The following is a 144,179-nucleotide window of genomic DNA, read 5'->3' on the forward strand; positions in this document are numbered from 1 at the left end:
TTAAGACATTTAATAATGTAGTTTATCTCAGTTATTAGTTCTATTGCTATATTCTTGTGAGTAATATAAACTCATAACAAATTCGTTAGCCTTCTAAATCTTTGTAAAAGATATACCTTTCTTTAAATTATAATTTTTGAAACATCATTACATCATATTCCATAGTAATGTCTGAATCTATACATTGTGATGTACATAATTTATAGGTTGATAACATAAAATTGAATTTGTTTTCTATCTATCTAAATTGTAAAATTTCAATGCAAAAAAATGGTGATAAAATGAAGTTTATTAAACATTAATGAATATGTACATTTTCATAACAGTACAAACATTTTATATGAAAAGCAACAAATTAATAAAATACTTATATTTCATTTTTGTCATTATTTTATATACATTTTTGAAAGTAAAAATTGGAACACATTGTTTGCCTGATAAATTGAATATAAAATTTTTTTGATTCTAATCATTGCAGCAGATGGACAACTTAGCTAAAATGAGGGACTTAATCTGCAGTATTTTGTATAAGAATTCATCAGCCATTAGTTTATATGCTTTATTTCGTGTTTATGAAATCTAACTCATCATCATAATATTAGTTATTAAAGAAAGTAGAGTAAAAAAATAAAACTTCACTTAATTAATATTTTTATACTGCTTAGATAATTATTCCAAAAATATTTTAGACTCTCTAAGTTCAATTTCTTTTATGAAAGCTGATAGTTTTTCTAAACACCCTTCTTTTCCCAGCATCGTGAGTACCTCAGATACTCCTGGTCCATCCTGAAAATAATAAGTTTTATATTTTTCAATGACACTTAGAGTAATTAAGAGTTTGAAAATATTTATTTGTATAATAAAAGTTGAGTGAAAACAGGATACATATATCTTGTTGCACCAAGAGTATTAAGTATCATGTCATATTTTTCAATGCAAATAAATAAACATTGACTAATTAGACATCTTCAATATTCAATATTTCAAAATTCAATATTTTGTAATAATAAAAAGTCTTATTTTGTGTAAAGAAATAGTTATGAGCATAATTGTCTAAATGCTATAAACCAACGTTATTATCAGCAAAAAGTATTAAACATAATTTTCAATTGTTATTCTATTGAATAACGCTTATTAATTATTTTCTATAGTATATATATATTTGGATATAAGGGTATTTTTCCTATAATTTTACGAAGTTGTCTAACTCAGAAATGAATTAACTGTATTTCATGATTTTTTTTTAAATAGTAAAAACAATGTAAACTATAGATATCTTTTCAAAATCAACTTTTGTATTTCTAAAGCAAATTTACAAGATGTTTTTTCTACACTCTTTATTATTTATAATTTGGAAAAGGTAAATTTATTATTTACCTTTATTTAAGGTAAATTAGGTGTTGAAAATATACTTATGGCTTAAGAGCCATGTGCGCAAAAGTTTTTATTATTCCAAGGGGTAATTATTTGCACATTTTGTCTTACTGGCTTGAACAGAAATAAAATCTTAAAATTTATGTCTACTAATTTGCACGAAAGACTTGTTAGTTTACAAAAGGCAGGTTTCAGCAAAACGTTTAATATGATAATACATCTTTTCAAATGAATATTAATGAAAATATATGAATGTGTCTTATATAAATCATTAACACCATTTATCTACATCAATACTTTTATTTAAGTATTAACAAAAACCATTATTTGTTAAACTTAAGAGTTTTAAAATTAACATGCCCAGCTGGACATGTAAGGGTAAAAAATGCACCTGACCTGTTAATAATAAACAGCATAATGACCCGTTAAATAATAAACAGCAATCTAGTAAGTTTATTTTAATAAAGTGAATTAATCATTAGTCGTTGATAGACTAACTAACTTATACATAAAAGGAATAGAAAACTAAAAAACATTCATATTTAAATGGAGTTTTCTAAAACGTCTGAGATGGTTGTTTTTCTATAGAAAATTTATCACACAATCAGCCGTAAGAGTTTTGCTTTAAAGGCTAAACATATAAGTTATTTTAAATGTAAAAATAATGCAAAAAAATTAAGATTTATTTTGAGCTTTTAAAATATATTTAAAAATTTTACCTTTTGTCCAGTAGTTACAACTCGTATAGTTCTCATAAGTATTGAATATTTTATTTTTAACTCGGAACTAATCTCTTTCAGTTTGGAAGACAATTTTTCTTCATTGTAATCAGAAGAAGAAATTAATGAAAGTTGGTATTGTACATCCTTTAAACCTGAAAAAAAAATTGCAAAATTTCCACACTGCATATTAAAAAGAAGAAAAAAAAAATTAACTGACAGAGTAGTTTTATAAATTTTTCTGTTATGTTCTTTATTTTGTCTGCAATTTACAACTGATTTCATTTCAAGATCTTTGATAATAAGTCAAGATTTATTTATTCATTTTCATTGGTATCAATTTATAATTATATTAAGATCAAATTATCATTCTGAGAAAAAATTATGTTCATATTAACCTAAATATTTTATAAGGTTTGTTAGTTAAAGAATAAAAAAATTGCTCTTAAGACTTTAAAAGATTCAAAGGTAAATATTAATCTTTTAATGAAGATTGTATAGAGAATATGGAAAATAAAAGAACAACACTCTCTAGAACGAGTTTAAATTTTTTCATCTGATTTTGATATTCATCGAATGATAGATTAGAAAATTCACCTTAATCATTATTTACAGAGCATTAAAAACAAAATAGTTTCATAATAGTATTACAAAAATAAAGAAAAGGAGGCAAAAGTAATTGATAATAAAACAAAAGAATCAATTATTTAAACCAGTGTTCCCCAAACTTACGACTTTCGAGTACCCTTTCTAAATTTTTCGTAAAGCTGAGTACCACTAATAAAAAAAATGAATGATTTTTTTGCTATAAAAAAATGCACAAAAGTTAAAAGTCACAACTGGCTGTTGACACCACCACTAATTATTAACTGTTAACTCTACCCCTGTGGCAGAATTTTTTTGGGCTTTCTGCGACAAACCTCTCTATCACTAATATCTTTCTGCAAGATATTTTTAATAATAACTAATATATATGTTAATAATTAAATTTAAAGTAACAGAAACATTGTATTCACAAAGAAAAGCCTATTTGGGTATAATAAAATTGTATGTATTTTTTTAAAATGAATACGTAATATTTTTTTAAAATTCTAATCATCTCGGGCGATATTGTCACATTTTGTAAGAGGAAAACACACGAATTATTTCTTTTTTTACTTGTTTGCAAACCATCACATAAAAAAATAATTAAAAATTGTAAAATCCGTGAAAGAAAAGAAAACTAAAATTAAAAAATCACGCTAAAATTAATCACTTCTTCCCCTCTGGAAGGGAAAAAAAATTTCTGCAGAAAAGAAATTTTTTGCTTTGATATTCTTTACTTTTCATTTTTCTCAAATAAGAATCGAAAAATTACGAACATTTTATTCCCCTCCGATGCACGAAAAAGGCATCTTTTAAATATAATTTTAAAGAAAAAAAATGTTACTTTCTAAAGAAAAATTCTTTCTTCAAGAACTCTGTAACGTTCTGCGACAGTGTCGCCGTGATTCTGTCACAGGGAACTTTACAAAAACTAGCCAATACGTAATCGTAAATTTTCATGGCTAGCTTAGTTTTCAAATAAAATTTTTTGAAATTTTCGTTTGTTGCAAGATATTGCATACGAACGCGTACCCCCGCTAAACTGTTCCCATACCCCTGCGGGAACGCGTACCACACTTTGGGAAACACTGATTTAGATCATGATGTTTAATGCTTTAAAAAATCGTAATTTAAAAATATACCACTAGTCTCGAAAAATATTTGTTAAAAAATTAAAATATATTTTTATAATAAAAAAAAACTATCAGTACTTGATTGTTTTAAGTGATAATTCAGATACTTTTGCTTTCATATAAGCAACTAATTGCTTTATTATTATTAACTGCTTTTTTTAAACTTATTTAATAACTAACTACTTTTTGTTTTATTTTTAAAAAAAAGTAGATTTTAAGAGAATATTCCAACCTTAATATTACAAGTTATTATTTAAGATAATATTACAAGTTGTTAATGCAAATATTAAATTGTACAAAAAAATTAAACAAAATCATAAGTTAAGTACTAGCTACTCATTTTTATGTGTAATACAATTAATTTTAAAATATTTTGAGAGATAAAAGTCCTAGAAAGAAAATTATGCTTACTACGAATAACAGAGTCTGGTATCCTTAAATTTGAGAGCAACTGCATTACATTCTCATACTTTGGGGAAATCCATAAATATTCCATATCTTTTTCAGTCATTTCTAATAAAGTAGTCATTCTATCCTAGGAAAAAAAATAAGAAATTTTTTTTCTCAGGTATTTAGAAATATGTTTATAAAATAAGAACATATGAATAAGTAACTTCATATTGTAAACTTAAAAAAAAAGTAGCTTTTAAAACTTCATGCTTTTAAAGTTTTTCTTTTACCAAATATTATGGACTTTATCTTATTATTGAGAACTAATATCTTATTATTAAGAATAAATAAGTTTTTTTTGTCATAATTTTTTTTTTAAAAATAGAGAGAGACACACATACACACAGGATTAAAGAATGTTAATTTGAAATGTGAGGATTTGGAAAAAGACTTAAATAACTCGTATTTCAAGATAAAGAACAGTTTTCAACGATCACAGACTATATTCACTCTTTGTCTTGGAAATTGAATTAAATTCTGATGTTGAATTCAAGTTTCAATTAATTACCAATTTGTTAGAATGAATAGCTGATTTTAAGTAGAAATTATGAAATTTGTAGGTTGGAAAAGTTACGTAAATATAATTGAAGTATTTTATTCTAACAAAAAACTAAACTGACTTAATCTGGAAAAAGCACATAATTTTAGAGTGTGCTCAGGCTAGATAAAATGATTGAGTACAAACTTCGTTATAATCGTGTAATTAAAAATCAAACTATTTCATAGATTAAAAAGTTGCAGATAGTTTGTGAAACAGTATGCATATTTAAATTTTAACCTTACAGTAAGCTATAAAGTTCCCCTAAATGATATTATAAATGGAAAATAAAACAAACGAAATAAATAAACACTCATCAGTGGCATTTATAATATATTAAGAAAACAATAAAATGAAATAATTCTCAGAAATGTAGTTAACCAGTTGCTTAATATCACTTGATTTAATATGTCATCACTAAAAATTAATAAGCCTCTTTTACTATTTTAATGTATAACTGGTTTCACTCAGTTACTTTTTTTACAATATATTTCTTACTTATTTTTTATGCTTTAAATTTATGGAATAATGTCGTGGAATTTTGAACAATTGTATCATAGAAAAGTATGTTATTTGTTAAAAAGTAATATTACTTCACATAGGATTAACAATTTAATGCGGTAATAAAAACACTTATATTCTTTTTACAATTTAAAAGTTAACACTTAAATAAACAATCCAGACAAAAATAGTATTATTGATAAATGAAAACAAATACTTTTTTTAAAAGAGATAATCTATTTTTGCTAATGAAGTCATGTTATAAAAATTGACTTGCCTTATAACATAAGAGTACTTTTTTCAAGTAAGAGTCAGTCAACTTATTTCTTTCTTCTTCATACCTATGAAAATAATTTTTAAACTTTTTTAATTGATGGTTAAGTTATTCATCAACATTTGGAAATCTGACACTGTAATTCTCTTTTTCTAAAAGGAAATTTTATGGTCAAATCTTCTGAATTTTAAATTTTTAAGAGAAGAGTGCAGATTAAAACCAAAAGCCACTTACACTAAGAGGCCACATCATTACATTCACTTTACAGTTTCATCAAAATAAGCTATTGCATCACCATGTTGCTTCTGAAAACTAGTATAGAATTTTAAAAAAAAGACCTGGTATGCTTTTGGCTCTTTATTTTGAATGTATAGTAACCTGAATAAGACCAAGTTGCTGATGATTTATCTCTATGTACGAGGGTAATTTCAAAAAGATAATAGGCCCTTCTGTTCTTCAGGAATTGTTACAGATTGGTGTGATATTTTACTTTATGATGCTAGCCCTCACTATCTCCAGATCTCAACCCTATTTAGCATTTGTGGAAAATAAACATCCAGACATTTAGATTTACTAAGACCTAGAAAAAAATATCCCGACTTTTTTTCCAGGTACATCAGGTAAATTTCAGCAAAAATCCAGAATATATTTTATAAATACCATGCAATTTTTCACCAGAAAACTAATTTTTATTAGCAATTTTTTTATTTGTTATGTGAAATACACTGGTGGACAAAATTAAGAGATGGAAGACTTTTTCCCAAATATCTCAAAAAATATTGAATATAAATAAATGAAATTTGGTATGGATATAGCTTATTCCATGATAATAAAGTATGCAAAACAAAAATAAAAGTGCCATTCACAGGCAAGACCTATTGCCAATAAATCCAATGTAGTCTGAACTTAAGGATAAAAGTTGACAATAAAAGTGAGGCTTGTACAGTGTGTGTTGCCTCTAGTATGGTGTATGGTCACCCCTGATAGACAGACAGCATGCACAACGAGTATGCAAGCTGTTAATAAGGAAGTTAAGGAGGACTTGTGGAAGACCTTCCCATTCTTCCACCAGAGCAATTTTTAACTCCAGAATGGTTCTGGGGGGAGGTTGGCGCATCGCAATAGCTCTCCCAAGAGCATCCCAAGCATGTTCAATAGGATTCAGGTCAGGGTATTTGGTTGGCCAATCCATTCGTTGAATATCCTCGCTTTCCAGATACTCATCAACCATGAGAGCCCTATGTGGTCGCGCATTGTCGTTCATAAAAATGAACTCAGGGCCAACAGCGTCCCTGAAAGGACGTACATAGGGCTCTAGGACCTCCTCTGGGCATTCACGGAACCATTGTTAAACACATGGAGAGGTGTGCGGGTATCTTGCATGATCCTTGCATGATCCTTGCATGAAACCATGAGTCCTCCACCAGCATAATGGTCCCTTTCGATAATGTTGCTGGGATGGTATCGGGTTCCAGGTTCCCTCCATATCAATAACCGTCCAGAATCAGGTTGTAGACTGAATCTGGACTCATCGGTGAAAAGAACATTAGCCCATTCAAGCTGTGTCCGATTCTGATGTTGTCTTTATTTTGTCCACCAGTCTATTAGATTTTGCGAGTAAAAAAAAAAAAGAAGAATTGAATTAGGATGGGAATGTCAGTTGGACTGAAATGAGAAATTTTTTTAACAAATAATTGTAATAGATGTTAGAATTACTTAACTCGAATCTCAATAATTGATTACTGTTATTGACAATTGAAAGACTACTTATTTTCCAGGTTTCATAATGTAGGAATTTTCCCGTTTTTTTTGTTGTTGTAAAAAATTGCAACTTTCCCTTACAATTCCCTGCTTTTTGGAGTTACACAATTCCAGGTTTTCCAAATTATTCCTGACCCCGGAAAGCCCTGCATCTTTTAGAGATTATGACAAGAATCAAGTATATATTAAAAGAGATGATAAAAAACAATTGAAGGAGAATTCATAAAAAAGAGGTCATTTAGTGTATATTGTTTAATTTAAATGTGTTTACATTTGCAAGTTGATATTCAGACCATAGTTTTTAAATTGTAGACCACGAATTTAGTTCAGAAAAAGACTATTACTTTTCACAATATATATATATATATATATATATATATATATATATATATATATATATATATATATATATATATATATATATATATATATATATATATATATATATATATATATGTGTGTGTGTGTGTGTGTGTGTGTATGTATATATATATATAATAAAGACAAAAAGGAAAAAAAAGAGATTAATGAAGAAAAATAATACATAATAAATTTTACTTATAGCGCATAAACTGAAAGTATATAGAACTTAGGAAATAAGTTAAAAATATAGAGGAAAGAAAGATCACTTATATTTTGACATTAACTTTCAAGACCCCATTTTCAATAAGTTAATATTTCAAAATATTTTTGAAAAACTACAAATTTATTTCCATTAAAAGATCTTAGCAAACTTAAAAGCTATAAATATATTAAAAGTTTTGGTAGAACTATTTTTAATTATAATGATATATGCAAAAATTTAGGGAAAATTAATATATTCGATTATGAACATCAATGTGAAGAAGAGAAATATTTTGAATTTGTAAAAAAACATCATAAGCAGATTATTATTGGTAATTTGAATGTTATAGAAAACTTAGAACTAAGAAATTTGATGCTAAAAGGCACAAAATTTAGACAATTAATAAATATCAATCAATAAAATTCTCAAATGCTTTCTTAATGATCTCAATAATTTTTGTTTAAAGATATCAAAAAGCTTCTCTTTACCTTTAGGTAAGCTAACAAAATGGAAATAAGCTGTTTATTACTACTTTAAAAACTTTGCTTTCAATAATAAGGAAAATTTAAATAAGAGTTACAATTCAACAAATTTTTGTAAAATTGATCAATCAATTAAGCAACTACAAAAAATATTCTAATTACCATAATAGATAAAGCTAACAATAATTATGCAATCTTCTGTAAAAAATTATGTTAAACTTTTAAATAAGGAGTTAAAAATTAGTAAAAATTTTAAGCCGAGTAATTTGAATAATAATATCATTAAAAAATTCTAGCACTATAAAAGAGTTTAAAAATTAAAATAAATTACATACAATTTACATTCTTAATATTATCAGTGCAAAATTTCATAAAATTCCTATTTAATTCAGAACAATCACTTGTGGGTCTAATGCTTACCTAACTAAACCTGGCACCATTTTCTCTATTTTAACAATATTTAAAAAAAGTTTTTCTCAGATTATCACCAATAAACAACCTATTTTAGAATTTATTAAACAAAATAAAATTAATTCTATAGTGACTTGATTTCCAGGATCTTTCCAATGGTATTCTCCTTTCTAAACTAAAAGATGTTTTTATGAGTTTTTGCTATGATTATAAAAATATCCTGAATTGCGATTCTGATTATTGACAAATTCTAATTAATTTTTGTCTTCTTAATAATTATCTTAAAATGGAAAGCATATTTTTGTTCAACTTGATGAAATATCACAGGGATCAAATTTTTCAACTCTCTTAGCTAACTTATTTTGACACTATTATGAAAAATTATACTCTTAATATTAAATTTGTTTTTAGATTTATTGATGATTTAGTTATCTTTAATTTTTAAAATTATACGATTTTGTTGAACAATATTTACCACAAGGAATTATTCTTGCTTCATAATCATGATGTTTATATTAATTTTAATGTTTTGTATTTAGGTATCAAAAAAAGAAGAAATTATTATTATACAATGAAAGAAATGATTTTAAATTTAATATAAATAAACTAATCGCATGGAATTCGTTTCTCATTTAAATACTATCTTTTATCAAAGGAATAGAATTAAAAGAATATGTAGCAATGTTTATGTATCCAAACAAAGAAATAAACTCTTCCAAAATTTGATAAAAAACAATGGGTATCGAACTTATGTTATGAAATTCTACATAAAATCATTGAGTTAATTGTATGTTATAATTATTAATAAATTTATTAAAATTTCCTTGTAACTAAATTTATATTTTTACCGCGTCCATATCCAATTTGAGCAAATTGGTAGCTAAAAATATTTAAAAATTATATGCATATACATATCTTACTTTTAGTTTTGTTCAGCAGTATTGACCAATTAAGAATCGGAAAATTTTAAAATCCCTAGCAAGATATTAACTGTAAGCCTGTATGATTTTGAAAAATAAAATTGTTCATAAGTAAAATAATACTACATAATAAATATCTATATGCCAATAAAATGTATTTAATTAAAATATTTAAGAACAAGAACATACATACCTTTGACCAAATTTGGTTTTCAAAATTCGTCTGAAATCTCTAACCAATTCAACAAAACCTTCATCGTTTGAAAGCTTCCGTGTAATATAGTTGTTATTTAATAAATCTAACTTTCTAAAATCTACAATACAGGAATTTTTATTCACTTGGTCCAAGTTGAACTGAAATGAGAAATAAGCATATATTTATACATATGTATATATCTACTTAATTAAGCCTCAAACATATACTTAAAATTGCTTTCAAAAGTTGATGGTAACTTTTTATAAATATGTCAGAAACATTAACTTTAATTGAACCTATAGTTTCAAAATGTACAGCTAAAAGTTTTTATAAACAAACCTTAATAATCCAAAGAAACATAATAGTACTATACATTAATTTAATTTTAATATGATCATTTAATGAACATCTTTTTTTGTCTAATAGGTATAAAGGTATATTATTTTAAAATTCACTCGCACTATTGCCCCATGCACAATGCTGATCACATTAACACAATCATGCCATCAATCACAAAATTGTGGAGCCTTAATCTCTGATCCTCTAGGCTGAAAATAGGCTGTTGCAGAAATGCTTTATTTTACTATACTACTCCATATAGTTGTACTTCACTTTTCTAACTCTTCTTTATTTTAATAAATATTCGTTCAAAACCACACATTTACGTTCTTTGGCAAGCTTTCTTCCCATTCCAATCATATTACAATAATATATTTTTCTTGAATAGGTAACATAAATGGCTTCCATTTAATAAAAATAGAAGTCTTGGTAGTGAAGCTAAGGTACACAAATAATAATGAATAAAATGAACCAGTGAATTTTTAACTTTCAGATTTCTATTGCTAATAAAACATTTATTTGTACTCACATAAAATGATAAATTCTATGCAGTCACTCAGAAAACACTAATAATGTAATAATTTTGTCACACATAAATCAATATTTATTTTCATTAAAAATTAATCAATTCCTTATTCTGGAAAGCTAACTAGATCACTTTGAAAATGGATTATGTTTAATATAAATTTTACATTACTATTACTACACTATACATAAATGCTCATTATATAACCCAAAATTATATTACTGAAGATTTCTAAAATCTGCAACCCTTAAACGTTTCATCCTCTAAAAGGTGAACAGATTTTTGAATATTAACTGAAGAATAAAGTTAAATATTAAAAAAAAAAAAAAAAAAAAAAAAAATGAATGCTTAAAAATTTTTAATTATTGTCAGAAAATAGTAATACAATACATTTTTACACATATAATACTTTTAACTCTTGAACAATAAACTATACAAATTTTCGAGAATTTGTTGCATATAATTTTGCATTTAAGGATTCAAAATCATTGCCATTAACAAATTTGCACATTGGCAAAAAGTTCTTAAATATATTAATAAATCAGTTTCCATGCAACAATTTCCATCAGTTTATATAATGCATGCAGATTCCATAAATCAGTTGCAGATAACAGTGGCATGTTTATTCAAATTTGGTTTTATAGTTTCATTCACAAACAATTAGTTTTCTTCTTTACTATATAAGGTAAGGTTGAAAGACAAGGAATTTATATTAAATGAAATAAAATTAAGAAGCGAGAAGATATTTAAAAAACATTTTAATAAATAAATATTATAAAGCAAAGCGTTCGATTTTTTTTATATAAACTGTTGCCACCTTCTTTTATATGAATATTACACTTTTCTACACTGTGATAAAATTAAACTTATGCAAACCTTACAACCCGATGATACAAAACATCTGAAAATAGTGTTTTAAAATGTAGAAGAATTCAAATTTCATGGTTCTATTCCAGTATTTTAAAATAAATAGTCAAAAGTAAAATCAGGGTGGCCACTCAAATCAGATTTCAAATTTCCCTGATTTTTCCAGGTTTTCCAGATAAAAATCTTAAAATTTCCAGGTTTTCGTTTCTTTTTTCTTATTAAGTGTAGGATGTGTACAAGAAAAGTGTCTATATTATAAAATATTTTATTCAAAATGTTATTTTGACAATTTGGCAAGATTTTTTATTTATTTTTCAAATGTTTTGGTACAAAATATTGACCAACAAAAGAGTAAAATTAAATATTAATATATAGTTGGTTCTTAAAAAAACCATTTTTAAAAAATATGTTATAAAAGGTTAAAATGAAATAGAAAAAATTAGCATTAATGCAACAATTGTAACGATTTATCGACAAACATTGCTGTCAGCGATGGTAAAAAAATGTGTGATTGGTTGGCTTGCTGAGAAAAAATAATTCACAGATTTCCTTGAATGGGAGTAGAAAAAATTTCAGAAAAAGAGTGCAATATAAAATCTATTATCAAATTATAACCAACTAATTTTTGGAGAATTTTATAAAGTTAAAAATACAAAAACATTTTGTCAAAATAGAAAAAAAAATTACCATTAAAGCATCGGAACAAACTTGAGCCATAAATGGATTCAGCCCAAAGACAGCATTTAAAAATAGAAGCTAATATCCTAAATCTTTTTCCACCTACACCAGAATCTTTCCTAAATTGCACAGTCCCATAGCGGTCAAAGGTTTCTGCATTCGTTTAGCAACAGTAGGAGAATTTTATGTGACATTCTAGTTTAACAGCTGTAATGGAGCAAATTTTGATGCAAGCAATGTATAGCTAAATTGATGATATTTCAACTGTTTGGCGATACATTTCCGTTAAAAAAAGTGGATATAATGGATGAAATAATTTAAATTAAGAAAATTAGTAAATAATTTAAAAAAGTGAAATTAAAAAAATTATCAAAGAAAAAATTTCCATCTTTTCTTTAAAATTCCCTGATTTTTCCAGGTTTTTATCCAAATTTCCCTGATATTTCCAGGTTTTGTCCAGTATAAAAAAATTCCCTGATAATTCCAGGTTTTCCAGGTGGGTGGCCACCCTGAAAATACATGTTTATTATTTTTTTCAAAAAATAAATTTTTAAAAATGAAACTGTTGTCACAATAAGCAAATTATTATCATTTTATATGGTTTAAAATATGATTAATATACAGAATATTAATCATATTAATAGAATTTAATATTTGTAAAACTCCTTTGTAAAAGTGTAATATTAAATATTTAGCCATAATTTTTAATCTTTGTAAAACTGTTTAATATCATGAAAAAATACAGAATTAAGAAAAACACATATTAAGAGCTTTATAACTAAATGTTAAAATATATTAAACAAAAATCATTACTAAAATTGATCATTTTTAATAGTTAGAATTGTAACTTTCAAAAAGATTTCAAGTGAAGAATTTTCGTTGAATATTAAAATAAAATTTACTAACTTTAGAACATAGTGTTTCAAGATCATAAGCAATGCATCCTTCTTGTTTACCAAATCCGCCACCAGCAATGGCAAGGAAATTCAATAAAGCTTCAGGAAAATATCCTTTATTCTAAAAGTTAATTAAAACTTTAAACTAAAGCTAATTTGTTCACAGTTAAAACTTAGAAAAATACTAAACTAAATTTTGATTTATTTCAAAATATTGATTGATTTTAAAAGACATAGTTTTATTTTATCAAACTATTTTGTCATTTTTTATTAGGCATAAAATAATTCTTAGCAATAGAATTGCTAAATAATTTTACTTGACTATAATTATTTTTTAGGTTCTTCATTGTAAGTGGTTATTCATTAGTTCTCCATTGTTCGTTTATTTTTTTAAATATTTGATTTTAATAATTTTCTTCTTCACTTTTCATTAATATTAGATTATTTTCCTTAATTTTCTCTCTTTTCTTTTTATCCTTTTTGTCTTTATTGTGCTATATATATATATATATATATATATATATATATATATATATATATATATATATATATATATATATATATATATATATATACATTACTCATTCAGTTTTTGCTAAGCAAGATTTTTTAGACAAAAAATATTTTTAACAAAACACAGCATCTTGAATAAAAAAATGTTTTAAAATGTTAAGATGGAAGTAGCGTAGGGAGTGATGGTACAAAAGTTGGAACTTGCTACACTGGCCAAATTGCTCATACAAATCTCAACCAATTGGCAATGTTTTTGTTTTTGTTCTTTTTTTTTTAAAACAGATATTTGATATGATTTATATTTGACTGTTTCATCAGCAAGGTAATATATACAGCTTAAAAATTGTACAAATATATAGCTCAAATCATAAATACTTAATTTGATTGACGTAAAAATATTAAACAAAAGTGATAAAAATTACAAAATAAATAATTAAATAAAAATTAAGAATCCAGCAAAAAAGTTTTACATTTACCTTAAAATAATCTATTCCAATTGCTTCTTGCCTTTTAGAGAGTTTAGTTCGATCACTGCAAAATATTTATAACTTTTTATTGAAATAATAAATTAAAAAATACATTGGAATGAGAAAACAAGACACAACCTGAAAAAAGGTTTTCGTATAATACAAAAAAGAAATGTATTAAGCACATTAGCATAAGGTAGATTAATATTGGAAGATGAATAATAAGTTTCAATGCAAAATTACATTTCTTGAAAAATTTGCAAAAAATGTTACTTTCTTTTTAAATATTTGTTTTACTAATTTGATGACTGTTATTGGAATAGAATAACTGTTCTCAGTAAGTAGCATAGTTTCAGTCAGAGCTGAAATGTATCTATAGAATAATTACATAAATTGAAACAGTTATGGTGACTATTAGCTATAACTTTTTTTTTAATAGAAAAAAAGAAACTTTTTGTTTTACGTTAAAACATCTATATGAAATAAAAGATCACAAGAACAAATAAGAGGTCAGACTCTTTTTAAAATAAGAAAGAGAGAAAATAAGATTAAATTACAAAAATTTAATATTTAGATACATTATATTTAACTTAAATGAAAAAATATTTTGTAAGGGAATTTAACATTTTTCTTCTTCTTACAAGTTATATTTTGTTTAATTTATGACTATCTATAACTTCAAAATTAAGAGATATATGGCATTCAAATTACTTCTAACTTTGCACCCAATATAGAAGACCTTAATTTCTGAGCCCAATGCATGAATAAACTTCCCCGTTAATGCATTTACAATGCTTAATATCTCAAATACTATTAATTTCAGAGATCTGTGTACATTAAATTATCAAGGTCCAACCCCTATAGAATTTGTGAGAAATCTTTTATTAGATTAACCCTATTCTAATACAACATTTGTCAAATAAATATACCTGTTTGTCAACAAAGGAAGATGAGCATATTTTGGTGGAGTCCATCCAAAGGCATTATAAAGCATGATGTGTTTTGGAGTAGAAATCAGCCATTCAGTTCCACGCAAAACATGGCTTACATGCATTAAATGGTCATCAACAACGCATGCAAAATGGTAAGTAGGAAAACCATCACTTTTTAATATAACCTGCAATAATATAAAAATTCAACTCAATACAGCACATAGTAAAATTTAAGAGCATTATAAATTTAAAAAAATAAATACTTAGTAAATAATATAATTTACTAAGTTCAGTAAACAAATTTTTCTTAAATAAATAAAAAGTATAGAATCCTTGCTTTATTATAGCAACCTTTATAAAGGTTGATAAAAATATATGCTATAAATCAAAAAGAGTCATATTTTTTTATTATAACCAATTTTTATAGTATTTGATATAAAACTTCACTTTGATAACTAGGGCAGTTTGCTGCATTAACTGTGAAGATATTAGTGATATTCTAATTGCAAAATCTTCAGATAAGAGCTTTTTTAGGACATATTTAATAACTAAATTTTTATGAGCCAATGTTATAATAATAGAACATGGATTTTGAATTTAACCAACAATTAAAGTCCAAATAATATTTTTTACATACATAAATCTTGCATTATGAAATATTTTTTTCTCTAAGTTTGATTTCGTTTTCATAATTATCTAATTTTTTAAGAATTTTGATATATTGTGCTAATTTTTACCCAGCTTGTAATATAATTTACCAATAAACCATTTTTATAGAATATCTTTATATTTTTCACATAATTTCTATAAATATACGTTACTTAAAGAAAACAAATATTTATTTTTTTGAAAAATTTTAAATAGATAAAACTTTGGTGAAAAAAACGCGCTAAAAAGCAGTAGAAATTTAAAAAAAGAATAAATGCAGCAATAAAGGAAACAAATGAAATAAAAATATGACCACCGAAGCCGACGTCTTCAGGGGATACCGGCCCCGGTAGCCATAAAACAAAACCTTTTCTCTTGAGGGAGAAGCAAATGCCTAAAGTAACTCTCTCAGTACCCAGAAGGTTTTGTATAGAAGTCCAAGTTTTTATTTTCTGATGATTTTGTTTGAGTTTCTTTTCTAAATTGGTTCCTTGTATTTCATGTTTTTTCCTGGACTTCTATACAAAACCTTTGGGGTACTGAGAGAGTTACTTTAAGCATTTGCTTCTCCCTCAATAGAAAAGGTTTTGTTTTATGGCTACTGGGTTCGGTAACCCCTGAAGACGTCGGCTTCGGGGGTATTATTTTTGTTTCCTTTATTGCTGCATATATATATGCGTCTTATAATCTATATAAGACAATTACAATATTTGCAAACCTTTAATTGTCTGTTAGGCACTAAACTTGAAATTTTATTTAAAGGTAAACATTAGTTCAAAATTAATTGTTCCCTTTTTGGAATATTGTAATTTTAAGAGTTCTATGCTCTATTTTTAGAATTTTTGTGATTCATTCTGTTGCCTGCCTTTCATCAAATTGCAATTACGTCACTCATTAAGAAAAAATAATGCGTTGAAAAATAAAAAAAGGGGGATGAAGTGTTGAACTTATGTTGAATTTGCAAGTGGCTAATAACAGAGAAATACAGGCAGAGGTATCTCTATACTTAGAAATTCATTAGGTATGCATTCATTTATTACCAATATTTTTCTCTTTTGTTAAAATTTCAACCAATGAAAAAGAAATTCTTCCTGATAAAGCAATGGCTTTCAGGAGGGGGTAACACTTTTTCTTGTGTTTTTCGACAATGATAGAGCTGAAATTCAAGATCAATAGGGTTTATCAATGTGTTCCCAACAATTGTAATAAATAGTTTTCTGCTATTATTAGTTCTTCTTTCCTGATTCTTGTGATTTATATTAGTTCCAAGACACTTTTGTTGCTACTGAATGAATTAAAGAATAATGGTAATTTTTTTCTTCTTCGTCTCATCTACAAGTTTTTCTTGCTTTCGAATCCCATCGATGGCTGGATGATACAAATTCTGTATTTTTCAAACTACTCCTGGAGAATATTTTGTTAATTTAAGATCATTTTAAGTTTAATTAAAAGTGCTGATTATTAATACATAATTAAAATTGATTATGTACAATTTTCTGGCCTTCTTATGGGATACCATTCTAAATTCTGGCTAAAGGTCTGTACTGGAATGTAATTAAAGCAATTGTAAAAATTGTAGGAGAATTGTAAGTAAAAATTGCTCCTACCAAACGCCAATGTTCAAAACGCACTTAAAATTCCCCCTCTCAATTTCTTTATTTTATTGTCTTTAGATATTCTTTAATTGAGAACTTATCAAATTTCTCAATATTTGGATGATTTTTTCTTAATTCGGCATTTCAATGTGGAATCTCTCTTTACACCCTGCATTTTTAGAGTTTTTAATATCTTGCTTTTTTTATTAAACATAGCAGCATGCGAAGAAATTTTTATACATTTAATGTAATACAATTTTTGAGAAATACATAAAATCTCCTATATTTCCTAAGTAAACAAAAAAGAAAAGAAATTTATGAATCACTTACAAAGTCTCCTTCATTTTCAGAAACACTATGGGTATGGGTACCAAATATAATGTCATTATGAGATACTGGTTCCTCGGGAATCTGAAAAATTTAACAAAAGATAAAATAATGAAATAATAAGCTAACCAAAAGAAAAAGAATTAATAGAATATAAAAGGGTTAGGATAATCTAACGATAATTAATTGTATTATACTATGATTAAAAATTTCTTTAAAAAATTGGAAATTTTTTTATTATTATTTAAAAAAAATTTCGGTTTTAAAAAACACAATAAGATTATAACAAAAAGGCAAAATATTTGTTTTATTTAAAATAAAATTACTTGCAAATGTCTACAAATTATTAAAATTGTTGCTAATTAACAGACACAGTATATAATACAAATAATGAACTAATTGTTAAAAGTAAAGATATATAAGACGTAATCTTACTTTGAATCGAATTGTGTATGGAATTCCTTCATTTAACAGTGTTTGAATTTCAGACTCTTTTAAGTGTCTACACTTATTATCATATCCTCGGCTTTCATTTCTTTGTAATGCATCTTTTTTCATAATATTCAGTCTTGTTTCTGAACAAAAACATCTATATGCTGCATTTGACTAAAATTACATTAATTCAATAAGAATAAAGTCAGCCTAATTATAAGAACAATACAAAAAAACATTAGATTAAAAAAATGACCTCTTATTATTTTTATAACACTGCCCTTTTAATATTTAAAAATAAAGTATTAAACATTCAAAAACTTTTATTAATGAGTGTATGAGAGTTGCTACAATCAGGTTTGGCATTTTGTCAGGATGAAACCCATTTCTTTCATGACACAGAAAGAGACTGTAAGAAACCTATTTCTTTCATGACACTGAAAGAAACCTATTTCTTCCATGATACTGAAAGAGATTGGAAGAACCTATTTCTTCCATGAGACTGAAAGAAACCTATTTCTTCCATGACACAGAAAGAGACTGGAAGAAACCTATTTCTTCCATGACTCTGAAAGAGATTGGAAGAACCTATTTCTTCCATGACACTGAAAGAGACGGGGGAAGAAACCAGAAGAAACTGGACAAAATGAAAGCAATTAAATATAATTGATACAATTACATAGCAATCAATGTTATAAAAACAGCTTGAATTAAAAAATGTTCTATTTATTACAATTTCAGAATGTTAAAAGTTTATCATAATTTAAAAAAAAAAAAAAAATAACGATTTACCTATTATCTATTTTATTTTTATGTAGTATTTTACAAACTTCATATAATATTATTTAAGAGTTAGTTTGAGTATTCATATTTTTTTTACAGTATTTGATAATAAAAACTAGAATGCTATTAGTAATCATAAATTTAATAAGTAATTTGTAGTAGTGTATATGTTTTGAATGTGATTTGTCAATTTAGTAACACCAATAAAAATTGATTATGATTGTATTGTATTTTTTTATGTGATTATAAAATTAGGTTTTACTTTACTCATGTATGTAAATTATTTTTCCTGCCAATTGTTTCATTTTCGTTTTCACTTCATTAAAAATTATATAATTAATAGTTTAGAAACTAATATCATTATTTAAACTAGATTACAATTATAAATTATTTAACAAATTATTTTAATATTTAAAACTGCTGTTTGAAAAAGATCTTCTATTTATTCCACTTGAGTTGGCAGTAACCAATTTCTCACAGAGTGTTTTGAGGGATGAAAATTCAATCATACACAGAAAAAACACAAGTCAACATTTTTACTTCAATATTTGAATTTTTGATTGCATTTTTTATTTATTATGGGGCCTCAGGCCACAGACAGTGTTTGGTTTAACCACTGGCTACAGTGCAGACAGTGTGTCCCCTGATGAAGTACTGTTTTTGCTAACATATATATCTTTAGAATTTTGTTTTTGCTCCTTTTTGGTTACCAACTTTTTATTAAAATTGTTTACCTAAATTTGGTTTTAGCTGCTTTACCATTTTGGCTTATTATTTTAAAGCTTTTTTTTTCGCAAAATTTGCTTAAATCAATTCCATACTTTGATCGGAATCACCAGAGAAGTTACAATTACCAGTGTCCACTGGAAAAAATTTGTGTATGTGTAAGACAGAGCAAGGTATAATTTTTCAGTGAGATTACTAATTTATTTATTCCTTGCAATTATAAAAATAATTGAGAATGTAATGAAAAATATAAATTTATCTTATAATTAAAAGGAAAAAAGCAGAGCAAATTATACATAATTTATGCATATGCTTAAAAATATAATTAAAATTAATTTTATAACACAAAAAATTATATTCAGATAATAATTTTATTCTAATTAGGTGCTTTATTTTTGAATTTATATTTGTTTTTGCTTTGTTTGAACTTTCCTTGCCTTTTCAATTCCGTTAGTCTTATGTAATTAATACTAAAAAAAACTTTAGTTTGTGAAGTTTCAAATTGATTGAAAAAAAAATCTTTATAATTTTTTTTAAATAAGTATTTATTGTTATAAAATCAATTGAAAACATGAAATAAAAATCAGTGCAAAATAGAAAAGAAACAAAGTAAAAATATCACCTTCAACAAGTCTTCAATTTTTTCCTTGTATATTCTCAACCTTTCAGACTACACAAAATGGAAAATATAATAAATGTATTGAAATTAAAAAGCTTTCTTATATCACATTTTTAAACATACTGAATTCACAGAGAAAATATATTTAAAAATACAGACATTTAGGATTTTTATCTCATGTGTTGATTTTAAAATTAAATAACAATATAGCTATTATAATATATATTTTTTTTTAATAAACTGATTTTTTTTAATTTATTTTTTTAATAATATAAAACCAGGCCTTTATATTATTAACCTTTGAAAATATAAAACTAGGATTAACATTTAAAATTTATATTTCTAAAAGGAAAAGAATATATGCTCATTTAGTTAGCATGTAAAAAGGTAACCAATTCAGCTATTAAAATGGCAACTTAATGGAAGAAAATACATGAATACGATTACAAATTAATCTTTTGTTTATTTCTTCAAAAATCCTTTATAGATACAGTTCATAAAAAAATATGAAATGATGATAGCTAAAGTCAGTACACTCTTCCCAGATTATTGTAAGCTTTTGAACCCATAATAATGGTAATTAGAATTAATATAAACACATTCACATACCTGTACATATGGTCCATATGATCCACCTTTAGAGGGGCTCTCATCTGGAATAAGGCCAGTCCATTTAAGCATTTCATTTAAATTTTCAACTGAACCTGGTTTTATTCTTTTCTGAAAAAGTAATTTTAGTTGAAGTTAACTAACTACTAGTCACAGTGTTTTCACTACAGAAAAAAAAATGAGAGAGAATTTCTCACCCTTTCTCAAAAACAGGGTGAGATCTCAAAAAGTTAAGTGAGATTTTTAAAAATTAAAAAAACGCGAATAGACTTGGAAAACAATATTTCTTTAATTATAATACATTTTTAACATCTTCTAATTTTTAAAGCATTGAATATTTTTGTTGCATCATGATATGGAAAACGTTCTATATCTACTTTTTCATCAGCTTTTCCCATTAGGTTGCTCAAATGTTTATCAGTCATCTGTATACGATATTTTGTCTTATTTCGGTTTTGAGTGCTAAATGACCTTGCAACAGATGCTGAACAATTCGGAATCACTAAGTAAATTTGTAACATTGAAAAAAATTTAAACGTCTTACATGAAGAAATCTTACCTTCGGTGAACATGTGGTTGCAGAAAAATGTGTTCCGTCATTCAGGGGGGAGGGGGCATAGTGTTCTGCTGTTCGCACCGGTTCTGAACAACACTGGTAAACAGGGAAGCTAGATAACAGGGATCGATGTTGAAAATAATGAAAGATCAAGGAAGAAAAGTGAAACTGATTTTATTCAAAATGGCAGAAGACGATTTTTTTTCCAAAATTCGCGCATTTTGAAATTGATTAATAGAGTGCGCAATCTTCTCGCTTTAATAATTTTTTAATGAGAGGAAAAAAAAAATAAGCGAGATTCTCGCGTTGTAGTGAAAATACTGAGTCATCATTTAAGAATGAAACCAATTTAAAGATTTTCTACATTCAGTAAAATAAAATTATAGACATTTGTAGAATAATACCAAAACAATTTAATCGACTTAATATCTTAATTATTTTCAGAGTAACAAGTTTTGAATGGGATAAAAAATATAATTAATTTCTTAGCAGTAAATAAAATCTCATATTACTACAAAGTTAGTTGTTAGATAGCCTATACTAATAAGCATACAATTATAAGCTTTCACAGAATCATACCAAAATTTAAATAACTGAAATATACCTTAATTATTTGCTCAGGAACACATTTTTAATGATAAAATTATTTTTTTTTCTTTAGTAGTATATAAAATCTCGTATTACTACAGAATTCGCTGCTTGTAATGCCATTCTAAAATCAAGTTTACACCTGGTAGGTGTTTTTTTTTCAGACAGTTAAACCAATAAGTTTAGTTTTGGTCAAAATGGAAAAAAATACTGGAATAAATATATTTCAGAATAAGTATATACCATTAGCTATATTTTTTTGTTAGGATTTTTAGACCATTAAAATTCAAACAATAATAAATGTATTGACGCAATAATTGATTATTATCTTTTCAGGTGAGAGATAGATTTAATAATAGATAAGATAGATTTTAGGCAGAGGGAAGGAGTTATCAGAGCTGAGAGGTTGTAGAAAGTACTTCCCAATGGTTATCTGAGATAGTTAACAATACAATTTTATGCTTTTCACACATTCCTTCTATAATTACCAAATGTAAACAAATATTCTCAAGAAATTTGGCAGAAAAAATATTGGTACTTTTTGTTTAACTCAGTGCAAGGAAATTCAAAGATTTGTTTTAAAATTTTTTGGTACTTTTTCAGTTTGCAGCGAAAGTTAATCCAGTTATTATTATTTTTTTTCATAGATAAGATTTGTAACAAATATAAGTATTCTGAAAAAGTTTTAAGATGCTTTTTGTCATGATCGCTATGCCATACTATTATAAAAATTTTTTTTAGACAGAAATGGCATTTTGCAATATAGTAAATGTCAATGATAAGCGGCAGGCAATGAAAAAAAAAAAAATTACTGAATCACTCTGAAATGGAAGCAATATATAAAAATTCATATCACTACATATTTTAAATAAGTCTACAATGTACTTGATCAGTATCCTCAATTCTCAAAATGAATTTTCCTTTCATTTTTTTAGCAAATAAATAATTGAAGAAAGCAGTTCTAAGTCCTCCCAAATGCAAGCAACCAGTAGGGCTAGGTGCAAATCTAACGCGTACATTAGACGAGAGAGAACTACAATGCCTGTAAGCATATAATAAATAGCGAATTGAAACCATATTAAATAAGAACAGATATTTTAATATAAAAGTTTCGATTTACTCGTTTGTTTTTAAATTGCGATAGATACACCTTTTTCACGCTTATAACCTTTTATCTATTGAGATTTCTTTGATTGTCATTTCTAAAGATTTAATACTACGCTTTGTCTAACTTCTGCAAACTATATCACACATGCATATTTGGAAATACGAACGAGAACTTGATCAGCGAGTTTTTCGTGGGACAAATATTTCACCAATCAGAGCTTCATTCGCCTCCGTGAAGTTTTCGGGTACAGTGAGAACTGTAGTCTGATCTGAAACCATTTCATTAGCAAAAAGCTATAAGCTAATAAGTATATATTACAAGCAGTACTCAATATTTACACATCAACAACTCGGTGACAAACAAAACTTATTTTAAACTAAAATGGAAATAGAATTGTCTAATAAGTAAAACCTTTTAATATTATTTTTTTAATTATATAAATTTTTTCTAACTTTAAAAGCTGCAGCAAATTTTAGTAAACATTTCTTCTAAACTGTTAATAAGCTGGATATTTTTGAGTTGCTAACCTTTTCACAACTTTTTCATTTGACTGACGCATTTTTATTGTATTTTATGGGTTACTTCGTTCTTGACATATTGTAAATTTAATAAAATGGAAACGGCAGAATAATTCTTTTTTGTTTTAATTTAATCTTATATCGCTTGGTCTAGCTCTAATATTTCATATCATTTGCTTCCCTACGCATAATCTGATTGACATAAGACAGAAATTTTGGTGTAGGCTTCATATTTAAGTTTATTTCAGGGTTTTTATGAATTGCAAAGCTAGACTGAGTTTTTATGGACATACAAGCTGATTAATAAAACTGCGTTAATTTTTTTTTTCTAATATTATTTGGAAGATATGTCTGGCTACTCATTTATTATAGCTCCTAACTTTATTTCTATCAAATTTCTTTACATAGAATGGGTTTTAATCTGTTGTGTTGTTGCTTATCCTCTTGGTTTAGGCTCCTAGATCAAGATAACAATCGCGTCGACAAGTTGTAAACAGTCATTAGCAAAATACAATACTTAATAACAAATTAAAATTTAAAACAAAATTTATTTGATATTGAATGAAGATTTTCTTTATCAGCATATTAGCACTGTCTTTCAAAAATAAAATAAACAGTTAAATAAGTTTCTTCTAGTTTTTTAGCCTAATTTGAATTTTACAATGAAATTTTGTAAAATTGTTGTAAGTGTATCAAATGATTCCGATTTCTTATGATAAATTTATGGCAATACGTAGAATTTCTTTGGTGATTATTGGGGAAAGGGAAACTATTGGACTACTCAATCTAAACAGAATTTTTTTAGAATGATAAAAAGTGGAAAATGTTTTTATTTTTTAAAGTCAGTTGTTGATAAACATGCAGTGTATTAGATAATTTGATTTTAACAATGAAACGAAAACAATATTTGTATTGTTAAAAAGAACAATTAGGACAGTAATTGAACTTTGTCAATACTACTAAATGTCAAGAACTTACTAATTTACAATTTTTTTAATGGTTACTTAGTTAAAACATCAATATTTAAACATAAGTATCTTATCATTTATTTTTCGTTCTGTCTTGATTTTATCTATTAATGTCCATCTTAGTCTTAATTAACTTAGAGATAGTAATACTTAAAGATATTATTTCACTTTTTATTCTGCAAAATATCTGTTTTTCCTTTGGGTATTCAGTGAGATTCTGGGTATTCAAATATGAAAGGCTTGTTTAAATTAGACATATTTAATCAAATCTTATTCTAAGAAAAATTCATTTTGAGGAAATTCCAATGTAACAAAAAGTTATGTTTTATAATCAAATTTATTTCAACAATAAAATAAAAGCAATGTAGTACAAATTCTGATAATGGAAAACTAAATAGTTTTAACATCCATCTTAGTCTTAATTAACTAAGAGATAGTAATACTTAAAGATATTATTTCACTTTTTATTCTGCAAAATATCTGTTTTTCCTTTGGGTATTCAGTGAGATTCTGGGTATTCAAATATGAAAAGCTTGTTTAAATTAGACATATTTAATCAAATCTTATTCTAAGAAAAATTCATTTTGAGGAAATTCCAATGTAACAAAAAGTTATGTTTTATAATCAAATTTATTTCAACAATAAAATAAAAGCAATGTAGTACAAATTCTGATAATGGAAAACTAAATAGTTTTAACATCCATCTTAGTCTTAATTAACTAAGAGATAGTAATACTTAAAGATATTATTTCACTTTTTATTCTGCAAAATATCTGTTTTTCCTTTGGGTATTCAGTGAGATTCTGGGTATTCAAATATGAAAGGCTTGTTTAAATTAGACATATTTAATCAAATCTTATTCTAAGAAAAATTCATTTTGAGGAAATTCCAATGTAACAAAAAGTTATGTTTTATAATCAAATTTATTTCAACAATAAAATAAAAGCAATGTAGTACAAATTCTGATAATGGAAAACTAAATAGTTTTAACATCCATCTTAGTCTTAATTAACTAAGAGATAGTAATACTTAAAGATATTATTTCACTTTTTATTCTGCAAAATATCTGTTTTTCCTTTGGGTATTCAGTGAGATTCTGGGTATTCAAATATGAAAGGCTTGTTTAAATTAGACATATTTAATCAAATCTTATTCTAAGAAAAATTCATTTTGAGGAAATTCCAATGTAACAAAAAGTTATGTTTTATAATCAAATTTATTTCAACAATAAAATAAAAGCAATGTAGTACAATTTCTGATAATGGAAAACTAAATAGTTTTAACATAGTTTGAAATCAGCAACAAAGCCTTTGAATGAATAAATCTTTTAAATATTATTAGTTTTATACATTTTTAAAGCTTTACAATATATTTAATTGCCAATTATAAAAAAATTTCAGACTAATCTTTGAAAGTTGAATTTTACTGAAATTTGCTTTGTAAAACCTAGTGTATTATTAGAGTAAGATACTTTTGTTATATAGTACTTTCTCTTTCAATTAATTTTATAAACAACAAAATTTTGTAGACAATAGTAGAGTGCCAATTATCTGAACACCGATTTACCAGATTGTCTTATAATCCGGATCATTCAAGGACCATGTATTTTTCCCACCTTCTTCAAAATAAATAAAGTAATAGTAATAGTTTATTTTCAAAAGTATTCAAAAAATGGCTTCTTTTGTTCCTTGGTGACCTTGAAAAAAACCTCACATTCTTTTTACTAAGTTTCTAGGTGGATGTCTAGTAGTTTTTAACCCCGTGGCAGACGACATTGTTGCAGAATGCTACTGAGTTCTTGCAGAAGGATTTTTCCTTTAGGAAATAAAAAGTTTTGCTTTTCTTTTCTGCAGAAATTTTCGAAAGATTTTATCTTTTCTTCAGAATTATATTCAAAAGATTCCTTTTTCACACTTTAGAGTAGTGAAAAAAAATGCTTGTGACCTTTCCATTGTAGAATAATGAAAAATAAAGAATAATGAAGTAAAAAATTTGGTTTTCTTTACTGTGGAAATTTTTGTTCCAATTTTTCATGCTATTATTACTACTGATTTCCACATAGCTTTTAAAATCCGATATTATTTATCACAACAACTAAAATCTCAAAATGAAAACACACATTTAGTAACCCCTTTTTGAAGAATCTGATTTGCGTGATTTCGTCGTTTTTCTTTTTTATCGGCAGTTACTGCTGTAGACTTTACAATTGTATTTTTTTAATGTTATGATGAATTATAAAATTCAAACACAGAAATAATTAGTGTTTTATCTTGCTACAAAATGAAGAATATCGCCCACAATATTAGAATAAAAAAATCACATATTTAATTAAAAAAAATTATTTTATTTGATCCAATTTTTATTTATTAATCAATTTAATTTTTTTGAAGTTGCAGTTATAATTTTTTTTGAAGTTTGTATATTTGTTATTGTTAAATATCTTGCAGAAAGATATTAGCATTAAAGAGGTATATCGCAGCAAGCCCGAAAAATTCTGCTAATTCTGCGAAAAATTTCTAATAAGGGAAAAAGTTTGCAATTAAATTTTAAAAAATTAAAATTTTTAAATATGCTATTTGTAATATGCTCTAATAGACCTTATTATACTTGCTAATCCAATGCCCTGAAGGAAAGTTACTTAGAAGCATTCTGATAGCCATTTTTGAAATTGCCTAGCTATCTATATTTTTTGTTTTCTGAATCGGGTTTGCACCCAACTGGCTCAGATAATTGGCGGTCTACTGTATAATCTTTTTTGAAACCTGAAATAGATACTGTTGTTCGTTTGAACTACAGTATCTATTTTAGGTTGTTCAAATGTGGTGGGGATGTTTTTGAGTGGAATTAAAGGGCTCTTCTGGAACTTCTAATCAATCTTTTGTAAAAGGAAAATTTAAAAAAAATGTTTTTTATAAGTTTCTGAAACTTCTATTTTCTTGAGCTTATTAGTTTTTGTAATTCAAGATGGTTGAACTTTTACTGAAAATTAAAAAACGAAATGAAAAAGACAAAATTAGAAATAGATGCATTCAGAAATACTAAATGAAGTTTCTATTAAACTGAATAATCTCTATCATAAAATAAAAAGTTCACCAATTTATTTTTTTTATAGTTTGTTAAGTATAAAAATTTAACTAAATTTATATCTTAATGAGAACCAAGTATGCTTGGCGTGCAAAGTGCTTCCTCATTCTATTAATCTCAAATAAAATTAGAGTTATCCAATTTCTGATTTGTGCATTAAATACACAAAAAGCTTACTTGAGGCTGTGATGCTTACATGATAAATTAATAGTTACTCTCTCACTAAGACTAATAGTTTATAATCTCTTAGTACCTATAAAATGTGAATTAGTACTAAATGTTTATAATTATTATTTAGCGTGTTTGTTTGATAGATAAAAAGACTTATTACGTGGTAATCGCCTTGTACCCACTAAATAATTTATCAATATTGTATAGTAATGTCCCATTATGAGAAATTTTTGGTGGCAAATGAATTAGATTGTTTATGGTTATTAACTGTGGTTTTCTGTGATATTTTTGCTACTATTGACAACTTTTTGTTCTTTGTTTGCATCTGTAAGGAAAATACAGTCTGTTGCGAATATAGTCATCCTATTAAGTTTGTATAATAATAATAAGAAACAGTGATTCCACTTGTGCGCTACATGCCAAATGTGCCAAAATCATAGATGAGGTGCATAAAAAAGTTATAACATGTCCCTTAAAACTCGAAATTTTCCAATGTGAAAAAAGAAAATAATAATTGAGGAGAATTGGTGAGAAAAGAAGAATTAGAAAACAAAATAGAGATTCATATTATTTTTATTAGGGGCACGCTTTTGGTTATAAATGACCTAGAACTTTGAAATTCTCGAGACTCGTATTTTCCGAAATCTAGTCTAGTGGTATAACTGAGTTAAAAGGGGGTTATTGATAATGACACCTATCCTATTATTTTATTGAACTTTTGCTTTTCTGCATCCAATTTTATATATGTAATAATTTATTATTATTTTTTAGATTAGGTGTAGTGTTGTGTGATTTAGAAACTTGTTTTACTGCACATAAGTTAAATTCTCATGATGACCAACCACAAGAAAATTTTCAATCTGATGTAAATAATGATATTGCAGTATGTTGAATTTTTCCTTCATTGTTTTTTTTTTATTTATGTTTTTGCAAAATCCATAAGCAGAATATGTATGAGTAAAATATATTAAAGTGACTCAAATAAGGTTTGGTTGTTTAGAGTTTTAATAATTTATCGTTATTTGTAATTTACTTTTGTTGAATATACCTTAATGCAAGGTATTAAATTTCAGTTATAAAAGCACTTGTATAGCTGAAATTTCAGCAAACAATAAGAGAAATTTCTAAAAGTTTGTTTTTTGTTGGTGTTTCTAATGCTGCTTGCCAACTACTGGGCCTGCTTGGTGAAACCAAGCGAATTTAAGGCAGAGGGTGTGTCTCAGTGAATATTCTAAGTTATGAAATTGAACACAAAAAAGTGCTTTCTCTGAATAAATACCCTTTTTTTTCTATGGATTTGGATTCCTCACCCTCAAAATATGGATGGTAGCTGCAATCTGGGAAATATGGTGTCTATAGTTAAGCCAGGAAAGTGGTTAAAAGTTTGGACCCCTTAATGCTAACTTTACCTTTTGCATATTTTGCCATATCTCAAAAACTGTATAAGTTAGTCAAAAAAATTTAGTACACAATTAATATGCAAAAACTAATTTTTAGCAATCACTTATTATTTTATTTAATAATGTAAGATATGCAATTTTAAATGGAATTTGAATTGAATGTATGAAATTTTACATAGCAAAATACAAAGTTTGGGCGAAATCGTTCTAACAGTTCTGAAAAATTAAATTTTAAACCGAATTTTTTTAAATAATTTGACAACTCAAAAAATACATAAAAAATTTTTCTTTTACATTTTGTATTTTGCAACATAAAATTAAATTTTATAAAATTATGTATAAATGTGTATATATAACAATACAGTACTTTTCAACCATTATTAATTAAAATAATAAGTGATTATTAAAAAGTAATTTTTGCAAGAAATTATTTTCGAATAAACAAATTTTATAATTGTGTGCAAATTTTTTTTCATTTGCCATAAAAATTCTCGAAATATGGCAAAATATACAGAAAGCAAAATTAACGTTAAGGTGTCCAAATAAACTGTGGGGACAATATTTGTCATATTGTAGCTACCCTTTATATTTTAAGGGTCAAGCATCCAAATCCATTAAAAAAAGACATCTTTGTGTCTGATTTCAATGTATATCAAATATGCTGTCAAATATTCTAATTAATTTGTGAAGGTGATGTTTTAAGTTACTTAATCAGTTAAAAAAAATTTTTCTCTGAATAAACCTACCTTTTTTTATGGTTTGGGATTCCTAAACCTCAAAATATAAGAGAATCCAGAAAATGGGGTCATAATAGTTTAGTCAAGACAGCAGCTCAAAGCCTAAAATCTTTAATATTAATTTTACTCTTTGCGTATTTCGCCATATCTCACAAACTTTTTAAGGGAATTAAAAAAGTTTTGTACACAATTATAACATTTAATTATCTGAAGATAATTCCATGCAAAAAATAATTTTTAATATTTATTTATAATTATTTTATTTAATAGCAGTAGAAAAAATTTGGAATTGTATGGCATACAATTTTTTCCCCACCAATTTAAAGAAAGGCGTGTTATAAGTTGAAATATAGAATTTAAACAAAATTGGTTGAATGTTCTTGAGAAATCGAAGTTTTGAAAAGTTGTATATTCACGTGTTTCATTTTAGTTTTGTGTATGTCTAATTAATCTTTGGTCATGAGTTTAGACCCTCTAGTTTTCAAGTCTATTTAGAGAAAATTCTTTTTATATCTACACTCATGTAATTGATGTTTGAAACTTTTCCACCACACATAAACTAATACTGAAAAACTTTAAAAAATTTCCAAAAGTTTGAAGGCATTATAAGAAGTCTTTCAAACTGTTGTTGACAAAGCTTTGGCTTTAATTGGGAGAGTCCTATTCTAAGCAAGTATGGCTATTACATTAGTGTCTGAATTTTATTATATTCATCCGTGAATTTAGGCAATGTTTTTAGATTAAAATTTAGAATAATAAGCAGCTGAAAAAATTTTATACAAATACTGCTTTTCACCCATTTGCATGCTATTATATTATTTAATTTATACAGTATATTAACATTACTTAAATAAAATATTTCATTCTCTTCAAAAAATATATAGATAAATGATATCAAAATATAATCTATAAAAAATAGCAGTCAACATGCTTCAAGAGCTTAAAAATGGGTGTCAATTTTTGAGTGCTTGATATGTCGACTTTTATTTAAAATCTGTATATTTTTAAAGGAATGAACTATTTTATTCAAGTAATATTTTACCAATTATAGTAAATAAGTAACTCAAAGAAACTGAAGGTTTCTTTGAGTTACTTATTTACTATATTGACATGTTAACCTCTGAAGTATTCAAGTTGTTATTTATGTCCTGCTTCTGTTTGATATATCTATGCTAGCTTAATGTATTGATAACAATATTTTATTCGGGTCTTATCTCCTTCTTTTTTTTTTTTTTTTTTTTTTTAGTCTTTCCCTAGGACTATATTAAAATGCATTGTGAAATCGATCATATTTTTTAAAAGGCTCAATTTTGAAATTTTTAAGGTAACATGCAATAACAGATTTTTCTCTTTGGATTATGTAAAAACCATATGAATATTTTATTTTCGTAAATGTGGTAAGTGATCTTGTTTGCTGTTGATTGTAACAATGAACATTTGACATGTTGTAAGATTTTTTTTCCAGATTATTGAACAGTCTGATCATGAATCTGAATGCAATTTACCAACTATGAACTCCAAAAGTGTTAATGGAGACGAAAGAAATTTATCTTGGGAGAAAAAGTATTTAAATTAATTTTATACTTGTTAGTTATTTTGTTTTGGTGTTTCTATCTATTTGTTGTATCATTTGTTTATCTCTTTTATTGTTCTTTTAGCTTAGTCGTTGAAGTTTGTGATTTAATGGTATGTTCAAGAAAAAATTGTGACATACCTGACTGTGAAAAAGACAAAATTAGAGAACAAATACATGAACTAAAAAAGAGGAAAGTAGATCAGCAATACTTTCGTTCTAAAAAGAAGCAAAGATATAAAGTATGTATTAAGTTATTTTTTATTATTTTAATTTTGCTTTTCCATTTCAAAGTTGATTATTTCTTGAGATAAAAATTTTTTATTAGGATTTTTTACTTATGAAAAATAAATTTTTTATGCAACAAATTGTTTTTAAATATTTAGGTTAAAAATAAAACAATATCAATATGTTTATATCAACCTTACAAGTTATCTTTTTGTTATATTGAAAATTTGTATTTGCTATTAAGTTAATTTAAATTTTAATTATCTCTATAGAGAAACAACCTATTTTATTTGCTTTATAAGTTAACTGATCAAACCCACAAAGATGCAGCTTTGATAAAAACTGGTTACAGTTTTCAGGGGTCTGTTTAGAAGAAATTTGGGTCCATTAACGAACCCTTCACAAAATATCTTTTCATGAAAACGGACCCTTCGCAAAATATTTTAACTTAAAAACGGACCCTTCACAAAATAATTTATCTTTTAATCGGACCCTTAACAAATTTGTTTATCTTCATTATTGTTTTGTTAATCGAATAAACCCTTCCTTGGAAGGGGGGGGGGAGAAAGACGGATGTAAATGAACTAAATTTTGCCTTCGTCAGGCGCTTCTTCCTTTATTCGTCCGAAATGAACAGTCTGCGCTCAGCAGTATAGGCTAAAATCCAAATGTTTGTATGTTGCTTCGCTAATTTAGTAGCTGCATTTGCTGTTTATCTTTTAAAATTTAATTTTGTAATTCACTAAGTTTAATTGTCAAAATACATTTACAAAAATTCATTTGTTGAGATGTATTTATTAGGATGACACAATAAAACATCAGGCACCATTAATGAACTGAAAATTACCAGTTTATCAGTATAGGCATGCAATGTCAGCACCATTTAATGACAATCAGACACGCACTTCTTACAGTTTGTGGAAATTTTTAATTTAGTGTAATTTTTGCTGTTGTAGAAGGTTGATATAATTTAAATAATTGGATTTTTTTTAAAAAGAATCATTGATTTAAATAACCTGATTTTTTCCCTTTCAAAATAAGTCATTGTTTGTATCAAAGCTATTTTTATACAATATAATAATATTTAATAAATATATTTCTGTAGTTGTGGTTTATTAAAAGTTTTATTTGATTAATGTTGGGGGATCTGCGTTCGGCTGACATCTGCTCCTGCACCCGGGAGCCCAAGGTCAAAAGCACTGAGATGAGCACAGTAGGCCTTGGCCCTCTTTGGGCTTGCATATCATTGAGCTTAGTTTAATTAATATTTAGTTTTTTTTAAAAAAACTTTTATTGATAAATATTGAGAATGGGTTGCATTTGTAACTGTTTATTTAATGGTAAAAAAAGATAAATAAATAACAGAAAGTGACTAAATGTTGATAAAAGTGAGATAAACTTTTAAATTTTTATTAGCTGTATAATAGATAATTTTCTGTTTAATAAACCAATTTCAATTATACCTATTTCAGTTATATCCATTTAGTTTTATGATTAGAACCTTGTTCAATACTAGTTTGCATACCCAAATAATAAAAGTCAAGTTCTGTCAAGCTTATTCTGTAACACTTATAAATAGTTGTTTTTTTCCTTATCTAAATCATTCATCAATTGATATTTAATTGATAAATTATGTCTGTCTTTACTTATTCATAACGGTGTTGAGCTTTAATAAAAACAAATAATTATATTGATTCATTGACTAGTTTTTCGTAATTGTTTAATAATTTCCACCAGTTGGAAATATTATGCAGCTTAAATTGAAGTGTAATTTTCAAATAGAATTAGGCATTTTTAATGTACTTTTTCAGAGTTTTAATTGGTAAGTGTAAGGCAATCTGATTTAAATAATAAACAATTCGATTTAAATAAAAAAAAAACATTTTTTTCTCCATTTTTTTGAGAAAAATTATAATTTATGCCTAACCTGTTTTTATGAGTTTTATTTCATAATCGACTATTGATACACATTTCTAGGAAAAGAATGATGATGACGCTTCTGATATTAAGGAAATTACCAATGGTAAAAAAGTTGACGAGAGTTCCGATGATCATGACTCTGACATTGTAGAAGTTTCGAATGATGAAAGTGATCCAAACTTTAAAGTATTTAAATGTTATTATTTCTATTGAATACTGTGTCTCTTTGTCTCATTCAAGCTCTTATGTATGCAATTTCTATGAAACTGCTTATTTTTTTTATATGTGTCAGCTCACTTAAATTATACATAAAATAATTATCATGGCAATGTTCTTTTTCACTTGAGATTTATTATTTCATATTAACGCATAGAAGTGGCAATTTATGAACATTTATAGAATCTGAACATGCATTTTTTTGCTCTATTGTTTTTAAGTTGTAAAGCAAATACCATTTCGTTCAACATTTTTTAAAAGCATAAACTCCGTAAAAAAAATTTTTTTAAAAAAAATTTATTTAATAACTTTTTTTAAATTTAATCTCAGGTAATCTAGAAGTTAGTTGCAAGAACAAGTTATGTCAAAACGAATGTTTGAAATTTTGTTTTCGTTTTATAGAAGTTAATGAGAGAAAAGGGCACAAATGTAAAATCAGTCCTTTTCTGAAAGGGAAATCTACTTAAACTTAATGATTTTTTAAAATTCCATTTTGCTTTAGACCAGAGATGATTGTGCTCCGGAAAAATTCTGGATTTCCAGATTTTTTGCAATTTTTGATCCGGAAGTTTCAAGAAATCATCAATCACATTTATGTATAAAAATTTTTGCATATTTTTAAAAAAAAATATTAGAACTAGAATTTACACTCAGTATCTCTTTCATTTGTAAATATTTATTTGGTAGAAAAATATATGTGATTAGAGATAAAAGTAAACTTATACATAATTATTCATTTAAACTATGCTGCATATAATTTATTTAGAATTTCATGTTTTGAAAATATCAATAATTTAAATTTATAAAGATATTAATCTTTTAAAATGGGTCATTAAGGATTTTATTCAAGAAATTTTCAGGATTTTTGAGTTAGGCTCACAATCATCCCTGTTAGACAATAATTTGTGAATCTTGTTCTACCTACCTCTTCTAACAATAACTTATTTTTGTGGTCATTTCTTTAATTTTTTTTTTGCGTTGGAGAAGGGAATATTAGATATGAATGGTTTAATCAGATAAATGGATAAAAATGGGTTCTGAATAAATATTAAAACAACGAAAATGGGTCATTAATGATTTTATTCAAGTAATTTTCAGGATTTTTGAGTTAGGCTCACAATCATCCCTGTTAGACAATAATTTGTGAATCTTGTTCTACCTACCTCTTCTAACAATAACTTATTTTTGTGGTCATTTCTTTAATTTTTTTTTTTTGCGTTGGAGAAGGGAATATTAGATATGAATGGTTTAATCAGATAAATGGATAAAAATGGGTTCTGAGTAAATATTAAAACAACGAAAATGGGTCATTAATGATTTTATTCAAGAAATTTTCAGGATTTTTGAGTTAGGCTCACAATCATCCCTGTTAGACAATAATTTGTGAATCTTGTTCTACCTACCTCTTCTAACAATAACTTATTTTTGTGGTCATTTCTTTAATTTTTTTTTGCGTTGGAGAAGGGAATATTAGATATAAATGGTTTAATCAGATAAATGGATAAAAATGGGTTCTGAATAAATATTAAAACAACGAAAATGGGTCATTAATGATTTTATTCAAGAAATTTTCAGGATTTTTGAGTTAGGCTCACAATCATCCCTGTTAGACAATAATTTGTGAATCTTGTTCTACCTACCTCTTCTAACAATAACTTATTTTTGTGGTCATTTCTTTAATTTTTTTTTTTTTGCGTTGGAGCAGGGAATATTAGATATGAATGGTTTAATCAGATAAATGGATAAAAATGGGTTCTGAATAAATATTAAGACAACGAAAATGCAATAGAAACATACTAGGGTTCTGTCACTCTGTTATTATTCATCAGTTTACTCGCAATGACGTAAATCCAAGAATTGATTGTTAATAAAATTCAGGTAAAAATAGTATAAGAATAATTATACTAGTATGCAATTCACTTTTGGTAAATAGCAAACTAAATAGTAACTAAACTAAACTAAATAGTTACTAGCAAAGTGGAAAGAACTATTAAATATTAAATGATTAAAAGAATGAATTTTTCTTTATAGGAAGAAACAAGTGAAGAAGAATTCTCCTATGAGGTATGCATTATTATTTTTTTAATACTCTAACAGACATGTTTCTAAGGTTTGTGAGGTTTTATTCAGTAAAATTAGTCAAACCTTATCTCCCAATCTTGTTTATGTTAACTTAAATTGTTTCCAAATTTTTTTTTTTTTTTAATGCTTGCATTTTGTTTCCTCCCCCCCCCTCATTTTCAATGCCATTTTACGTGCGTAACAAATGAATGTTTTGCTAGTTGGTAAAATCATACCCAGATAAGCTTATATTCAAGATTAATATTAATTTTTTATCAGTAAATAGTTATTATAATCATAAACTCAAGAAAGAAAGACATATTTGTAAATTTCAATTACTTCTCCAGGTCATCATAGGTATATGTAAATGGTATAGGTATGTGTAAAATTTTAAATATATTTTAAGTAAAATAAGAAATATTGAGAAAAAGGAAAAAACCTTGTTTAAATTTTTTTTCTAATTTTTTGATTTAAACTTTTTTTTTTTTCACTTACGAAATTTTCTGGAATTTTGACTTGGACTCACAATCACCCCTGAATATGAATAAATGAAATCAACTTTTAAAATCAATGAAATCAACTAACAGAATTAGATTAATTCAAAATTAGATGCTGCTTAGCATAAATTGTGAATTCAAAACACAACCAAATTACTACCACTAACTGGGGTAATAGTGCAAGTAAATTTTGTAATAAATATCTTTATGCATCTTAAGTAATAAACATTATAATGTAATAAATATCTTTATACATCTTAAGTAATAAGCATTATAATGTAATAAATATCTTTATACATCTTAAGTAATAAACATCATAATGTAATAAATATCTTTATACATCTTAAGTAATAAACATCATAATGTAATAAATATCTTTATGCATCTTAAGTAATAAACATCATAATGTAATAAATATCTTTATACATTTTATACAAGAGGCATTTTGTAGTGGTCATATTTAAAGTCAGTTTAAAAACTGTGTAGCACTGTGATAAAAAAAATCTCGATTTTTCAGAGTTGATTGATAAAAATAGCTTGAAAATGAAGTTAGCCTTATAACTCCACTATCTTGATAATCTTTATAACCCTCCTATCTTGAAGTAATGTGAACCAAAATTGGTTTTGTCCAAATTACTTCAACTAATTTAGGTCCTATGGTACTTCCTAAATTTTAGTAATAGATCTAACAAATGTCTGAATGGGAAATTTATTTTCATTGCCAGATTGATAAAGACCCAAAAATGTTTACAAATATGCAAACTATAAGTATAATTTTTCTTGTTACATCCTAAAAATGTGAAACGCCAATTTGATTTGGAGTAACATTATTCTTGTTCTAAATGGTAAAAAGAAAGTATTTTATAAAAGTAAACTATGTATAAAAAGAAACAAAAGAGTTAAAGTTATTAATATAGTTGTATTTTTATGTGCTTTTCATATTTAATTTGCTTTTATTATCCACTTAATTTTTTTTATGAACCACAACTAATTTTTAAAATTTATTTTGTATATTTTAAGGAGTCTGATGACTCTGATTGGGAAGAAAAGAATATTCCAGTAAGTAATTGTTTTTATTTTAGATTTTAAAACCTTGCTATTTCTATGTGAAATTTTATTTTAATTCTTTAGAATTTTCTGAAAATTACTATATTTTCGAATTGTTTCTTTTCTTTCTTTAATTTCCCTCTCTCTTTGTTCTTATTTTTTCCTTTCCAAGACTCTGCTTTTCTGTGAATTACTGTTTAACAAAACAAAAGTGTAATTTGTGCTCTAAAGCTCTGTTTGGGAAATAAATAAAAATAGAAGTTCACATTCAATACTTGAAATGCAAAACAATTTGTAACCAAAATTGTGAAAACAAATATCATTAAAAGCTAATATTAAGTATTATTATATTAATATATGTTTTTTGTTGTAGGGAAAAAGAAGAGAGAGAATGAAAAAGGTAAAATATATCTTGTGAAAAAATTTTTTTGGGAATAATTATCTCTTTTTTGTTATTAATGTACTCTAATAATTTTTGTTAATTTATGTATTTTTTTCTTCAGAATTTTTATATTATTTTTTTAGTGCAATGGAACAAATTATAAAAATAAGGGCGAACATCATAATAATTTCACTTCTAAATAAATTTTAGTAAAGACTAGTAAATTAGAAATTTTTTGCTATCTGCAAATATTGTCTATTTGCATGTTTTATGAATTATAATATTTTTTTATCCTTTAGTTAAATTTAGCTCTTGGTTACTATTAATCTAATCAGTTTTATACTTCACTGTGTTTCTAACCATTACGACTTAATTTCCATCATTAATAATTTATCATTTTTTTATTTTAGTTTTTTTTTTGAATTTCATAAATTTTCTTTAAACTGAATTTCAATATAAAAATTGCTTTTTGTTTCAGGTAAAACTTGAAGAAAAAGAAAAGCAGGTATAATATACCTTTTGATTTTCTTTTATATTTTTTTTTCCCATATTACATTTTAAATGTAATTTTAAATTTTTTGTGATCTAGCTTAAATTTCTAGTAATGTAGTTTTAAATTTCTTTTAGTGCAATTTTCTTAGAAATTTTTTATTTTTTGTTTTTATAAATATATTTTATTCTTAATTTAAAATTTGTTTTTTCTAGAAAAAACTGAAAGAAGAAGAAAAGCAGGTTTAATATATCTTTTGATTCCTACAAAAATAAAATTCTCTTCTCTGTTATTATGTAATGTAATTTGTTATTTTCTACAGCAGAGAGTATTGTTGTCTCATGATGACAGTATAAATTGGTAACATTTCTACCAAGTTATTGTATTCATTCTATTCTGCCATTATCTTTGTTTTTGATTGTAGTTAATTTTGAAATGATTTGTTTTTCCATAATGAGATAAAAATTAGTAATGAGCATGCAAACACATTTAACAGCAAGTGCAAAAATAGAATAACAAGCACAGTGTAAAATTAGTTAATATATTTGAACAGCAGTTTTTATCCAAATGAATACTATACCTCTTATGAAAAATATGATCAGAAAATGAATCTAATTTACAAATCACTGTGTTTCCAACCATTATAACTTCATTTCCATCATTAATAATTTATAATTTTTTATTTTAGTTTTTTTTCTTCGTATTTTTAAATTTCATAAATTTTCTTTAAACTGAATTTCAATTTAAAAATTGCCTTTTGTTTCAGGAAAAACTTGAAGAAAAAGAGAAGCAGGTATAATATACCTTTTGATTTTCTTTTATAAATTTTTTTCCCCATATTACATTTTAAATGTAATTTTAAATTTTTTGTGATCTAGTTTAAATTTCTAGTAATGTAGTTTTAAATTTCTTTTAATGCAATTTTCTTAGAAATTTTTTATTTTTTGTTTTTATAAATATATTTTATTCTTAATTTAATATTGTTTTTTTCTAGAAAAAACTGAAAGAAGAAAAGCAGGTTTAGTATATCTTTTGATTCCTACAAAAATAAAATTCTCCTGTCTGTTATTATGCACACAACAATAACAAGCACAGTGTAGAATTAATTAATATATTTGAACAGCAGTTTTTATCCAAATGAATACTATACCTCTTATAAAAATTATAATCAGAAAATGAATCTAATTTACCAGTACAGAAAAAGACAAAGAGGTAAATTAACAATTAAAACATTAACTCAAAATGGAACTAAAACTGATAAAACTAAATTTGCTTCATTTTAATTTAGATATTCAAGAAATTAATTGTTTTCTTGAATATCTTATAAAAAATAGCAATAATAAAAGATAAATTAAATGAAGGCATGTACAGTTGATATGTACAAATGAAAAAAAAAAAAAATTAAGAAATCTTAGTCAATCTCTTACTTAATTGACAAGACGGTGGCAATGGCTTTTTGATTTCCTGCTTTTGAAAGGAAAATATCTTATTTTTTTAATCTTTATTTTTTTCTCATAAATGTTAACTTTTTGTTAATTTAATATTTACTGATTAATTAAGGGAAAGGGCAAGGATGTTATTAAATAATTTTGATCTAGATTATTTTCTGTATAAATTTTTATGGACAGTAGTAAATTAAGTAATATTTGTCATCTGACCGTAAAATACTGTCCTTTTATAAGATTTTTAAACTTTTTAAGATTCAATTCTGTTTAACCTTTTAGCTAGCCAGTTTCACATTAAGAAACAGTCACTAGTAATTTTACAATTGTTAGTGCTAGTTTTAATTGTTGTTTAAAAATTTAAATTTGGATTGTTTATGACTAATATTAATTTTAACAATTGCGTTTTATTGTAGAGAAAGAAAGAAAAAGAAAAGCAGGTATGTTATTTTTGTTTATAAATATATTTTTCTTCCTGTTGATTTTTTGAATTGTAATGTTGTTACTGTTTAAACTTTTTACCAGTTAAAATGAAAGGAGCTATAAAGAGGGAAAATTGGAAAGGGAAAAAGTTGTTGCTGTATAAAATTTATTTAATTTATAAATAGAATTAAATAACTAGTAAATGATGATTAAGTTGATTAATGATATATGGTTGAGTTCGAAACTTTATAAAAGTTTTCTGACTTTTATTAGATCTCTAAAGAAACACAATTGGTTTCTGAGTATACATAGCAGTAATTTTTATTTTTGTTCTTTTTGTTTTCTGTACTTTTTAATCTATGTTAATAATTTATGAATAATAAGACATAAGGTAACAGGGTTCCATAGGGTCAGGGAGAACAGAGAAAAACTAGAATTGTCAGGGAATTTTATTTTAACTCCAAAAGTTAGGTAATTTTCTCATCAATTTTTTTCAAAAACCTTTAAAAATAACCAGTCTTAGAATTTCAGCAGTATAAGGCAGTAATCGGTTATTGAGATTTGAGTTAAATAATTCTAACATCTATTGCAATCATTTGTTATAAAAATTTCACATTTTAGTCACATTGACATGTTTCCATCCTGGGCAAGGTTGACTCTGCCTTTCATCCCTTTGGTGGGTCGATAAACTGATCACCAAGTATTCTTGGGGACTAAACTCTAGGGATTCCTTGATTCGATTGACCATCAATGTACCTTGACCTTGGTACTGGTGATTGACCTTGGGTACTCTGCTTCTGCTCCCCAGTAGCCAAGGTAAAAAAAAACTGAGAAGGGCACAGAGTAGGTCTTGGCTCTCTATGGGCTGTTGCGCCACTGAGTTTAGTTTAATTCTCTTAATTCAATCTTTTATTCCACTGGTTATAACATTTGCTCAAAGGCCTACATCATACTGCTGACATTTTATTCATTTTGTGAATATTATTGATTTTTTTTATGGAAAATCTTAGTAGTTTTGAGCTTATAAGACAAAATCATTTTGATGATAAAATGGCTTTTTTGAAATTCTTTAAATTTGATTACTGTAATATTTTATTATGGATGTTTATTCTCTTAATCTAATCCTTTATTCCAGTTTTTTTAACATTTGCTCAAAATAATTATCAATTGAATTGTTTTACTCATTTTGTGAATGTCATTGATTTTTTTTAACTAAAAATTTGAATAGTTCTGACTTTGTAAGACAAAAGCATCATGATGAAATGGCTTTTTTAAAAATTCTTTTAACTCTGATGATTGAGATATTTGTTTATTTTTATGATTTTTTTAATCCAATATTTTATTTCCCTTGTGTTATCATTTGCCGAAAAGAAATGTTTCATTCCTTTTATGAAGATCATTGATTTTTTTAGACGGAAAATCTAAGTAGTTATGAGCTAGAAAGACAAAAGCATCTTGATGATAAAATGGCCTTTTTGAAATCCCTAATGATTGACGAAGTATGTATTATATTCCACTATCTGTAACAATTAACTCGTTGTGCATTTTTTTAAAAAGTATAATTAATAATTTATCTTAGATTGTGGATGAGCTTGAAGAAACTGCCAAATCTCAAACTCAAAGGAAACCTAGAGTAACAAAGTAAGTTTTTAATTTTCATAATGGAACATTAATTAAGGAAACTAAAAGGAAATATTTTTCTTATTATTGGCCTTCTTAATCAGTTAAAACCTATGTCAGTTACTATTAGTCAAGAAAACAATTTTCAGGATCTCTCAATGCTCAGTTCTACTTGTCTTTATAAAGTGCAAAATATGAAATTTTTGAAATAATTTTATTTAAATTCTTTATATTTGTGAAACCTTAAAAACTAAAGTTAAATTAACTGTAAATTTAGTTATTTTGTAGTTTGATTTTATTTTACTCATCAGTTGTTGATGCTCTGGATAAAAAATTATGTGATTGATAAAAACAAATCATAATTTTCTCAGTGTCTCAATTTCTTATGTCATCTGAAAATGTCTAGAAAAAATTTTAAAAATTCTGTTATGTTTTAAATAAACATGTTTTATAAAGCAAGATTTTTTAAAAAATAACAAAGTTCTCAAAAGATGACACATTACCCAATTTCTTGTATATTTAAAAAGTTTTATAAGAATTTGGTGCAGCTATTAAGCTTCAAATAGACTTTCTATATAATAAATGAGTAATTAACTCTTTAACTGTTGAGCCAGAACTCTGTTCACTGATATAACCTGCACTGAAAACAAATTATTTCCTTGTTATTCAATCTGTCAACAGTTTAATTGGAAATTTTTGTTAATCAAATTTATTCAAGCATTTGAGTAGTTAAATGATTATTTTATTTAAGTGTTTTGTTTTTAGCATTTTGGCAATATATTGAAAAATAATGCTAATTTCCTATTTAAAAGATATTTTGTTTTTGAATATATGTCAAAGAAAAGGTTACTTATAAAGACATTAGTAATGAGGGATAAAAAGTAATTAAAAAACAAACAAAAGTAACAAAACTAGAAGTGATTATTATTGTTTGTCTATATTAAAAACTACTCTTTCCACAAAGTCTATGGCTGTCTGCTGCTATGGAAATAAGAAATGACTCATTTCAAAGAGGGGAGCTTTGCAATAGACAAAAGAAAAATTATTCATTTCCTTTTACTGGTCCAAGCCAAAACTTGTTCTAAATACTTGAAATAGTTAAACCTCGTCTTACTTGAAATAGTTAAACCTCGTAACCATAGTCACTGCCACTTTTCGAGACAAGTGAGGAGGGGCGTTGTTTACATAGATAGACTAGATATAGATAAACTAGATATAGAGATTTTAGATTTATTTATCTCAGTTTTATTTTAAATTAATAATAAACATTACATTAAAACATAATAATAAGCATAACATTAAAACATAATATAGTTTTAAAAATATTAGGGTTCTGTAGAATTCCATTGCAACAACCATTAAGAAAGCTATTGAGAAGCTACATAAATTTATATTAGTATTTACAAATAGTCCGCATCAAAAAGTGATGACTCATATGTGCGATTCAAAATTTCCCACGTATCATGGTGCGTAGAATTTTTAAAAAGTGCTTAAAGTTGCTTATTTTTGATTTTCTCTTTTTAAAAGCCCTTAAAGGTGCTTTTTTAATTTTGTGTTTTTAAAAAGTGAAGTTTTTTAAAAGTGAAAATTCTTTCTTTACACATAAATTTTTTTCTTCTTTACCATGTTGATTTTTGCCACGCATTATGCAAAAGTGTGCTTTTTACATTGTTCTACTGAACGTTTTCACAATTCATTTAACCGCAATCTATTTCAGCGTACTGTCGGTCCACAGTGTTTAAAACCGCCACTCATTTTACATGTTTGGCGAAAACTTGTGAGTCTGCATGCGTGCCTACCGAGCTGGGTTTGGGAAGATAATTGCTTTCTCATGTGCAACTTTGTTAGATTTTACAAGATATTTTCAATTTCAGGCTTCATTTTCCACCCTCTGATATCAAACTGAAAAATCTCTTGATCATTTTATAATGGCTAATATAATCAAGAAAGGAGTTCTTTGCGAGAGTTATAAAGTGCTTATTTTTTGCCGATAGATTTGGCTACACACGATGCATATTATTTTTTAAAAAAATTTTCCTTTGTGCTCAAATGCTTCTGCAGGCCACAGGTTGTGCGCTCCTACTTTAAGAGTTCCAACAAATGTATTGCTGTTGTGTTGTTTTGAGAATAAACATTATATTTAATGTCATCTATTCAGATCTGCAGCAATTAAAATGTTTTTATTAGTAAAATAAAATAAAATTAACTTTTAGTTTAAATTGTACTAGTTTCTTATTAGAGTTATATTAATAAATAAAATGTTTAACTTAGTTATGTCCAATTTATTTTTAAAAAGGCCCAAAGAAATTCTTGAAGTTTCAAGGAAAAGCAAGAGAATGGAAAACGTGAAGATAAATTTGTCAGAGAAAGCTCTTGAAGCCAAAGTTTATGATAATGCTACTACCTCTAATGAAAAAGTAACTTTTCATTTTAGTTATTTAAAAAATGTTTTTTACTTTGTCGTAACAATTTTATAATCTCCCGTATCTAAAATATGTTTTTAAAATACATATTTTCATTCAAGTGATTATGATATATATATTTATTATTTCAACTGTAAATTTGTTTTTTATTAATTCAGCATAATTTTACATTTTCTCATAAAATGCTTATCTTAACTATTGCTTATAATATGCTTATCTTTTTGGTCCTTGTTAATTGAATTATTTAGTAAAACTGTTTTACTTCAAAGAGTAATATGTTTTTAGATTTAATATTTTGTTCTTAATTCTAACATTAAAATTTTTTTTATGCTAAGTAAATTTTGTTGAATACTCATTAGATTCCAGTTGTTATGACATGAACTAGATGTTAGGGGCAATTATATGACACGAAGTATACCTCTAATTTTTAGAATTAACTATTATTTACTGTAACATACCCTCCAACTTATGAGGATTTTGAAAATAATTCTTTCTAGTGGTAGCGAACCAAAGTAGAAATTTTTAAAGCAAATGGATCTCTCATAAAACTTTTATCAGAACTTAAGAATCTAGCCATATGGCCTGCACTTTTATAAGTAATAGTGGACAAGTTACGCTAAAATTAATTTTTTTTAAATATTAAGACATTAATTTTGCTACCGTCAGAAAAGAAGATTTCTGAAACTACGGAAATTCCGTAGCAGTTGGAGGGTATGCTGTAAGCATAGATCAACCTCAAGTTCAATATGATGGCACACAGGCTATGAGCTGTACCTCCCATTGTATGCAAGCATTTTCCGGGGGAAAGGGTGAAAATTTTTGTTATTATTATTTTTTTATTGCTTGTATTAAACTATTTTTAAGCCTTGTAAAGATGGAATAAAACATGGGTTTTTTCAACTTTTTCAAGATTTTAAATTTTGTTCAAAGTGATAAAGGGTTCGACATTTTACCCTTTGGTAAAGCACTTTTATGCTTTTTATTTAACACTTCTCAATTAGTTGGGAGTATATATGTTAACTTATCTAATGTATATTAATATATTATTTTTATTCTAAGATAAGTAAATTTTTACGGTGTTAAATGTTTTAGAGTGTAAAGGAATAAAAATGTGTGTGAAATGAGAATCATTCAAATTTCATTTAAAAAAAAAGTAAAGTGTTCCCACAACAGCCCATTGTAAGCAGGGTGGTCATGGAGCTTAAGAATCCACCATATGGCATAATTGTGGCTATGTGGTCAGCATTAAATAAAAATTGCAACTTAGTATAAATTTCTATTTCCAATTTAAATATTATATTTAATAATTTTTTAAACAAATTTTATAAAATTAAATAAAATTTTAACATTAATGGATGATGAATTACTTCCTCCTCTCATATTATAGAGTTGCCAAATTAGATAAAATAATAGCCTTTATCAAAAGAAAGTATATTATATTAGTGAAAATAAAAAGATTTGTTAAGTGATCTTTTTTTGAAGAGAAGAGGGTATATTTGAACCCCTGGAAATCTAATAAATAAGCAATTTTTGTTGCTGTAATTATAATTATTTTTATCTTATTCTTAAAAAATTAGAAATAATGCTTATTTGTATGTTATATAGAATCCACCTGATTCATAAAATGGGCACAAAAGTTAATTTTTCTATTTAATTCTATAATTTACTAATATTTCTTTGTTTATTAGAAGGTACAAAAAAAAAAAACTTAGTACTGGAACTTTAAATTATAGGACATTTAGACGCTAATACTCCCTGGTTTTTTTCTGCTCTTATTACATATTTAATCAACATAGCAACATATTTAAATCGAGCATAACTTTTTTGTTAAAAATTTAAATGCTGTTAAAAGTGTAGTTTATTACCAAACTTTTTTAGTAGGTTTTAATTAAATTATTGAAATTTTTTGCGAAAATATATGATGCCTTCATCTAAAATTATTTCTCAAGAAAAAGTAAAAATATAAAAGCATATTCAAGATATTTGATATATCGCATTGAGCATTTCCTGTTGAAAAAATTTTTCTGGGTGCCTTTGACTTTAATTATAAGCAATACATTTGAAAAATATGCTTTTTAGATTTATCAATATAAATTTAATATGTAACTTACCACTTAAAGATTTTTGTCACTTTTTACAGCCTGAAATACCTTCCATCTATTCATTTGAAGATGCCTTACATACAGAGGAAAAAGGTTCCTTGTATGACTATGATAAATACTTCATGGATATGGAGATAAAAGACGAGACTTCTAATACAAAGTAAAATTTCTTTTACATAAAATAAAATTGCATTGATACAGTATACAGCTAACAGAATCTTTTCTTTTGCAATAAATCCTTAATAAGATTATTATTTTAAAAAATAAATCATTTGTTATTTAATAATTGAAAAATTGCGATTGTCCGAAAGCATTATTATTTTAATTTATCATTTCTGAACGTCAAATTCAGACAGTCGATTCACAGCATTTAATCTATATTTTCTCAAACTTTTTTTTTAAATGCTGCCTACTGTGTAAGATAAAAAATTTTTAATAGCCCTCTGAAAATATAAACTCTCTCTTTTAAGTTGTTTAATATACTTTGTACTAATAAGTCATTTAATGTTGTCCAATGCATTCATATTGAAAATTATTATTTTAAGACAAATTTTGATAAAGTAGCATGCATGAGACAGTTGTAGGTTCCTTTAATTCAGATATTTGATTCGAGCTAACACTCTACAAGTAATGAAACTATTGTAGATGCAACTTTTTTCTTTTAGTTTGTTGCTCAATGCTCTTCTTCTTTTCAATGTAGTGTAGTAAGTAGCAATCAAAATCAAAATATCATCTTAATAGCCCTTCAAAAATATAAACTCTCTCTTTTAAGTTGTTTAATATACTTTGTACTAATAAGTCATTTAATGTTGTTCAATGCATTCATATTGAAAATTATTATTTTAAGAAAAATTTTGATAAAGTAGCATACATGAGACAGTTGTAGGTTCCTTTAATTCAGGTATTTGGTTCGAACTAACACACTACAAGTAATGAAACTATTGTAGATGCAACTTTTTTCTTTTAGTTAGTAGCTCAATGCTGTTCTTTTCAATGTAGTGTAGTAAGTAGCAATCAAAATATCATCATCTTGTAGCAATCATTGGCTATTATTTTTAACTAAGGTTTTTTAAAGAAACAAGATTCAGCATAACTAATTTTTCGAATATGATTCGTACAAATCTTTTGAAAAATAATCACCAAATGTAACGAGAATAATCCTGATGTATTTTAGTTTTTAGATTGAATTAAAAAAGCTTGTGGTTGATACCATTAGGTTGTTATAGAAACAAATTTCTGTAAGTCAGTCAGTCTGTCAGTTTTAATATACAGGACAAAAATAAGCGTTTTTGACTAATTTTACTTTTTGATTTTCATAAAGGCAAGCAAGCACCTGAAGCCCACAAAGAGATATGTGAAATTTGTTGTGTTGAATGTTTACTAGTATGCACTTGTCAGAATTTAAAAAATTTCAAATTAAAATATCATAAATTTATAAGAATAATTCGAATTTTTTAATGGTAAGAGGTTAGGCACCAACAGTGGTTCAATGCATTAAATATTTCCAAGAATTCGAATTTCCCGAATTTGGTTTTCCAAGTAGGACCACAAATGCTCTGTTGGATTAAGGTCAGGTGAATTTGGGGGCCAAGACATGACTTGAAAGTCACTGGGACGTTCCTCGAACCAATCCATGAAGATTCGACCCTTATGACATGGTGCATTGTCCTGTTGGTAAACACCATCCCCTGCAGGAAAAACTGTTGCCATGAATGGGTGAGCCTGGTCTGCAACTATGTTCAAGTAGCTTACAGACGTCAGGGATTGTTCTATGAGGATTATGGGTCTTAATGTGCTCCATGAAAACATTGTTCTTGGGCGAGAAACCATGAAAACCTGGGCGAGCCCATTGTTAGAGATGGAGGGTGGTCATAATGTAATGGCTGCTTGGTGTATGTTTGTTTACTCTCATTAAAGGGCTAAAAAAGTAGTCTCAAATACTGTGTCTAAATATTATAAAAGAAATTTTTTTTAACAGTAACAAATATTTCGTCTAGGCTTAAAAAGGTTAAATAAAACTGAATGCCTATCAAAAGTCCATTATATTTATATAAAAAACCAATTAAACGTGTCATATGGATGTAAAGACTGATTTTAACTCCTCAAGGTAAAATATTGATATTACTTGGTTATGCTATCTTTTAGTTCTTCTACAGTGTCGTTAAGATAAATTAGTTAACTTTTTGCCTTAGAATGTTTTACTTATGCATGTCTATGTATTCTTTTAACTTAAACAAATTTATAACAGTTGAAGTTTGTTTCATTTCGGTGAAAAAAATTCTTACAAATTGAGTTCATTGGCTTGCAATAGAACGTTTTAATTATAACAAACACATCAAAAATGTATCCATTAAAAACGTCATTGGACTAATTAAGCATATTTGCTTTGTTTGAAGTGTTAGCATTTGTTGTACTGAACATTTTAAAAGCAAATTTACCACAATATCTATTTTCATCGAAAATTCTCAAAAAGGCTAAGATCTGAAGGTGCAAACATGTAAAAGATAAAATCACTACTAAAGCTATATGAGTGAGCTTATGAGTTTAGTACACTTTTTACTAAATTTAATTAATTAGTAGTATTTAATTAATGCATAATATTTACTTAATTCATAATATTGAATTTTTCAAGCTAAATTTTGTGTTGTGATGTTCATTTTATATAGTTTTTCCTAATGCTCTATTTTTTTTATAGTTCTTTTTTGGGGGGCATTTTTTCCTGTTTTTTTTTTCTATTTATCTATGAGAGTACCAATTTTCAAACCTGACGGATTTTATGAGTTTTATTATAAGTTTAGCTTTGTTTAGAGCACTCTCTACTGAACAATTTGTAACAATTAATAATTAATTTGTTTGCTAATAATAAAAAAAGTATTAAAAAAAATGGGAAGCAAGTTTGAATTGAAAAGTTCGATGAAAAGAAAATTGTAATTTTTAAACTTATGTAATGATTGTACGTTTTAATTTGATGTAATTTTTTTTATAAATGCATTTCCTTTTCATAATTTATTCAATGCTTCAAGAATAAACATATATTTTCCTTATTTTTGAAATTCTTTTCTACAGGTATTTTACTTAAATATTTTCTTGAAAATAATCAAACTAATATTAAATAAATAGTAATGAATTATTGATTATTTCTAAATATAAGCGCCATTTTCAGAAATCTTAAATGGTTAAAAAAAAATCTTAACTTTTGGAACCCTTGTGACCCTTCCACAGATCCCTCCGTGGAACACCTTTTTTGAATCAATCACTGGACTGGATTAAATTTTTTACTTACATTTTGCCTGTATAATTATGAAACCTACTTGAACCTACTCAGAAACTTTTTTTAATTGTGGCAGATTGCAATAAAAGTTTGAATGTTAAAATTAAAGTTTTGAGCCCCTCACAGCGATTCTAAATCTCACATCATGACAACTTAGTGTGTTGCATTAGTCACAATGAAAACTCTTGGTCTGTGTGATATAGCATATTAAGGAAATATATTAGCTATATTTTTTTTACTATGCCAAGTTGTAGAACTTGTTAGAAATTCATGAAAAAATTGCCCTTTAAAAAGTAAAAACCATCAAGATTAACCTAAAAGTATAAAATTATGCCCTTTGAAATGTAAAAATTTTTTTTAAATATATTTAAAAAAAAAATTGTTTTTTTTTTATTTTAAAATCTGTATTAAATGCAACATCTATTTATAAATTTGATAAAAAAAACAAGGTTATATTAAATATAAATGTGTAATTTATGACGTGAGATCTCTCAAAATGTAAATAAATACCTGATAAAAATTAATACTAATTTATTAATTTTTAGTTAACAATCTTCGGGAACAACAAAATCGCGTTTCATTATTCACTTTTTTTCATATTCTTAAAATTAAAAGAATGACTTTTGTTCAAAAGCAACTTCTTACATCTTGAACATCAAAACTTGTTTAACATCTTGTGTTTAATATTCAATTTTGTTATTGGGAGATCTTTAAAATAACCAGATTAAATAATAAAAAAACATACACTCATTCATAAAGAAAGAACTTAATTCACTAGAAAATTGCTCTTGAAATGAAAAATATCCGAAATTCATAAATAATTCATCATCATAGTTGGCCAGGCAGCCCAATGTGGATCAATGCGTTCCTCTGAAGATTTCTCCATAATAACTTCTGATGAAATAATTATTATGAAAGGAAAAAATTATTTCAAAAAGGTGAATAAGGCCCTATTAATAAAAAAACAAACAGATATAAAAAGAAAGGTATTGATCATCAATCAACATCATAGCTCTACTCATTATTATCAATAAAATTTTCAGTAAGTTTTCTTAATTTTTTTATTGTAATTCATGCAATTTAAAATTACAGTAACTTTCTAATAATCTTTATATTTTACATGATTTGGTCATTGTTAACTTGTTATATTTTTTATGATTTGGTCATTGTTATAATTATAAAAAATGTAATCAGGGGTCTGTTTAGAAGAAATTTGGGTCCGTTAACGGACCCTTCACAAAATATCTTTTCGTAAAGACGGACCCTTCACAAAATATCTTTTCGTAAAAACGGACCCTTCACAAAATATTTTAACTTAAAAACGGACCCTTCACAAAATTATTTTTCTTTTAGTTGGACCCTTCACAAATTTGTTTATCTTCAGTATTGTTTTGTTAATCGAATAAACCCTTCCCAGGGTAGGAAACAAGAAAGATAGATGTAAACTAATTAAATATTGTCTTCGGCAGACGATTCTTCCATTATTCGTCCGAAATGAATATTCTGCGTTCAGCAGTATAGGCTAAATACCAAATATTTGTATGTTGCATCTCTAGTTTAGAAGCAGCAATTGCTGTTTATTTTTGAAAATTAAATATTTTTGATTATAATTTTACAGTGCTGAGCATAATCTTGTATCTATTTACAATTTAAAAACTCCTTGAAAAAGTTTTGCAATAACGGACCCTATTTGCACAAATTCATAAAAGCGGACCCTGGTTGAAGGAATGTGAGTAATTTTTTCACAATTTCAGAAAAAACCGGACCTTTCACAAAATGTTTGGACAGACCCCTGGTAAAGTACTTTTAATGTAAAATTTAAATCTGTGCTTATTGCTTTTTTTCATAACTTCTAGACTTATTATTTATTTATTTTTTAGTTTTCCATATGACTTAGATCGTTTTGATCCATTGGTGTTCACTTCATATACTTATCCTTTTACTTTGTCAAGCATTGCCTTTCATCCTGCTGTGGATAGAACCATCATACTTGCAGGTTTTGTTGGTGGTCATATTTCTTTGTGGAATACAGTAAGGCATTCATTTCTTGTGAAAAATGATAAAAAATTTTATGTGGTTTTTATTTTTACTAGTTTGGCTTCTTGATCTCAAATTTCTTCTATTTTCAAATTTCTTCTATGTCCTAATTTAAAATTAGATAATTTAAAGACATGATATCTCTATATAACATAAAATCATAATGGTCTGATACCGTTTTCCATTGTTGTCAGCGCATTTTTATTGGCCGGAAAATCACGTGGTGGGATCCAGTTCCCCCCCATTCATTTCCATATTGTTTAGGTTGTCATCATCATAAAATTAACAAAAGTCGTAAAGGTATTGTTTTCCTTAAAATATTTTTGTATCCCTAATTTAAAGTTATTTTTCAGTACTGCTATTATTAGTGAAAATTTTAAATTATGGTTGTGAACTCATCAAATTTGTTTGAACAATATAATGTATTAAGAATATAAATGTTATTTAAAAAAAAATGATAATTAAAAAATCACTTCAGTGTTCACCAAGAGATCTAAATGTTTATAATACTAATAGATAGTAATATTTAGAAGTGGGAAGTAGAGGCGCAAGAGCGTAAGTAAACAGAATTCCTTTTAGTACATAGATGTTAAGTGAATATTTTTAACTTTAGTAGAAAAACTGTTTTCTGGCAAGAAAAAACAATTATTGCGAAGCAATCATCGGGGTTAGTGAGCGGCAGCGAACACTGGGCTTTACCCCCTAGTTAAGTAATATTTTTTCAAAACTTTGTTTTATTCCTACATGCTATAAAAATTAGAATGGATATAACTTATATTTTCATAAATAATCATGAACAATATTACCTTATTAAAATATTTATAACTCTCTACAACATTTTTGTTTTTTGCTTTCATCAAAATTTGTTTTTTTTTTCCTTCTTCAGAATCTTTCGTAATTTCTCTCCTTAAAAAATTTATGTGTTTCAATGATTGATAGTATCAAAGTTTAGAATGAATGTTTACTTGTCTCTTACGGCCTACCTTAACAACTTAATTTTTGTTTATTTTTAAATATTTGTTTTAAGTCTGCAATTAAATTAATTTTCACACATCTAAGTTGAAACTATGACGGAATAAATTATTTTACACTTATAATGAAGTAAAGATTTGAATAATTAGTCTGAACTACTTGTTTCAAATAACAAGAAAAATTTTTAAATCACAATCAAAATTCTTTCAATAATGAAAAGTTTGTTTGTGGCATGACAGAAATTTTTGTCAAATGTATCTGAGATTATACATGTTGTTAATTTGCAATGACTGATGGTATATAAGCTCATATATTATTTTAACTCAACCTTGAGCCGCGATGACTCAGGGGATAGAGCGTTCGCCTTCCAATGAGGTGAACCAGGTTCAAATTCCAGCAATGGTTGGTTGATATGAATTCCGCATTCGGCTTGCACTGATCACAGTGCTGATGTGAAATATTCTCAGTAGTAGACGGATTGTGGGTTAGTCTCCTTGCCGCTAGGCTAACAGTGGGAGGCTCTCATGGTGTTCCTCTCCATGTAACACAAATGCGGGTTAGTTCCACCAGAACAGTTCTCCACAAAGACAAAATTTGTCACAATACTTGATCCAGGAGTTCCCTTGTCTTCTGGATCGGGTTCAAAATTACAAGGCTACGTAGTTGAGCATCAGTAGCCAAAAACCCAAAAATTGGGTCGGCTATTCAGTGACGGTTATAAAATAAAATATAACTAAACCTTTGTGTAGATTCTGATTCCTTTATTTACAATTCTATTTTAATTATTGTAAAAAATGTATTAATTTTTTTAATATTAAATTTTTTAAAGTTGAGTAAATCTTTTACTGCTAAAAGAACAGCAAAAACTTATTTTATAAACATGGAAAAGAAGAGAAAAAAAATATTTTTAAATTTTTTTTTGCACATTTAATCATGATTTCAAACTTTATACTGTTGATTCAGAATGTGAGAAAGGGATCACATGATTGTATGCCATGTTGCTGTGCATTTAAAGTAATCTTACTTAATTCTGTAGTTCAAGTTTTAGTCATTGTATTTATTTTATTCTTTGCCTACATTATAGGGCAGGATGTTCAACTGACTGATCGTAATATATTAGAATCCTCGTTAAAAATGAAGTCGAAAAATATATATGTCACGAATATTTAGGACAGAAAAAACTAAAACGTTATCCAAATCTATCGAATCATTAATGGGGAAGATGATTTTAGAAATATTTAAACTTGTTTGATTGCAGGATGGAACTTAGGTTTTTCTAATAATTTCCTTTCGTCTCAACTCCATTTGTTCTTACAATCAAGCACTTTTTGATCTTTTCAGTTGTGTTTTCCTCAATAAAGATGTGTTAGATTTTGATTGTGTTTTTATTTTTTCCCTTGATTAAATACTAATTGGTTATCCTCAACATATTTTTTTGCTTAATTATTGACTGCCGTTTCTAACAAATATACTAAAATTAACATTGCATGACTTCCCAAATATTTCTTTTTAAATACTGATTTGTGTTGCACAATGCACAAAAGGCAAACAACCTGATTAATTTTTGACCTAATCATAGAATTTTTGTTTACTAGGGTTCAATCTTAATGATATAATGACCTAATCTTATGGTGCAACTAATTAATACATACAATATTTTAAGTAACAAAATCAGACACAGGTATGTACTTTTTCTGAATGAACATGCATTTTTATTGAGAGTTGTAGATTCTATATCCTCAAAATATTGGTGATTAGCACTGCAATCTTGAAAAAAAAATGATCGCATAAGTTCAGGCAAAAGAAAAGTTGAAACCTTGGGCCCATTTTATATCAAATTAACTTTTTGCATATTTTTTCATCTTGAAGAAGTCTTTCTTAAATTTGTATTTCTCCAAAACTATTCAGTTAATTTTATTCAAAGTTTGACATTTGTCTTTTAAAATTATGTAGCTTGAATTGGTAAAATTATTTTCATATCTTACTATTCAAAAGTTTTTTCCATCATTGGTAAATATAATAATAAGAAACGAAAAATCAGTATAAAAATAATATTTTGCATGAAATTACGTTTCAATGAACAAATTTTATACTTGTATGCAAAATGTTTTTGATTTGCTTTATTAGTTTTGGAGATATGGCGAAATACACAAGCAGCACGTGTGAAACCTGCAATATGGCGTATAGTAAATGTTACGATTTTCAGTATCTTCCATATTTTGAAGGCCAAAAATCAAAATTCAGCAAAACTATTGCATGAAATTTAACATTGATATTAACAAGTACATTTTTGCATCTAAATATCATCTGCACTAGTTGATTAGCATATTTAAAGTTAGGCTTTTGAACCCTAAAACTTGAATCCTTATCTTAATATGTGAAAATCCCATCATTAGATCTAAAGTTTTTCTGGAGGTTTGCTTTTTTTTTGCAAACTATACAACTTGTAATTTGTTTAAATTTGATGCTTTAAGAGATTTGTTATTTAAAACTTCTTATTTCTTAGAATACAGAGCCATATTTTTACACTCCTCATACTGAGAGTGTGACACTTATAAAGGTTAATCCAGAATGCCCCTCTCAGATATTTTCTTCAAGCCTCGATGGTACCATACGGCAAACAGATATTGAAAGTAAATCTTTTGTAGAGGTACGTAATTTTTACTTTCAGTGCAGATTTTGAATTTTCTATTTATTTCTCTTTAAATTTGTTCTTTTAAGAAATAATATATCATATAATGAAAAATAAATTTTCTAAATTATTTCCCAGGACGACATAGTATTCCTAATTTAGTTATTCAAGTTCGCATATATTTCTTGAATGATGCCAGCAATTGAATGATGCCAGCAATAATGTTTGCAAAATTTGGTTGCTATACATTAATGTTTTTTCAATATAATGCTATTTCAATATAATATAATTTGTTGCTATATATTAATGTTTAATATCGAGATTTACATAGTCACTTTGGTGAATATCAAAAAAAATTTTTGTGTAGCAATATTTTGAAATAAAGGCAATTTTTTTAGACAATGACCTTTAACCTTATAAAACATCAGTATAAGTATAAGGAGTGCTGGTAATTAATCAGGAATGCTAGAATCAGTATAAGGTGTGATGGATAAAATATAAGTTTTACTTAGTTTCTACTGCTACAAGCAAAATGTTGGACAATAGGAATTGGCTAAATTTGGCCCACTTTTACATTAATTAGTTTTTAAAACTGAATTGGAGCTTCTTAGCGGAAGTTTCTTATTGGAACTGAATAGGACAAAACAAGTTTCAAACATTTCCTACCAGCAGAATTTATGTTGAAAAATGAAAACTATTGCCAATCTCTGGCTGACTGGCAAGATTGGTCAGATATCAACTGGAACTCTGTACTTGATGTCTATGCAAATTACAATTGTTTTCTAAATGGTTTAAGCAAAATTTATTGCCAGATAAAATTATAACCATTTTCTGATACAGAAAAAAACTTACAGAATAGAAACTGAGAAGAAAATAATGATATAAAATTAAAAGTTTAAAAGTGATTTAACATGAGAAAAAGGGTTCAATGACGTATAAAAAAGATTTATTGATTTATGAGTAATTTTAAACCCTTCAAGCATTGAGCCTGTAAGTAAAAAATTTATGGGAATTTCCTTGCTATGCTCTTCTTTTCCATAGGATAACACAGAAAAAAACTTTTTATTTTTTATTTTTTTTTAAAGAAAGCTGCTTGCCTAAAGTTCAGTAAAAGCTTGAGTTAGTACTCAGAAAATTATGCACTTGTTTATGGATATTTGATGAAGGTTTCACTTTATAAATGCAATAATGCCATGCAAAATTTAAATCTTCCCATTACTGCGTTAAATGACATTTTGGTGGTTTCTTGAAAATTTTATTTTAAAAATCTCGTTGCTAAAAAAAATAGAAAAGTTTGAGTCTACAAAAGGAAATTTTTTGTTCTATTTCTTAACATATTTGCCTCTAAATTAGTACAATTTTAAAATAAATTTTTCAGTACATTTTAATATAACCTTAATAATTTTCAGAAGAGAATATAAGTAATTTAGTACTGGTGTTTAATATTTGAAAATTAAACTTTAGATTCATTATAATAGCATAGTTCTAAGCGATTTCTCTGGCTCTGTGAAGATCATTTTGATAAAAATAGACTAAATTTTAATATTTTGTTTACCGGGGCCGTTCAAATACTTTGTAAGCACCAAACAGATGGAGATTTGTGATTTGCTTATTTTTGAGGACAAAAAGGGAAGAGGTGTATGAGCAATGTTTATATAACACATTAAAATTCCCTTATTTCCTAAATTTTCTTAAAAAAACAATATAAAAAATGTAAATTAAAGTTACTCATCGAAAAATTTAAGATTTTGTAAAAAAGTTGAATGTGGGGAAAGAAAAAATGTCATTGAAGACTTACTAAGGTTAATAGTTTTGCACACAAAAGATTCCTACAGAATTTTCTACTCAAAATTTTAAATATTGAATTAAAGCGAAGATTTAGTATTATGCAAAATTATATAATTTATTTGAGTTTTATCCTGAAATTAGACTACTACGGTAAAAGTCCAAGTGTGGTGACTTTCTATTATAAATTATTTGGAAATAGTTTAATTTTGCTAACAAGGGACAGTCCAAAATTGCTAAAAGTATGCTTGCAGGATATTTAAACAGCCGCATTTGTTTTTGAAACTCTATTTCTATAATTGATTTGTATTATTTTAGGCATTTAAAGAGGACAACATTCTATTCAAATACTTTGACTTTGTGTCTCCCAATGAATTTCTCATTGCTCAAAGTGATGGCTGTGTATCTCTAATAGACAATCGTGAAAAAAGGTAAAAGTGAAATCATAACTATTAATCATAACAGTTTTTTTATGTATGGTTATTTTTTTCCATAATATGTATTACACATATTTATGGTATTTTTTAAGCATGTTGCACATATTTCATAACAATTTTTTTGTTGTGATGTTATAATTAATATATAGGTTCTCAAAGATGGAGATCTATTTTAAAAAAATGAAATTCATTTTTATGTTTTTTAAAGATATAATTCTACAAGTCTTTGTTTATTAAAGTTTAGAAAAAGGGCAGGATTTTTTATTGGTTATGTGGGGAATATAATTTGAGAAACATGAAAAGATGATTTTTAGCAAATATTTTGGTGGTTGAGGAGTTTATTTAGTTTTTATTTGATCTGTTTTAAAAAATTCATAGATTTGAAATCTCAGACGTGCCAACTCTCCCGCATTTTGCGGGAGTCTCCCGAATTTTGAGTTATTCTCCCGCCCTCCGGAAGTGATTTGAAAAACTCCCGAATTTTACTGCGATCGACGGCCAAACTCAAAATTACCTAATTTTTCCGCGAGTGCGAAAGTAAGTTTTTCTTTCAGCTTGAATTCCATCCCCTCTTATCAAACTACCATCTGCCTGAAGCGTAGCTGAACATGCTTTATTTTCCCCCCTCTTCAACGTTACCTCTTAACACTACTATTTCACCCGCCCCCTTACACTGGGGGCGGGTGAAATCTTCCTCTTCTTTCGTGTAGAGTTGAATGCAATGACGTCACATGTCGTTATCGAGTGTCGTCCGTTCAGTAGTGGGGAAACTCGTACTCTCGATAGTTGGAATTGATATTGTATCTTGCTGTTTTTATAGTTTTTAATGCGTATTTTTCCACGGTTGGCAACAAGCTCGTAAACTAGCAACGTGATATCAATTATTCGTTTAGTCTTCGTATATTTAAAAAAGAAAATAAATAAAATTTCAAGGATGTCTTAAGTCGAAACGGAAGTATGGATCAATTTCAACAAATCATGTACCAATGACTTTAGCAAAACTTAATTGCGGAGAGCTAAGTCTGCAACTCTTTTTTTCATGCATACAGTAGAGAACCATTTATCTGGTATCCAGATAATCCGGAAAAAAAATTTGCTCGGTTCTCCCGCCATTTTGAACTAAAACGATATGAAAAAAAAAGCGGAAACTGGACTAATCCTTGAAGTTGAGTAGAGGAAAATGTGAGGAAGGGAAGAATTTTTTTCCCCGTTTACCCAGAGAAACGTCATTTCTTCCGCGACCTTGAAGATTTTAGATCTTCATTCTCTTTTAGGTCGTTAAACTCAAAGGAGTAGCATGATGATTTCGTTTGCTGTTTGATTTACGAGGGGGTGGGGAAAAGGCATTGCACATGCATATCAGTGAACAGAAGATGAAAGAGAAAAATATATTTATCTATTTGACATCGATTAATAAAAATAAAATGTTTTTCTTTTGAATAAATTCTGATTCCTTGGAAGTGCGGTATCATTCGCAAGTTTTCTTGATGTGGAATCACACCTGCTTTAATTAAAAATCGCGTTTTTATAAAAAAAAAAAAAGGAGAATTGTTTATTAATTTAAGCATACAATTATTTTATGAAGCAGATTGCAGTTTCGTTTTTCTGATTCCACTACGTTTTTTTTTTTTTCATGATAAATTTTGCACTAAATAAAATTATTTGTATTACCAAATTTTTTCATTAGTTTTTTTTTTTTTTTTTAAAGTCCGTTGATCTTGCCTTGTTCTAGATTTTAATATTTATGCTAGTGCCGTTTTTTAACTATCGTTTCGATAATTTTCAAGTGTTGTTTTTATTTAGATTAATAGGTTTTCCTTTTATTTTCGCCCCCCCCCCCATGAAATATATTGCGTTATTTAATCATTGGTTTTGTTTATTAGTTGATTTAGGAATCGTAATTATTTTTTAAACTTGTTTTTCTTGTCTAAACTTGCAAATTATTTTATTCTTTTAAATTTTATTTTTCTACAATTTTTTTCCTTTTTAGATTTAGGAGTGCTTTTCTTTTTTCTCTTACTTTAAAATGTGTTTAAATTTTTTCCTTGTAATTTGGGTTTGATAAAACATCGATTAACGACACTTTTTTATCGATCCAGGAAACCGGGAAATTAAGACATCCGGGATAGCGATGGTCCCGAGCATCCCGGATAATTGGTTCTTTATTGTACAGACATTAGTATTTTTATACATTAGTATTGAATTGGTTTTTTAAAATAAAATAGTTGTTCAATTTGTTTATTTTTTAAAAGTTTTTGTGCATTTTTATTACAGTGTCAAGGGTTTTTGAATTATGTTTTATTAAGGAAATGGTATTTATTTAAAGAGTATCTACCTAATATAGTTTTGTGTTGCTAAATCTGTGTTTAATTATTTTATTTCCATTTAATATTTTTAAACAATTATTGCTCTATTAGTGTGTAAAATTTCTTGCATTCTTATATTTAATAAATTTTTTACTTAAAATTCCTTAGAAGTGCCAAATGTTGCATACCATGCACCTTTTTTTACCCCTCCTGAAATCTCCTGAATTCTTGTTAGGGAAACTCCTGAATGTTAATTTTGCTAGGTTGGCACGTCTGAACTCTGTTATAAAATTGAATTTATTTGATTTTTATAAATTTTAGATTTTATAAGATCGAGTGTATAAGTGGTGTATAAGTCACCTCCCTATTTTTGATGGTGAGATAGAAAATTTCTGGTATGACAGGTGTATAAGTTGATTACTGAAAAAGCCAATTTTGATAAATTGTTAAGTTTGCTAGGGAATAATTTTTACTATATTACTATAGATTGAAAAAAATTGGACAGTTTTGGGTGAACGGTTGTGGATAATTTTAGACAGTTTGGTAGTTTGGGCAAAAGGGTTTTTTACAATTTAATTTAGTTTTCGACCGGTTGATAAAATATATGGCAAAATTAACAGTCGACAATTAATGGATAAATAGAGATTAAAAAATCACAGATATATGAGATTAAAAAATTATTTGCTTTTCGCCATTCGATCACCACTTTTTCATTGAAAATGCACGCAAAGTTCATTTAATTTTTATTTTTTAGTATGAAATTAAGAACAAATCGTCTAATATTCTTTAATAACCATTATAATCTTCTGAAAGTTATTTTACTTCATACTTGTTTCTTAATTTTAATTTTTCATTTTAGAATTGTACCTTGTAATGTTTTCCATATTTTGAAAAATGTTTCAAGAGAAATACCGTTTATTAATAATATAAACAATTAGTTAATTTTTAATTGTTTAAAATTTTAAACTATAAACTTTTTTTGGTCATTGTAAAAAAATACTTCAACTAGCCAAAAGCAAAATTTCTTAATTCTTTTTTTATATGGTAAAAACCATGAGTTTTGTCCTGAATTTTTTCAATGTATCCTCAACCTATGCCAATTCTGATCTTAAGGGTTAATTGTATGAAACAGAAATTTTTCATGTGCAACTATAAAACTCATTCAGCCAAGCATAACATAATGCAATTTTTTTTAAAATCCTTTTTAAACTTCATATTTTTCTTCCGCTAAGTTTAAAATTTTATATAAACTGGTCAAATAATTCCTTAGAAATCATGTTTGAAAAGTTTTCTTTATTTTAAATGATACATATTTTAAAATGTTATTGCTTGTGGCTTGTTGATTGATCCATTATAAATTTTTAATTTTGTCATGAATATAATGTATCATTTTTTTATACTTTACAACTACAAATAGATTAGATTAAATAAGACAATACAATTAATAATTACATTTTCCATGAAATTGTTTAAACAAGTTGTCAAGTTTTGCTCAAAAATCTTTTGATTTGTCTTTTTATTTCATGAATAGCAATTTAAAATAGAAATATAAGTAAAGTATTTAATATAATAGTATTTAATATAGAAATATATATACAGTCGGACTTCTATTTAACGAACTTCCATTTTACGAATTTCTCTATTTTGCGAATTTTTTCGTGGAACCAAGAACATTTTGGAAATTTCTTCGTTAAATAACTTCTAAATAGCGAAGTGAATTTTCTATTTAACGAATTTTTTTTTGAGATCTACTTTCCCCATTTCCCAAAATATTTGAGAAAATTATTAACTTTTAACGCATTTCATGGGGGAAATGACCTTGAACTGATTTTCGCATCTCCTTAATTTTTAGAGAAAGAAGTAAAATTCCTTTCCCTTTTTGTTTGCATTTCATACAGGAAATGCAACGTCACTAGAAAAGGGGGGAAAGGGTCAAATTCCTTGAATAGGAAATGAGCAGAGAAGCTAAAATGAATGGGTCACCATAGTGTGTGGTCCCAGGTCCCTTATTGACATGTCCTATTATCCCCACCCCCACTGTTCACTTCCTTTCTAGAAAAACTTTCAATGTTCACTCAGTAGAGCTCCGTTCTCGAAATCACCTCCTGTTTTTAGATTGCTGATCAGAGTGCTGCTTGTTGCTTTTCTTGCGGCTGCAAAATGTCGAAGCGAAAGTGTCTGACTATTAAAGAAAAAAATTTAATTCTTCAAGAAGTGGATAGAGGTGTAAAAAAAAAAGATATTGCATCAAAATTTGGTATTCCTTCAAGCAGCTTATCAACGATAATAAGAAACCGTAATAAAATTGAAAACAATGATTTACCAAATCCTTGTTCAAAACGTTTGAAAACATGTGTCTATGACAATGTGAATGAGGCAGTTTTGAAGTGGATACACGCAATGCGAGATAAAAACGTGCCGATCTCTGGACCTTTAATAACCGAGAAAGCAATGCAATTTGCAAAGGCATTGGGACACGATGAATTTCGAGGAAGTAGTGGATGGCTTGACAAGTTTAAAAGAAAACAAGGAATTGTAGAAAAAGTTATGTCTGGTGAAAGTAATGACGTCAGTAATAAGGACTGTGAAAGTTGGATTGCAGAGACTCTTAATAAAATTTTAAAAGATAAGCCAGAAAACATTTTTAATGCTGATGAGACGGCTTTATTTTTTCAATGTTTGCCTCAAAAGACCCTAACATTCAAAAATGAAAAATGCTTTGGAGGAAAACACAGCAAATCAAGAATAACTATCATGCTAGGGGCAAATATGACTGGCAATCAAAAACTAAAACCCTTAATTATAGGAAAAAGCAAAACTCCAAGATGTTTTAAGGGCACAAAATCTTTGGAGGTTGATTATGAATTCAACAAAAAATCATGGATGACGGCAGACATTTGTGAAAAATGGATTCAAAAGTTGGACAAACTTATGATTGCAGAGCATCGCAAAATTGCTCTAATTTTCGACAATTGCCCTGCCCACCCGAAGGATATCAGCAAAAAACTGAAAAACATTACAGTTTTTTACTTGCCTCCAAACACTACATTGAAGCTACAACCAATGGATCAAGGGGTGATTCAAAACTTTAAACTGCACTACCGCAAAAGAATGGTACGAAAAGTTATCGCTGCGCTTGAAAATAAGCAATCAATGCCAAAGATCAATTTGCGAGAAAGCATAACAGAAATTTCCAAAGCATGGAACTCTGATGTTACAGATCGCACCATTCGTAACAGTTTTGCTAAAGCTGGATTCTTTGTCAACGCTGAGAATTTGGAAAGTGAGGACGAGGATGATATTCCTTTAGAGGAACTTAAAAAAATGTGGGTACAGCTAAGAGAGAACCACGAAATTAATGATGATGTACGGATAAATGATTTTCTTACTATTGATTCTGAAGCAGAAACCACCGAAACATTAACTGAATCAGATATTTTGGACTTTGTGAAAAATAAAAACAATACAGCTATAAATTGTGAGGAAGACGAAGAAGATGAAGACGGAAATGATGAAGAAATTAGCAAACCTTCATATGATGAAATGTTAAAATCATTTGAAACAATTCGACGTGGATTGCATTTTGAGGAGAATACGCCTGAAGGAATTTTTGGTGCATTACAAAAATGCGAGACCTATTATGAGAAAAAACACTTTTACAAACAAAAAATTCAGACAAAATTAACAGACTTTATCAATAGTAATTCAAATTAAGAATGCATGTGAAAATGTATGTTTAAAATTACATTTATAATAAATGAAGCAATAATTTTAATATATAAAAATTTAGCATTTTTATTCAGGGGAAAATATATGTAGCATGATAGTATAACACACTGGATAATGTTTTGTTCTATTGTTACTTTCATTGCAGATTTCTTTTAGGGGTAAGATTTATAAATTAATTAATTGATAATAATTTACAAGATAAAGGTGTATCAATTGCAATTTTAATTATTTCTAGTATCCGTGAATTTAAAACCTATTCCACGTTGTGTAAGTATTTCAAAAGATGATTTTCTATTTAACGAATTTTCCACATAACGAACTTTTTTTCGGGATTTAGCGACTTCGTTAAATAGAGGTCCGACTGTAATTATAATATAGAAATTTATCATAATTTAATGTAGAAAATTTTTCATATTGAAAATTAGATTAAAGTCTTAATTTAAGATTAAAACTTTCAACTTCTATTTGGACCACATTTTCTAGTTTGCATCTACCTCTTATACTTTGAAGACAGCAATCTGAATATGTTGTAAAAAGGTATATTCAAAGAAAGTATGTTTTGTGTTTGATTTTATAACTTTGGTAATTAACCTATTTAAGACTTCTGTTCTTTAACTTCTAATTTTTTTTTGTAAAAATACTTCATAAAAAAAAGTCGTAAAATATTTATGCTTAGATTAATGTAATATTTTCTAGTGCCCACTACCATTTTTAGTTTTAAAATATCGAAATGGTCCATTTTCATTTCAAGATATAAATATCTATATTATTAATAAAATTAGTGATGCACAATGCCTTTTTTCTCCAAAATTAATTTTAAAAATGAAAAAATTAAGTTATTAGTCTATCTTTTTTAAAAAAAAGTTCATGGGAAGGTTGTCCCTTAATGGATTAATAGTAAGAACTTATAAATTAACATATTTTAGATAAAGTTTTTCAAGTACTAAAGTATTTTAGTGTATTTTAAAATAAGATTATTATGCCTAAAGTTAGTCAAGGTATTCTTATGTTTATTATTTATAAATTTTTTTTGTACGTAAAGATTTGATCATTAGGTCAAAAGTTAATCAAAGTGAGAACATTAGAACATCTAAGCATAATTTTCATTTGCTATTCAGAAGAAGGTTTACCGATAGTATTTACCCAACATTAAAACCTTGTTGCAACTGTAATTTTTTTTCTTTTCATGCTTTACATTGGTACTTCTGTATAGTGAAGAACAATTCCCTGCTTTATAAATCTATTATTTTTTGCTTATTACATTGTTTTTTTAACTTTGCTGATAACATAAAAGTAACCTATCTATTTGAATATTTGTTTTATTTAAATTGTGCAGAATTAAAAATTGAAATTAATGGTTCATTTGATTACATGTGGGTTTTGATCTATGTGCATAATTCTTTGTTATATCACCACTGCTAACATGTTTTTATTTTTGCTTTAAATTCTTAATTAACTTACTTTAAATTTTTAATCTTCATTTTTTTTTAAAGATTTCGATCTGGTTTTAAAAGGGGGTTTCATTGTGCAGCACAATGGAAGTGTTCCAGTAAAGCAGTACGAACTGTAAGTTCGCATCCAACAAAAAAAGATCTGTGCCTCACCTTAGACTCTGATGGGTAAGTTTGTTGTAAGTTGTTTAAATTATGGGGATAAATTTTAATTTTGGTTGTGGCATCAATTTATAATTTTTATAATTATAATTGAATTTTTAAATCATTTCATTTAATGAATAATTTAATAAGTTATTTGTGTAGATCTATTTTATAATTTTAAATTTGGGTACTACAAATATTGTTTTTAATTTAAAAAATATTCTTTCATTTTCAATTGCTTTTTTATCTAGCTTAATGAAAGTCTGGGATAGACGCTTTCAAAAAGAGTCTGTCTCTCAGGCTGCAACTCATGGAAGTGTACTTTCTGCGTTTCTTTCACCTGTTACTGGAAATTCAATTCTTTGTTCAAGTAAAATCTCACTTCGGTAATTATATTTAGTTTTTTTTAAAGGCTTTATAATTTTCTAGATTAATTTTAAAGAAAAATTTGAATTTATGTACAGTAGGGAACCGATTATCCGGAACGATCAGGACCATCGCTATTCCGGATACCTGATTTTTCCGGTTTTCTGAATCGCTACAAAAAGCCATTTTTTTATTGTTAAACCCAACTAAAAAAAATAATTTTTTTTTGGAAATAATCTTAAAAATAAGAAAAAACGATTAAGTAATACACTAATGATTATTTCAAAATGATGGTAAGGTGAACATCTTTCAAAAAAGAAAGAAAAATCCTAAAATCTTATTAGGAAATTTTTGTTTAAAATGGCGGGAACATTTATCGAATTTCGTTCCGGCTTTTTGGTTTTCCGGTTTTCTGATTTCCAGATAACGGGTTCTGTACTGTATAATAATTTTTGTTTTTTAATTCACCCGCATGATGAAAATTCATCATTTGTATATTGGGGTAAATAATTAATCAAAATTAATGGTTCTCCATAAACCTGGGACAACTGAAAAATTGTCCACGTCTCCTGGACCAGTTATTGATGCAAAAGATTTTTATGCTGGTATGGTTTTTGACTTTCAATTTCAGGTTTTGGTCTGTCCTAAAATAGCCTATTTCAACATAATTGTGAACATAACATATTCTTTGTATTGCTTTTTTTTAAAGTTTTTTTAAATTAAATTTAAAAAGAAAAAAGAAAAACGTTAGAGACATGTAAACAGACCTGTAAATATGAATGGATATTCTAATATCTTTTAATCCTAGATCTGCGGACCATCGACTAATTTTTCTAATTTCCTATTCTGGTGGTATGTTTCAGTTTTTTTGTTTATTCAGAAGAAATAAACTATTCTGGATAATAACATTTTTTTCTTCTTGATTTTGATAGAGATGTTTGCTTGTAAAATTTCAATCACTACTAATAAGTAGTGATCGTATCTGATAGTTTTTTTTCCTTCTGAATAAAAGAGAGAAATGTTATTCATACCTTCAGTTCTTTTGTTTTTCAAATTTGTATAAGTAGCAGACCTATTGTAATATAAAAATGCCGGTATTTGTTTCATGACAATGCAAATAATGCTAGATAAATATGTGTTAATTATAGGTCAATGCAATATTTGCTGTTGGTTCACAGAAAAACTCAAATTATTATGCATCAAAAAGGCTTATTAAAAATTTTTTTTGATTGTCTTTCTTACTTGATGTGTGATATTGTTATAATTGATATTTACTAAGATGTTTTTATTTTATTTGATTGTATTAAAATTTAATTTGTATTGAAAAAAGTATCATAGTTTTAATTACACTTCAGGAATGTTGTTCTTTTTATGAGAAACTTGTTTTGAATTTTTCATTCTTTGCTTTTGAGCAATACTTGCATTAAAAAAATAAAAATAATTCTGTAAAAAATTGTGAACTACTGAAAATAAAAAAAACTATGGAATTCTTTAATAAAATTTTTTCCTTGAAGTCTGAAATTTTTTTATGCTAAAACTGTTATCACAGTTTTAAAAAATATAATCAAAGTTTATGAATAGTTGCTTCCTGTTGTATGCAAATTTAGTGTCTTTACTGAAATATGAAATAAAATTTTTTTTATTCCTGGTTGTCATTTGTTGTACAGTGCTCCAGAAAAAAAATGGTAAAACTATGGAAAATAAAAAAAATTATGGAATTCTTTAATAAAATTTTTTCCTTGAAGTTAAAACTGTTATCACAGTTTTAAAGAATATAATCAAAGTTTATAAATAGTTGCTTCCGTCTGATTTGGTAACTTAAAATATCGGCTGCACAATTTAATTAGTATATTTGAGGTTATTCCTACGGGAACCATTCAATTCGAGTCCTTGTATGTGAAAAAATCGATTATTACAACAAAAATTAATTAGGGTGCTCGTGTTTTTCTCCCGACAATTCAAATTCATTGATTCAACAATTGAACAATCACATTCATTATCAATAATTTCAAATACATGATTTTATTCTCCAAAATAATCACTTAATAAGAAAAGATAGTAAGCAAAACTTTATCTTCATACCTATAATATATATTTAACTGTTAAATGAATCTAATTAATGCTAAATAATTTTTCAGGATTTACGACAGCTCTCATCTAGAAAAAATGCTTAGATTTAAGCAGAAGTTTGAGTAAGTATTTTTATGATTAACAAATTCCTGTTGACTATAAAAACTAAAAACAGTGCATATCACTTCATGCTTTTAAAGAATTAAAGACGGTATCAGTTATTGGGATTTATCTTACTATTTATCTTTATTAACATAGTTTTCCAGTTTTTTTGGTTTTTATCCTGATATTCATGATTTTTGTTTGTATTCAAAACATCCCATTTTTTATGAAAATGAATGCAAATTTTTGAACAAAGGATTCCAAGAATAGAAAAATTTGTATTTTCAAACTAACTTTTTTTTACTTAAGTAATAATGCTTTTAGAAATCATAAAATTATTTAAATCAAACTTTAGGTTTGCTCGCTAATTATAAATATATGATTTTGGCATATAACTTAATCAGCTGGATTCATTGTTTCAAATTATTTTGGAATTCAATCATTTTAAGAATCATCAATTTTATATTATCAAATTTTTGTGATGGATCATGTGCTTATCTATGCACTTGCAGTAACAAACTTTGTTGAGTGGGTTTTTGTAGTTTCACAATTGTTGATTTGTCTTTTTCATCAGATTTTAAAAATGATCGATTCTTATCATATCAGGGAATTTTTAAGTAGTAAATTGAGGTATAATCCACTGAATTACCTTTGAACAAAAATGTTAAGTGGAATATTCACAGTGTTGTCATTTCAAGATTATTGCAACTCTACTTGAAAGTTCTTAAAGGAAGTTTTTAACTCAATCACAAATTTAATTATTGGTATGAGGAAAACCTAATTGACACTTGACAGTATTGACAGTAGACAACTAATTGACAGTAGTGTAAAAGTTTTCTACATGTTGATCTAAAATTATTATGAGTTTTCTGTGCCCAAATAATAAAATTTTGCTGAAACTGTTTAAACTTTCTGACTGATCAAAGTTAACCTGAAATAGTTTATTTTATTATTCTTTTGGGATAAAATTTGCCTTTATTACACAAAACAGTTATTATTTTATATTTTATAACCGTGGTTGTACAGTTAACCCAATTTTTGGGGGGTTTACGACTACTAATGTTCAACATCGTAGCCTTGTAATTGTGAACTCAATGCAGAAGACAGGGAAACTCCTGGATTAGGTATTGGGAGAAATTTGCCTTTGCAGAGGACTTTTTGATGGAACAAAGCCGCATTTCCGTTAAATAAAGAGGAAGACCACGAGAACCTCCCACGGTTAGCCTGACGGCAAGGGAACTCTAACCCATGATCCTTCTACCACTGAGGGTATTTCATGTCATCACTGTAGTGGGTGCAAGCCGGATGCGGAATTTGTATCGACCAGCCATGCTGGGATTCAAACCCAGTTCACCTCATTGGAAGGCGAACGCTCTATCCCCTGAGCCATCACAGCTTAAAACATCTTTTAATAAAAAATATATTGATTTCAATTTGTCATTTGCTCATCTTAAATGTCATGAGTTTTTGAAATATGTTGTCCTGATTTTTTACTTTGACCAAGTGCCAGGTTTGCATAAAGTCAAAGAGTACAATTTGCAAAAATCAGATATTGCCTGATTTTCAAAAATTAAATTCCTTTGTTAATGGTTGAAAGAGGTGACCTCAAATGTGCTATAATTAGTGCAAATAGTATTTTAAATTATGAAATCAGAAATAAAAACATACTATCTCGGATTGAAAATACCCTTATGACAGATTTGGATTTTTGACCATTAAAATATGGGGGTTGCTGCAGTCTGGAAAAGTATATTCATAATAGTTCAGTCAGGAAAAGTTTAAATTGCTTAATGATAATTTCACTTATTATGTATCTTCTCATATTTTTGGAAGTTTTAAAGTGAATTTAAAACTTTTTGAAAAGAAAGAATTATAAAAGTGTATAATAAAGCATCTTTTGTTCAAAAAAAAATACTGTCTTTTGATTTCAAAACACTTTTGTGTGCCACTGGATTAAGGCATGGTAATCTATGTAGTTTAACAATATAGCGGTGTTAGATGGGCATATGTAGCTTAATTTGAAACTCAACAATTTGGAAGATAATGCTTATTCACTTATCTTAAAAATTTGATTGTCAGCAGAAATTTCGTGTCCTGTATCAAAAATCTGTACTTTGTAATTCAATGAAAAGTTTATAATTATATTATCAAATTTTTATTATAATTAATTATATTATTATAATTATTTTTATTATAATTAATATAATTATATCATAATTATAATTATATTACCAAATTCTTTTGTATGCATTTCTGCATACAAAAGAAATGTGTACAAATTGTTAAGAAATTTTTTTATACTAAATTTCTTTTGAATTTTTTAGGGGTTTGGATTCTACAAGCACTTTTAATAACTATTAAACTTCAAAAAATATTAAAAACTTCATGTTTCAATAGCTTATGTGTGCTTATATCTTAATTTGTATTTTTTATTACAGCACTAATCCTGTATTAAATGATATCAAGGTTATACCAAAGTAAGTAGCTTTTCCATTACAAAAACAATCATAGATTAAAATTTTTTCAAATACAATTAATGTTCTATCTAATGATCCCTGTCAACTGAATGAGAATAAATTGTCCTAACTTAATCTTTAAAGTGTTAAAATACATATAATTTTTTTATAAATTTACTCTTAATTGGGATAATTTACTAATAATTATAAAACTTGATTAAATTTTACAAAATGGTGGTAAAATAATTTTGAAAGTTCACAGATTATGAAAGTAGTCAGCATGAGTTGTTTATTATCTGAGTTGTTTATTGTTACTTTTATTTTTATTTAAATCAGAGTTTTCAGCTTTACAAATAAAATGTTTAAAAAAAATTTTTTTTCAAGGATTTTTTATCAGAAATATCAGGAAAACTACAAGAAATCTGCTATATTTGAAATGATGTAAACTTTTTAATAACTTATAATTAAAAAATTTCAAACAATTATTAGAGGAAATAATTATTAAAAAAATTTCATCTTTGAGTGAAATAATCTTTGTTCCCAATATACCTACCCAATGTTCAACTGTATCTAAATAACTATGATCGAGCTAATAATTGAATTTTCTTCTGCTAAGTGCTAATCTTAATTGTTCAAAGGATGAACTTGCACAAGATATTAACTGTTAATTAAATTACAGAATTCGACACAAATGCTAATATTTTTTGTTTAAACATAACTCTATTTCAACAGATTTGTATAATTGACCATGAATGACCACAAAAATAGTCTCAATCTAGAATATTATCATTCTGAAGGTTGAACATTTTAATGTTAATTTCATTTTTGGATGTTTCTCTATCTCTCGAGATCCTTTCGAGTCTAAAAAAAATATTTAGTTCTAATGCCACACGGGCAAGCCTGCTTGGTGAAACTGAGCAAATTTAAGGAAAAGTGTGCGATTATTGTTTTTCAGTGGCGCCATTTATAGCCAAAAATTCGACTTCTGCCACATCATACGTCACACCTGTCTATAAGACGGACCCGTTCATACATCCATACATAATTTTTACCTGAATCAGAGAACGATCGATCTCCAATTCAGTACCCCCAGAGGTATTGATTTGTTACGGGAATATGGAGGACTTTGCGATTCGGCCGGCGGGGTTCGAACCCACAAACTCTTGGACATGGGCCCAGCGCCCTACCGACCAGGCTATCCCGGCCTTCTAAAAAAAAATTTTTTAGAAGTTGTAAATTTGTAATATTTGAAAAATTTGTAAATTTTTTTTTTTAGATAATTTTTTTCTAAAAAAATTACAAACAATAGTAAAACTCGATTATTCAAAGATTGTTTTACGTAAAACTGAATTTTTTTTAGAAATTATTTAATTTAATAATGGTTTGAAAAGTCTTAAATTATAAGTTATGAAATTTTTTACATCATATCTTGCAGGGGCTTATTAGTTGTCCAGATCTTTCTGATTTTTTTGTTAATGTTTTGTTGTTGAACATCCTTTTTTCAACAAAGATAAAAGTGGATTTTGAAATAATCAATTTGAAGAATTGAAAGATTTGAACTTTTAATTCAAGAGATTTTTTTATTTTAATTAATAATGCTAATAACAATTGCAATATTTGATATTTCAAACTTAGGGACCTTCCACTAATTACAAACATGGGTCAGGCATATAGCCTTACCCAAAGTATTAATTGTTTCAAGCTTTTTAGGTAATTCAGGCATCTTATAAATTAAAAATTTTGTCTGCAAATTTTGATCGCGAGGAATCAGGGATCATGCTCTTATTTATTATTTTCAGAGAATGCTTAAGTAAATCTTGTAGGGTAGAATTTTTCATCTGATTTCGTCATTTCTTTTTTCATCTGATTTTTAAAACGATCAATTCCAATCTAGTTAATGATCAGAGAATTTGTAAAAGATGAAGTGAGGAATCATCCACTAAATTACTTTTATGCAAAAATGTTAAGCATTACATTCACTGAGCAGATTATTAAAATCTTGCTCCGAAATTATTTGATAAAAGTTTTATTATTATTATTTGATTTAGTTAGCTGGCCGCGAGTGGATAATTGCCAAATAATGTAGAATTCCGCCAAATTTCTTACAACCATAAAGGGAAATGTTAGTTTGGGGCCACGTGCTCCTTGAATTCATTCAAAACAAAGCACGTTTTCTTTTCTTTCTTGCATCTTAATTTTTGTCTTAAAAAATGATGGAAATTTGGGATTTAGCCAGAACTGAAGAAGATGCAGTCTCTTTTTTATTAAAGAGAAAATTATATTTGTCAAAAAATGCAATATGCGATCAGAAGCATGAAATGAAACTGTCTTGTCTTTTGTGACAGAGTACGTTGATGTGTGGTAACGGCTAACAATATTTGTTTATAGTTGAAAGTTTTCAACTTTTTTTCTATTGACTGTTTTGTCATTCGTTTCGCTGGGCGACTTGGCTTGCGTTTGGTTCACAATTGGCAAGATTTGCACCCGGCTAATGGAAAAGTGCCTCAGTTTTAATTATATATTGGTATGAGGGAATATTAACTAATTGTTACTGGTTAATTTTTTTTCATGTATTGGTCTTAAGTTGTTATGAATTGTTTAGTGCTCCATTAAAAAATTATTCTGGAAACCATTAATAGATCCAGTTTTGAACAATGTAACTCTGAAGCTAAAAATAGCATTTTTTATTATTCTTTTGCAATAAAATGTACTTTTATTATACTTATGTACAACAAATTATACTTTTAAGTTTGTTGTATGCCCCTTTTAAAAGTTGCCTGATAAATGTATACTGCACCAAAAACTATCCTGATTTTTTTTCTCCCCACTTTGAGGTCTGTTAAAATGAATTCAAATGACAAAGTTCGAAATAAATTTTTTATTTGATAATAATTGAATTAGCACTTATAACTTTAATTATTTTTTAAGTTTAAAAAAAATTATATCAAAAACCAGTTATGTTTCAAGCAAAAAAATTTAAAATGCTTTGTAATTTTTAAAATTTTTTCTATAGGTCTAAAAGAATTGAATTTAAATTTAATTGTCAAAACATTGAGGTATACTTAAATTACCTCGAATTGTGATATGTTATAAAAAATTATGTTAGGAAAAAAGTTCTTAAGCAACAACATAATAAACAATAAAACTGCTATAGAAACATGTCAAATGTATTTTAAAACTGAGTACGAGTTAAAATAGCAATTCTAGACATTTAATCTTTTTTTCTAATCTATATTCCTACATGTGACTATTACTTTTCAAGTTTTTGAGTAGAAAGCTATATATTTTTTACTAAAAAATTATGAACTATATCATTTGTTCAAAAATATTTGCTAATGCTGTTAATAATTGGCCACTTGCAATTTTATTGATTACATTTCTATTTATGTAAAAAATAATGAATCTTTTTCTTATTTCTTTATTATAGGAGAACTAAGAAACTAAAATTGAAAACTTCACCGTAAGTCTTTATATGTGTTATATATAAATATATCAGAGATACTAACTTGCTCCGGACAGTGGATAAATATTTTCAAATGATAGTCTTTTAATGTATGATTCTTGGTTTAGTAAATTCGATTTATAGGGTTTATATCCACCACTACTTCTAAGTAATTTAAACTCTTATGTGATAAGCCACTCTGTTACAATGAAGCCATGTATAGCCGTATAAAAAGTTGGCAAAATCTCTTTTATTAAAGTCATACAAATTATTTTATATCATTAAATGGCAACTTGACTTTAACCATCTGATATAATGCTGTCTTGCAGTGTTAAACATTTCTTGACACTAGTTATCCATAGGAGATAGTAAATTTGTTTATGCACCTCCAATGTCAACAATTTTGCAGAAACGTTTTATTGTTCCTGTGACTGACATTGAATTTGTGGACGGAACAAAAATGACCATTGAGATACGTGCCAGCTGACCAAGAGTGTATTGATTGGACATTTGTTGTGTGCATATCCGTCTTTGTACATCGCAAACACTATAAAAATATTGCGGATGAAATGGCAGCAAAATGTACTGTCACACTGAGTTCTGCTGGGAAGATATAAAGTGTGGTTATGATGATTACCTTTAAATTATCTGCATGTTGTGCATTTTTTCTACGTTTTTCCCGTCAGAATTTCTCATAAGCATTTTTCTGTTAGTGAGAAGTCCAAAATATTTACTTCTTTTCCTTCCAATTAATAATTTCAGTCATATTTATTTTATTTATTCACATCTTCGCATTACTCTGATTCAATGTGTTCTTGTAGTGTTGAACACTTATTATATTATTTTTCTAAATGTTATAAATTAGCAGCTCTTTAAACCTTTCTAAGATTTTGTTGAGAGGATGTTAGTATGGTTGTGATGATAACGTTTAAATAATTTGTATATTATTTAATGTTATTTCATATTTTTTCTATCAAAAATAATTTTATTAATTTTTTCGGTTAATAAGAACTTCTAAATCTTTGCTTTTTTCCCAATTAATAATTTCAGTCCTTTTTCCATTTATTAACATCTTCTCTCTACAGTAAAAGTAAAATGAATAAATAAAAATATGAATTAATAAATGAAATGAATAAATAAATTCTTGAATAAATAAAAATATTTCATAGATAGAAGATAATAAGAAATTTATAAAACCTTTTACAAACAAAATGGAAGAAACTAATTTTTTTTTTAAATTGCTTCATTCTGCTTTTAAAATTTTTTGCAGGTTTTTCTAATATATTTGAAAAATCAAAACTTTTCTTTATAAACATAATAAATTTATTTATTATGCGTTTTTTTAGAAATATGAAAAATAAATATAGATATTTTAATAAAATGTTTCATTTTTAGTCCTAGAAGTTTTGTATTAAACTTAAAAGGAATTATTAAGAATGTTTTTCAGTACATTTAAATTTAAAAAATATAATTGTTGCTCGTTGTCCGCTGGGTATTCTAGAATATGTTCTTAGGTAAAGAAAGGTTAGGGAGCCTTGATTTAATGTATTGTATCAATGGAGTAGATAATTGTTTCTTTTTATTAACTCAATGACATTTGCTTTTTGAACGAACCTGAATGTATAATACAAAGTGAAAAATATGTGTTGCCAAGAAAATTTTATTATTTCTCCTTATTTTAGCTTTTGTGGAAGTGTTCCAAAATAGTACAGTAGGGAACCGATTATCCGGAACAATCGGGACCATCGATATTCCGGATAACTGATTTTTCCGGTTTTCTGAATCGCTACAAAATTCCGTTTTTTTATAGTTAAACCCAACTAAAAAATTTTTTTTAAATAATCTTAAAAAGAAGAAAAAACTTAGAGGAGATATTAGGGTAGAGAGAGCTAGTCTATTGTTTGGGCTCTGAAAACTTGTTCCAAGATGGGGGTTTCCATTTTGGCGAAAAATTCATAGCTGGCGGTCGCATCGTACAGGAATATTTTCAAGAGTACTAAAGATTTTTTCTCTCTTTTATTTTATTTTGAATGCTTTCCCAATTTTATTCGTGATTGTAAAAGATAAGCTTTCAAATAAAAATACATTATAGTATGTGTGCTACATTTAGTTATTTACTTTTAATTTCTTAATCTTAAAAAGCTAATAACATATTATTTAAGTATGACTTTGCCAGACAATGAAATAAAAATAATGATTTTTGAATCGAACATACATTTGAAAGCATTTAAAATATAAAGAACTAATTGCAAATGATTATAGGTATTAATTATTTTTGTCAAAGCGTCATAAGAGTTAAATAAAAAAAATAACTAGTTCCTTCAATAGAATTTAAAGAACAGCAAGAAAATAATTGGATATCAATATTTTATTTTAAATTGTTAAAAAAATACCTTATCATTATGTTTTATATTACATTACGGCTTGAACTAAGAAATATATTTTCATTGTCAATCTTTGTTTAAAGAAAATCATCTTATCCATTTGATACAGCAATCTGGCTTGATATGCAAAATATTTTCTCAGTCATTACTTTATAATCTGCAAATTTTAATAAGGAAAAAGAAATAAAATGTAATTTGCAAAGTTAGGAAATACATTTAATTTTTAAAAATACATCATGTCTTTTTTATATTACATTCTGACATGAATTATAAAATATGTTATCAGTGTTATCAGCGATAATAATTTATTTCAACCAATGCATACAATTAAAATTTTAGTGAGTTAACATAACATGATGAAAATATTTAAATTAAAATGCCAAATTTTTGTCTTGTTATTTGTCCCTTTATCTTATTTTTAAAAAAAAGTATTGCGAAATTCCATATAAGAACATACTGTCTACCAGTTGTTTGAAACATTGATAGCTCTCGACAACTACTTGTAATTTTATATTAAAAAAATTCATTGATATTCAAAAAAAGAATGAATCCCTTTTTATTTCTCGAAATCAAAATTAAATACATATAATGATAATAATGAATAGCCACACCTTTTATAATCCTATAACAATTATTTAATAATAGGACCTATTATTAATAATAGTACCTATAATAACCTAGTTAATATTTTCCTCAATAATAAATGTACAGTAATAAATATAAAGCTTCCTAAGTAAATATGAATATCCAAAAATTTTTTCCTATATAATAAAATAATAAGAAATATATTCTTCGGCTTATAAATTTTATTTAATAACGGAATTTCTAAAAGATAATTTTAGTTTTGATCCAAAAAATTATTTTTTGCATGAAATGTATTAAATATATAATTAAATCATTTAATATATATAATTAAATTCGCTTGAAATTATTACAAAAAATTATTTTAATGCATCAATAAAAGTTACAGAGCGAAAATTAAAGCGATCTGTTTGCAAACATTGGCGTGAAAGAAATGCGCCAAATCCGATGCGCGCGCTTTATCAGAAAAGGAGTAAAAATATTAGAATATTTGTATCAATATGAAATTTAATTGTAATGAAAATGCCTATCAATGTTAACTACATTATAATCCATTAATTTAAATAAAAATATAAAAAAATAATTGCTATTTTGCTAGTTAAAGACCAATTAAATTCATTCCATAACTTGGCGTGCTAACATATAAATAGAAAATAAATGTTTATAATTGAATATAAAAGAATAAAAATCTTTCTTGTGAAATGTAAAAGGTCCTCCTTTAATGAATTTTTCGTTGCATCCAAATGCAGAGCAGTATACCACCATTTTTTTTAAATTTTATAGTTAAAAACACAGCTCATCAATTCACCTCCATAGGCAAAGAATGGGGAGAGGGTTTACTGGAGGGAAAATCGTCCAGGAATCACGTGACGATGTTCTTTGCAACGAGGGATGGGGGACTGGTTCTCTCTACCTAAATTACTCCTCTAAGAGAAAAAACGATGAAGTAATACACTAATGATTATTTCCAAAATGATGGTAAGGTAAACATCTTTAAAAAAAGAACGAAAAATCCTAAAATCTTATGAGGAAAAAAATAATTTTTTTTTAAAAAATGGCGTGAAAACTAATCGAATTTCGTTCCGGTTTTTTGGTTTTCCGGATAACGGGTTCTGTACTGTACTATTATTCTATTAGGTTGGTGCATATGAAATGTTAGTCAGATTTTAAAGTGAATATATAAAACTGCATATATTTTTCAAACGCTGTTTATTTAATAAAAATATATACCATTTGCTTCAGTATACTTTTCTCAACAAGATTTAACTGAATAGGTGCTTGTTTTAAAGAAATTCTGAATCTTTAGAATCAATAAACTCTGTTATGGAATTTTTCAGACTCTCTTAATTTTCATTCTGTTTTGCCCTTAAAAACTGTTTTAACACGTTCTCTGCCACTGACGCACTAGCGCGTCAGAGCGGCACCTCCTGGTATGCCGACGACGCGATAGTGTGTCGATCGACTACGATAAGTTATATGCTCTGTGTTTAGTGTGGCTTTAGAAATTGAATGGAGATGTTGTTTCGGTACGTTAGTGGAGCACTATTTTTATTTTATTTTTTGTGGTTGGTTTTCAAAACTTTTTTTGAATTTTTTTATGTGCGTGACTGCCAATATCTGTATATTGTGCTTATTATTTGTAAATATTTTCAGTATTGTTTCATAAATGGTACTACTTATACTTGAATGGTATTCCGTTTTATTCCTTTTAAGCTGCTATTTTATGCAATATGCCAGTAATTTTTGAGAATATTGATCAGACGCGCTGGAGCGTCATTGGCACTCACGAAGACAGGTTGAGTCTGTGTGCCACTGACGCTCCAGAGCGTCGAAAAAAAAAAAGCTCTCTAAGCAGGAAAATATTAAGTTTCTTCGTTTTTTTTAATTTTCCTAGTAAAATATAAGGAAAATTTAAACCATTAAAACCCTGTTTTGTAATCCGGCTTCTGAGGAGGGAAATATTATTCTTAGTGGCAAAGAATGTGTTAAATGCTTAAAAAGTGAAAGTCGGTAAGCAAAACATTAAAAAATAGCTGGGTACTGCAAAATTTTATCGAAAGATCGCTTTCAATGAGGTAAGGTTATAATAATGATGAGCATTAGCTCAATCGATCTAGCTTATTTCACTCAGCTAATATAATGATTTTTCCAATTTTCCTCATCTTTCCAACTATAGAAAAGTGTAGCAATATTGTTGTATAGTCAACTTTCGTTCTAGTAGCAAGTTTCCTTCTAGATACAGTTAGATTTGTCTCTACCTATGCTTTCAGAGCAGCATTTGTATCAGATTTTCTATGTTTTCCATGTGGTTTGTTTTATAGGGAATAATCACTAGTTCAAAGTTTTTCACACCAAGGCTGTATTGTTTATATTTTATGCAGCTTGAGCAGTATTAAGTTTATACTCGTACAAAAAATTACATGAATGTCGGTTGAGTTTATGTCCTTGCAAAATATAAAACAAGTAATAAAATTCTTAACTTTTGAGAAATTCTCTCTTAAAATGCGACTCTGGCATTGGGCAGCATAATTATAAATAAGGTTATGCCAAAAACAGTGAGACAAATACTCTACTGTAAAGTAAATCTGACATTTAATATGTACCGACCTGTATACAGTAAAACCTCAGAACAACGGTCTCTTACGAGATTATTATGACTAATGTTGCTATTTATAATTAAATTATATAAAAAATCATAAACATTATCAAACAATAAAAAGCAATCTTAAACTTTATTTTCCACACAGCAATTGAGTGCAGCTAATTTTCACACTCTTATTCATTTTCAACTATCCTTATTAACTTGATTTTATCTTTTAATATAAGGAATTTTCTTTGTGGTCATTACTCATATTTTGATTATTCATTTACAAAAGATCTTATTCAGATATCCACTCTTCCAGTATCTAGAGCGTTAAGAAAGAAGAAATGAAATTGTTAAACAAATATTGGTTAGATGCATGCATCCATTTCTTATTTTGCACAAGTGCTGGTAATTTCTTTGAACTGCTTGCATTAAAAGCTGACCAATGACGCATTAGGAATAACTGCTCACAGTTAAAACAAGATTCCTGTGTTTCAGCTTATCCACAGAATTATTAAGATTCAACTTATCTGTCATAGGCATAATTGAACAATCAAATTTGATTGACTAATGTATTTTTTTTATATAACCGCTGTTGAACAGCTGATCCAATTTTCGGGCTTACAACTACTATTAATGTTCAAATCCGTAGCCTTGTTATTTTGAACCCAATCCAGAAGACAAAGGAACTCCTGGATCAAGTATGGATGGTGTTTTCAATAGAAATGTAAACAATAACAATCTCGAGCTCGGGACCTACTCTAGTTCCGGTTAAAAAGTTTGCAGCTACTTACTACATGTTATTCTGATAGGCGATGTTTTCAAACGGATAATTTTGTTTTCAGTAAAAGAAGTAAATTATATAATTTCTGAGCTCAAATCTGCCGTCTTTCATAAGATATTAATGTTATTATGTAATTCTGGGGAGTTTGGAGTGAAAATGTGTTTTAGTTATTTTGTTATTTATTATTAAAAAAGGTGACATGGTTGCTAGATTTTGAATAACTCGCTTTTTTGGCAGTCTTGATTTGGCCTCTTTCCATTTGTTTATTACTGTTTGTTCGTGTTGCAAGCTGTGCACCATCTTACGTTAGTGTTAACACTTTTAGTATTGTAAACACAAGTATTGTTAGCATTGTAAACATAAGTAATAAGTAATCAAATACATTGTTTGCAAGAATCTCAAAACACAATGATGCCAAATGGCTTTAAAATACAACTGAAACAGTAACCCGGAAATTTAGGCAGTCCCGAGCTTGCAGCGTTTCCTAGTGTAGAAAACACCATTCATTGGGATGATCTAACCGTCTTCTGATGGATCTAACCGTCATTTGCGTTACATGGAGAGGAAGACAACGAGAACCTCCCACTGTTAGCCTAGCGGCAAGGATACACTAACCCATGATCTGTCTACCACTGAGGATATTTCACATCAGCACTGTGGTCAGTGCAAGCCGGAAGCGGATTCGCATCGACCAGCCGTTGCTGGGATTCAAACTTGGTTCACCTCATTGGAAGGCAAATGTTCTACCCCCTGAGCCATCGCGGCTCAAGACTGTTGTATTGTATGAAGAATGCTTAAGAACTGTTATGATTTGAATGTGATAACAGAGAAGGGGAAATATGTTTAATAATGATCAGATAAAATTATTGCAAACTAATTGGTGAAAAATTAAAAAAAAAGTTGACTGAGATATAGCCTAATACAAAATTCATGCTAGCAACGAGTGACTGTTTATAAATTGCTGTTTTGTGGTAATGTAGAATTTATGGAAGATGTTCGGCACCACAAACATGTAGTCGTTCTTCGGAGGCTGTGGTTGTTAAATATATAATATATTTAAGGAAGGTTTTACTGTAATAATTATGTTTCTTATTTTGTTTTTATTTACAGGCCCATTCTTAATATTTTGTTTTCTTCCTTAGCTATGTCAGCCAGTCAACTTTTTTCACAAGAGCAGACTGGTTGCCTAGATCTGATAGTGCTTTTATTGTGAGTAATAACGTACAGAAGAAAACAATCATCATGGAAAGTAACGATGGAAAGCAAATCAGTAGTTTAAATAATTCAGGAGGAATACTGGTATTTCAGGAAGTTCATCCTGTTCATAATATGCTTGCAGTTTCATTCAATGCATTTAATTATAAATCTAAGATACATTTATATATGAAAGAAATTTGTACATAAAGCATTGAAAATATTTTAAAACTTGGATTCAAATGTTGAAATTGTCTAAAAATGTTGTAATTTATTTATTGTTATTTATGTTCAGAACATTACTTCTTGCGACATTTAAAAATAAATATCACATACTTTTATACATTTATTTATGTATCAATAGAACATCTGATTTTAAAATTAGCTATAAACCGAGGAAGACATGCGCACATCACCTCTGCACATCCTAACAAAAGTATAGGAATTCTTCGCCTGTGTGCCTCTGTCTTACTACTTGCCTCCTTAGTGTGTGGCCTGCCTGATAGTAGTAACTATATGATTTTTTTATTATTTATTTCTTTAAAAAAAAAGATAATTTTAAGTTATAAATATATTTTTCTCAAAGTTCACAACCATAAACATATTTAATAACCGCATATTTAAACTATATAACGTTCATGTAACTATATATTTAAACTATACAGCCACATTCTTTTTATTTCAGTTTTTTTCCCTTTGAAGTTCATGCTTTTAATAAGATGAGAGTAAAAATTTATTTGTTGTGCAAATTAAACTTTCTAACTCTCTTAATGTTTCTTGTTTCAAATGGATATTAATATGTATCTCTTATAATTACGTATTTCCCGAAAGTTTTTTTGAAAAAAATTATGGCTAAAATTTTTTACTTGAAAATAAATAAATTACAGGGTTGGTATGTATGCACCTTAAAAGTGCTTAATCTTGCCTAATTTTATTTTACAAAAATAAGCAAAGATCAGTGCATATTTTTGGACTAAGTGCTTAACATTTATTTTTCTTTTAAAGAAATTGAGCCATCATTATAAATTTTTTTTTTTTGGCTGAAAATTTTCCTTCTTAATACTATCTGGTGCTTTTAGCAAAGAGAGGGTCAATTGTTTACTGTTACAGAACTTGCTGTATCAAATTTAAAGATACCATTTTTTTGCCAGTGGAGCAAATTTTAAACTTAGAATTTTTTTCTGTTTTTTATACTTAAAGCTAATTTTAACAATGATTACCTCTTCTGGTATTACTTTCCTATCGGTGATAAGACAAAAATCCGGGGATTATTTATGTTCTATATCAATAATATTAAGTGCCAAATAATATCAATAGTATTAAGTGCGTTATCAAAATCATTATTTTGTAATGAAATTCTTGAACTTCTATCAATTTTGAGAGAAACATCTTTCAAATTATACGCCTATTTGTATTAGTCCCATGAAAGAAGTATAAATGATGTTTTACTGTATTTAAAAAGCATATGTGAAATTTACTTTTAATGTTAAAGAACAAAAAATAAATTATTTTGGTTATAAAAAATAAATTTTCCATCTTAATCCAAATGATTATTTGAGTTAAATTTTAAAAGAATAGATTTGTTGTCGATTATTTTATGTAACTAAAAAAAGTACATTTAGTTTTTTCTACAAGTAAAAGCAACTAAATCCTGCAAAAATGTGGATATTTTTGTGACTAGTTGCTTTAGAATTATATAAACTAGGTGATTCAGTAGAGTTGTTTCAAATTTAGAAGGGAGATAAGGTATGTCACAAGGATTGGAATTCACAGCATGGGGTGGAGCTTTTCGGCAGTTTCACTTGTTTTCTAATTTCAATATTTTAAACACACTATTATTATAACACATGTATGTCAAATTTTAAGGTTATTACTTTTAGACTTGCTCTATAGTTAATCCTAATCATTTATAGATTTTTTGAAGTATTAATTTTTTTTAAACATAATTAGAAAATGTGCATTATTAGTAAAAATTTTTCTGCCTATTGTTTAAAGTTCTTCATATCTATATATAGATAGATATACATAAAATTAAACCCTATTTTAAATGTATTCAATATAGAATAGCTAATTCTATATTTTAAATTAATAACCACTTTATTCAATTATGTAAAAAAATTATAGTTGATTAAACTTAAGCTATTAACTAGGGGGGGGGGGATTTTTTAGATTTATAAAAAAATTATGTATAAATAAATGTACAGTAAACAAAAATATTTACAAGATTTATATTATTGATTATATTGAACTGATAAAGATGTGTAGAGAATCATTATTTAGTTTTGTATTTTTATAAAGAAAAAAAAATTAATTCATTTTGAGCTAAACATTTTCGTCAAAAGTAAAATGTTATATGCCCTACATTTTATTTTATTTCACAATTCTGAGATTATTGAATTATAAAATTCAATTATTTTTAAATCAAATGAAAAAGATATATAAATTACATTATTTTGAATTGATAAATCTGTATTTGCGAGACGTTAAAGTAATGAAAAGCCCCTCAATTCATACTTCTAAAAATCTTGCCATTAAAAGTTTTTTTTTATTTGCCAAAAAAAATTCCAGAGTACTGAAAATTTTCGTAACAATAGATTATTGATCAATATGCACATTCAAAACTCTTCTCGCTATCGATTGATAGAAAGAAACAAAAAATTTTAAAACAAGTGGAGTTTTGAACAAATAAGGCTTTTAATTATGACAGATTAAACACCTGCATCAAATAAGAGTAACAACGTAATTCGTTACAATAGAAAAATACTAAAAAAAAAAAAAAATAGAAAAGAAATTGATAAGAATACGATTTTCGTTCATATGTATTTAAAATTTGGTTATGATTTTACTTACATACATCTGCTGGCCCACTATTTTTTTAAAATCTATGTTAAATTATATATCCTAAAGGACGTATCATAACATGTTTTTCGTGTTCCCTCTGTGCATATAGCTCTTAGCATATAGCTCTTAAATGGAATCACTAGACAAGTGAATTTAGTTATTTTTATTACTCTTATTGCAGAGGTGGCCAACCTGCGGCTGTTTGATGGATTATTTGTGGCTCTTGATAAATGTACCCGAGTTCCCTTTTAATTTTTGTGATATTATATTTTAAAAAGTTATTATCGTTCCGTATGTGTTTCAAAATGTCTTTTAAATTACTGAGAACAAGTATGAAAGACTAAGTGCAACGTTGTTCAATTCAAGGTGAGTTTTCCATTTCCAAAACAATTGACAAAAAGCATCTGGAGAATTAGAATTAATAGAGATGCAAGAAGATCAAGCTCTACAATTAAAATATAAGTCGACGTTGATTACTGAATTTTGGAAATTTGAACCAGAATCGAAGTATCCTGAATTAAAAAATGCTGATTGTAGAATTAATTCAATATTCGGAACAACGTACTTATGTGAATCATTTTATTCCACTTTAAAATTCGTGAAATCCAAAAACCGATCAGAATTAACTAACTAGCATCTGAAAGTATTACTGAGAAGTGCTGTCACCAATTATTCACCAAATTTTAAAGAATTATCAAGTAAAATAAATGTGTTTAATTTTTAATATTTAAATTCAATACACATATTTTGTACTTTTGCTTATATGTTCTCAATATAATTTATGTAAAAAAAAATTTTAAGACCTTTTTTGCATACCTTTTAAATACGTATTTAATTGTGGCTTGTGAAAAATTTCAAATTTTGAAAAATGGCTCGACTATCAAGGAGCTTGGCCACCCCTGCTCCATTGGATGGGGGATAAATACACCCAACTATTCCAAATCTGCTGATATGGACTATTTTTTTCTGTCAGTGCTGAGTCCCATAGTGGACTGATCGCAAGACATTTTCCAGTAGATCACTGAAATTAAGTATTACTAGCTGTGGTCAGTGACTGTATGAATACTTAAATCAGCCTGTTCAACTGTTCTAACATAAGGTATTTGAATTTGTACACTGGTCGTCAAGCTACAAAAGTGGGGGAGCTACCCCTATACAAAGGATCAAAATTGAGATGGCGTAGCGCCTTCAAATCAATCTCAGGGATAGATGTTTTCCAAACCGTTGCCAATAGCCCATTGTGAAGTTCTGGTACAAGAGGTAAGAAACCAAGCTTTTTCTAATTTGTAACATTTATGAAATAGTTGTTGCACCTATAATTCTTCAAGTCTATTGTAAAAATGTCAAAAGTTAAATGTTTTATGAATATCTCATTTTTTTCACCCATAAGCAATTTATTTGCTTTTAGACTAATCCCAAAGTAAAATTTATGACTAGAATTGCAATATTGTTTACTAAGTATATCTCTTCAGTTGTAAATGTGTCCCGTAGTGGACTGATCGTTAAGACACGGTTCCCGGCAGATCACCGAAGTCAAGCATCACTGGCTGCGGTCAGTCTGCGAGTGGGTGACCACTTGGATCAGTCTGCATAGGGACCGAGGGTGTGTGGTATTGTTCCTCGTTAAACTTCTCATCCCTGATCCCGCCATTTACTGCCATACTGTAAAGTGCTCAACTTCGCGTGCAGGTAGTCTGGCTACCGAAGCGAGGGTGCCATCCCCTCTGCAGAGGAACAAAATTGATGGCATGTCTTCGGATCATCTCCAGACCGCCGCCAATAGCCCATTGGGCAGTTCTAGTGTGACGTAAATGAACTACAACAACAGTTGTAAATGTTTATTACTGCCATATGTTAATTTGATTAGTTTTGTCTTATGCTAACCTCATTGCTACCTATATGCAACTTTTAAACACTCAAAATTAGTGGTATCATTTGGTGGGATATAAATTATCTGTAAGAGAAATAACTGGCAGTAAAAATCTTTCGCTTCTAGGCTCTTTTAGGAAGGAATAAAATGTACTTAACTACTAGATATTACAAATTTACGAGCCAAAATATATTTGTTGTAATCAATAATTGAAGTAACTGTCACAGATAATTTATTCCTCCCAAAAAATTAAAAGTGAAATAGTTTTACTACAATTTCTTTTGTAGAATATTCTAGAAATCCCTGCTATCAATTACATTTCTTTTTCTTTATAGAGTATATCAGGTTTTAAATTTAATATTCAATTCTAATACTATTAATGCTGAAGTTTAATTAATGAAAATCTTAACATAAGCTTACACAAGTTAGGGATACATATTTTGTTTTACTGTTACTGGATCATTTTAGGTATGATGCAAAAAAAAAAATGCTGATTAATCAGGGTTGCAACTCAGTTGTGCGAAAAAAATTCCCCGTGTTTTTTCTTTGTACATATATACTATGTATATTAAGAGGAGACATAATATCTTTCTGCTCATGTGCTAGCTATATTAAGATAACTATACTACTTTTAACTGCTGGAGAAACTTTGAGAATTAGGGAACAGTTTATCATACTTTAAAAAAAAAAAAAAAAAAGACTGTAGTAAATAAAATAGTATAACTGGACTATTTTTTTTATATTTCATGAAGTTTTGATAGGGCAGCATTTTTGATAAGAAAATAAACAAAATTCCTATATTTTCCCAGTTGACAGGGAAAATTCAAAATGCCCCATTAATTTAGATGAATATCAAATTCCATGTATTCTCCAGGTTTTCTTTGTGGAGTGGCAACCCTGCTGCATATTCATTCATAAAGTACAATAAAATTGCATGTTCATGCAATTTTATTGTACTTTAGCACAATGAAATCTTTATTGTTAGTCAAAACTAAATTCAATTATTCTTTTAAATTTTAATAATAGAACCTATTTTTATATTTTAAAATAAAATCTAACCATTATAATTGGATGTAATTTTTTAATAAAAATTAATCACAATAAAATATTTAATCTGGGTTAAATATATTATAATTGACATAAATAAAACATACAATTAAGTATTTCTAAAGATATCTGTTTATAGTTACACTTATAAAACATGTTTCTATAAAACAAATTAATTTAAAATGTATAGTAAAAGTACTTAGTTGTTTAAGAGAACTGCAAAAATTGCCATTCTTTGCACCTGTGGGGGCTAATTAATTTTGGCAATTGGTGCTATTTTGATGGCTAACCAAGTATTTTAATGTAGACACCCAAGTATGTACCCAATATAAGTTGAATATGGCTTTCCCAACCCAAAAGAAAAATACAGCAGCATAGTAAATTTTGCTTAAATATTTACATCATGCCAAATGATTCTGAAGATAGTTTACTTCATTTTAATGAACTTCTTAAAATGCAAGGCCACCAAAAAAAGCAAATAAACTAATTTAGGAATTACTTGATTAAAAACTCTCATCTCTTCCAAAATATAAAAATTGAAAATAATGTCAACACGTTTTACGTGCTCAAAAAACAGACGGTCATTTTCAAAACTTGTCAGATGTGAATGAGAAGAAACAAGTGATTTGGAATTTAAAAGGTTAAGTTAGAGAGAAAAAAGGATGACAAACAGAACAAGAGGAAAATGAATTACGTCATGCTATGGAGAGAGGAACTAATGATGACAACGACATTAGTTCCACACCACCTTTCCATAACACTTGGAAATGCATTTTACCCTGATTTGCCTCTCTTGGTCTCTGTGGTTTGTCCAATTTTGTTTCTCACCTTTACTTTTCCATTGGCATTTATGTTTCATCTCATTCACTCCTTGTAAATGCTTGAAACATATTGACCTTTTATTCCTACCTTTATATTTTGTCATTTGATTATCTATTTCTCAATTTTTACCCTTTTTTTAACATCCCTACAAAGAAAATGAATTCAGTTAGTTAAAAATATATGATAAAAATTTATTAAATGAAAAATATTACACTTTTATACAATTTGATACAAGTAATAAAATGCTCAACAATCTTAGCATAAGTAATTAAGTGCTCAGCAATCTTAGTAGTTCAGCTGTGTATCTGTGAAGATAAAAACTTTTCCACTTGAATTTCCACCCGCTAAAACATTGAGTGAGGGATGAAACTCATTAATTGATGTTACTGAATTTAAGTATTCATCATTCTTGAAGTTGAAAACATTATTTCCATTGGCATTAAAGATTTCAATTCGCCTTGGATAGTTCATTGAACCCACTGAAAATAATTCATCAGAATGAGGTAACCAGGTTGCTTTAAATGGGGTTAGCCATCTACCAGTCCAATTGTTGTGCCTAAATAGATAAAATAATATTTCTTATTTACATTTCAAATTTAACATTTTATTTTAAAGACAGATTTAATAGCAACACATGTCTTTAAGTAAATTGGGATTGAAATATTACCATTTTAACCCTTTGGATATGATATTTTGAATGCTATCGTATGTTGTATCAAACATATCATTTGGTACTTAGATGTCGAACAATTATTAACAATTAGGAATTCAAACAAGAGCCTGTTTTTAATTATAAATAATTTAAAATGAAATATAATTCTATAAAACAATATAGACCTGTGCAATATTTTTTGCAGGCTATAACTTGTTGTACCAACCGTCAGAAAGTTTTTAAAATTTGGTATATAAATGATTACCAACAGTGACATAATTCTTGTGAACAAGGAATTCAGGCTATTTCAAACTGAAAAGTAATTTTACAAAATAATTAAGCTTGGGCAATATTTTGGATGTCTTTCCATTTATCAATTGTGGCTAAGCAAATGCTTTATAAAATTAGCCACAAAGATATTTAACTATAATACAACCTCCAAAAACCAGATTTCTTAAATCCCAAAATTTCTATAATGTGAAGGTAGATTACCATCATCAATCACATGGTTAGTGATGAAATAAAAATGACCGTAAAGAGATACATAAGAGGAAGCTTTAGATGAAGAAAAATTAGTTTCCTTTGATGACTTAGATGAACAAGGGTTAATGCTACTTTATAATGTAAAAGAAAAAAATAAGCAATCATAGAATGAAATCGATTAAACTTAAATTTTTTATATGTTTAAGAAATAATTTAGTTAACAGTAATCAATTGTGTTGATTAAAATATCTTATTTAAAACTACTCTTTATCTTTGCATCATTTAAAGTTGTTACGATCAACGTCGGAGGTCTACACATGCGCATTTAGTGAACTTAAAGCTTCTATAGTTTAAGTAAGATATCTAAAATCTGGACCTTCCTGTATTTTCGAGCTTATACCATATAATATTAAAAAAAATTTTGTTGTTGGAATAATTGAATTCAGAGAGCATGTTTCAAACAGAAAAATAATTCGACACATAGCACAATTTAGTAAAATAATAGTAATATTTTTAAAGAAATAACTTACTTTATAGACTTTTTGTGCAATATTTCTTTTCCTATGTTTGAACTGTCAAAAATACTGTAAAGAAAGATAAATAAAATTAAAGCTAATTTCACGTAGTGGGAAAAGTATACATAAATGAAACTAAAGCCTAATTAACTCATTGCGATTAAAAAATTCATAACTTGTTAGAACACTTTATGTATCTTGATGCAAGTTTGGCATTTTATAATTTGAATTTTTAACAGATTTAAATTATGCACAAATTCTACAAAGATGAAAAATTTCATCTACTCTCCAAAAAGATACTTAGAACTTAGGTCAAAAATTTGAAAGCTAAAGCTGATTTAACATAATACAATGATGTCAACCATTGGAGCTACTTTTCTGTAATACCAGAGGTTTTTTTTCTATAACAGTAACAGAATGTAAAACATTTAAATGATAATCCATAAAACATTTTTTTTTTGATATGTTGAAAGGTTTATGTTTGGTTATTATCACTACACATTGATTCTTTTGACTACTTTATTAAGATATCGCATCCAATGAATGCATGATTGCTCTTCTTCAAAAAGAGTTTCTCCATTTTATCTCTTTATGATGTCCTAGAGGTTTTGCTTTTTACACGTAAACCAGTGCACAACTGAAAATTGTTTGCCCCTTTGGTCCAAACAGAACTGATTTTTGCACTAAAATTCAGTGCCTAATTGTAATAAATTTATCTTTTTTTTATTAGAGCTTTGGAGTAATTGGCACGGTTTGGTATAAAACAGCTTTTTTTAGCAACTTAGAGAAAATATTTTATATTGGAGTACTTTGGCACTATTAGCTGTTCTATCCCTGCAAATATTTAGTCTGAAGAGAATTTACAAGGAAAACACCGACAATTCATGGTTTTTAAAAGATTTCAGTCATTCCACTAATATGGTTTGAAAATTCTAGAAGATCTTAAAAATTCTTCTTCTTCATGAGAAAAAAAAGGCACAGAACATAAATATTTTTTATACTTACCATAATGAGTCATCTGCTGAAGTTGTGAGAATGTATTTTCCTGTGACAGGTGAAAAGAAAGCCGATGCAATCGTGCGTTTGTGGTGACAAACATCAATTATGGCTTTTTTCTGCAACTTACGCAAATCCCATAGTTTCATGTTTCTGAAAGAAAAATATTTTCATTTAAAAAAATTATTAGGATATATTAAATTATAAATAAGCAAATAAAAAATACAACTTAACCTTTCGCTTTAAAGATTAAATTTTATACATACTTAAGCCACAGTAAATAAATTGCATAATTATTAACAACTATAAGTGGGGCTGTGAATAGAATGTTAACAATAATCCTATAGATAAGTAGATAATTTCCTTGACTTCCCTCTTTTTGCCGTTTTCTTTGTGAATTCTAATATAATTAATTATTGATAATGTATTATAAGTATAAATTTATCAACAAAAAAAAAATTATAAATATGAATAAAAACATATCTTTTAACTAAATTAATTTAAAATGAAGAGCTTTGTAGAACATTTTAGAGAATTTATAAAAATATATGTGCGTATTAAAAATAAGAAAATTGTAATAAAAGTTTGGTTTTAAACCACTGTATTGCCTGCCAGGCAATGGAAAATTCAACATAAGCAACAAAAAATTTGTAATTGAGCTAAGATTCTTTGTGATTAAAAATATAAATAAACATTACATACCCTTTACTGTCAGCAGTCAGAAACAAATTCTTATTTCCAGGATGAACATGTACAGTTTTCACCGAGTAGTCATGGCATTCATGTTTTTTCTCACTATTGAGACTGAGAAATTTTAATATTAATAACAGCATAAATAAAACTATTTTAACACATTTAGGTAATGTAACAATTTTATCAGGCTACACCTGCATTGATATATACAAAGGAACTAACTAGTTTTCTTGTGCTCTAAATTTGTACAAAATTTGAGAATGTTCAAATTGAGACTTTTAGTAAACTGTTTTTAAGCTCACTCAGGGATCTGTCCAGGCCGAATTTACTACCGTTTAGCGGTACCTTCACAAATTCAATTTTAGGTAAAACGGTAGTTTCACAAATTCAACTTTGGAAAAACGGTAGTTTCACAAAATACTATTTCTTAAAATTTTATTTTTGTATCCCTTAAAAAACGATAAATCTATATTTTTACCATGTTTTTGTGTTGACTTTTTAATATAATTTTTCACAAATTGTCAAAATTTTCACAAAATAGGTATCTTTCAGAAAAACCTAGACAGACCCCTGTCACTAAAACTTCTGATGATTTAGGTCAAGGCAATTATTTTCTTAAGAAAACTAACTAGATTAAAATTTGACAGAAGCTTTGTACATTTGATAAAGTAAAACTCAAATTATTTCAAGGCATTGAAATCTTCTATCGAAGTCAATTATTCATTTTCAAGTACTAAATGATGAGGATTACAGGATTTTAAAACTTAGAAATATAACTTTTTAAAACTGCCTTTAGCACAACAATAAATAAAATGATCAATTTTTCTTTCTGGCTTATAGTTAGAGAGGGTAATTAACATGATACCTCGATAATTTGAAAACTGTACTATATGTTAAGAGACTAAACCCCGATACTCAAAAGCAGCTTGAATAAATGCATATTGGGTTAACTTTTTTTGGCATTTTTTTCTTAAAAAAATAGAGTGGGGAGTTAAAAACATATACTATTGAGTTATTCTTCCTATCATACAAATCTATGCATTTTCTTTTATATTCAAAGTATCAAAAAGCATGGTGACATAACTCCATAATAAAATGGCAATATTGAAATGGTTCTACAAAAAAATAGCATGTAAAGTTTTTATATCCTGTACCTTATAATTGTGATAACAAATTTACTCCTAATTATTCATAAGACCAGCATTCATAGTTTAGTGGAACAACTTGAAAAAAATCAATTCAAGCAATTATTTAGTATTTCTAAGTTGCAAGAACAATAGTAGACACAAAATTTGCTGGATATTTCAGACAGATATAACTTAAAATTATTATTAATTGTAAATAATATATAATACAGTACAGAACCTCTCATCCGGAAATCAGAAAACCGCAACAGAATTAAATAAATTTTCCAGCCATTAAAAAAAAAAAACATTTTTTTTTTCCTAATGAGATTTTAGGATTTTTTTTTCTTTTTTAGAAGATGTTTACCTTACCATCATTTTAGAAAAAATCATTAGTACTTTATCATTTTTTCTTCTTTTTAAGATTATTTCTATATATTTTTTTAGTTGGGTTTGACAATAAAAAAACAGCTTTTTGTAGTGATGCAGAAAACCGAAATATCGATGGTCCCGATCGTTCTGGATAATCAGTTCCCTATTGTTACAATCAGATTACTAAAAAAATGTAGATACCTTTCATTACGGACATCAATTACAGAAACATTCCCATTTCTTTGAGAAACAAGAAGTGTAGTGGCACCAACAAAATCGAAATATGTACAAGAAGTTTCATCTGAAACATCATAAATCTGCAAAGAATGTAAAAAATAAAATAAGAGTTAAAGAGAAAAATATTTACTTAAAGAATTAGCAAACAATGTTTGACATATGTATTGAAAATTGTTTAAAAATCAAATACAGAGCACGGAATATAAAAAGAAATTGGAACTACATAAAAAATGGTCAGAATTCAAGGATCAGTTCAACCAAATCTTTAATGAAAATTTCTTCTAATGGAAGTTTCATTTAGTAATTTATCTTCAGAATGTTTGTTAAACTTAGCAAATCTAAGGAATAAGTTACTGAATAAATTGAATTTTTGTCAAAAATTATTCGATACTTTCATTTATTATTTATGAAATTAATTTCTTATGTGATAATAACATACATTTGGAATGAAAAACGATATCTTTGAAATATTGTAGCTAAACCTAGTTAATATGAAATACATTTAATAACAGATCAGAAAATCTTTATGGAGAATCATGACTTCATCTTTGTCAAAAACTTTTTATGTAACCGAATTTCGTTATAAACAATTGTAAAACTCGTATAAAAAGTGTCGAGAATGAAATAATCTTATTATTATGCAAAACTTAAGATACAGAATTTTTGCAGACATAACTTAGTATCTCAAATATTTATTTATTAAAATGCATAAAAATTTTTTATCTGCTATTTTAAGTTATATTAGTTTGTTCCAGTTGTTGAAAAGTCATGTTACATTAAAAAAAGGTTATATGCTACACTATAAAAAGGTTATAAAAATAAAAAACTTCAATTTTAATAAATAAACAGTAATAATGAAAAAATATTTATAGGTATACACATTAAATTGCATATTCTTCTGAATTATTTTATTAGGCTCATTGCAGGCATCAACAAATAACATTCTTGAAATATTTCATTACAAATTATCTTAATTTCCCTTTACATTATACAATTCAAGTTTATTTTTGGTTCCATTTAAATTCAAAACATTAATGTATTAAATAATTTGTTTCCTCTATTTTACCAAACTTTCAACTATAGCTAGTTGCAAACTTAATTCTCAATAATAATATTGCACTTGTTGGAAACTGCAATCATGGAAAATATTATTTTGTTCCAACGTAACAGCAAAAAAAAAAAAAAAAACATTGCATGGTAGTTGTGTGGTGTTTCTTTATCCAACTATTTCTGTTTTTCTTGGTTTTAAATCAGTAACGAGATTTTTGGAAGGAATAAAAATTTTAATTTAGCAGAGTTCTCCTTAAGAATTGAAAGGGCATTCACTTAACACCATAAAAATGTCTCAAAATGTGTAATATTATGTAATAATGGAACTTGATTCTCAATAATTTTTAAACTACTCTCTTATGCTATTTAATATGTGTGTTTTAAAAAGTAATTCTCACTCATTATCAAAATAAGAGAAAAGTTTGTAGTTTATAAAAATAATTAAAGGTAGTTTATAAAAATAATTAAAGGTATGCTAAAAGACAATTCTGTGTACAAATTGTTTTGCAAAAAAAAAAAATAAAATAAAATAAAATAAAAAAAAGCTTTTTCCTACATTTTTAACTGAAAATTATGAGAAAATGAACATTTAAAGGTGCATTTCTTAAAATTAAAATCACTTTAAAAAATTTATAAATATACCTCACCCAGAAAAAAACAGAAACTCATGAAAATTTAACCAGTTGGGAAAAATCCCAATAAAGTTAATTTTTGTAACAGAAATCAGAATTAAACCTATAAACACAAATAGTTATATCAGTGGGTAATTTTTATTTAAACAGTTAATTAATTATAAATAAAAAGGCAGTGTTTTTTAAAAAGGGCAGGCATGGCGGGCCGCCCATCTAAAAACGCTTAGAGTGAACATTGAATTTAGTTACCACCAGTATTTTAGGAACACTAATACCAGATGCTACTTCTTTCTTCTTGGCACACCATATATTGCCACATATATTAGTTAAATGTGAGTAAAACCCTTCTCATTAAATTTACCCTAATAGATTTATGTTCTTTTTTTAACATTTATAAAATATATTTGATCTTTATGAGTCCTAATCATTTACTAATCAATGATGAGCGCTCATGATTAAATTTCAATCTAACTTGCTCACTTCAAAATTCAGTTAAGCAAAAATAATGGTTCACTTTACTCACAAAAAAATAAAAGTTTAATTGGCTTAAAAGAATATCTAACATTGCTGTAAGTGTGAAATACCTATACCTGATTGAATGATTTCTTTTCCATATCACCACACCGTAATGTACCATCATAGCTAGAAGAGATTACTTGTAGCGAATTATAAGGATTGACTTTCACGTTTGTAATACCACCGGTATGAGGTAGAAACAGGATTGGGTGTAAGCTAGAAGTCTAAGTAAAAAATAAATAAATAAATTAGGAAGCAATAATCTAACAATAAACTTCAGATAATAATTAATAAAAGAAAGGATAAAGGATGTTTATTAATAAAGGATAAATGTAACTGTTAGGGAATAAAGTTATAGTATATAAAAACCAAAGCTATATTTGTTTTTCAAATTTTAACTCATATTGTTGAAAATGATAATTTCTCTGGCTTTGTATAAAAAAATATTGGGAGTAAATTAAGAATAAAGTTGATATAGCCTCAGTTAATTTTCCAGATCTTGCATTCTTTTCATATAAAGTTTATCTTAAAATGTGTTGCAAGAATTTCTTATGGAATTTTGAAATTGAAAACAGATGCAAAGTCGATGGCTTTCAAATAACGATAAAAACATCAAATTAACTGCTGGCTTTTTACCTGCTTTCTTTAAAATGAACTTATATTATAACTTCTTTTTCAATCCGATAATTTATTTCGTACTTTTTCATAAGAAATCATTGAAATTTTTTTCAATTATTTTATTTTATACTTTTTTTATTTAAGGATTCGCTAAGGAAAAGAAAAAAAAATTTTTTAATCTCAATATTTTTTGTCTTTGTAAATTTGGTACAAACAGTAAACTTTTATTTGAGAAAAGTTTCTATAAAACGGAATATTTACATATTTGAAACTAATTAAAAATGTCATCAGTAAAATATAGCATAGGTGAAGCACAATAATGAAGACTGTCACAAATTATGAATCATGCAAGTTGTTCCAAAGGAGAGAGATCTAATCCACGACTTTTGTATTGTCAGTATGACACTCTAATCAACTGATCAATATAAATGTAAAATAATGCTTTTGTAGGAACTTTGTTTTATTTGAAAGATGTTCTAATCAACTAATCAAAGAGGCCATCCTTGCAACTGATTAATATAAAAGAATACCTTCGGAGGAACTTTGTTTTATTACACTTTAAACAACTGAGCTATAAGGACCATGCTGATTGATATACTATAGTGTTCGAATTAATTGGGACAAGCAAGATTTTCTCATTCGAGTTGGTATGGGATTGCCAGTGATGTCCCGAACCGCTTCAAACCAGTTATAAAGTCTTAGACCAGATCATATCTAACAGACTGTAAAACACCTTTCTAAACAAATGTTTTGGGGTTTCTTCACAACAAATAGCACTGGAAGCTTAGCGCCTCTAAAAGGCATGATGAATTCAGCCAAATACATCGATATATTACATAGTAGGATTGTTCCATTCATGGAAACATTTCAACATGATTTGGCCCCTTGTCACAATTTCAAACTGGTTCAGAATTTCATGCGAGAAAACAAAATAAAAGTGCTTGATTGGCCTGGTAATTCACCAGACCTAAATCCCATTCTGAATATGTGGCATATTCTAAAAAATCGCTTAGCCAAGATGAATTGCACGACAGCAGAACAAATGATAAAAAATGCTTTTCAAGTATGGTTCCACAACGAAGTCAAGAACATGTACGCTACACTAGTGAAATCAATGCCAAAACGTGTTCTTGAAGTCATATCTGCTAAAGGAGGACATACTTCATATTATTACAGACGTGTATCAATGTAACTTAAGGTATGTAATGATTAAAAGCTAAAGTTTCAATAAATCACTTTTTTTTCATTTGTCCCAATTAGTTAGAACAGTATAGTAAATATAAAATAATGCCTCAGTCGGCATCTTGTTCTGGCATAGGGGACAAGCAAACCACAAAAGATAAGTTGGAAAATAAAAAAAGGATCAAATTGTCCCTAAAACATTAATTTTAAATTCATAATAATTAAGCAAGTTACTTTTAGAATTGTCCAACAACAAATCAAGACGAAATATAGATAAAAATGTTACTAGATATAAAAGTGATTTATTACCACATTCCAAAAACCCAAATGGCCATATTTGCTTCCGGCAATAACCATAACTTTATCAGATGCAGGATGTATAGCCATGGATGTTATTCTAGTTGGAACAAGTTTGGCTACATTTGATTCTCCAATTTTCATGTGTTTAAAATTCGATGCATAACTAAGAAGGAAAAAAACTATATCAAGGAAAGAGCATTGTGACTGACACAGAGTAAATTTAAAAATACAGTGTGCTGTGAATATGAAGTATGACATCTTTACATTATATGCAGTCTGGGGAAGTAAAAAATACAAACAATATAACAACCCTTTTAATCTGATTATAAAACTTCTTTGCACATACCTAGGTAGGATTTTGGTTTCAAATAGTAACAATCTGAATATTCTTTGATCTAATGATAGAATTTAGTTATTCAGAGTTTATTGTTCCTTTATTAACGTCATAAACTAAAAATAATGTACTAATTTTTAAAAACTTAAATAGTGAAGATACATAAATTTGACAAAAAGTAAGAAGAATTACAATTGGTACTATGAATATATTACTATGAATATATTAAATAAAATGTTCGAAAGATAAGACTGTTAAAAGATAACTTTATAATATTCAGATAGAGAGATTGTTTTTTTTAGGAGAAACTTTCAAAAGATTAAAAAAAATTGCTCAATGTTTGCCAAAAATTAATTAATTGGTTGGACTCACTTTAATAAATCCTGCAGATAGCTAATAACATAATTATTGTAATTATAAAAATTAATTAAATATAATACAGAAAATAAAAGTGTAACAAAACTTACTCTAGGTTATACTTTATATCGTCTACCATGGTAAAATCAAAATTGTTGATAAATTCTGAACAATCATCTTTCGTTGAAATGGCTTCCTCAAATGGATAAGTAGATGGTAGTTTCTAGAAAATAGATTGAATCTTATTATACAGTTTTAAATAAGTACAAAATGATACACATATATGACAATGTCTTTTAATGAACAGGGGTCTGTTTAGAAGAAATTTGGGTCCGTTAACGGACCTTTCGCAAAAGATTTTAACTTAAAAACTGACCCTTCACAAAATGATTTTTCTTTTAATCGGACCCTTCACAAATTCGTTTATCTTCATTATTATTTTGTTAATCGAATAAACCCTTTCCAGGGCAGAAAAGAAGAAAGATGGATGTAAACTAATTAAGTTTTGTCTTCGGCAGACGATTCTTCCATTATTCGTCCAAAATTAATATTCTGCGTTCAGCAGTATAGGCTAAATACCAAATATTTGTATGTTGCATCTCTAATTTAGAAGGAGCAATTGTTGTTTATTTTTTAAAATTTAATTTTTTTTAATTACAATTTTACAGTGTTGAGCATAATCTTGTATGTCTATACAATTTAAAAACTCCTTAAAAAAATTTTTGTTTTTGCAATAACGGACCCTATTTGAGCAAATTCATAAAAGTGGACCCTGGTTGAAAGAATGTAATTTTTTCACAATTTCATGAAAAATGGACCTTTCACAAAATGTCTGGACAGACCCCTGATGAATATAATTCAAAATATTTGCAACATCAGCAACATGTAAGTATATATAGTGATTTAGAAATCTGAAGCATTAAATCGACGTGTAATTTAATAAAAAATCTGTACATCAGACTATATTCAGATTATTTATAATCTTAATCCTTTCTAAAAGTATAAATGTGTAATTTTAGAAAGCTTTTTTTTTAGTAGCACAAACTAAAATAAAAGTGGATGTTTGTACATATAGTAGTGCTTTAATTATTTTTTAAATATGCTTAATTAATTTATTTTTATAATTTCTTTGATCTTGATAGAAACCAAAGAAACAATCCTGTCATTTTTGGAATGGTATACATAGATGTAAGATTACTTTTGAAAAATGCAAACGAAAAATTAAAAAAAAGTAATAATAATTAATATACATCAATAATTACTAAACTACAAAAACTTAACCCTACAAGATCTTTTTTGTTGTAATTTCTAGAAGTAACAAAAAAGAGTAAGACCTCTGAATTCATCATCATGAAAATTTGATAATGTGAAATGATTAATTTTTCTTTTTAATAAAATTTCCAAAAAGTTTGAAACAAGAAATTCTGCCAGTAAAGTTGTATGCCTGAACCATGTATATAATTAAGAGATGGTCTTTGAGTCTAAACATAGAATATTGCGATTCTATTAACATATTTAATTAAAATGAAAAGATGTTAAATCGAAATTTTTTTTGATTCAGCAAAGAGATTTTTCTTAAAATTACATTTGTATTCTTAGTAAAGGGAAAATTTAAATACACACACACAAAAATCAGGACAACTACAAACCTCGTGGAACTTTTAAACATCCTAAAACACATTTTTTTGAATAGCAGATAATCCAATATTTTTCTTTCTATACAATTTATGGAATTTTATGCAATAATAAATCTTATTCATTATACATAAAACAATGTCTGTTTTTTTGTTGTCGTTAGCTTATGTTCGATAATAATTACCTATTATTATTGTTCTATTATTACTAGCAAATACTAAAAATTATAAATTTCTATTAAATTGCACTTACTGTAACAGCTTTGCTATATGATACATCCAAAGGTTTACTATATGCTAGTGGACTTCGGTGTATTTTCTTCAATTTTCGATATTTTAATTTAATCTGAAAAATGTTTTACTAATGTCTAAATGTAACAAAAATTTTGCGTAATTTTATAGTGACATAATTGGCATTTACAACAACATAGATTATGCAAACTGTTACAAAACTTTGGAATTGGTGGTTACAAACAAAGTTTGCAAGCCTTAAAAAAGAATAACATTTAATTTAAGTCAAACGTTCATCTTAAACTAAATATTACATTCAAAATAAAGTAACAAACTAACAGACATTCGGAACAAAAATTTTTAATATATATACAGTACAGAACCCGTTATCCGGAAATCAGAAAACCGGAAAACCAAAAAACCGTAACGAAATTCGATACATTTTCCCGTCATTTAAAATTTTTTTTTTTTTCCCTCATAGGATTTTAGGATTTTTCTTTCGATTTTGAAAGATGTTTACATTACCATCATTTTGGAAATAATCATTAGTGTATTACTTCATAGTTTTTTCTTCTTTTTAAGATTATTTTCAATATTTTTTTTTTTTTAGTTGGGTTTAACAGTAAAAAAAAAACGGCTTTTTGCAGCGATTCAGAAAACCGGAATAATCAGTTATCCGGAATAGCGATGGTCCCGATCGTTCCGGATAATCGGTTCCCTACTGTACTAAAAAAATTAAGGGAATTTGGATGCTTTTTTAAAATATAATAGATCACGAAAACAAAGATATTAAAGAATTTAAATGACATCTGAGGTCAAGTTTGTAATCTTTTTAAATTATCAGCATTTTTCACTTAAAATACACAATGAGACATCAACCAAATGTGCACGCACACTAAAGAATAACAATAACAAAAGAATTTTACCATCAATGCCAAAAGAATGGAGTTATTTTCTTTTTGTCTAGGACCACCAAAGAATTTCACCATTAACACTAAAAGAATGCAGTTATTTTCTCTTTGCCCAGGACCACCAAATAGGTCAGAGTGAATTAATACAAGCTCTCATTAAGGCAAAAACAAAATTTTCATAGTTTATTTAACATAAATTAGTTAAACACAGATACTACATATAGAAAAAATAGATATACTGATACAGATAAATAAACACACTCTGCGGAACAAGCAACTGAAAGACAACGAAAAGAAGGAATACAATATTACAATCATCAACTTAGACTTAAGTATCACTCACTGCATTACAAATAAGGAATGACATCGTGACCAACGCGTGATACACTAACAATGAAAAAAAAAAGAGAGAACTGAACACTTGGTAGTTCACGAGGTCATCCAAGCAAGTTGAATGCAAAAATAAGTTGAATGTAACGATGTCACCGAAATGGATTTCACAAAAAAATCTGAACTTCTTTTGTAATCAATCAAACCCAGAAAAACTTTATCTATTATTAATTTATCTTACAGCTCATGCTTTCAACTTTCACAAAAAAACACATATAGTTTATCTTTAACTTCATTAAAATAAAAATACCAAAGATATTGAACAATTACAATTTCCTTAAATTAGGGGTGCACAACCTGCCGCCTGATCTGGAAATAGTAACAAGTTTTTCATTCGCAAGCAATAATGAATTAAATCCTGAAGGTGAATGATTTGATTTTATACTGTTTGAAATTTGAAAAGCAGATTTAACTCTATCAATTGAGACGGTAGTACATTTGCCATTAAGTTTTATGAGAAATGTTTTATCTGAATGTTCCATTACTAAATGAGGTCCGGTCTACGGAGGAGTTAAAGCTAGTTTTACACCATCAATTTGTAAAAATATATCAGAACAAATTTGTAAAGATTGATGTACATAAAAAAGGAAGTTTGCCATGATGAATTAATGAAACAGGACTTATAGTATTTATTGTGTGCTTAAGTTTTGCTACAAAATTTTCTGTTGGTGATGTTAGAGTGTTAGCACAGTTCAAAATGTCTGAGTGTAGAGCTATACAAGAGTTAAGCCTTCAAGGCATTGTTCAGACTTAATGGCTGAAGGTATAGCAAGCAAAACAACGGGTAAAATTTCTGATAATTTCTTTGTATTATGAGCCATAATAATAATTTTCAAATAACGATGGAATCTTTCTATGATTCCATTGGAAATCGGATGATTGCTATTACTACTAATTTTATGTGTTCCAAGAACATCAGTAAAATTTTGGAATAGTTTGGATTCAAAATATTTCCCTTGATCAGTAGTAGTAATGGTAATTGGGCACCAGGAGCAAGAAATTCACCTATTAACGAGTGATTTACAAGTAGTAATAGCTGTCATGTCCTTAGAGGGGATCACTTCTGCCCATCTTGTAAATCGGCCAATATTGGTCATACAATACTGATAACCACCAGAAATCTCGAGAAGTTCTATAAAGTCTATATGGATAGGTGACAAATCTAGCATCTGCCACTGCAAAAGTACCATTTTTTTCACTTAGTGTGTCCATGAATTATAACAAATTTATGCATATTGGGTGAAAGGAATCTTTATGATATCATTTTAGATGTTACTGAAACACCTGGATGAGAAAAATAAGTATATGGCTAAGAACAACAGTGAGGCATGATTCCAGCATAAAAGGTCGAGGTGTGCCTATATCAAAATTACAGTAAAGTGTAACATCTTCTAAGGGAAAATAATGTTTTGGTTAATTTAAAGTTGGTGGCGACTGGGAAAGTAAATTTTTCAAGTTTTGTAACAAGTTGCTCTTCTGATAATGCTTTAAAATTAAGATGTGCCAGTGAAATAGAGTTTATTTCTCTTCTCGATAAAACATAAGCTACAATGCTACCAGGGCCTTTAATATGGTGTGTAACAGTGAAAAATTGGTTTAATGAAGTCGAGATGAGGAAGCTGATCTGCCTAGATCGTAAAAACTCTACTCTCAGGCATATGTCCGAACTCTTTAATTGCCTAATAGATGGCCAATAATTCTTGATCATATGTGGACCAATTTTTCTGATAAAAAAGCAATGGGCTCTCATCGATTACTTTGTAATTGCATGAAAGAGCAACCTACCGCTACATTCAATGCATCAGTAAAAATACAAAAAGTAACACCGGGGATAGGGTGTCTAAATTCAGCTATAGCTTGTCTGGTTGCCGTAAATGCTTTTTCAGATAGCTCAACCCAATTAAGAGGTTCTTTGGTTTTATTGGAATTTTTTTCGTGTTTGTTCATTTGTATGAGCCTCTAACAATTTATTTAATGGGGAGAAGATATAAGAAGCTTAAGGCAGAAAACGTCTATAAAAATTGAAAATTCTTAAATTTTTTTTAAATTGAGTTAAAGAGGTAGGTCATGGGGATTTTTGTATAAATTCAACTTTATTTGGGAAGGGTTTCAATTTTCAGACACTAGGAATCCTAGAAATTTAATAGATTGCACTCCAAATATACATTTATAAAAATTCTACAATTCCTTAATCTAGAGAAAAGAGCTTGTAATTGTCACATATAATCGTTTTCATCTTTGGGAGCAATTAAAATACTGTCAACAAATGAAAACATTCCAGGAAAATCATGAGTTATTTCATCAGTGAAACGTTTCAGCAACATTACATAAACGGAATTGTATTTCTAAGCTCTCAAAAAGGTCAAAAGGTGTGGAAATAGGCATTTTATGAACATCTGTAAGATTAATAGGTATTTCTCGATAGGCTCTAAATCAAAATGAGAATAGCTTTTTGCACCATGCAACTGCGATGCAAAGTCACAAATGTTAGGTATATGGTAATTATCTTTCACTGTTTGCATATGATAACATATGACAATATCTTATAGGTCTTCATTCACCACACCTCTTTTCAGTACCATATAGAGAGAAGAAAAGGTCTCATATCGCTCAGATTAATCATGTTTTGAAATTCGGATTTTGAGATTTTTATCCCATCGGGAGCTAATCCCTTGACTTTGCAAGAGACTGGTGAGCTTGTAGTAACTATAAAATGAACAGTATTATACTTAACAATTAAGTAATTTTGACAGTGAAGAATAATTTGACAGAATTAATGATAAACAGTATCCCCTGATACAGTTTTTACTGAATGCAAGTTTACAACATCAATATTAAATGGAACTTTTGTTTTGAAATCCATAAATTTTTTTATTTTTAAATCAGGCAATAAATCAAAGTAGTGTTTAAAATAAGAGTAGTAGGGGAAAAAAAAAACAGAATCGTCAATATCACATGGAAAACGTTGCAATAATTGCACCAAAACAAAAAACCCTGCTTAAACAGGGGTGATTGTGAGCCCAAGTCAAAATTCCGGAAAATTTCCGGAGTAACAAACAGAAAAAAAAAAAAAAAAAACAGTTTAAATTGAAAAATATTTAAACAAGGTTTTTTTCCTATTTCTCAATATTTTCTAGCTTACTTGAAATCTATTTAAAATTTTACACATACCTACGATGACCTGCAGAAGTAATTAAAATTTACTAATAAGTCTTTCTTTCTTGAGTTAATGATTATAACTACTATTTACTGATAAAAAATGAATATTAATCATGAATATAAGCTTATAAAGCATCTCTCTGGCGCTCCCTTACAAACAAATAAAATAAACTGTGCTTTTAAGCACCATTTTTGAAAATTTGATTTCCGGAAACTTCTGTGATCAATGATTTTTTGAAACGTGTGGACCTTCAATCTCCGGAAACTTCCGGATCACTGCTAGCGAAAATTCTGGAAATCCGGATTTTCTCCGGAGCACAATCAGCCCTGCTTAAATCATGATGAAATTAGTACGAATAAGACATGACAATAAGCAATTATTTAAACGTCTTATTCAAAATTTGCATTTCATAATAAAATTAAAAAACCACGTGGAATTGCAAAGCAATAAAAATTTGGATTTAAACAATTTAGTGTTACAATTAAATTGGTACAAACAAAGCATGTCAAAAAATGCGATTTGAAACCCTTGTGTCGTAATGATCTCTAAGTAAAAATTTGGCATTTTCAAAAACATGTGGAAAAGTGTAGCAAAAATTGCCTTTCAAAAAATTTTTCTTTTTCTCTTTAAAATTAGTTTTAGTTTACGATCTGTGTAAAACAAAGAGTCAAAAAGTGCGCAGTTAAAATATTAAATGCATGATTGAATATTTTAAATAATAATAATTAATAACAAGTTTAAATGGCCAAGTTGTAATATTTTGTATCAGAATTTTTGAAATCAAACAAATAAACAAACCAGCAAAAAAAAGGATTGAAAAATCACTTGGATTTAAGATGAAATAGGCAGAAAAAGCAGGACAAAAAGGGATTACTCAAATTCAAAATTCATGTATCTTAATATATTAAAGGTATTAGGTTTTTCAAAAACCATGCTAAGTTGCAGAGGAATTATGCCGGAAAATGCGATTCAGAAATACAGATTTATAATAGAATGTATGTAAATTGAGCATGTCAAAAAGTAATGACACAAATGAGCGATTAAATTAAATTTTTCAAATTTTTATATTTTTTTGTGTTTAGAAGCTTTTGCGGGATGCACAACAACAGTCGTCCAGCTGCAGGTTGAGCACCTCTACATTACATGAAACATAATTTTTTTTTACATCTTTTGTCGCCAGCGACCAATAAATTTTTTTCATCCAAACAGCTCAGTAATCTCATCAAAACATTCCAGAAAGTGAAAGTAAAAGTTTTAGTCTTGTTCTTCTTTCCCTCACCTATATTTATATAATTTAACTAAAATTAAAAAATGTTATCAAGTAATTAAAACTTAAACTGCGAATAATACACATCCTTTTTAAAATGACCAAAAAATCGATGAAAAAAAAATCAAAATTTAAATTAATGTTGCTAAAATTATAACTTAAAGCAATTGGATCAAAAAAGCACATCAAATTCAACTAAATTGACAGAAAATTTGATTCTATTCATCCCCCCAGAATCGAATTTGAGTTTGATTTTTTAACTCAAACTATACTTGGAACAAAACAGAATGTATTCATAGCTTTCTAAACATTAAAACATTTTTAATTTTATCTCAATATTATTAATAACACAGTCATAAATTAACAAGTGTCAAAATTGAGTTTTTATATCTTTATTAACAATGTTTTTTTATTTTTTATTATTGTTTGAAATCTGATTATAAAGAAACTAAATATGTAATAATAAAATCAAATGAATCACACAAAGATTTTCAAATAATTAAGTAATTATACTGTCCCCTATGAGTGCATTTTGGTAGGGATAGTAATTATAAAACAATAGCTTTTGCCAAATGAAACTTTCATTTATATAATTTAACTATCCATATTTTGTAAAAAAAAAATAAAATAAAAAATAAATAATAATTTTTTTTAACATTTTGTGCAAATCCATTTTTTTTTTTACTTGTTTGCTTATGGCATATGTATTAGATGGGCAGGATAGGCCTTATTCATTAATATGCAAAAGTAACATCTATAAAATGCAAAGAAAATAAAAATTTATGTAATAAATTTTTTTCTCAACAACATCCAAAAGAATATATTTCTACTATAATAAGCAATACTCTCACATTTTGGAGAAAATTACATATTCCCACCTTCATCCATTTCGCGAGTCATCGTCCCGGTAAAAAAACAACTTGTTTTTAAAATTAGTGCAGATTTAAAAAATAATCGAAATCTGAGGCAATATTGACCGAACACAAAAAAAAAGGAGAGAAAAAAAAACTATGACAAAACTGTATCAGGGTGGCCACTCGAATCAGATTTCAAATTTCCCTGATTTTTCCAGGTTTTCCAGATAAAAATCTTAAAATTTCCAGGTTTTTGTTTCTTTTTTCTTATAAAGTATAGGATGTGTACAAGAAAAGTGTCTATATTATAAAATATTTTATTCAAAATGTTACTTTTTTAACATATCATACTTGAAAAAAATAATTTATTTAGACAATTTTCAAGATTTTTTATTTATTTTCTAATGTTTTGGTACAAAATTTTGAATCAAAAATCATATATTGACCAACAAGGGAGCCTTTTTTTAAAATTAAAATATGTTATAAGAGGTTAAAATGAAATAGAAAAAATTGCCATTAATGCAACAGTTGTAACAATTTGTCGACAAACATTGCTGTTAGCGATTGTAAAAAAATGTGTGATTTGTTGGTTTGCTCAGAAAAAATAATTCACAGATTTTTTTGAATGGGAGTAGAAAAAGAAAAAGAGTGCAATATAAAATCTATTATCATAAAATTTAACCAACTAATTTTTGGAGAATTTTATAAAGTTAAAAATACAAAAACATTTTGTCAAAATCGAGAAAAAAAATATCCATCAAAGCATCAGAACAAACTTGAGCCATAAATGGATTCAGCCCAAGGACAGAATTTAGAAACAGAAGCTAATATCCTAATCCCTTTTTCCACCAGAATCTTTCCTAAATTTTCCTAAATTCCCATAGCGATCAAAAGTTTCCACATTTGTTTAGCAACCGTGGGAGAATTTTATATGGCATTCTAGTTTAACAGAACTATAATGGAGCAAATTTTGCTAAGTTGATGATATTTCAACTGTTTGGCGATACATTTCCGTTAAAAAAAAGTGGGTATAATGGATGAAATAATTTAAATTAAGAAAATTAGCAAATAATTTAAATTAGTGAAATTAAAAAAATTATCAAAGAAAAATTTCCAGCTTTTCTTTAAAATTCTCTGATTTTTCCAGGTTTTTATCCAAATTTCCCTGATATTTCCGGGTTTTTTCCAGCATAAAAAAATTCCCTGATAATTCCAGGTTTTCCAGGTGGGTGGCCACCCTGTGTATAAATTTATGACAAAATCATGTGAAATAGATGTTTCCATAAAGGGGTCACTCAAATGTACATTTTAAGCTGTGTGAGATGTAATAAAATAGTTTTAAAAATATATCTCTGTTATAAAAATTATACAAAAATTAAAGAAACAGGGCATCAAATATAAATTACCCAAATGCGCAATTCAAATTTCTGCATAAAAATAATATATCGAAACATAAGGATTCAAAAAATCACATGGAAATGAGTAGCAAGAACTGTGACAAGTTGATGGAAAAATACATGGTATTGTTGTGTCCAAAAGTCACTGGTCAAATGACTGAGTCGATATTTGCATATCGTAATACTATTGTATGAAAAATACAGGGGTTTTAAATACCTTCTAAAAATTTGTATCAATAAAAACAATTGTTAGTTCAGCAAGCTAAGAGCTTTGGAAGGTCATTACTCAAATGCGAAACTTCCATGTCATAATACATTAATTTATGATAGTAGTGAAATAAAAAAAAGGAAGAAAATTACCACATTCATTAAATAATTTTTCAGTTACAAATCAGAATTTGTAACAAAATAGCCAATTACTAAAATAGAAATTTCAAAAAAAAAAAAAAAAAAAATCATTGTGAACTATCTTTTAAATGTTTGCGATTTTGGAATTACTTTTTACATCAATTTTATTAACTTACATTTTTGCCATGTCAATTCTGGCAGAAACCATTGTTAAAGAATTTTTTCTTCTTCTTTCATGGAGATTTTTAATGTTTTTCTTAAATGTTTTAGTACCATTATGCAGCCCAGACAGCGATAAGAATTTGATTTTTTTTATTAGCACTATTTATACTGTTTAATTTAAATTATTTAGTTTCATAGAACACCATTTTAAAAGTATAACTATGTATACATATAACATGTGCAGGTGTCTGTTCAGAAGAAGTTTGGGTCCGTTAACGGACCCTTCACAAAATATCTTTTCATAAAAACGCACCCTTCACAAATTTGTTTATCTTCATTATTGTTGTTTTAATTGAATAAACCCTTCCCGGGATGGTGGAAGAAAAGACCGTTTGAGACAAACTAAGTTTCCCTAAGTTTAAATTCCAAACATACAGTGGTGGCCAATGTGGACACTTTTTGAAAGTTTCATGTTTTTCAACTTTGTGTGCATGTAGAATATATTAATTTTCACTTAAATACAATCGTTTATATATCAAATTAAAGGTAATTTAATGTAGAATTTAATAATAAATACAGTATTACAAAAAAAGTTATGCAATTAATAGTAAGATCTATCTTAGATTTGCATTTTTTTAAAGTGATACTTACACAATCAATACTTAGTAGGATAACCCTTAATTTTTAAGACAGCTTCACAGCGTCTTTTCATCGAGTGAACGAGTGTTTGGAGTTCATCTTTTGTAATCACATGGTACCAAGAATCAATTATAGCTTCACTTAGTTGTCTTTTATTGGGTGGACGTTTTTTTCGTACAAGAATTTTGAAACGTCGCCACAAATTTTCAATTGGATTGAGATCAGGGCTGTTTCCTAGTCATGGTAATATATCTATGCCTTTATTTTGAAAGCATGCTTTGCATACTTTTGCTGTGTGGCATGGAGCTGAATCCTGCTGAAAAATAAATGGCTCGTTGTTTAGTTTCAGGACAGTTTCGATGTATTTTTTGGCATTCAGGATGCCAAATCAGGCCGAAAAAAATGCACAAGTGCTATTCCCGATAGAATAATTAAATGGCTATGCCTTCAAGATAGAAAAATGTCATCAGATGCCATTAGATGTGAAATGAATGCAGCTGGTTTTGCAGTAAGTTCAAGAACAAAAAGAAGAAGCTTATCAGGATTTGGACTACAAGCTAGAATTCCAAGAAAAAAAACCATATTTAAATCAAAAGCAACGCGAAAAACGAGTTAAGTCGGCAAAAGAACACATTAAATGGTCAGAAAATAAATAGAAGTAAGTAATCTGGAGTGATGAGAGTAAAATATAGCTCTTTGGAAGCGATTGTAGAAAATATGTGAGACGTAGAGTAGGTGAAGCACTTCATCCTGATCTGTATGTATATCTGCAGATGGTGTGGGCCGAATTCAAGTGATTGATGGCATCCTGAATGCCAAAAAATACATCGAAACTGCCCTGAAACCAAAATTGATACCTTCCATCAGGGACCTCTTCTCCAACAACGCACCATTTATTTTTCAGCAGGATTCAGCTCCTTGCCACACAGCAAAAGTATGCAAAGCATGCTTTCAAAATAAAGGCATAGATATATTACCATGGCCAGGAAACAGCCCTGATCTCAATCCAATTGAAAATTTGGGGCGACGTTTGAAAATTCTTGTACAAAAAAAAAAAAAAAAACGTCCACCCAATAAAAGACAACTTATTGAAGCTATAATTGATTCTTGGCACCATGTGATTACGAAAGAGGAACTCCAAACACTCATTCACTCGATGAAAAGACGCTGTGAAGCTGTCTTTAAAAATAAGGGTTATCCTACCAAGTATTGATTGTGTAAGTATCACTTTAAAAAAATGCAAATCTAAGATTGATCTTATTATAAATTGCATAACTTTTTTTGTAATACAGATATTGTAATACTGTATTTATTATTAAATTCTACATTAAATTACCTTCAATTTGATATATAAACGTTTGTATTTAAGTGAAAATTAATATATTCTACAAGCACACAAAGTTGAAAAACATGAAACTTTCAAAAACTGTCCACATTTTTGGCCACCACTGTAGTATTCTAAGAAAATATTTCTACTTTTACATACATTATGTATGCATTCTCATCATTATTAAATCATAATTTTTTTGTAAATAAATAATTGATCAATTTATATTTATTCATAAAATTAATTAATAGAATATTACGTTAAAAAAAATCTTTGGCTATTTTTTAAATAAAATATTATAAATTTAAGAATTATTTAAGTTTACTTAATACGTAACACATTAAAAGTGATACATGACTAAGTTGTGTTATTTAAAGTATGTCAATTAAAATTATTAAAGATGTGAGTGATTTTATTTCCCTTATTCGTCCGAAATGAATATTCTGTGTTCAGCAGTATAGGCTAAATACCAAAGACTTATATGTTGCATCTCTAATTTAGTAGCAGCAATTGCTGAGCAGAATCTTGTATCTATTTACAGTTTAAAAACTTCTTGAAAAAGTTTTTAGCAATTTTTGTACTAACAGGACTCTATCTGCGCAAATTCGCAAAAGCAGGACCAGTGGAAAGAATGTGACTTAACACTTATTTTATATTCACAAATTATGAATAGTTTTTTCACAATTTTATAAAAACAGAACCTTTCACAAAATGTTTGGACAGATGTGGTTTTATTTCCTGATGTGGCTTTATATTACTTAAAAAAATACTAATTTGGTGACATAGAGCAGCTGTGCTACCACACCCATGCTGATCATTGAGTTTATTTGGCATAACGTATAAACAATAATTAAGTATCTCAGAACGTGCAATGAACTTGTATTTAATTAATGAAGACAAGCAAGCATGACTGAAACTGTCTGTTAATTCATTTATATCAGTGGCACTGGTTCTAAACCAATGGGAAAATTCCATTTTTTAAATGTCTTTCTTGAACAATTTAATTGAAATCTTAAATTTGTTTAGGATCATGAGCTAAAATTGCTTCTTTCAATCATTGTATAAATTTCAGGATGATAGGACAAACAGTTCTACAGTTATAAGACACACAAACTCTTAATTTTATTATTATAGATAGTAACTAATAAAACAAACAAAGAGAGCGAGAGAACTCACAAACAAAAAAAACATCAAATTTTAATTAACTGCGTTAAAACTAACTAACCTTTTCCTCAACATTTTCTGCACTGCTGGCTTCTGCAACAGCTTTAGCATAAAGAGCTTGTTCAGATAAATCAATATCCAGCTTTGCCAATCTTCTACTTTTTCTTAGTGGCGTAGGATCGACAGGTTTGTGTCTTTAAAATAATGTACTTATTATATTAATGGCCAAGACTGAATAAAGAATAAAGACTTATTGATCTCAAACGAAATACACTTACTTTTTGAAAGTAGAAATTCTTGGCTTAGGTTTAGACTTAGCAATACTTTCAACAGATTTTACGAATTCTTCTTTAATCTATTAAAAAAATCATATTTATTAGATTACGGAATGTGTAATGTTACATAAAATGAATAAACAAAAATATACTTGCCTCATTAATCTTTAAGGATTGCAGGAAGGCCTCCCTTTCTGCTCGATTTTTTTGTGCAAGTCTTTCAAACTCACTTAGTTCATTTTCCTTAAATGAGAAAATACAATTGAAATTTTTCAAAACCAGAAATTTCACATCAAATATTATTAACCATTAATCAAAAAAGGTACGCAGAAAAATTTTTCAACAAAAAATAAGCACCTTTAAAGCACTAAAAAAATATTTTTAAGCACTTTGAAAAATATCATAATTAGACAATTGATGGTTTTATTTACAGTGACGTAGACAATGGGGCATCACAAACGATGAAATTAACAAGAGAAATGAAATTTTCTTTCACTAATAGAGAAAACAAATCGACAATCTTTAGTTGGTTCCTGTAATCAGCAAAAATTAGAGAGATCTTTCAATTCTATTACAGGGGCAGAAAATGAATTCTGAAATTGAGAATCTCTTGCAAAAATGCAGCAGGGTTGCACATGAAAGTAAAAAACCCTTACTACCGAATCCAGCTCAGTATATGCAAGTGCGTACCTGCAGGTAGTTCCTCTAACATGTAAAACAAAGGGTACTTTCATACGCTACAGACCGGCAGTACGCCGAAATAGATTGGGATTGAACTAATTGTGAAAACGTTGAATAGGACAATGTCTTTTTGCATAATATGTGGCAAAAATTAGCGCATTTAAAAATTAAAAACCACAGCGAATGTTTGCGTCTGCAAATGGTGCACCATCTGGGCACTTGTCCTTTCGAAAGATTTTTAAGGCAGCCCTTATTTTAATGACCGGACCTTCACATCATAGGCATTTTATTAATAATTCATCATCATCATCAAAATCTTGGTCCTGTATTTTAATAAATGAAAATATAGTATTTTAAAGTAAAGTTGACTTTTTTTCGCTGCGAAATGCTTGCAGAACATTTGAAAATATTTTGCTTATTGCTTATGGGAGTAGGTTTGGGTATAAGGTACTCTCTGGTAAGTTTTCTCAGATTTATTAAACAAACAAGATGTATCTATAATTATTATTTATGGAGATCTATATTATCTATAATTATTATTTATGAGGAAAAGATGTATGTATCTATAATTAATATTTATGAAGAAAAAGAAACTCAATTATATAAGAAACTAATATATATGTAATTGAAACGTAAGTGTTTTGCTAAATCAAATATTTTTTGTTAACCAAATCGAATAAAATACCATAGAATATTGTGTAAAAACTATTTCTAATAATTTATAGAAAAGAATATGATTTAAGAGTATTCTATATTAAATCTATAAAAATTTCAACAGATAATTAAATTACTTTAAAGTTTTATATAGGTCTTAACGCCATTTGTGAGAATAACAATAATTCCTAAATTTGAAAAAATAAATAAAAAAATTGGTGTTTATTGACAACTCAATAGGATATATATGACAGTACAAACTGGAAAATCTTGCCAATAAAGCATTAAAAAGATAAAACATTTAATCACCTGATTCTCTTTAAAACTATTGTCTGCTTCTGAATCATCTTCCTGCAAGAGAAAAACATGAATTAAAATCTTCAAACAATCAACCTAAAAAACTCATAAGAGTGTATAAAAGCTACTACTCACAGCATCAGAGTAATCAGCTTCATACTTAATCTCCTTCTAAAAATAAACATTACCAGTTAATTAAGAACTCAGTATCAGCAAAGGGATAAAAATAATAATTTTTCCTTAATTTCCTTCAAGAAAACTTCTTGTCAAATGAAATAATTCTTTTCGGCAATCAAGATGCTATTATATTTAAATATAGCTGCCTATTAAAATGGATTCTCCATAGTAATTTATTTTTATATTGAAAGTAGAAATAAAATTTAAGAAAATATTAACATCACCATTATATATAAACAAATAAATTGGATAAATAAATACTAGTTATTGAATACTGAAAGTTTAAGCTCTGGCAGATAAATAAGTTTTTTTAACCTAGTGTTTAAAAATTCTATTAATGTTTTTATTGCTTCCGAAGCAATAGGAAGCAATTCGCGGAATGAGCAAAACTTGGCGGGCATGTACTGAGTACAGGATGCAGCAAAATGTTAACAGGAAGAAGTACTTCAGAATGGTGCAAATATGAATGAAAATAAATTCAGATTTAACTGTGCTCTCACTAAGCACTTCTAGAAAGGGCTGCCAAAATTTTGACCCAGAAAAATACACCTTCCACATAAAAATAGGCTGTCCTCCCTTAAAAACACTACCTTTTAATTTTCTCAGGAATAGGCTGTTTTCTTAACCACCTGTTTTAATGAATAACCCAAATAGAAAAAATTCTCCTTTACAACAGGTAACTAGATATGCAAACTATCTTATCTGCTTTCCAGCAATGTTTTCATATAAATCATTCCAGAAACAAGCAACCTCTTTTATTTTAAACAAAAGAGAATATATATGTCAGTGTATTCATTACAGAAAAATATTGCAGAGAATTTCAGAGTTAAAGAGCAAATTGCAGAGTTAAATGAGATTTCTAAAAATTAAAAAAAAACACAATTAGACTCGGAAAAAAATTTTTTCTTTAATTATAATACATTTTTCACATTTTCTAATTGAATATTTTTGTTGCATCATCATATGGAAAATGTTCTATATCTACTTTTTCATCGGCTATTATATTTATTTGGATGAAAACTATCCGTATTTGTTTTGTTTTGACTGTTTCTACCGACATTCGTTTAATTTTCATTTGCCGTTACGTAGAAGATGTCGCCTCAACAAGGTATTTGTCCATCTTACATTCATGCACAAAAAATGTAACTCTCTTATATGAAGAAACATTACCTATGGGGAACAGGTGGTTGCCGAGAAATGTGTTCCGAAAGGAGTTCAGTGGTTCGGGAGGGTGCTCTGCTGTTCGCACCGGTTCTGAACAATACTGATAAATAGGGAAGCTAGATAACAAGGACTGATGTTCAAAATAATGAAAGATCAAGGAAGAAAAGTGAAACTGATTTTATTCAAAATGGCATAAGACGAAACTTTTTCCAAAATTCATACATTTTGAAATTTATTAATAGAGTGAGTAAACTTCTCGCGTTAATCGTTTTTTATTGTGAGAAAAGAAAAAAATAGGCGAGATTCTCAAGCTGTAGTGAAAACACTGAATGTGGTTTTGAAACTGCCTTTGAAAAACCTTCTGCTTTTACGTCTCTAAAGGATGAAAAAAAAAGGAATTTAGAAAACCAATTAAGATAATCTGTTTTCTACTCTTTTGATACATCAAAATAAATAATTACTCCATGGACACTGGTTACAGTCAATTTTCAGGGATGAGAGTAGTCAGAAAGTAAAAAAGAGGAAATCGAAGAAAAAAGATATATATATATATGCATATATATATAGCACGATATTGAATTTTTAAATCTCGTAAATAAGAATCGCAATGCGCAATTTTTAAATTAAGGAAATACAAAAATTGATGATTGATATTAAAATCGCGTGGATAGAAATCGAGATATTTGCAGAGTCTGGACTTGGGATTTCTAAAAGGCTTGTTTGTATCGTTTTTGTTTAGACATAATAAATAAAAATGTGCAAGATTAATTGAATGAGCAAATAAATATTTTCACAGCAAATACAACCTTATTTTGGTTCTCTCTCTCTCTTTTTTTTCATGCCAGAATACAAGAAGCAGCGACATTAGAATAACGAAAATAGGAGATATCCAGCCGACGGGGAAAAAAATACGGAAAATCTTATTTTCTGTGCGTGAAATCGGAAAAAATAGCCAATATAAGTAAAAATGCGGAAGGGTTAGGAGCTAAGGCGTAGATTGAAATCGTAAATAAATATAATTATTTTACTTCAATGACTCAAATTTTTTTTAAAAAAAAGCGGCATATTTATAAAAAAAAAAAAACGAAACTTTTAGAGAATCGGAGTTTTTGATAAAAAGGCTGAAATTCGAGAGACAAAAAAAATCTCACCCCTGTATAAAGGTCAACCAGTTTTATCCCAAGGAAATGATTTTTAGTGAAACTTCAGAGGGAGGAATAAAGACTTCAATAATTTCGCTCCGAGGAAATTAAATTCCTCATAAAATATTTTAACTTGTGCAAAAAACAATTTCAGCGGAAATTAGCGGGAAAAATCTGAAGAAAAAAAACGGAAATCCGCGGAAGAATCTCATCCCTGAATTTTTAACCGAATATTTACCAAATTTTACTGTTTTAAATTAAAATCTTCATTTCAGTATGCTGATTTTTTTAGATTTGTGTTTTTCAAACTTTTTAAAGACCAAAAATGAAAAATAAAATTTAATTAATTGTAATCACTTGCACCCCCTGGCTTTTTGTTAAAAAACAATTAAAGAGATACAGAAAAACAATTTTGTTATAAATCTTTTTTATTAAAAGTATTTTTATTCAAAAACAAATAATTAAGTAATTATTGATACATAACAATTAAAAAATTGCTTAATCAAACAAGAATTGTAATCGTCTTGTTTTTTTTTTTGGGGGGGGGGGGGTAGTTTGTAAGAGGGTTGCACTCCATTTTATATTATTCTGCCGGCACCCTTGTTAATTACGCATTTCAATTAGCAATAGAACCCTCCCACGGATAGCTGTTATGATTTTATTTTCCCGAGGAAAAAGAGCTCTACGAATATGTAGCACGTGTTTTGTCAGATAGCGTGGCGTGGTAAGCATAATCGGTCACTTAAGCCACATTATAGCAAGCTTTTATTGGCAGATTTTTTTTTTTTAAATGAAGTATCAAGGATGTCCCGCTGTAAAGTTTAAAGGAAGTCTAAATTTGAACTATAATTTTTTAACATTATTCTAATTTCATTCTAATAGAATATTTTTTCTCTATGAAACTCTTTTCTGTATGACCCAGTTGAAAATGTTCTCATAATGAAGATAACTTTTAGTGCTAGTATGTTGTTTCATTAAATTTAAGTTGAAATTTGACTATGGACAATGATTTTTAAATTTGGATACAATTTTTAAGCTAAAATTTTATGATATCAAAATTGTTTTTTAACATATGGGACAAATATATAGAAATTTACCAATCATAAATGATGTAATTTGTAGAGACAATTTTTGAAAATATCTTCGAATTTTACCATATTTTTGTGTTAATTTTTTAATATTCACAATTTAAGTCTACATTTTCAGAAAATAGGTACATCTTAAAAAAACCTAGACAGACCCCTGCATTGGTAAAACACTGCTAAACATAATGTAGAAATTTAAAGACTTACTTTAGGGCTGGTATTTCTTTGAGACTTTCCTTTTCCTTTCTAGAATAAAGAAAGAAAAATTCTTGCACCAAATGATATTAAGTAACTTCTACATCAATATTTAGCCAGCCATTTATATACCTTTTTTCATCAAGTTATTTTAACATTACTTGAGTGCCAATTATTAGGCCGATAAAAGATAAAAATGGACATAAACAAAACTAATTTACTATTCATAAAGGGATATCATAGAATCAACTACAGTCTATGCCTAGTTAAGATAGTATTATTTTTACAGAATGAATAATATATAGGTTCATTCACTATAACTGCCAAACATTCTAAACATAGTTTGTATAGTGTTAGATTTCACATAGACATTTCAATACAATATAGATATACAATGTAAGTATTCAAAAAGATTTATGTATTTGCACTCATGTCAAAATGGTCACTAAATTCTGGGGATAACTACTCAATGGTATGCAAGTTAAAAAAGTGAATAAGAAATATCCTCTTGAACTCAAAGAATAAAACTATAACAATAACTTTGAAAGAAACATTGTACAGGTTGACAGGTACTAATATTAAAACATCTACAAATTAAGAGTTTATACAGACAAAAAATTAGAAATAAAATACTGAGCAGAAAAATACATAAGATAATAAAAACACTAGCTTGAAAAATTTAGAAGCAAGATTTCCATATCGTAATTTCCAACAGAATATTCGCGAAGTCAAGGCAACATTTTGACATTGACTTTCGAGAAGGTCAATGAATAAAACATCATCGTAGCTCACCAACTCGAAAAGCATAGCCTGTAACCACCCCCAGACAAATCATATGTCTTTATTAAAAATTTTTGCACATTTAAAATCCATTTGACACCTTGGCAATTGTACAGTAAGCCAGATTACAAGAGGAAAATATCCTCCATAAAGTAATCACTGTACAGGGGGATATTTTTGTGTCCCGATTATCATAATTTATTTTTAAAAATAAAACAAGAGGTTTGCTTAAGAGAGGCTACATGTTATACCCTTTAAGTTGGTACTCTTCTGAGATTTATATTTTATTAGTGTCACACAAAAAATTGCCAAGACAACAGCGATAAGCAGGATATGAAACCATTTTTCCTACTGTTAAAACAACACACAGATACACGAATGCTTTTAGCTAAACACATTACAAATTTTAAACTTACTTTAGATTTCATAGAATCTTCAAGTTCTTCTCTACCTCTCTAGAATAAATACAAAATACTTGCGTTAAATAATAACAAGATATCAAAAAAATTGCAAAACAGAAAAATAAAGAACGGAACTTAACTAGCCACTTACATACCTTTTGTCGACGAGTTCTTTCCATTTTTGGAGAATGAGGGGAACTAGCTCTTAATTTATCCTTAGATACAGCTTTTAATTTTCCACTATTATTAACCTTGAAACCTTCATTCACATATAACAATATATCACACAAGGGAACTTCTAATCTGAAGAAAAAGAAAGCTTTTAACACATAGAAAACAAAGACTTGCTATGAGCAGATGTTATATAACAAGGCAATCAGATACATTATATAATCAATTAGGCTCTCACATATAGCTCCTACCTTTTACATGACATCATACTGAGACGAAGTAAAGCCGAACAAAAGACGATTATAACAATGTTAATTTATAAAATGAATTAGAGCTTAAACTTTTGAAAAACCTCCTTACCTCTTTATAGTTGTAAAATTACGAAATAAATCTAAACAAACATTTCGCGCTTTTGGACTCTATAACAGTTACAGTTACTGCAGTCTTTTTCAGTTTTTAAATTCATATTGATAAAATTCATTTTCGAAGATCATTCTCACTGTGTGATGTTTAAGCGCTTCTTTTAATGGTATGCGGAAGTGCGGTATTCGCATGCAATGAGACTGCTCCCTTGCGCAAATATCCGTGCGTAGTGTATCCCTCAGTGGACTGATCGTTAAGACACAGTTCCCAGTAGGACAACGAAGTCAAGTATCACTCGCTGCAGCAGTAAGCGGGTGGGTGACCTCTTAGATCAGTCTGCGTAGGAACCGAGGGTGTGATGTGTAAATTGTTCTACAGCAAGGAACTCGACTTCACGTGCAGTCGCCGGGCTATCAAAGCAGGGGAGCCATCCGCTTTGAAGAGGATCAAAATTGTGATGGCATGTCTTCGGATCATCCTCAGGGATGTTTCTCAGACAGTCGTCAATAGCCCATTGTGCAGTTCTGGTGCGAAGTAAATTAAGTACCTACCGTGCGTAGTGCATCTGATTTTTCGCATACGAACGAGAATGATTGACGATTTCTTTGCGGATACAGGAACAATCACACTAGATGCGACGCTCTCGTTTTCGAAAAATGTGCGTTCGCTGTGAATGTTCGGTAAAAGTGCGATTAAATCACATGTGAATGAGAACTTGATTAAGGAAAAATGTTTAACCACGAAAATCTCGGCAATCATTTCTCGTCAATACTTATTTGTTTGTAACTTTTTCGTATGCAAAAAAGAAAGTAAATAAACAAAATAAAATAAAGTAGATGTTGTTGTAGTTAATTTACGTCGAACTACATCTGCGCGATAGGCTATTGGCGACGGTCTGGGAAACACCCCTGAGGATGATCCGAAGACATGTCATCACAATTTTGATCCTCTGCGGAGGGGATGGCATCCCCGATTCTGTAGCCCAACGACCTGCACGTGAAATCGAGCACTTGACGGTAGAACAGTTTAACGAGGATCAATACCGCAACCCTCGGTCCCTACGCAGGCTGATCCAAGTGGTCACCCACCCGCGCACTCACCGTAGCCAGTGATGCTTGACTTCGGTGATCTGCTGGGAGCCGTGTCTTAACGATCAGTCTACTGCGGGACTAAAATGAAGTAGAAAAGAGAATGGCTGGTTCACAGTGCAAAGCTTAGTACAGATGGCACAAGGGGTTAAAATTCGTCGTAAGACTTCCGCGTTACTACTGAAGCGTGGAAGTGACGGGTTCGAATCTTTCGCGATGTTCTTCGTGTTATTCTTTTACTTGACAAAGGTTTATAAGCCTAAAATGAGCACACAAGCCTGCAAATGTATGTAATTTAAAAAACGCAATAAACCGGGCTACTACTTTCGATTGATTTTTACGCCTGAGCTTGAAAAAGCCATCCATCTAACATTATTATGCTTTAGTGCTCAGATTATGACGCGTTCTTTCAATTTAAATTTCAACGAAACGAATTTGAAAAAACCCAGAAGCATGCTATGAGTCTATCCAAAAAAAAAAAAAAAAAAAAAACAGTGGTATTGTAAAGTAATATAGCCAAATAAGGTATAACATTCGAAACATAGCAAACCTTACACTTTATTTCTGCTGTGATATTAATTTTCTTAAATTTGTTTTAAGCTCACGTTCTGTTAGAATTTATAAATTACAGCAAACTCTTATGAATCACAAAATTAAGTGTAAATTTAAACACAAATCACAATAATGAAACTTCTTAGTCCATTACGTTTGTTCACACATCGCTTCGTAAGCATAACATAAGCGGAGGGATATACCGGAAGTTTTCTTAATTTTTTTCCCAGTTTTAGGAAGCTTTTTATTGTTTACATTCAGTCAACCATCCATTAAAAATTAGTCACCAATCTCTGTTTCAGATTCGTATGAAGAGAGAATGGTTTTGAATCCTGTGAGATTTCGAGATAAATTCCTTCCCCTTCAGATCTATGTCTTAACCGAGGAATAAGTGACTTTAAATGAGCTCCTCTCTGCACAGGATCAAAATTGTGATGGTACATCCTCGGATCCTCCTCAGATATGTTTCCCAGATCATCGCCAATAGTCCATTCTGCTGCTCTAGTGTGACATAAATAAAGTACCTTCCTACATATAATTTTTGACCTGAAGATTTTGCAAATCAAAGGGGCATATCTCGTTTTTTTTGTCATGAGCGTGCATCGCCAAGCTAACATAATAAATAGTACAACCCTAGAGCAGTACAGCAGAACGTTTTTTGCAGTGTTGCGGCGTGTACTTAAATATGAATAAAGTTTTGTTTTCATCAATTTAATTAAATCTTTGGACAATCTAATATGGTTAATCAACTAATTATTCCATGAGGGCATTATCTGAGAAAAGTGCCAATTTGATAAAATTTTTTCAATTATTAATTTAATTTTTGTTGTTATTAACTTTTTTCTCAAAATCACAATATTTTACTTTTATTCAGTTTTCGCCGGAAAAAAAGGGGGAAATTTGCTATGGACTATATTTTAAATGTTTTTCTTTGGCAAATCTTTATATTCTTTTTCAGAACCCTAATGCTTAAAATTAAAGCAGAACATTTTCCTCTTACTTTTGGCTACACAAATTGTGCACCATTTCCAGCTCCAATTATAAGAGGAGTTCTTTTCTAAAAAGTAATAAATTTAGTGGGAACAGGGCTGAAACCCTTTACAGGTCAGAAAAGATAGTTTAGGAAAGTAGTACGCAAGCCTAAACCCAGTTATCTCCAGATCTTTAGATACGTTTATTTAAATTAAATTTAATCAGTTGTGTGCGTGTGTTTGAAAATCTTTTTGAAAATCGTTCTCCGAATCGATTTCACCCCAATTGTAACCTAGAGCGAATAAACAAGGGGAAAAAGAAAAAAAATAAACCCTCTCCACCGAGGTAAGGATGACATTCGTTGATTGAAAGTAATCATTTTCTAAATATTTAAATTAATGCATTGAGTCACACTTAATTTATTTACATCCGACTGACATATGAAAAATTGTTACTATGTTGTTGACCTATGGAAATTAGGCAGAGGGGTTGCGATTGTTCTTGTTTTCCAGTGGAGTGGTGCCATGTATGGCCAAGAATTCGACTTCTGCCACACTCATACGTCACACCCGTTTATAGGGCGAACCCATTCATACATCCATTCATTCATCCACAGATCGTAATTTAGACCTAAATCAGAGAATCATCAATCTCCAATCCAGTACCCCCAGAGGTATTGATTTGTTATGGGAACATGGAGGACTTTGAGACTCGACAGATTTAACGTGCATCAGTCACAATTTCTACACGGGGAGTCTTCGGCTGGCAGGGATCGAACCCACGACCCCTTGGACATGGGCCCAGTGCCCTACCAACCAGGTCATCCCGGCCAATTGTTACTATAATAGTAAGGATTGAAGGGAAGCAGTCAAGCCCCTTTTGCCTAAAAATCTAATAAATTAAAAAATGTACTTTTATAATTGTAGAAGGTTTAATTTTTCTTTCTGCGATTATAATTTTTATTAACTACATTATGATATAACGACATCAGTTTTAATTTTATTGCTGTGAATAACTGGTTTGAATTTTGTAAAATATTAGTGCAACAATACAGCAATTTTTTTTGATCGCTTATATTGCATGTAGTTCAAGAGATTAAGATTTTTTATTTTTATTATGATTTTTTTACAATCTAAGTTTACATACTTTTGATTATGAATGATAAAGAGATAGAGAATGGAGGTAGCATCGATCGCTTTTAAGCATATTTTCTTCAATAGATTTCATAAATTGGTGTTTTTTACTTATAATCTAAGTTTACATACTTTTGATTATGAATGATAAGGAGATGGAGAATAGAGGTAACATCGCTTTTAAACATATTTTCCTCAATAGATTTCATAAATTGGTGTTTTCAACTTACAATCTAAGTTTACATACTTTTGATTATGAATGATAAAGAGATAGAGGATAGAGGTAACATACCTTTTAAACATATTTTCCTCAATAAATTTCATAAATTGGTGTTTTCAACTTACAATCTAAGTTTACATACTTTTGATTATGAATGATAAAGAGATAGAGAATGGAGGTAGCATCGATCGCTTTTAAGCATATTTTCTTCAATAGATTTCATAAATTGGTGTTTTTTACTTATAATCTAAGTTTACATACTTTTGATTATGAATGATAAGGAGATAGAGAATAGAGGTAACATCGCTTTTAAACATATTTTCCTCAACAGATTTCATAAATTGGTGTTTTCAACTTACAATCTAAGTTTACATACTTTTGATTATGAATGATAAAGAGATAGAGAATGGAGGTAGCATCGATCGCTTTTAAGCATATTTTCTTCAATAGATTTCATAAATTGGTGTTTTTTACTTATAATCTAAGTTTACATACTTTTGATTATGAATGATAAAGAGATAGAGGATAGAGGTAACATACCTTTTAAACATATTTTCCTCAATAAATTTCATAAATTGGTGTTTTCAACTTACAATCTAAGTTTACATACTTTTGATTATGAATGATAAAGAGATAGAGGATAGAGGTAACATACCTTTTAAACATATTTTCCTCAATAAATTTCATAAATTGGTGTTTTCAACTTACAATCTAAGTTTACATACTTTTGATTATGAATGATAAAGAGATAGAGGATAGAGGTAACATACCTTTTAAACATATTTTCCTCAATAAATTTCATAAATTGGTGTTTTCAACTTACAATCTAAGTTTACATACTTTTGATTATGAATGATAAAGAGATAGAGGATAGAGGTAACATACCTTTTAAACATATTTTCCTCAATAAATTTCATAAATTGGTGTTTTCAACTTACAATCTAAGTTTACATACTTTTGATTATGAATGATAAAGAGATAGAGAATGGAGGTAGCATCGATCGCTTTTAAGCATATTTTCTTCAATAGATTTCATAAATTGGTGTTTTTTACTTATAATCTAAGTTTACATACTTTTGATTATGAATGATAAGGAGATAGAGAATAGAGGTAACATCGCTTTTAAACATATTTTCCTCAACAGATTTCATAAATTGGTGTTTTCAACTTACAATCTAAGTTTACATACTTTTGATTATGAATGATAAAGAGATAGAGAATGGAGGTAGCATCGATCGCTTTTAAGCATATTTTCTTCAATAGATTTCATAAATTGGTGTTTTTTACTTATAATCTAAGTTTACATACTTTTGATTATGAATGATAAAGAGATAGAGGATAGAGGTAACATACCTTTTAAACATATTTTCCTCAATAAATTTCATAAATTGGTGTTTTCAACTTACAATCTAAGTTTACATACTTTTGATTATGAATGATAAAGAGATAGAGGATAGAGGTAACATACCTTTTAAACATATTTTCCTCAATAAATTTCATAAATTGGTGTTTTCAACTTACAATCTAAGTTTACATACTTTTGATTATGAATGATAAAGAGATAGAGGATAGAGGTAACATACCTTTTAAACATATTTTCCTCAATAAATTTCATAAATTGGTATTTTTAACTAGATAAATGGTTTTTCGACAGTGGATTTAAAAATATTTTTTGTTTCAAAATTCAGTCCTTTTTGGCCTAGGCAGAGAGAGGTTTTTAAATTGTTTGAATAAACTATTTCTACAAAGTAGCATTCAAATCAGAATAATTAGGTGATTTCATTGATTATCGAATGTGATACCATTGATTTATCAGCTTGGAAAGGCTTGCGAGAATTCTTTTCGTTTTATACACACACACGTTTTAGAGCTATGATAATTTTTTTAATCTAATTATTTCTCAAAATAGACAGTTTTTTATCATTACCTTTGCGTACAATATACACCGAAGAGCCATTACATTATGACCACCCTGCTAATAACATGTAGGACCACCTTTAGCCCTCAAAACTGCTAGCACCCGCCGTGGCATTGATTCCACAAGGTGCTGATAGGTAGTCTGAGGTATCTTGTACCAAGCGCTCACCAACTGGTCCTGCAATTCCCTCACATTGCGAGGGGGTAGCGTGGCAGCACGAATTTGGTTTTCCAAGTAGGACCACAGATGCTGTATTGGACTAAGGTCAGGTGAATTTGGGGGCCAAGACATGACTTGAAAGTCACTGGAATGTTCCTCGACGATTCGACCCTTAATACATGGTGCATTATCCTGTTGGTAAACACCATCCCCCGCAGGAAAAACTGTTGCCATGAGTGGGTGAACCTGGTCTGCAACTACGTTCAAGTAACTTACAGACGTCAGGGATTGTTCTAGGAGGATTATGGATCCTAATGTGCCCCATGAAAACATTGTTCCTGGGCGAGAAACCATGAAAACCTGGGCGAGCCCATTGTTATAGATGGAGGGTGGTCATAATGAAATGGCTCTTCGGTATATATCTTGAATTGTTAAAAGTAATTTTAAAAGCAAGAATAACGTTTATATACCTATAATTTTGAGACTCTATCAGATATTTATTCAATAATGCATTCAAATTGTTCTACTTTGTCCATCACTCTATATTAAGTTCTCGAGGAAATGTTTTTTTCTTCTTCTTTTTTTGTTGTTGTAAATTTTGGCTCCTGATCAATTAGAGAATGTTACCCCTATGTAGTAACTCTCTAACAAAGTTAGTCATCAGGAATTCTAGTCCGGATAAAGAGGTTTTAATAATTTTATGCACTTTAATTTTTATTAGATTTATTTTACAATTCTCAAATCTATGGAAAAAAAACCTTAGATTTAAAAAGGATGCATTTTTATTATTTTGAAGTATTTTATTAAAATTGTTCTTCATTAATCGAAAAATAATTGATTAAAGTTTGCGTATGATGAAATTAGAAAGTTGAAAAACTCATCTTAATTTATTTTATTATGCTTAAATTAAGTATTTCATAAACGAGAAACTTGTTGACATAAGTGTAAGATAAAAACGAAAATAACGAATAAATTTTTTTTTTACTGAATCTTCTTAAAGAAAGTATTTTTCGTCTTAATTTATGTTTATTAAAAGTGATGAAACAAATTTTTATCTCGCTAAATTAAGCTCTGGTAATTTAAGAAGTACTCAGATATGCATTAATTTTTCTTCTCTCTTTTCTGTGATTTTTACGTAATGACGTTTTTTAAAATACTTTTTTTTCGCTTAATTTTATTCTACAAGTAGAACTCAAGATTTCAATTACAGCGAAAACTCTTAAAAGTTAATTTTTATGAAAATAATGCACACTTCTCTTTATGAGGGAAAATTATTCATAATCATAAGTAATTTTTTATTGAGTTTAACAGCAGAGTGGTTTATGAATCTTTTTAAAACTGAGCCGTTTCATTTTTTTTTAAAAATAAAAATATGATGAGCTTAAAGCTTGCTTAGATAATTTATCTTTTGTTAAGTAGTTCACTGGCTGTTATACGTATTGATCGTTTAAGCAGGGATAATTGTTATGTTAGTGAGATTTTAGAGCGCTTCATTTTTTTTTTAATTGAAAAAATAAGATAAATTATGGAAAAAATAAGATAAATTATAGAAAAATATTTAATAGTAATAGTATGATTCTGAATCAGTAGCCATTGTATTCCCTCTTTTATTAAGATTTTTATGAGCAAGGTAGAGGAAAGTAATAATTATAAAAACATAAAATCATTGCTCCAGATTCCAAAAATTTATGTATTATAAATTAAGTCTCGAAAAATATCAAAATTTTTACAGTAGGTCATGTTAGTCTGCAAAATATATCTCTGAACGTCTTTTTTCCAACTGCAATTAATGAAAACACATCAATATATTACGTAATATTAATCTGTCGAACAAACTGATATTGACAACATTTTATTCAAATCAACACTTATATTTTAAATAAGCACTCACATTTTATATCAGACCTAAGTTTTACATCAACTCTTTACTTATTATTACTTGTTATATCTGATACTTAGTTTTTAATCATACTTACACTATTATATAAGTATGATTAAAAATTAAGTATCAGGTGTAGTTAATCAAAAAGTATTAAGTTTAAGAACGAATAAGCATTAAAGGCGAAAATGCAGAGCATCATTGCTAGCGAAACATAATATCAAAATTGTTGGGTATTATTTTTCAGGAGCATGCCCTCCAACATGTTACATAAACATTTAACTTTATTTTTTTATGCATAGCACAGTTTTTTAAAAAAAAAAAAATTAATATGACTAGGGAAGTAAGAATAAACTAACTTTGTTTTGTTTCTTATTTATATCCTTGAATTCACTAATACTTAATCTAATGAAAAAAACAAACAAAAAAACAATTTACTTAATTTATTTCCAACTTCTAGCATTTTTACATGCCTTAGGCATGTAGGACATTGCAATTCTCGAACACGTTATAAATATGTGTTAGAATCAATATGTGGAATTTATGCAGTATGCTTTTTTAAAAATATTAACAACGGAACACAACATCTGTATACAAATGTCGATGCATGTCAACGACTATAACATACGCACGTCATGTCCAACGGTTGGTTGTAATATACCTTTGAACGCATGTAATATTTAATTTTAGCATCCTTTATAACAATTCTGCATTACGCATAAAAGATAAATATTGTAAGATATATAAAGACCAATAATATGAAAAAACAGTGGTTGTCTGCTGTAGACCAACTATATAAAAACTGATTTACCTTTTAAGTAATAAACCGATTCACTGAGATGCTTACCTATTCACCGATTCTCACCTTGACTGATTTGCCGATTAACTGATAAGTTTTCATACTAATTCGTTCCATTACTTTTCTCATTCTTTTCTACCTTTATTCATTTGCTATATTTGGTATCAGTTGCAGAAATAGTACTTAAGAGACGCGTTTCCTGAAAAATAAAAATCGCAAATACTATTATACATTGACAGGCTAATTCCTTTGAAAAGGTTAATGAATTCAAATACCTTGGAACAATGATCAATGACAGCATAAAAGCAGAAGTAGACAACCGAATTAAAATGGCAAACAAGTGTTTCTTTGAACTAAGAAAGCAATTAAGATCAAGCCTAATCAGTCGAAAAACCAAAATTAAAATTTATAAGGCTCTTATTCTACCTGTATTGCTCTATGCAAGTGAAACATGGACACTAAACGCAGACACTCAGCGTACTCTTGGTGTCTTTGAAAGGAAAATCCTCAGAAATATTTTTGGCCCAGTACAGGAAAGAGGCGAATCAGATACAACTTTGAATTATATAGACTCTATGGACAACCACAGATAGTGCAGGTCATCCGAAGCAATAGATTAAGATTACTTGGCCATACCTGGAGAGGTCCAGAAAACAATGCAGTACGAATAGCCACCTTTGAAAATCCTTCTGGATCTCGGGCCAGAGGAAGACCTCCAACTAGATGGCTCGATGACAATACTAAAGATCTCAAAGTAATAAAGATTAACAACTGGAAAAAAGTCGCCATGGATAGGAGGCGTTGGAGGCTACGCGTGGTTGAGGCAGCCAAGGCCTGTAAGGGGCTGTCGTGCTGAAGAAGAAGAAGAAGAAGAAGGCTAATTCAGTTTATATCGGTATATAAATCGACTAATTTTTATTTTGTTTATAAACTAACTGGCTGAACCTATACATTTTTCTTGACATGATAATTTCTTTCCCTTCCAGATAGCGGCACTCTTTTCTAAAACGTCAATCATCCCTGAGTTAAACCCAGTATGATATCGGCTTTAACTTTAATATCAATTTACGTTTAACGTTGTGCTCACAAATAATTTCTCATTTATATTCGATGCGTTGATTTTCATTTTGCCTTTGTTTGACGTTCACAAAATTGAAACTAGGGGACAAATATTTTGTTGCATTTTTACAAATACTTGACTTCTTTGTCAGTAGGCTAACAGTGGGAGGTTTTCGCAGTTTTCCTCTCCATGTCACGGAATTGAGGATTAGTTTCAACAAAAAGTCCTCCTCGGGGGCAAATTTTTTCCAATACTCTATCCAGGAGTTCCCTCAGTTTCTGGATTGGGTTGAAAATTATAAGGCTACGAACTAGAACATTGGTAGTCGTAAACTCAAAATTGGGTCGGTTATCTATCTATATAAAAATGAATGCCTGTCCTTATAGACTCCTAAACCATCCCATCGAAAGTGATGAAATTTGGAATACAGATAATTCGAAACACGAGGTAGCTCACTGTCGACATTAGAACATTCTAAAACGAATCGTTCGAGAGGGATCAGCGAAGAACGATATGGAATTTAATGATTGGTTAAGTGGTAGCCACTGTTTTAAATTTAATGATTTATTTTTTCATATTTTAAAGACAACATCAGTGATAGTTAGCTTTCAGGGATATTAGCTTACATTACTAGCTATTTGATCACAACTTAGTTAACTGCACGTATTTAAATACTTAACTATTTTAAATTCGCTTTGTCAGTTATTTTAAATGAACAACATTATGTGGTAGCATGCGTGCTCTACGTCATCAAATTACCACGCACTTTTTTTTTTAAATTTACATTTCTTTCAAACGAGTTTCTAAATTTATTACTTTTTTAAAATCAACGGTAATGGAATAATGGAAAATAAAATATTTATGAATTCAAAGGCAAAATTAATGGGAATGTGGCACTAATTTGTTTAGGAGAAACGTAAAAAATCTATTCCTATGATGCTTAATTGCGCCAATTATTATTGACGCCAATGATGCTTATTTAATTTAGGTAATATATATATATGCCATCAATCACTAGAATTCGGCCCACACCATCTGCAGACATACTTGCCCAAATCATGACATTTGCTGGGTTTTTTGTAGTTGCTTCAATGCAATCAGGATGAAGTGCTTCACCTACTCTACGTCTCACGTATTTTCCACCATCACTACCAAAGAGCGATATTTTACTCTCATAATCGCTCCAGATTACTTGCTTCCATTGATTTTCTGACCATTTAACCTGCTTTGTCCGGAAATTATATATTGAAATCATGTAAAAAGTGGTTTTATGGAAAACGTGGTATAATATATTATTGAAATTAATTGGTTTTTTCTACTGTTAGGACAAAAAAAAGTCTTTGATAGATCAGAAAGTACTTGCTCCTTATAATTCTACATCTAATCAGAAATAACTTAATCATTGCGGCATCTGAGAATCTTTTAATTCACTCAGATGAATGAAAATGCTGAAAAAAGTTTCCCACCACAATGAATGTCTTTGAAAAAAGGAACTGTCTTAAATATGTGACGCTGGGCGTTAACCGGTTAATGTGTTCTTTTGCCCAAACTCGTTTTTCGCGTTGCTTTTGATTTAAATATGTTTTTTTCTTTGGAATTCTAGTTGTAGTCCAAATCTTGATAACCTTCTTCTTATTGTTCTTGAATTTACTGCAATACCCGCTGCATTCATTTCACATCTAATGGCATCTGATTAAATTTTTTCAATCTTGAAGGCATAGCCGTTTAATTTTTCTATCGGCAGTTTTCTATCGGCATTTTTATTCGGCCTGATTTGGCATCCTGAATGCCAAAAAATACATCGAAACTGTCCTGAAACAAAATTGATACCTTCCATCAGGGATCTCTTCCCCAACAACGCACCATTTATTTTTCAGCAAGATTCAGCTCCATGCCACACAGCAAAAGTATGCAAAGCATGGTTAAAAAATAAGGGCATAGCTATATTACCATGGCCAGAAAACAGCCCTGATATCAATCCATCTGAAAATTTGTGGCGACGAAAAAAACTCTTGTACGAAAAAAACGTCCATCCAATAAAAGACAACTTATTGAAGCTATAATTGATTCTTGGCACCATGTGATTACGAAAGATGAACTCCAAACACTCGTTCACTCGATGAAAAGACGCAGTGAAGCTGTCTTAAAAAATAAGGGTTATCCTACTAAGTATTGATTGTGTAAGTATCACTTTAAAAAAATGCGAATCTAAGATAGATCTTACTATTAGTTGTATAACTTTTTTCGTAACACAGATATTGTAATACTGTATTTATTATTAAATTCCGCATTAAATTACCTTCAATTTGATATATAAACTTTTGTATTTAAGTGAAAATTAATATATTCTACAAGCTCACAAAGTTGAAAAACATGAAACTTTCAAAAAATGTCCACATTTTTGGCCACCACTGTTTATATATATATATATATAGATATCTATATATGCATGTAGAAATAAAAGAAATAATCTAATGTGCAAGAAAACAAAAGTATTAGAGTAAAAGTATTTATTTGTCTAGAAAAACTATAAGAATTCGTTATCAATTATCACGCTGTATCGTATTTAAAATTATTGACGTGAAAGTGTCTAAGATCCGTTTATCCGTATCTCATGCAACAAGAAAAAAATTGTTTTCCAGTGCTATTAAAAACGTTTTACCGCAATTAAAAGCTGTAAAGAAAAACAAAACAACTAAACGTGCTCAATATATAATATTTAAATTACGTGAAGCTTTTCACAACTGAATTTAACTGAAATATTGCATTCGTATAGAATCAGAATCAGGAGGAAGAGAAATAAAAAGCGGTAGCTTAAATGTGGGCACGGCTTATTTGACACACTTATTTTTTCTTTCACTACAAATCAAACATATCTAATCATAGTCATAAAGTTCAAACTGGAAGCCTGAAGACTCAGATGGGCCCTTTTCCCATTCATATTGGAATATTGGACTTCATGGTGGATCAAAAAGGTAACTGGAACATAAATAGGAAGAAGGATAGGAAATAAGCAGTACTTCCTCTTAGGTCGATCGACATGAAGTTGATAAGTTTACAGGTACAAAAACAATACATGCAGATTAACACTGATGGGGAGAAAAAAATGGCTACATGCAATATACAAATGAAGACGACTATTTACCATGTTGAAGGGTTAATGCCGCATCACTCTTGAAAAAGTGTGTAATAGGTCTAAGACTGGAAACTTTTCATATTTCAAAATATTGTTAAAATTCGCAGTATTGCAATCAGAGCCCGCTGTTGCTCAGGGGATAGAGTGCTCACCTTTAAATGACGTGAACCGGGTTCGAATCCCAGCGATGGCTGGTCGATACGAATTCCGCACCCGGCTCGCACAGACCGCAGAGGTGACGTAAAATATCCCCAGTGGTAGACGCATCATATGTTAGAGTCCCTTTGCTGTCAGGCTAATCGTGGGTGGTTCTCGTGGTCTTTCTCTCCATTTAACGCAAATGCGACTTAGTTCCATCAAAAAATCCTCCACGAAGGCAAATTTATCCCACTACTTGATCCAGGAGTTTCCTTGTCTTCTGCATTGGGTTCAAAATTACAAGGCTACGGAGTTGAACATTAGTAGTCGTAATCCCCCCCCCCCCCAAAAAAAAAAAAATTGGATCGAGTGTTCAACTACGGCTATAAAATATAAAATAAAAGATGTTTTGTGTAATAAAGGCAAATTTTATCCCGAAAGAATAATAAAATATACTATTTTTAATTTCAGATTAACTTTGATCAGGTAACCGTGGGAGGTTTATGTGGTTTTCCTCTCCATGTAAAGCAAATGCGGATTAGTACCATTAAAAAGCTAGCTAGGAAGGGAAATTTCTCCTCATACTTGATCCAGGAGTTCCCTTGTCTTCTGCATCGGGTTCAAAATTACAAGGCTACGGAGATGGACATTACGAGTCGTAAGCTTAAAAACTGGGTAGGCTGTTCAATGAAGGTTATAAAATAAAAAAGTATTGCAGTCAAAAGTGTTGTCCGTGAAGTTTCTAGAAATACTGATTAAATCAATGTTTAGGTCAGTGTATCTAATCACACAGATGCTAACTACTAGGCATTGGACAAAATATTTTAACACTTTGAATGCCATGGGGGTCACCGGTGACCGACGAAGCCAAGATGATTAGAAACACATAATTTGAGTAAATTTTTAATTTTTTTTATATTATCGTTACTAAAATGGTTTGAAGAAATTAATGCTACACGATTACCCATCTCTGTCGTAGAGTTAAGTAGGGTTTCAATGTATCCTGTTAAAATTGAGATAACTGTTTGGTGTATTTCATTTTGAATAGTAGGTGCAAAGACATTTTTAATGTTATTAACACTATCTCTAATTTTCGATAAATCGTTATTCTCGTCTGGGGGAACTAGGATAAGTTCGGTATTGTTATCAACGTTTAGGGTTATTTGCTCGATTTGATTTTTAACCGAGTTTTCATGTGAAATCGATTTCTGGCCCTTAAAAGGACCTTTCTATGTAGTAATCCTATCCTGATCAGATATAGAATCCATAAGATCTTCCCATTCCGTGGTTAAAATGATCTCTGTAGAATCAGAAATGCTATCTGATGCCATCACTTGAGTAGCACTAATTTCCGTGTTCACCTCGAAGAGATGACACCGACTCGTGCCTTAGTTGTCACCGGTAAGACAAATCAAAACGATCTTACCTTTAAGAAGAAACTTCGAAACAAGTCCCAAGCCAATTTTAATCGCACAACTGTCGCCGAGCAACAAACTCCGCTCTCTACCCTTCGACATACCTGCCAACTCTTCCGGAAGATTTTATTTTCATATTTAAAGTGGTAGCAATACTCAGGTTATTCCAATTAACTTTTTGAATTATAATGATAATTATAAGTGAATTTGACCACCACTACATATTAACAATTACAATAAATATATAAAAGCATAATAATCCATGCACAAGCGAATTTCAACAGGATCAAAATATAAATATATTTTTGAGTCAGATTGTTTTTCGTTTATTGTTTTACAAACACTCTAAAAATCCATTCTCGGAAAGCGTGAAAGTTGGCAGGTATGCTTCGAGCAATAGTTCAATTGAGCCGTCAACTCGTCGTCTATCAATCCCAACTCGGATCCTGTGTATAAACCGACTAAAGTACTACAAAGTGGTGAATTATTTAAGCCTGCGAACTATTTAGAAACAGTGGTGGATAAAAATTTACTAAATTGAATTTATTAAACCGAGAATCACAATTGATACACTTTAAAATATATACAGAGATGCCAACTGCTCCGGACACGCCAAAATAATTAATAAAACGGTAAATAACTACGAAGTGAATTTTGTAAATATTTGACTATTTTTGCTAGCTTTTTATAACGTATAGCATGGCATAACTCCTATAAAGTGGTGAATTATATAACCCAATGAATTGTTTAGAAATAGTGGTGGATAAAAATCTACTGAATTGAATTTATTAAACCAAGAATCACAATTGATAAACTACCACTTCAAAATATATATTTGCTGTTCGGAGCAAGTTGGCATCTTTGCAAATATGGTGTCATGATATGCGATTCAGGAAATGGCGAATGATGTCGGGGTGTCCGAGGATCTTGATGAAGATGTTCTCTATGCTGGTCTAGGATGCCGACAACTGATGCTGGTCTTGCTCTACTGATGTCTTCTTCTTCCTTGCGATGTCGGTCATGAAGAATTGATGCTGATTATCCTGAAAGTTTCAAGGTGAGTGATGCTGATTTTGATCTCGTCAGGTTTCTGAGACGAGAGAGACAATACTGATAACTGACCATTTTGATGTCTGGATTTTGATCCCCCCATTTTGTTTTTTCAAATCATGCCGTATCATAAAACAGCTCGTGGTGGAAAGGTCTCATTCTCTGGTCGTGATTCACCGTCGCATTGCGTAGAGTCCACGTCATTAGAAAAAATCATTGCTACCTGTGGGATTTCAAAAAGATATTTTCCATCAGTTAAACTTGAACATATTGATGATCTTGTAGAGTTTTACTCTCAGTTTGATACAGAGGAGCTGATTCGCTTAGATAAATTACTTAGCAAACTGCTCATTCAGATAAGATCAAGTTACCCTGGAGACTATGAATACTCATACTTCCTAAAACTGACAAATGCAGCTTATCACGTCAGATGGAAGCGGAAAAAATTTCAAGCAGAAGAAAACAAGGTGATGAATGAAAACTCCATTAAAGTCGAATCAATAATGACTGAAACTAATCCAAGCACTGCAGACAAAACCATGGAAAATAAAGATGAAAACTTGAATACAACACCGAATACAGAAACTGACACGGACATCAATATTAACAATAATACAGAACCACCAGCAAAGAAAAGAAAAAAGAAGAAGCAAAATGCAGTCAAAACAATTGAAGATAATTCTACACTCATGTCTACAAACAGCTGTCCTTCTTCTAGCCAACATAACTCAACAGATGACGTCACTATCTTGCCGACAACAAAACCTAAGGAGGTTACCGACAAAGTACAGGATCCGCCAAGCAAACCAGAAATAACACCGCAAGCCAGATTTATTAAGGTTTTGGTCCGGGGCAGGCCCGGACTGGCCAGTAGGCAGACCGGGCAAATGCCCGGTGGGCCGGTCTGACCTGAGGGCCGGTTGGGCCGAACCAGCAGCGCAAATTTTTTTTATACATTGCATGAATTTCAAATAATATTGCGCAAATAATAATAATATTAAATAACATATTTATGATACATGTAGTAATAATATTGTTTTAATGTACAGGGTGATTCAGACCATGCGTGCCACCCATTTCTTTCGAGAATGGAGCAAATAATCGATTTGAAATAAAAAATCTAACAACTAAATCGACCCCAAGGAATTCAATAGTGATATTGCTAATTCCCCGAAGTACCGGAATTTGAACACAATTTTGATTTTTTAAATGGAAACCTATATCTTATTTGGCATCACTGGAGAGGGTTTTCGAAAAAAAGTAACTTTTACTTGAAATTTTTTTTATATCTCTTGCCGTTCTCAAGATAATAGATACGAAAAAATTCTGATTATTTACTTCAATTTATCATTTTTACCAAAAATAATTAACTTAAATTATCAAAATCGCTTCAATTTTTTAAAAAAAGGGAAGAAAAGCACAAATGTGTTTCAATGAAGGTATAAGACATTATGACAAATTTATTTTTTTTAATGAATGTGTCAAAATCTATTTAATATGTATTTTTTCTTATCTATTATCTTGAAAATAGTAAGAGATATTAAAAAATTTTTTAAGTAAAAGTTACTTCCTTTCAAAAACTCTCTCCAATGATGCCAAATAAGATATAGGTTTCCATTTTAAAAATCAAAGTTGTGTTCAAATTCTGGTAATTCAGGCTACTTGCGGGAATTAACAATATCACTTTTGCATCCCTTGGGGTAGATTTAGATATAAGATTTTTTATTTCAAATCTATTATTCGCTCCATTCTCGAAAAACATGGGTGGCTCGCATGGCCTGAATCACCTGTATTTTATAACTTAATATTAAATTAGTTCCTGGAGATACTGTTAGATGTCGTTGTTGACACATGATAAAATCAAATAAATAAATAAATGTCCGACTGTGAGTCTTTAGTGTTGTATAAGATTCTCTTTCTTTATTATTTCCAGTATTGCACAAACGTGAACTTTTATTTTATCCAGTAGAATTTTCTACAGTGTGTGACTCTTCACTAGACTTTTAATATAATGTATTATTTCTTTTTGTGTGTTTTTTAAATTCTATTTGGTAAGTACCTATTTTTAATTTTTATTTCTATATTGTATAGGTATTAAGTTCCAGGGGTTTCCTAAGGATCGTTATCGACCCCCAACCGGTCGAAGGACCTTTAAAGGGGGTCTATAAGGACGAAGGGGTTATGGGGGCCTATTGTCGAATTTATACCGTACTAAAACATTAAAAGTAAAAACTGGTTTAACCTCAGAATTCAATAGCATATCTATTTGAATACACTATACACTTCATTGTCTTCTAGTAAAAATCGTAATAAAGTTGATATTTGTTAGTATAGCAAATTGTCTAATACATATTGCATTTATTCATGCAATATTTTTTCATATTTTGATTGGAAAATTAAAGAATTTTTATGAAACAGCTATTCTTAATGGGCTCTTAATCTTGTAAACTGCTAAAGATAAATGTCTGTTACTAAATGTCTGTCATTTTCAAACTCAGATTCAACTATAAAGCCGTTATATGTCACATTGATTACAAGTTTGGAGACTATACAACAAAATTCAAATTTCAAGCCATATATCCGTGCAAAGGCAAAAATATTTTTAGAATCATTTTGCAAATATGAAACAGTAATCACCACCAAAATATTCTCAAGAATATTTGAATTAACTACACCGCTCTCCCAATATTTGCAAACCTCTGGTTTAGACATCTTAAAAGCTTTTGGAATGGTATCACAAACGTGTTCAGAACTAAAAAAAATAGTGAGAGATTTTGAAGGTGTACAAAAAGTTACAGATGATTTTATTATTCGCGTAAATAAGGAATTTGAAAAAACTGAAACTGAAATAGAAATTCAAACAAAGTTTCCACAAAAAAGAGTGAAGAAAAGAAAATTCATGCCGGTTGAGATAGCGTCGAATGAAACAGTTTTTGATGATGAAACCACTGCATTTAAGATAAACGTCCATAACATTATTTTCAGCACAGTTGTAGCGTCAATGGAACGCCGGTTTCACGCAAATGGAAAATTGTACGCTGATATTTCCTATTTAGATCCGAAACATTAATGTTACTGAAATACGTCTTATCAAGCTTCAATCTGGCGAACTAAATGAGTTAAGCAAACTCTTGCTAAAATTTGATGAAACAGCTATAGGTGAAAATTTGCGGATTGAACTAAAAAATTTAGCTTTACATTGGAAAAAACTGAAAAATTCAGACCTAGAAGATTGTAAAATAATAAGAGAAGATCATTCAAATGAAGATAATAACGACTTTACTTTGGAAACACAAGAAGAAGTAAGTCTAAAATGTGAAACACGCAGTGCATGCAAAAATTGTGTTATTTGTTGCTACAAGATATTAAAGATATTCAATTTATTGACCAATTCTTAAAATTTAATTGGTCCAGCATTAAAATTTTTACTAGCATTGTCAATAAGTCAGGTGGCTTGGGAAAGATCATTCTCCACATTAAAAGTAATTAAAAATCGAATGAGGAGTACTTTATCTTTGGGTAATTTGAATGCTCTCATGGTAATGGCAATAGAAAACGATCTATTAATGAAATTAGATAGCGACGACAGAATCTATAAAGTGGCAGAAAATAGTGAGCTTCTTCAAAAGTCATTAAATTAATATTTAATTTAATGACTTTTGAAGAAGCATTAAATCTATTTTTAAAAAAATGTTTAGATAAATCATTCATGTATGTGCAGTATAATAAATATTTTTATTTACTCTTCATCTTTCATCATCTTTCACCGCAGAGGACCAAAATTGTGATGGCATGTCTTCGGATCATCCTCCGGGATGTTTCCCAGACCGTCGCCAATAGCCCAACGTGCAGCTCTAGTGCGACGTAAATTAACAACAACAACAACTTCATCTTTCACCTTTTTGATTTTATCAACCTATGTTTCCTCATAAGAACCATGTATTTTAAACTGAAATATATTCTATAAAGGATTATTAAGCAATTTTAATCTACTTTCTTACTTCGATAAATTAACTTACGTTCATGAGAATTTATAAGTAAAAAATGCCTAAAAATGATACATTGGGAGCCACGTACGCTTTGCGCACACGGTGTTTATCTGAAGTACAGGGCCGATATCTCCAAAATGCCCGGGCCGATTTTAGATCCCAGTCCGGGCCTGGTCCGGGGCCTGCCTGTGGACTTTGATAAAGATGCCATCAATACAGAATTACAGAAAAACAATATTGAAACCTTTAAAATAGTGCAGTTTAAGAAGAGAATGGGAGAGGCCTATCGGCTCCTTCCACTTTTTCTCATAATCCTAACATCAACGGTGAATCACCATAGAGTATTCAAAGTCAACAACATACAGCAGATCCCGATCAAAATCGAACGATTTCGAGGAGGTCGAAGACCTACACAATGTTACAACTGTCAAAATTATGGACATACGCAAAGCCACTGCAATGCACCTGCAAGGTGTGTAAAATGCGCTGCAAACCACAGGTCTCATGAATGCAACAAAGACAGAACAACACCTCCAAAATGTTGTAATTGCTACAAAAACCACACAGCCAACTATACTGGGTGCGAGACCCGCCCCAGCAGAAGGAGCCCTCGAGCAACATCAAATTCGACGCCTAAACTTGCTCACCGATTAGTGTCATTAATCAAAGAATTACAGGAATTGCTCAAAAATGAAGAAGTGCTCCGTCTTCTAAGGGAGATCATCGGGGAATCATCTCAAACCCAGTGAGTTCTATTCTTATTTTCAAGACTCTCAAGTTAAATTCACTGAACTTTTCACAATAGACTTTTACTTATGTTACATTAAATTACATCAAATTTTATTTTCTGATAATATAGACAATTTATGCATATATATTTATTAACTTATGCACGTTAAATTCTTTTGCAAATTCTATTGTATTTAATGAACAATATTTCGCTTATATTTATATATGTCAACAGATGTCAATTTAGATTCGATATTCAAATGTTATATTTACTATATTAATTTATGTCAACCTATGTATATATATTTCAAATTATGTTTATATTTATATATGTCAATATGTGTCAATTTAGATTCTATAGTCAAATGTTATATCTACTATGTTTATCTATGTCAACCTATGTATATATATTTCAAATTATGTTTATATTTATATGCTTATATTTATATGTGTAAATTTAGTTTCGATATTCAAATGTTTATTTACCCAACCAAAGTGCTTGTAATTTTGTATTAGCAACCACATCGACTGCTAAATTCAAAATGTTATCACTTTAAACTTATGTAAATTTCTAGATGTATGGGATAGGGGCCGCTGCGCGGCCCAGGTGCCCAATTTTTTATAAATAAAGAAAGAAAAGAAATATGGTGTCATCCAAAATAGTTTGACTTCCAGTTTTATCTCGCTTACCCTAATCCGGCTCATCGCTCGCTATGACTCGCCCGTCACAAAAAAGTTTAAAAGCAAACTTTGCTTCTAAAATTAATAAATTAATTTATTTTTGAAATTTTATTATATATATTTGGAGGTTGTTAATAACATAAATCACTTCTTCAATTTGTCTTCTGATTCAATCACTAGATGTCGCTTCGATTTCTGACGAAAGATGAGCGCAAGAGAATTTTTGAGTTATTTTAAATCTGCAACCAAAAGATTAGCTAAAGAATAGGTTTAAAAAAACTTCAGGAAAAAAAAAATTTCTAAACTCTGTGTGGATATATTCTTTTTATTTTGTGTTTTGCCTTTTTTTCTAAAACGAGAGGTCGTAACCAGGCGATAGTTTCTTATCTGCGGACCCTCTTATATGTATTTATTTTTTTTCCTTCAAAAAACGGGAAGAAGAAAAATCCTGAATTTTACCTGAGAGAATATGTTGGTAGTTTCATACATTCTTTGAAGCACTACATCCTTTATTTCAACCTGCTATCACTTTTTCTAATACTTCCCCTTTTTTGAAAAAAGAGAGAGTTTTCATGATTTTTTTTTATATCCGGAATACGATCCATCAAAAAAGTTTTAAGTCTAACAGGAAGGATCAATAAAACAAAATTTGCGAAGGGAGATTTCGTCTTATTTTGTTTTGATGGAGATTTTGTTGGCCTTCGGAATGTATATAATGTAAAGAATAATAATGAAAAGAAGAATGCGTCTCCCTTATAACTAGAGATCAGTTTGCTCTAGGGCAGTGGTCGGCAAAGTGCGGCTCCAGAGCCGCATGTGGCTCTTTGGCTCCTTAAGTGCGGCTCTGGCACAAATATCCACGGAAGGCGCAATAATATTTTCATTAAAAAAAAAACTTAGTAAGAAAAAAATTACATCTTATTTTGATAAATTAAAATTCTTCTATAAATCGAGAACATGCATAATTTTTTGTTCAAGTTAAAAGATAGATAGGTAATTAAAATTTCATATTGTTGCGAAAATACGTAACGAACATCGAGTTTAATTTTATTAGTTTTTGTAAACGTAAACACAAACCATGTGCACGCTGAAATTGTTCGTATGTTTTCGGCGTACTCCGGTGTGATACAAAGGTACCACAAGCATGCGCGCTCATACTTTTTCTAAAATAGTGGAGGTACAACTTTGCATCACAGACCTGCAGTGCGAACAGTTATGTCTTATAAACCGTGTCTGCCGTTGTCCTGTCTTATTAAAAAGTTGTTGTATTTTTCAATCTAGCTGCGCATCTTACAGGTATTTTTATACGATTTTATTACACCTGCTATGTACGTTTGTGATTTCAGTACAAAATTTGTCATCGATTTTTCGATAACTTCTATTTGTCCAAATGTTGTAAGTTTTTTTCCGATGCTTTGCATTGCAAGCAGATTTGACACCCAATTTTTTATTAAATTGCTGTAATGCTCATATTTGGTTCTTTGGCTAATAAGTTTGCCGACCACTGCTCTAGGGTTTTGAAGTTTGGACAGTGCGTGCAAGGGGCAATTTTAGCTTACAATTATTCGTTCGAAAATTTCATTTAGTCTGCTTTGGAGAGATTGTTTGAGAAACGATTTTTTTATTACGTATTTGATTAGTGCTGCAACTAGTTTAAAATAAACTGTCTATTTACAATTACCCATCAGATGTGTAAAATGAGAAATAAAATGTTTTCCGGGCAAAAGAAATGAATTAGTTTTATTCTTTTATTCTTATTGGCGCGTTACTACTGAACACTCCAGCCCGTCAATATTGCGGGAGCGAGAAATGGAGGGCGCCTTATGAACGGGTATTTGTGGCAGTGTGGCGTGGGTAATATTGCTCGCCTCAGTGACTTTGGTTCACAAGTGCCCACTGGGTAACGATAAATGAGCAACACTTCCGGCATCTTCTAAGGCGAAGAACGAAAGTTCCGTGCCTGCTGTAATTAAAAAAAAAAGTAAAAAAAAAAAAAAATAAACATTCCTAATGGAATGTATTTTTTAATATAGTGGGTATTAAAAAAACCTTTTAACTTCTTGCGTTTATTTGGGAAGATGCAAATTTTGCATAGATAAAAAGGACACCATTTCTAATAGTTTCAAGCATGATCTTTTATATTCTGGCAAAACTTTTGCCATTTAAAAAAAACATTTGCTGCTGAAAGAAATATCGTTTACATCGAGTTAGTATAAAAGTGTTTTAATATTTTTGCCATCCCCTGTATCTTAATATTTGTTCAAATTGTTTTATTGGGCAACTTTTTCTTAAAAAAAGTATTTGTCGCATATCTTTATGTAAAATAGTTTTAATTATTTTTAGAAACTTACTAAACTTCAAACTTAAGGATCTCAATCATACATCAAATTTTTCATTTTTTTAGAAACTTAAGTTTTAATATATAAATTCTAACTCTCATATTTTTTAAAATTGTTTTATTAGACAACTTTTTCTTAAAAAAAAGTATTTGTCACATATTTTTATGTTAAATAGTTCATTTACTACATTTTGTAATTGATCTCAGTTCCTTTTATAATTCACCAGAACTTTAGGCTTAAAGATTACAATAATACTTCAAATTTTTAATTTTTTTTAGAAACTTACTAAACTTTAAACTTAAGGATCTCAATCATACATCAAAATTTTTCATTTTTTTAGAAACTTAAGTTTTAATATATAAATTTTAACTCTCATATTTTTTAAAATTGTTTTATTAGGCAACATTTTCTTAAAAATAGCATTTGTCATACATTTTTATTTAAAAGTTTATTACATTAAATAGTTTATTTACTTCATTTCCTGACTCATCTCAACTCCTCTTATAAATACTAGCACTAGCGCTTCAGACTTAAAAATTTAAAGCGTACATCATGTTTTTTTAGGAATAGAAGTTTTATCATAAAAAGTTTAGCGCTCTCATTTCTCCAAAGCGTAATAATGGCAATTTTTCTTGTCAGTTTTATCTCTTCACGCGTTGAACAAAATCAGGATGATATTATCCCCTTAGAACCAAACCCTGTTGTTTTTTTCTTCAGCATTCGTGTCACGTTAACGTTAGACACTTTAGACACGCCGAACGAGTGTTAGTGACATTGTTGAATCAATAGCAGACAGGACAATAAAAAACACGACATAACTTTATTTTACCGAGACAGGTTAATATCATTGATAAAGAGGCAAAAAATATAGACAAATTATAATTCTTCTGTAACAAAAACCAATTTTTGATTTTTTCATTCATCTTGAAAAGCCGTGATGATAAAAGGTCTCATTTTTAATCAGTTTTTGAAGCAGTGTTGATGAATTATCAAATAAAAAAAACGTATATTTAAAATTCAATTTCTCAAGAACTATTCGTCCGATTTCGTTTACATTTTATATTTTGTCGTTTAAAATTACATTCTTTAAAGTGTTGTAAAAATTTATTTAATTTAGTGCATATCAAATTTTTTTACTGCTAATAAACAAAATAATAAAAAATTATAATTAATTACTGAAAATCATTTTTTGCAAGGAATTTTCGCAGCCAAACGAATTTTATAATTATGAGCAAAACTTTTTCCCTTCACTTGAAAGGTTCCCGAAACATGGTAGAATATGCAATGAGAAAACTGAAATTAAGGGGTTCAAACGTTTGATCGTTCTCCTGGGACCATATTTTCTAGATTGCAACTACACCCCATATTTGAGTACCAATTATCTGAATATGTAAAAAAAAAGGTATTTTTTTATTCAGAGAGAGAGAGAGAGAGAGTACGTTTTTGAGTCTGTTTTTGTAATTTAAAATATCGTCAGAGCTCAATTAGTTAGCATATTTAATGTGAGATTTTCGAATCATTAAGATTAAGTCTTAGTACGTAAAAATCTGATTATCAGGAAGAAGTACAAACTTACAAACATCTAAACATTTCTTTTCGTTTACAATTATCAGAGTAATTTTTCTACTACCAGTAGGAATTTTCTTCAGATAAGCCAAATTCTGAGAAAACGGATAGCACATTAATATATAAATATAGAATATAAAAGTAATATAGAAAGCTAAGACTTGCAGAATACTGGTTAAATCTGTAAATGTTTAAAAGACTCCACACGAGAAATACCTACCTATATGACATCGTGATCCGAGTATCAGCCCAGTGAAGGGCTTAGGACATTTTGTCTGATTGAGATAATTGAAATATGCAGCTATGAAATTGGAGTCCACACGAGAAATAAGACCATAGTGGTCTTACATACAAACTTTTAATATGCGTGTAGTGGTGGGCAAAATAACTTTACAAAATCAATCGAATCAACTCAAACTTATTAAATCGAAATCCATACCTTAAAACAGAAATTTTACAATCACTAAAATTTTTTTTTTGGAAAAGTGAAACAAATTTGCATCTTTGCTTCGCTTCAAATTCTATCGAATTTCCGTATTTTTAAAAAAATATTTTACCTAGTGGTAGTAGAGGTATACATTTTATTATATGTTATAACCGTCGTAGAACAGCTGACCCAATTTTAGGTTTACGACAACTAATGTTCAACTCTGTGGCCTTATAATTTTTATCTCAGTTGAGAAGACAAGGAAACAACT

General features: G+C 28.4%; 3 protein-coding genes across 15 annotated transcripts; 1 reads left to right on the top strand and 2 right to left on the bottom strand.

Moving 5' to 3' along the window:
- Positions 1-271: 271 nt before the first annotated feature.
- On the bottom strand, positions 272-23,351 carry GluRS-m (putative glutamate--tRNA ligase, mitochondrial). 4 transcript variants are annotated; one of them, XM_087164207.1, is made up of 13 exons: positions 23,131-23,351; positions 20,867-20,977; positions 20,261-20,308; positions 18,133-18,303; positions 17,701-17,781; positions 15,125-15,312; positions 14,205-14,259; positions 13,226-13,336; positions 9,907-10,067; positions 5,578-5,641; positions 4,223-4,346; positions 2,094-2,248; positions 272-786 (listed from the first exon to the last, which is right to left on the bottom strand). In XM_087164207.1, exons 2-13 carry the CDS (start codon positions 20,936-20,938, stop codon positions 670-672), a joined length of 1,347 nt encoding a protein of 448 aa, XP_087020333.1. In that variant the 5' UTR covers positions 20,939-20,977; positions 23,131-23,351; the 3' UTR covers positions 272-669. The 4 variants fall into 4 exon arrangements, with proteins under 4 accessions (XP_087020333.1, XP_015923484.3, XP_042900829.2 ...); XM_016067998.4 differs by having other exon boundaries at positions 22,896-23,296; XM_043044895.3 differs by lacking the exon at positions 23,131-23,351 and adding an exon at positions 21,426-21,958.
- Positions 23,352-23,371: 20 nt separating this feature from the next.
- On the top strand, positions 23,372-81,497 carry LOC110282549 (WD repeat-containing protein 76). 3 transcript variants are annotated; one of them, XM_087164202.1, is made up of 26 exons: positions 23,372-23,522; positions 28,631-28,742; positions 31,462-31,559; positions 31,655-31,811; positions 33,775-33,903; positions 35,965-35,997; positions 37,512-37,550; positions 37,912-37,938; positions 38,399-38,425; positions 38,626-38,652; positions 39,177-39,203; positions 39,405-39,428; positions 40,269-40,292; positions 41,688-41,774; positions 41,855-41,916; positions 44,192-44,312; positions 46,459-46,580; positions 51,572-51,722; positions 55,207-55,350; positions 57,436-57,548; positions 65,083-65,208; positions 65,436-65,570; positions 67,689-67,742; positions 70,161-70,199; positions 73,606-73,638; positions 81,097-81,497. In XM_087164202.1, the coding sequence occupies exons 1-26, from the start codon at positions 23,500-23,502 to the stop codon at positions 81,356-81,358; spliced, it is 2,196 nt and encodes a 731-aa protein (XP_087020328.1). In that variant the 5' UTR covers positions 23,372-23,499; the 3' UTR covers positions 81,359-81,497. The 3 variants fall into 3 exon arrangements, with proteins under 3 accessions (XP_087020328.1, XP_087020331.1, XP_087020329.1); XM_087164205.1 differs by lacking the exons at positions 38,626-38,652; positions 39,177-39,203; XM_087164203.1 differs by lacking the exons at positions 38,399-38,425; positions 38,626-38,652.
- Positions 81,498-87,898: 6,401 nt separating this feature from the next.
- Positions 87,899-118,793, bottom strand: LOC107451802 (WD repeat-containing protein 76). 8 transcript variants are annotated; one of them, XM_016068045.4, is made up of 18 exons: positions 118,656-118,793; positions 118,280-118,427; positions 118,140-118,178; positions 116,956-116,994; positions 113,316-113,351; positions 113,193-113,234; positions 111,705-111,791; positions 111,552-111,628; positions 111,335-111,467; positions 99,677-99,769; positions 97,900-98,012; positions 97,108-97,261; positions 95,073-95,222; positions 92,765-92,880; positions 91,077-91,178; positions 90,384-90,527; positions 89,394-89,447; positions 87,899-88,284 (listed from the first exon to the last, which is right to left on the bottom strand). In XM_016068045.4, the coding sequence occupies exons 2-18, from the start codon at positions 118,301-118,303 to the stop codon at positions 88,014-88,016; spliced, it is 1,674 nt and encodes a 557-aa protein (XP_015923531.1). In that variant the 5' UTR covers positions 118,304-118,427; positions 118,656-118,793; the 3' UTR covers positions 87,899-88,013. The 8 variants fall into 8 exon arrangements, with proteins under 8 accessions (XP_015923531.1, XP_015923515.1, XP_071041329.1 ...); XM_016068029.5 differs by having other exon boundaries at positions 118,547-118,734; XM_071185228.2 differs by lacking the exon at positions 118,656-118,793 and adding an exon at positions 118,534-118,653.
- Positions 118,794-144,179: the final 25,386 nt, after the last annotated feature.

Source organism: Parasteatoda tepidariorum, chromosome 5 (genome assembly GCF_982258835.1).
Source record: "Parasteatoda tepidariorum strain Cologne lab strain chromosome 5, Ptep-v5.0, whole genome shotgun sequence".
Lineage (NCBI taxonomy): Eukaryota > Metazoa > Arthropoda > Arachnida > Araneae > Theridiidae > Parasteatoda > Parasteatoda tepidariorum.

What these genes read in the sequence shown, in the direction of transcription:
- GluRS-m (XM_016067998.4), bottom strand. Translation starts at nt 23,087, where the DNA reads ATGGTTTCAATTCGCTATTTATTATATGCTTACAGGCATTGTAGTTCT. An exon ending in TTGAAACACTATGTTCTAAA is followed by an intron (nt 10,068 to 13,225) that starts GTTAGTAAATTT and finishes TTCTCATTTCAG; the next exon opens with TTCAACTTGGACCAAGTGAA. An exon ending in ACCAGACTCTGTTATTCGTA is followed by an intron (nt 2,249 to 4,222) that starts GTAAGCATAATT and finishes TTTTTTTTTCAG; the next exon opens with GTTTAAAGGATGTACAATAC.
- LOC110282549 (XM_087164202.1), top strand. Translation starts at nt 23,500, where the DNA reads ATGGAAATAGAATTGTCTAATAA. An exon ending in GAAATAGAATTGTCTAATAA is followed by an intron (nt 23,523 to 28,630) that starts GTAAAACCTTTT and finishes ATTATTTTTTAG; the next exon opens with ATTAGGTGTAGTGTTGTGTG. An exon ending in GACGAGACTTCTAATACAAA is followed by an intron (nt 46,581 to 51,571) that starts GTAAAATTTCTT and finishes TTTATTTTTTAG; the next exon opens with TTTTCCATATGACTTAGATC.
- LOC107451802 (XM_016068029.5), bottom strand. An exon ending in AAGCTGATTACTCTGATGCT is followed by an intron (nt 113,235 to 113,315) that starts GTGAGTAGTAGC and finishes TTTCTCTTGCAG; the next exon opens with GAAGATGATTCAGAAGCAGA. An exon ending in AGAATTTCTACTTTCAAAAA is followed by an intron (nt 111,468 to 111,551) that starts GTAAGTGTATTT and finishes ATTATTTTAAAG; the next exon opens with ACACAAACCTGTCGATCCTA.